The sequence below is a fragment of the Pseudomyrmex gracilis genome, unplaced genomic scaffold (assembly GCF_002006095.1).
Source record: "Pseudomyrmex gracilis isolate BER0280 unplaced genomic scaffold, ASM200609v1 scaffold_21, whole genome shotgun sequence".
NCBI classification, from domain to species: domain Eukaryota; kingdom Metazoa; phylum Arthropoda; class Insecta; order Hymenoptera; family Formicidae; genus Pseudomyrmex; species Pseudomyrmex gracilis.
In genome coordinates this window covers 475,335-600,326 of record NW_018020605.1, presented here as the reverse complement: position 1 = coordinate 600,326, position 124,992 = coordinate 475,335, and the positions used below count along the sequence as shown (strand labels likewise).

The 124,992-nt window shown below is 38.0% G+C and overlaps 16 protein-coding genes across 41 annotated transcripts; 8 read left to right on the top strand and 8 right to left on the bottom strand.

Annotated features, from left to right (window-relative positions):
• Positions 1 to 13,096: 13,096 nt before the first annotated feature.
• Positions 13,097 to 17,967, bottom strand: LOC109851842 (dnaJ homolog subfamily C member 7). The gene is made up of 11 exons (XM_020422326.1): positions 17,808 to 17,967; positions 16,971 to 17,059; positions 16,692 to 16,816; positions 16,415 to 16,609; positions 16,207 to 16,325; positions 15,950 to 16,103; positions 15,696 to 15,860; positions 15,405 to 15,573; positions 15,165 to 15,311; positions 14,906 to 15,058; positions 13,097 to 14,799 (listed from the first exon to the last, which is right to left on the bottom strand). The coding sequence occupies exons 1-11, from the start codon at positions 17,891 to 17,893 to the stop codon at positions 14,675 to 14,677; spliced, it is 1,527 nt and encodes a 508-aa protein (XP_020277915.1). The 5' UTR covers positions 17,894 to 17,967; the 3' UTR covers positions 13,097 to 14,674.
• Positions 17,968 to 18,238: 271 nt separating this feature from the next.
• On the top strand, positions 18,239 to 29,180 carry LOC109851831 (splicing factor, arginine/serine-rich 15). Of its 2 annotated transcripts, XM_020422308.1 has the most exons (16): positions 18,239 to 18,257; positions 18,703 to 18,941; positions 19,637 to 19,765; positions 19,843 to 20,134; positions 20,252 to 20,424; positions 20,515 to 20,784; positions 20,871 to 21,017; positions 21,125 to 21,366; positions 21,459 to 21,647; positions 21,840 to 21,973; positions 22,055 to 22,263; positions 22,356 to 22,533; positions 22,826 to 23,113; positions 23,325 to 23,552; positions 23,694 to 25,151; positions 25,444 to 29,180. In XM_020422308.1, exons 2-16 carry the CDS (start codon positions 18,876 to 18,878, stop codon positions 26,274 to 26,276), a joined length of 4,836 nt encoding a protein of 1,611 aa, XP_020277897.1. In that variant the 5' UTR covers positions 18,239 to 18,257; positions 18,703 to 18,875; the 3' UTR covers positions 26,277 to 29,180. The 2 variants fall into 2 exon arrangements, with proteins under 2 accessions (XP_020277897.1, XP_020277896.1); XM_020422307.1 differs by lacking the exon at positions 18,239 to 18,257 and having other exon boundaries at positions 18,265 to 18,941.
• A 1,071-nt stretch (positions 29,181 to 30,251) lies between these two features.
• LOC109851860 (CAAX prenyl protease 1 homolog) lies at positions 30,252 to 34,088 on the bottom strand. Its single transcript, XM_020422370.1, has 6 exons — positions 33,660 to 34,088; positions 33,148 to 33,294; positions 32,787 to 32,990; positions 32,121 to 32,633; positions 31,499 to 31,642; positions 30,252 to 31,399 (listed from the first exon to the last, which is right to left on the bottom strand). The coding sequence occupies exons 1-6, from the start codon at positions 33,768 to 33,770 to the stop codon at positions 31,157 to 31,159; spliced, it is 1,362 nt and encodes a 453-aa protein (XP_020277959.1). The 5' UTR covers positions 33,771 to 34,088; the 3' UTR covers positions 30,252 to 31,156.
• Positions 34,089 to 34,334: 246 nt separating this feature from the next.
• LOC109851861 (coiled-coil domain-containing protein 50) lies at positions 34,335 to 41,968 on the top strand. 2 transcript variants are annotated; one of them, XM_020422371.1, is made up of 13 exons: positions 34,335 to 34,405; positions 34,600 to 34,816; positions 34,920 to 35,030; positions 35,469 to 35,564; positions 35,725 to 35,996; positions 36,082 to 36,297; positions 36,383 to 36,550; positions 36,867 to 37,254; positions 37,736 to 37,996; positions 38,258 to 38,320; positions 38,635 to 38,752; positions 38,848 to 39,013; positions 39,132 to 41,968. In XM_020422371.1, exons 9-13 carry the CDS (start codon positions 37,939 to 37,941, stop codon positions 39,750 to 39,752), a joined length of 1,026 nt encoding a protein of 341 aa, XP_020277960.1. In that variant the 5' UTR covers positions 34,335 to 34,405; positions 34,600 to 34,816; positions 34,920 to 35,030; positions 35,469 to 35,564; positions 35,725 to 35,996; positions 36,082 to 36,297; positions 36,383 to 36,550; positions 36,867 to 37,254; positions 37,736 to 37,938; the 3' UTR covers positions 39,753 to 41,968. The 2 variants fall into 2 exon arrangements, with proteins under 2 accessions (XP_020277960.1, XP_020277961.1); XM_020422372.1 differs by lacking the exons at positions 34,335 to 34,405; positions 35,725 to 35,996 and having other exon boundaries at positions 34,436 to 34,816.
• A 257-nt stretch (positions 41,969 to 42,225) lies between these two features.
• On the bottom strand, positions 42,226 to 51,134 carry LOC109851858 (protein ELYS). Of its 4 annotated transcripts, XM_020422367.1 has the most exons (7): positions 50,648 to 51,134; positions 50,056 to 50,418; positions 49,666 to 49,960; positions 44,921 to 49,551; positions 43,540 to 44,800; positions 43,152 to 43,233; positions 42,226 to 43,009 (listed from the first exon to the last, which is right to left on the bottom strand). In XM_020422367.1, exons 1-7 carry the CDS (start codon positions 50,675 to 50,677, stop codon positions 42,835 to 42,837), a joined length of 6,837 nt encoding a protein of 2,278 aa, XP_020277956.1. In that variant the 5' UTR covers positions 50,678 to 51,134; the 3' UTR covers positions 42,226 to 42,834. The 4 variants fall into 4 exon arrangements, with proteins under 4 accessions (XP_020277956.1, XP_020277955.1, XP_020277957.1 ...); XM_020422366.1 differs by having other exon boundaries at positions 43,540 to 49,551; XM_020422368.1 differs by having other exon boundaries at positions 42,921 to 43,009; positions 43,156 to 43,233; positions 43,540 to 49,551.
• A 491-nt stretch (positions 51,135 to 51,625) lies between these two features.
• On the top strand, positions 51,626 to 54,817 carry LOC109851849 (traB domain-containing protein). Of its 8 annotated transcripts, none has more exons than XM_020422348.1 (9): positions 51,626 to 51,735; positions 52,542 to 52,607; positions 53,069 to 53,117; positions 53,186 to 53,397; positions 53,475 to 53,589; positions 53,659 to 53,795; positions 53,852 to 54,264; positions 54,447 to 54,600; positions 54,729 to 54,817. In XM_020422348.1, the coding sequence occupies exons 2-9, from the start codon at positions 52,578 to 52,580 to the stop codon at positions 54,771 to 54,773; spliced, it is 1,155 nt and encodes a 384-aa protein (XP_020277937.1). In that variant the 5' UTR covers positions 51,626 to 51,735; positions 52,542 to 52,577; the 3' UTR covers positions 54,774 to 54,817. The 8 variants fall into 8 exon arrangements, with proteins under 8 accessions (XP_020277937.1, XP_020277932.1, XP_020277933.1 ...); XM_020422343.1 differs by lacking the exon at positions 53,069 to 53,117 and adding an exon at positions 52,042 to 52,121 and having other exon boundaries at positions 52,542 to 52,709; positions 53,156 to 53,397; XM_020422347.1 differs by lacking the exon at positions 51,626 to 51,735 and adding an exon at positions 51,743 to 52,121.
• LOC109851850 (histone-lysine N-methyltransferase SETMAR) lies at positions 54,742 to 55,885 on the top strand. The gene has a single exon (XM_020422350.1). It carries the CDS (start codon positions 54,766 to 54,768, stop codon positions 55,546 to 55,548), a length of 783 nt encoding a protein of 260 aa, XP_020277939.1. The 5' UTR covers positions 54,742 to 54,765; the 3' UTR covers positions 55,549 to 55,885.
• Positions 55,886 to 57,034: 1,149 nt separating this feature from the next.
• LOC109851809 (cytochrome c-type heme lyase) lies at positions 57,035 to 59,125 on the bottom strand. Of its 2 annotated transcripts, none has more exons than XM_020422261.1 (4): positions 58,989 to 59,056; positions 58,243 to 58,482; positions 57,793 to 58,148; positions 57,035 to 57,720 (listed from the first exon to the last, which is right to left on the bottom strand). In XM_020422261.1, exons 2-4 carry the CDS (start codon positions 58,462 to 58,464, stop codon positions 57,477 to 57,479), a joined length of 822 nt encoding a protein of 273 aa, XP_020277850.1. In that variant the 5' UTR covers positions 58,465 to 58,482; positions 58,989 to 59,056; the 3' UTR covers positions 57,035 to 57,476. The 2 variants fall into 2 exon arrangements, with proteins under 2 accessions (XP_020277850.1, XP_020277849.1); XM_020422260.1 differs by having other exon boundaries at positions 57,036 to 57,720; positions 59,028 to 59,125.
• Positions 59,126 to 59,249: 124 nt separating this feature from the next.
• On the top strand, positions 59,250 to 62,511 carry LOC109851807 (kinetochore protein NDC80 homolog). Of its 5 annotated transcripts, none has more exons than XM_020422256.1 (5): positions 59,267 to 59,355; positions 59,658 to 59,682; positions 59,968 to 60,214; positions 60,490 to 62,200; positions 62,425 to 62,511. In XM_020422256.1, exons 3-5 carry the CDS (start codon positions 60,001 to 60,003, stop codon positions 62,489 to 62,491), a joined length of 1,992 nt encoding a protein of 663 aa, XP_020277845.1. In that variant the 5' UTR covers positions 59,267 to 59,355; positions 59,658 to 59,682; positions 59,968 to 60,000; the 3' UTR covers positions 62,492 to 62,511. The 5 variants fall into 5 exon arrangements, with proteins under 5 accessions (XP_020277844.1, XP_020277845.1, XP_020277847.1 ...); XM_020422258.1 differs by having other exon boundaries at positions 59,949 to 60,214; XM_020422255.1 differs by lacking the exon at positions 59,658 to 59,682 and having other exon boundaries at positions 59,250 to 59,355.
• A 380-nt stretch (positions 62,512 to 62,891) lies between these two features.
• Positions 62,892 to 70,772, top strand: LOC109851806 (transmembrane protein 8B). Of its 2 annotated transcripts, none has more exons than XM_020422253.1 (6): positions 62,892 to 63,628; positions 65,870 to 66,100; positions 66,207 to 66,490; positions 66,563 to 67,201; positions 67,320 to 68,220; positions 68,300 to 70,772. In XM_020422253.1, the coding sequence occupies exons 2-6, from the start codon at positions 65,919 to 65,921 to the stop codon at positions 68,460 to 68,462; spliced, it is 2,169 nt and encodes a 722-aa protein (XP_020277842.1). In that variant the 5' UTR covers positions 62,892 to 63,628; positions 65,870 to 65,918; the 3' UTR covers positions 68,463 to 70,772. The 2 variants fall into 2 exon arrangements, with proteins under 2 accessions (XP_020277842.1, XP_020277843.1); XM_020422254.1 differs by having other exon boundaries at positions 65,824 to 66,100.
• Positions 70,773 to 70,879: 107 nt separating this feature from the next.
• On the bottom strand, positions 70,880 to 72,867 carry LOC109851822. The gene is made up of 4 exons (XM_020422295.1): positions 71,935 to 72,867; positions 71,683 to 71,863; positions 71,404 to 71,545; positions 70,880 to 71,283 (listed from the first exon to the last, which is right to left on the bottom strand). Exons 1-4 carry the CDS (start codon positions 72,018 to 72,020, stop codon positions 70,880 to 70,882), a joined length of 813 nt encoding a protein of 270 aa, XP_020277884.1. The 5' UTR covers positions 72,021 to 72,867.
• Positions 72,868 to 73,294: 427 nt separating this feature from the next.
• On the top strand, positions 73,295 to 74,825 carry LOC109851847. Its single transcript, XM_020422339.1, has 4 exons — positions 73,295 to 73,681; positions 73,803 to 73,986; positions 74,131 to 74,296; positions 74,622 to 74,825. Exons 1-4 carry the CDS (start codon positions 73,514 to 73,516, stop codon positions 74,773 to 74,775), a joined length of 672 nt encoding a protein of 223 aa, XP_020277928.1. The 5' UTR covers positions 73,295 to 73,513; the 3' UTR covers positions 74,776 to 74,825.
• A 708-nt stretch (positions 74,826 to 75,533) lies between these two features.
• LOC109851830 (L-asparaginase 1) lies at positions 75,534 to 79,558 on the bottom strand. 2 transcript variants are annotated; one of them, XM_020422305.1, is made up of 9 exons: positions 79,332 to 79,558; positions 78,831 to 78,974; positions 78,640 to 78,751; positions 78,367 to 78,481; positions 77,669 to 78,005; positions 77,244 to 77,558; positions 76,666 to 76,970; positions 76,238 to 76,411; positions 75,534 to 76,145 (listed from the first exon to the last, which is right to left on the bottom strand). In XM_020422305.1, exons 3-9 carry the CDS (start codon positions 78,729 to 78,731, stop codon positions 75,702 to 75,704), a joined length of 1,782 nt encoding a protein of 593 aa, XP_020277894.1. In that variant the 5' UTR covers positions 78,732 to 78,751; positions 78,831 to 78,974; positions 79,332 to 79,558; the 3' UTR covers positions 75,534 to 75,701. The 2 variants fall into 2 exon arrangements, with proteins under 2 accessions (XP_020277894.1, XP_020277893.1); XM_020422304.1 differs by lacking the exon at positions 78,831 to 78,974.
• A 1,426-nt stretch (positions 79,559 to 80,984) lies between these two features.
• Positions 80,985 to 97,404, top strand: LOC109851845 (SAYSvFN domain-containing protein 1). 3 transcript variants are annotated; one of them, XM_020422336.1, is made up of 4 exons: positions 80,985 to 81,204; positions 81,323 to 81,401; positions 95,304 to 95,412; positions 97,040 to 97,404. In XM_020422336.1, the coding sequence occupies exons 1-3, from the start codon at positions 81,064 to 81,066 to the stop codon at positions 95,327 to 95,329; spliced, it is 246 nt and encodes an 81-aa protein (XP_020277925.1). In that variant the 5' UTR covers positions 80,985 to 81,063; the 3' UTR covers positions 95,330 to 95,412; positions 97,040 to 97,404. The 3 variants fall into 3 exon arrangements, with proteins under 3 accessions (XP_020277925.1, XP_020277924.1, XP_020277923.1); XM_020422335.1 differs by lacking the exons at positions 95,304 to 95,412; positions 97,040 to 97,404 and adding an exon at positions 81,538 to 81,624; XM_020422334.1 differs by lacking the exons at positions 95,304 to 95,412; positions 97,040 to 97,404 and having other exon boundaries at positions 81,323 to 81,897.
• On the bottom strand, positions 82,195 to 84,990 carry LOC109851844. 3 transcript variants are annotated; one of them, XM_020422330.1, is made up of 7 exons: positions 84,086 to 84,988; positions 83,794 to 83,930; positions 83,447 to 83,668; positions 83,218 to 83,375; positions 82,862 to 83,093; positions 82,707 to 82,788; positions 82,195 to 82,541 (listed from the first exon to the last, which is right to left on the bottom strand). In XM_020422330.1, exons 1-7 carry the CDS (start codon positions 84,355 to 84,357, stop codon positions 82,343 to 82,345), a joined length of 1,302 nt encoding a protein of 433 aa, XP_020277919.1. In that variant the 5' UTR covers positions 84,358 to 84,988; the 3' UTR covers positions 82,195 to 82,342. The 3 variants fall into 3 exon arrangements, with proteins under 3 accessions (XP_020277919.1, XP_020277920.1, XP_020277921.1); XM_020422331.1 differs by having other exon boundaries at positions 82,862 to 83,053; positions 83,214 to 83,375; positions 84,086 to 84,987; XM_020422332.1 differs by having other exon boundaries at positions 82,350 to 82,503; positions 84,086 to 84,990.
• LOC109851843 (zinc finger protein 701-like) lies at positions 85,963 to 94,506 on the bottom strand. Of its 3 annotated transcripts, none has more exons than XM_020422328.1 (5): positions 93,956 to 94,503; positions 93,726 to 93,869; positions 93,538 to 93,633; positions 93,381 to 93,457; positions 85,963 to 87,696 (listed from the first exon to the last, which is right to left on the bottom strand). In XM_020422328.1, exons 1-5 carry the CDS (start codon positions 94,271 to 94,273, stop codon positions 86,709 to 86,711), a joined length of 1,623 nt encoding a protein of 540 aa, XP_020277917.1. In that variant the 5' UTR covers positions 94,274 to 94,503; the 3' UTR covers positions 85,963 to 86,708. The 3 variants fall into 3 exon arrangements, with proteins under 3 accessions (XP_020277917.1, XP_020277918.1, XP_020277916.1); XM_020422329.1 differs by lacking the exon at positions 85,963 to 87,696 and adding an exon at positions 89,620 to 91,043 and having other exon boundaries at positions 93,956 to 94,501; XM_020422327.1 differs by lacking the exon at positions 85,963 to 87,696 and adding an exon at positions 91,675 to 92,762 and having other exon boundaries at positions 93,956 to 94,506.
• Positions 97,405 to 124,992: the final 27,588 nt, after the last annotated feature.

Sequence of the window (124,992 nt, the reverse complement as noted above, 5' to 3'; positions counted from 1 at the left end):
AAGATTGTCTTGTTAGTATAAAATTGCAACATTGTGCCAATACTTGAAATCCATATCTGACCAATCTCGGAAGTAAGTATCGTGCCGAGCTTAAGAGCCAGCGTTGGCTCGATCTAATCATTAAGCATATTCGCCCAATACTGGCTATTACTGTCGTACCAATATCGAGCCTCGTTTGCCGATATTGACCCAATACTGAGCCGTTCGTCAATTCCTACAAGGGTAGCAATAAAAACAATAAGGATTTTTCAAACAAGTTTGTAGAAGGATTTTTCAAAACACTTTGAACTATTTGAAAATTAATTTCTCATGTGAAACTCGGGATCCTTGACATTTCGGTTTCGACGCGAGGAGTAGGTGCGAAGCGACGGAGGACGAAAACACAATAGGCCATCTAATTAACATACGTGCAAAGCGACAAGTGGCTGAAGGACACATGTGCGCATATATGCCTATAGTGCACCGATTGCGCCCGTCAATGCATGATTCGGATTCCAATTACACGCGGAACGGTCGACCGGAGTACCAATAAACCATATCGCCCACATCGCCACACATGTATCGATTTTGACCGGGTGTATATAGGGTCGCGCATAGTACATTACCAAGGGAAGAGAAAGCGCAAAGTGCTTCCGGTCTGGAAAAGTTCGAGATGCAATCATGTAACATTACGGTATTAGTATAAATATATTGTTGCAACATCAGAGAGTTCGATCGAAGGTTACGCGCACTAATACGCGATCACAGGATCCGATCGTTCATTATTTTTTAGTTTAGACAGTGTGTTAAACACGTACGAGATAAAAAAGAATAGAGAATATTATTTCGTAACCTTTATCCACCGAATATTATTACATATATTACGCGAACTTCCCCATTGTTCCTCGCGACACGAAGATGTCCATTTGTCCGTTCGAATTGCGCGGAAGTGCGCAGGTAACACGTGTCCATCCGCCACAACGAGCTCTGCCACGCGAAAACCAAGAGGGTGCGAGCACGCCACCTCATCCCTCGATCCCCTCCGGCGACGAGAAACTGAAATCGAATCGACCACGCCGCAATGAGTCAGTGGCTCCCATTAATTACACTGATTGAGCAAACACGAGCCTCGGCAAGCGAATCAACGACGTATACGAGAACGAGGAAGAGAGAAGGGAGAGAGAGAGAAAGAGAGAAGAGATACATACTGGCGACTCGATATCCACGGATGAATTCCATGGTCTCGTGTAAGCTATTCTAAACATGTGAAAATACGGGAAAGTACGGCATTTTGTAACTTTTTCACACTGCTAGAGTAACGTTCTAGTTGTAAAAAAAAAAAAAACTTTCTTTATTTGTGTGAGTGCGTATATGTGTTTGCGCGCGTGACACACGTGCCATCGTAATTATGTTTTTCGATGTACGAGAAGCAGGGGGAGGAGGAAATAGCTGAGACCATGATTATTAAAGTCTATTAGCGTTTTCCATTTGCAAATTAAAAAAATTGGAAAAAAGATCCCTTAAATTTTCACGTCCCTCCTAAAATCGCGTAGCAACGTTAATGGAAATATCCCGTAATTGCCACTCAGGCGCGCTATTTCTCAAACGGTGATAAAAAATCAGCAGTGGCGCTTTTTGCACGCGTTGCTGGCTGCTGCTGGTGCGCGCTCGTCCGCCAAAAATATGAAAGCCGATATGGAATGAACATATTCGTTCATCGTCCGCGCGAATTAAGGCAGCATACGGACGCGTTCGCACGCGAAATACCTTATCTCGCTTCGTGCCGCACCGCTTCGTCGCGCGCGTTTATCGGGCTCGGACTATATAATATCACCCGTTTTCCCGCCCACAGCGTCGACGTCAGCGCGGCGATTTCCGCTCTTGCGCCTATTTTTTGTCCTCTTTTTTTTTAACGGAATCCGCAATCAGAAGTGGCGAGCATATTGGAAACGCATCGCCACGCTAATGACTCATCGCCGCGTCGATATAATGGCGTTAACTGATCTGATTCCCATGCAAATTTGTCTGCGTGTCTTATCATCGTTATCATCATTGTTATCATTATACGAGAGAGAGAGAGAGAGAGAGAGATTGTTACTCTCAATTATTATTATATTTCTCAACTATGTCTAATTATTCTATTAATTGACGTAATTGTGTATATATAATTATAAGAGATTTTATTTTTTGATTCTTCTTTGATAAAAATATCGCGCGTAGCGTATTTTATTTAATATTAACAAATTTGGAACAGTAACTTGTACACCGATTAAAATAATATCCGTATCGATAAAAAAAAAAGATTTTTTCGAGAAGAAAGAGATGGAAGCTTCGTGTATCTATAATTTCTCAAATCCGCCAATTAACCCATCTGGTTCGCCGACTTTCCCCGGTGAAGAGAGTCACCAGGTGGCGAGGCGACGATTTTTCCCTTTCCCCGATTACGGGCGAAGCTGCAGGCGGTCGGTATTAATCCCGCGCACTGTTCTGCACCATCGTCATGGAAACGCAAAGCCCCGAAAAATCATTTCGACGTCGAGCGTTGGCCGATAATAAAAAAAAAAAAAAAAAAAAATAATAATAAGGGAGGAGGCAAGAGGAGCAGAGATCCGAGAAGAGGATGAAGAGGATAGCTAGCAAACGAGAGAGAAAGAGAGAGAGAGAGAGAGAAAAAAAACGGAAGAGAGACGCGTTTCGAGAGTGCTCTCTCGAAGCACGAACATCGAGTAGAGCGATAATATCCGACCTTTCGAAAAAGCGTGTGCAATTCCGGAGGAAAGAAAGAGAAACAGATTTTTTTGCAGACAGAAACGCAAAAATAAAATAAACAAGTGAGAAAAAGGTAATTGGAAAATCGACATCGGTAATGCGTGAATCTTGCTTTCGAAATTTTTGCTAGAAAATATACAACAATATTAACATAAACGCGATCTTTACGAGTAATACACAATCTAAATATATCTATACTAATCCGTTACATTTCAATTTTAATTTCTTTCGTGCAAAATTCTGAATAAATAATTTACAATAAATGTCAAAATATATTTATGATAAAAAAAGAAAAAGTGCGGTCAGATTCACTTTTAAAAACATTCGACAACTTTCGAGAATCCGTGTTTTTTGGGTTACGTTCGACAGATCGGTTAGATCAGATTGAAAACGTTTTTATTGCGCTTGGAAAAGTGTCAAAATGCTTTGTTCTTCTCTCGAAAAAGGCATGTGAAGTTTGATACTCGTAGTTTCGTCAAATTTCGATGTTAATTGTCGCCACTTTTATCGCGATAGTGATTGGATCTTTAATTTTTTTTTTTTTTATTTGCTTCGCGCAGCTTGAGCTGCTGTGTATTTTTGACAGTTCGAGATTCTATACTGCGAAACACGTAAAATTAATAGCGCGCGTTTGTCGCGTATCGTATTGAAAAAACAGGCATAAGATGAAAATAGAAGTAAGATGGAAAAGGATAACGACAGCAAGGAAAAAAACTCCGATTACTCTTGTTCATCGGTAACGAAGAATGAACTCCTGACCGCAGCGAAATATCGCGCCATAAAGTTCGCTATCGTCCTTGCTCCAGCTATCTCGGATCCTTCTGTTCCATTTCATTTGTCGAAGCCCTTAAGCAGACTCCTCGTGTCCTCCATCGATGTTGAGCCCCGGAAAACGGAAGAAAATTCTTCTCCCTCCCTCCTTTCCATTTTCCACTCTCGAGAGTCTCAATTTCTTGAAGGCTCTTCGCGCGTCCGTGTTTTTTTTCTTCTCTTTTTTTGTCTGCCACTCTTATTTATTATTACCCTCTATTTTATTTATTATTTTTTTCCCGCTCATATTTCTCGTTTTATCTCACTTTAAAATCTTGTTACAGAGATTCACACACAGAGCGGAAGAAACAATTTTGTAATAATATAAAGTACAATATTGTTTAAAAAAAAAAATAGACCTTCGGTTCTCTAATGCACATATTCATATAATTCTTGAAAAGAACGATTACGATTTTTTTTCTCTTTCTTCGGAACGTCTCTCTCTCAATTTCTCTCAGATCTCCCTTGCGAGAGACTCGCGAATCGAACTCTGGAAAAAACGGAATAAGAGCGGAAGGACGCGTGGTCTTCGTTCCTCCTTCTCTTCGTTCCTCTCGTGCTCGAGTTACTCGCTTCCGCGCGAGCGCGCATCTATCTGTCGCAGAAAGAATCGAAGACAAGCCGAGGGCGAAAGGGCGAAAAAGAGAGAAAAACGCTAGGATCCGGCTGCCACGATGTGACGCAACACTCTCGGATACTCCGTCGCTATCTTTCGTGGTTCTAGTCTACCGGGTGAGTCGAAACGAACGATTTTCTTTTTCTCTCTCTCTATGAATCGTCTCTAATCAGCGAAATTAGAAGATCGCAATTTCTGCAAAATATTTCGACGCTGTTTATAAAATATTTCTTCTCTTCTTGACAAACAAAGCAGATAGAACATATAAAATCATCCTGTTCAGAAAATTTCAAAAGCAATTTTCTTGGGCAATCTTGTGTAAGTTAAAATAAAAATAAATAAAATCGCGCGTGCTAAACTTCGTTTTGATTCGCCGTGTAATCTGTAACGTTTTTTTCTCGAGAATTACGCGATGTCACCCGATATAGCGTCGCCGTTACGCGCACCCTCTCGGCAGTACGAGAGGAGGGTTTCAGAGCTTAAATGAGCCGCGCGCTGTCGTGGCATCCGCGGCATTTCTCGCTTTCACCTCCGTTACGTCTCGTCCTGCACAGTCCGCGAGCTGGGTCTTCTCTTCAAGAACGACGACAACTCCTACACGACCAAGAAGACAACGTCGACGACAATACCTCATCGGGATGTTTCGAGGAGAAAACGGTTCTTGCGCTCCGACGGATTTCATCGATGTATATACATATATACCGCGCTATACCGAGTGATCGCGAAATGTTTATCATAAAAGAGTTATATACGATGCGTTTATTCTCGCGCGATCAAATTTATTGTGCACATGACGCCTTTTTCGATGTCGTACATGATGTACGAGACTTCGAAAGAGGCCGTGCTACTTGACCGAGAGTCGGAAAACTTAAATAGTTCAGATATTGTCATGAAAATGTCACGAGCGTAATTTAGAATGATGTATGCGCGCGATCGGTCGTAAAACTCGTCCATATGTGTGTGTGTGTGTGTGTGTGTGTGTACATATTATATATAATATATATAATATGTATATATAACATAAATAATTAATTTTATCCTGCATTACATCACGCCGTCAAACCGTTAAAGATGACGAATATTTCGTGAACACTTGCGTCCCCTCTATTTGCAAAACGCGCGCAGCGAGATATCAATTAATTTCATTAACAATTTCGCACAATTGCGCGATATCGCATCCGGATATCTGCTTGCGATCGATCAAACTCGATATGATAATTAAACCCTGCGGCTTCACATTTGATCGCGTCTCGCTTCAACCGGTGTAACATCGATATAAAACATATAACTGAAATATAAATGAGCATATAGTCTAGAGATTTTGGTTTTTGTTATTTTGCCATCATCGTTATGGAGAATTTCGCAGCTATCTTTCAGCAAATTAAACTTTTGCATCAAACAAGATTGGTATTTCTTATTTGAGTCGAATGCGACTTACGTTTTTTTATATGTCGAGAATTCTGAGAAATTGTTACCCATAAAACTAAATTAAATCGCTACTGCAAACCAACGAAATGCTAATGTTTCTTATTGTAAAAGTTTAATTTGGCAAAAGTTTGCACAAAGGTAGCACAGCTTATTAAATTAATTTGTAATTACAATTAAAAATGTCCCGACACAAACGTTTAAAAAAAATAAACCGCTAAAAATACAAACTCGCTGAAAATACAAGGAAAAAGCGTCAAAAATCAAGCGAATCACAGCGTATCAAACGTGACACCCGCTACAGTCAGAGATTAAAATGATTCCTACTTTCCCCTGACCTCTCTCCGGTTCCCGAGGGGGGTGGTCTCTGGCCGCAAACCTCTCACGCGCACGAGCACTCGTTTCTACGATATATATCGGGTGTGAAGAGTCTCAGAATACTTGAGCAACGTCTTCGTGTTAACCCCTCGGTGCTCGGCGAACCGAAACGACCCCTCTTGTACGACCTTCTGCCCCTCTAGCAGCTCGCTCTTTTTCCCGTTCCCTCCCACCCCCGGTTTCACGCATCCTGAAATTTATTTCACTTCGCTTCTCTCGCACTGCACCACGCCTCTCTATCCGTGGCACATTTATTTTCAAGCGCGCATTATCATACGCGCGCGTGCGGATGGCTTTAATAAATATGAACGCGCGCGACGTAATATAAGTGATGAAAAATAAAATCATCGACCGATTTATATAATTAAATGAGGGATGTTTTTTGGTTACGTTGCTCCGTGTTCGCGTAGTGTTATCGCGCGCTATCTTCTTTAAGACAGAATATTATAGCAAAATAATGCAAAAATCGATCGCGATCACTAATTACAAATTTCTTTTTATTTCACTCTTATTTTTGAAATAATAAGTGTTTCTAGAAACAAACGTGAAAGTATTCAATAAAAAAATATCTTTTGCAAGTTAATGAAATTTGAACTCAATTTTTGTGATTGTATTGATACACGATACACGCGTGAGGCTGCGATTTCAAAAGTTTCGCAACGTGACTATTGGAAATATCAAGAAATATATCTCTCGGCGAGAAGTTCTTCTCTCGTGAATACCGAAAAACTTTGGGCGAGGATTTGCGAAACTTTTCGACAATTTTGACGTAACGATCGTTTAATGGAACCGTTGGACTCGGAGCTTAATGCAAGAAGGCGGTGAATACTAACTACTGTTAAATTGGTAGTTTAGCCAGACGCCGAGTTAAGCTCTATATCGCGAACGACCACGGACTAACTCGATGTAATGTCTCCCGAACTAGCACACAATTGCAGCTTGCGAGCGTGACTGCTGGCAATGTGACGACTCAAGGTTGAATTCACGTGGCCCCCGATACGCGCTCTCGTCCGTTTATCCCAAAAGTACAGCCTCGTACAAGGTTGCACCGCAATAAAAAGAAGACGACGCGAAGAAGTCACATGTTCAGTATTAGACACAAACAAAGTTGAAAAACACCGCAATGTTATTAACATTGAAAGAGGAAAAAGTATCGGCATATATCTCTTCACTCTTATAAATCTTTCGGAAATGATTAAATGTTGGATTATTTCTCTCTAAGAAATAAAATACACATTGTCTGTGTATATGTTCGGCGTAGTTTCTAAGACAAAAAGTAGTATTAAAACTTTCTGAGAAAAAATCAATTTGCGCAAAAAATATCGGGGCTTGTTAGAGTACGTCAGATCGCGAAATCGCTGGCAATTTAACTCGGTTGCAACGGAAACTGTCGCCTCTGTATATCGAGGAGTGAAAGCGGATCAGGGACACACGATCGCTTTTGATACTCCGGCCAGACGCGTGTATGCGTCATCCCCGAGATACAGGGTAAAATGCCGGGATGGTACACATCGTTAGCATGCTGATCTCAGGCACACCCATCTCCGGCAATTCGCCCGCTTTCGTTTCCGAAAATTCCTGTCAAACCTGCGACACGCGCGCGCATTATACCGGCTTTGACTTCGTGAAGCATGAAAAAAATTCTATTATAACTGAAGATACATATTTTTTCGACGCAAAAGTATTTGTAAATTACACATTTTACATAGCGCTAAATTAGCTTTTTTAACATAAATATAAAGTTGAGTCAAAAATGATAAAAAGAACTTAAACAAATTGTAAAAACAAGTGGAAATTGCGCGTTTTCTTTCTTGAAAAAGAATAAATATTCTTAATAAGAAAGTATACAATTAAAGATTGAAAAACTGAAATTAATATTAACAAAAAAAATGTGATTTTTCTAAGACGCCGATTTTGCTTGTCGGCTCAATTTTCATTTGCTTTATGCGTATTTACAAAACACTGCGTGATTAAATTTATTTAAACTGCAATTAGCAAATGGACCGTTCCACGCCTGAGGCACGCCAGGAAAGCTCAGCCGAGTAACGCGGAGTTAATAACGAACAAAAAAAAAAAAAAAAACAAAAAAACAAAAACAAAATCAACGTATCGAGCTGTAGCGGTGCGTCGCCGGAGGGTGTGCAACCAACCAAATCCCGCGAGAATCGACATGTGCGGGGACGGCGACGGCGAGGAGGAGCAGCGCGCGTGCCACCGCGTAACAAACATCAGATGCACGAGAGGGACCCGATAGCTCCGTCAGTCGGTGGTTGCTCGGTGGGTCGAGGGCTGTGAAGCAGGTAGTCGGGGCAAAGGGAGCGGAGAGACGGAAAGGGGGTTTGAAAGCACGAAGAGGATGGCGGGTTCCGCGCGCGCGGTGGATAGATGGGCGAGTTGTGAGTTATCAGGGGCGGGCAGGCTCGTGCGGCTCCACTACTCCGCGAGCGAGAGGGTGGTAACGACGGAAGCGTGGTAGTTCTGGCCCGGCGCTACCCGCATCTATCCCCCGCTGGGGCGGTGGGTTGGGGTGATCGATATGCCGTGCCGTGGCGACGGCACACACCACGCCACACAAGCACGTACATCGCGCTTCAGCGACAACGTAAGGAGAAGATAGTTATCGAAGGGATGCGATTGTCTCGGGTAGGATATAAGAAGATATTTCGTGTTCTGGGTGTTTATGCGACGTTTTCGCGATATTTTCTGCATGCGATATAATCTCACAAATGTGTATTTATATCGAATATTACTCTCATATTTTTTGCAATTATTACATGAAGAATATCTGTTACGGAGTGGAGAATCGTTATCGAGATCGCGTCCGTATTCGTTTTTGTTAAGTAGTGAACGTTGTTTTTAATCGGACCGCTTTGTCGCGTGTCTCGTACAACGCGCGTGTTTATCTCGCGCACTGTACGTCGCACGACTGGTTCGTACGCGGTGAAAGCGTCGACGGGATGAGCGAGGAAAGGGGCCGGGGATGGTTTCGAAGCGATCAGAACTACAGGACCACTCCGTCCGTCTCTCGGCATCGATGGCACCCTCCGGCCCGCATCCCCGATCGCTCTAGTTCAACACGTACAAATACTTGCGCACTTACACGCGCGCGCACACATACACATACTCTACGTACGTACAAGAGTGCGGACGTCTCGCTTCTATAGCACCGTTTTCTGGGTTAAGTAGAACATCCTGCGAAACGTCGTCGTTGTCGTGTCCGCATGTAGCGACACATGATCGTGGATATACAAAATATATATACATATATATATACATAGTCTTGGTATCGTTCTATATTCATTGAGAAAAATTCGAATTAATTTTTAACTTTTAATTTACTTTTTGTTACATTTCTCCGCAAAATTGGATGTAGAGTGAAATTATTTTCTCTTAAAATCTCAATGTTTTCGTCAATCTTGCTTTTGTAAATTTAATAAAAATATTAATACATATATATTCTTATATAAACGCGCTTTTCTACGCGGAAGAAGAAATTATATATATCGAAACTCTAATATATTCTATTGGGATTCTAATTAAATAACCGTTCGGATATGAAGTTGGCTTGAAATCAGCATGAGCATATTGATGACGCGATATAGAAAAAGAGTATTGCGAAATGGAAAGAAGATTACTCTCATATTCGATAAATTGATATTATTACGTACGATAATAAATGATAATTTCATATTCTGACTTGATCGCGAATTTCCCACATAATTCGATGAGAATAAATTAAAATTTCACAAATTTATACCTCAGAAAAAGATAAATTTCTGTCATTTTTTTTTTATTGTATATATAACCCTGTATGTATTTTATTAACGTGGCAGGCGCATATTATCGATATTATATGCTCAACTGACAATTAATGACACAACATACCTTAATTGTTTGCGAAGTCTGCGCGCGACAATTAATTCGACGTCATTCCCTTCTACTCCAAGTCACCATCCGAATGACAATATTCTGGCGCATGTTTTCACTTGAAGTTGATTCACCACCGAGACACAACATTCGGTTCGAACAACGTCGATCGAAACGGAGTGTACGCGGAAAAAGAAATAAACTCGCGATCACTTTGGCGTTAATTAATCGCTTAATTAATCGCAACTGCGCTCGTCAAAAGAGGCGGTCGTGTCTCGCGTCAGCTTCACGCACAACGAACTGTGGCTTTCTTTATCGGTAAAACTTTACTACACTGGCGCATTTCAATGAAAACCGAGAATCGAGAACAATGAATACAATTTCTTTCATCATTCCGCAACTTGGATCACTTCCGATCGCAAAATTCACTTGCACTCGCAGCTGCGACCCAAGTTTTCACGCCGCGAAATGACGTGTCGCGCGCGAGAAATCAACATGGCGACGAAATTGCGCGCTTCGAATATCGAAATGAGATCAAATCGATTATTTCCGATTAAGAGTAAATATCGATTATTGCACTTCGCACAATCGCACCAACCTTCGATCGATATCTTTTATTATGCGAGATCTACAAAATTTTCGAAATTGCGATTGCGACTTGCGACCGATAGAGATTCGATTCTTCGCGCAATTTATTCATCGCTTCGATGAATTGTTTTTGCAAACGAAATCACGAAGACTGCTTTTTCCGTTCGTTCGATATAAAAGTATTTCCACTTTCAAAAAAGATCGCGACACTCGCGAAACGACAAATCGAAACGCACTTTACGAGGTTGGACTACTAGATGCGATTGTTGCTCGGTTCGAAACTTTTGTCATCGAATGAAGAAGAAAAATCGACCGATTGTGCAATTATTATTATTATTTTATTATTATAATAATTAACACTTAACACTCGCGTGAAACACTTTTTCGACACTTTAAGTAACGCGATGCGACTTTTTTTATAAGCAAAATCGTGAAGGACTCGCAGCGCGACGTACGAACTCTGACTAACGCGAAGGACGCGAAGGACGCGACGCAACGTAAACATAGGAGCAAAAGTTGTAAAGAAAACAAAGACTTTCGTTTCGACAGACAAATACAGAAAAAGAGAGACTTGAGATTTAAGAGTTATCGAGTGTAATCTCTTATCATTTAAAATTATACAATTCCTACACTTTCTGGAAAATGTTTATTAATATTTAATTTGGGGCAGGTAATTGTTACAATTCGTAATTAAATATAATGTGTACGATAATATGTATATAAGACGAAGTCCTACATTCTGTATATGTTTTTCGCTCCAATGACGTCATCTGGAAGAAGGCGAACGATCAAAAGACGACACATCCGTCTTCCACACACAATGTTAAGTTATTAATTATTAACATGTACAAATCGCAATTCTGTGTTACTCTCCCTATCTTTAGGGATTAAAATTTCGTTGCAATTTTTGGCGACGCATCACTCAACGAACAATCGAGAAAAAAAAAACAAACAAAAAAGGCGTTTCTGGTTTCTCACTTGCGGTTGATCGAACGCAATCGAAGCCTAATCAGTCTTTTCATCTTTCTCCCCCTATGGAAATACCTCGCAGATTTTGCCTCGTCGTGAGCAAGGGGGATGAGTTTCGGGCTCGCGTCGCGCGCGAGCGTACCGAGAAAAGAGGGTGACGAGAATCAGGGGTTGGGAATAGAGAGAACCGGGAACGGGGTAGAGCGTATGGTAATGGCGCGTAATACGATCTGATTGCATTTATGATGAATGGGGGTCGCGGTGGCGCGTGGAAAGGGGGATGGATGGGGGCGACGCGCGTCGAGTCGGGCGGCGGCGGCGGCGGGCGGTTGGAAATTCTGCTTGCGGTTTAATGACAGCGCCGGCGTTCGTCCGCTCACTCGCTTCGTTATTGCTTGCTCGCACTTGTTCGATTTTCGACCCTTCGCGCGTTCACTGTGCTGCCCCGCCGTCTCAACCCGTATCATCCCTCGGGGGAGGGGAAGGATATTCTTCATACGTCAAGCTATCTATACGCACGAGCGTTCACGCACGCACGCATGCACGCACGACCGCGCGCTAGGGCGGCTTGTGTTTGCATCAATTTGCGCGATGAGCCACGTGCGAGCAAACTGTCGCAATAGGCGAGGATTTCTCGCGGCGTTAAAAAAAAAAATAATAATAATAATAATAAATGCGGCTAATAATAATAAAACAATGCGGCAATTTTAGATTTTACGCTTGATTATGATCAATAAATCTCTCACATACATACATGTTCACACGGGAGAGATGCTCGACAACTTTGTAAACTTGTTTTTACTGATCGAAGCTTTAAAAGCGGAGAGTTTTGCATTTTTCTTAGGCCGTGTGCGAAAGATATCAAGTTTTTTTTTTTTTTTTCAAATGCAACTAGGCGTTTCTCGTCGATAACGATTTTACGAACCGCACGTGTCCGAAGACACGTACGATCGTAATATCGTGCGCAAAGTGGTTTTCTGTCGCTCGATCGTGCGATGCCATCGGATATCGAAGTATCGTGACGAATCACCGACTAGTCGGCAGAGGAAAAAAATTACAGATCGAAATTACAAAATTCGATTTACGTCGCACATTGGTTTAACCTCCTGTCGCCGAACGGAAAATACAACGTCTGGTTTTAAAGGTTTTCTGTAATAGTATTCCAGCGGATCACACAGAGGAAACACGTAGACATGCCATACGTAAACCGCGCGCATACACGTGTACGATATACGTGGCGGCGAACCGGGGGTTTCTCGGTGTCCCCAGAGAGTGATCGAGTGGATTGCCTTGACGTGCGCAACTCTCCGCACCTGAAAGTCACCTCCAAACTTCCCTCCCCCGGATTCCACGTTCCTCTTTCTCTTCCTTCTGTTCCTCCCCTCCCTGAAAGCGGTCAGTTCCTCTTTGTCTCCTCGCGTCTCCCACTCGTCGTCCTTTGTCTTTCCGCGTGTCTACTCCCAACAGCAGGGAACGAGCGCCCTCGGACAGGAAGATAAGTGATCGTCGAAATTGTGCGCTTCGGCAAGAAGCTACCGCGTGGTCTCGAGAAACAAAAAAAGTGTCATTCGTATCCTTTGTTATCACGTCGGCACACTTTCCATCGCCTGCAAGAATTTCATTTTGCAGATATCTAATAATCGTATCTGTTTTTCTCTCACAAAGACATTTAAACACAATAAAGTATATAAGGAATAAAATATATAAATTAATATTTATATAAATTACTTTTTTACAATTTTTTAAATATACTTCTGACTGATTATGTTGATCGAAATTTTGTTTCGTTGCGCTTCATTATTAAAAACTACCTGTCGCCGCAAGTAATTGATTATTTATGACTTTCTGATATCGCTCGCGCGCGCATCGAGCGTGACGATTACGGCACAGTGAGTCTCTGGTAAGAATGGCAAACGGGAAATAAAAGTGACCGTATGAATGAATCCTTTGAATTGGCACGTAGGCTGTGGACGGAGGGGAGGAACCACGCCCGCGTTTCTCGTGGGAATAACAAGGGTGAAAACAAATCCTCCAATCACGGTACGCGCGTCGCTCGCACATGGCTATAGTATTCTAGTATTCTTATCATATAAAGTGCTGTTGAGGCATGAAAGCTTGATTGATATAACACGTATTGCGTTTTACATAGATATACGTACATGTAAGACTCACAATAGGTTTAAAATATTCGCATCAGAGAAAAGTCGACTTCGGTTATATTTGATTAAATAAAATCGAAATGTATTGTAACTTCTCAATTTGTAGAAAGACCTATATGGAATAAATATATGATTTGTAAGATCTACGAAACGAACTCTAGTTTCGAAAGTTTTACAATTTTTTTTTTTTTTTAGAACAATATGTCAAGCAAATGTCGTTAGATAAATGCGAAAGAATTATGGTAATTAATTCTTTCACATCGGTTTAACATACAATCTTATAGACATGATGCTTTTTTTTATGCAGGATCTCATACAAGCGTCACAACGATTTGATCATTCTTTGAATTCTCGCGTGCGATCTAACACAAAAGAAAACATCTTATACCGCAGACTTAAATGTGTATATATCTTACTTATAACATTACATTAATTTGTTAGATACGTTAAACCTTGACAATGCGAATCTAGCAAATATTTGTAATCATATACAGACAAAAGGTATAAAAACAATAACTTTGATTACTTTACCAAAAAGATCAAAACACAATAGTAAACCCTCGATTTTACGAACTTTTTCGAAAACTAACAATTTATCTCAATTTCAAGATTAGTATCAAAATTAAATCGTATCTAATATCTTTGGACACATGAGACACATAATAGATTATTATAGAGAAATTTACATTAATTACATTAACTAATCGTCTCAATAAAAACATTAACCAACAGATATATATTTCTTATCTATTCACAAAAGGTTTTCAGGTACGAGTGTGTTTCAGGCTTTGTAGTTGCCTGCATGCACGCGTCGTTAACCCCTCAATATTCACTAAATCCGTTAAATCGAAGATCTACTTGTATCGTAATTATAATAGTAAAATGTTATATTTACAACCGCGTTTGCCTCATGTTTAAATAAATATATCGTTAACGTTGATGGTGTCTACATTCCAAACTTACAAAAAACGCAAATGATGACAAACTACTTGCATCGTGATCTCAAATATTTTGAAAAATTCGATGCAATATTTACTAATAAAAAATATACTCGAATCTCTCTCATATACACAGTTAGTATACTGTGATCATGTAATTCATTTTGGAAAAATCATTAGCCCGGAAAATGAAAGTGGAAAGCGTTAGGGAAACCGTCCATAAACGAGCCAGCAGTGAATGCGTTGCTACCAAAACCGCCGTCTTGGGAGAAGAAGTGAAACATTGCGTTAGAATCCATATCTGCAAATCAAGACGAAACAAATATAAAAATATACAAGATAGCATAGAATATATCTGATATATTAATTATTGCCACACGCATATAAAAAGCAAGTCATTTACCAACCTTGAAAACCACTCTCGTTATCATCTAGATCATGACCGCGGTCATAGCGAGATCGTTTCTTAGGATCTGACAGAATACCATAGGCTTCACCGACTTCCTTAAACTTTTTCTCTTGTTCCTTCTTTTCTCCTTCGCTCGCATTTGCGTGACGATCTGTGAAGCAAATGATGCGATATAAAAACCAATACAAATTATAATAATTATACTAATAATTTATATAACTGTTAAGTAATAATTATAATTTAGTAATTGCATTTACCTGGATGATGATCTAGTGCTCGTTTTCTATAAGCCTTCTTGATATCTTCAGTTGACGCATTTTTGTCGATACCGAGAATCTTGTAATAATCTTTTCTCTTAGACTTCCTCAGCAGTAATTTTGCTTTAGCAAGCAACCGTTTTGTTTCTACGCGCGCAAGAATGATACAACAGAAAACAATTAATAATTTATATTGCCATTTTGTTTGTTACGTGTTAGGATTAAAAGCAAAATTTGTACCGCGATTGTTTTTATCCATTTTACACGCTTTTTCGAGATCTCGAACTGATTCTTCGTATTCTTCCAGGTCCATGTAAATGGATGCTCTTTTGAGAAGAGCTTTCAAATAATTTTCATTGAGTTTCAGAGCTTCTGTGCACTCTTCTAAAGATTCTTTCAACTTCCCTAACTGAAAACAAAAGTTTTACAAATTTGCTGCACATTTTGAAGATATGTAATAAATTATATTGTGTATAAAACTAATATTTAAATAGACATAATAAATTTTAAAAACAAGCACGTGCGCAATACCTTAGCTGCAACTGTTGCTTTGTTGAAATGCAATTTCGCATTAGTCATGATATTGTGTGGGTCAATTGTCAGAGCTTCATTGTAAAGATCATATGCTTCCTGATACTGTTCTTTTTTAAACGCTGCATTGCCGTCTTCTTTTTTCTTTTTTAGACATTTTGCTCTCTAATAGAAAAAAAAAAACAATATATGAAACACGGTATTACTACTACATCATTTAATGTATCAATGAAAAAATACGTCTCTTTTTTTACTTTATATATTTCCAAGGCTTTAGTATGATCTGGTGCAAGTCGCAATACTTGTTGGAAATGGGTAAAAGCTCTGTCAATATCATCCTGGAAATATAAACACATTCCACGGATGTATATTGCATCCGCGTTTTGCTTATCCACATGTAAAACATCACTGAAATTAAGATAAAGATTATAAATCACATATTCTCATTGCATATAAGAACAAACAATATCTCAAAATTTATAAATTAAAGTGCAAGTGAGAGCATTCTTACTTTGCAAAATCCTGAGCTTCTTGATATCTTCCTAAAAGAGCTAAACATTCAGCTTTGATTAACTTGAATCGCGTACCAGATGTACTTATGTCACAACAACGATCCATACAGTACACAACCTGCAAAAAAAATAAATAAATAAATAAAATCAGTATTTAATTCTGTACTAATCGAATACAACTACAAACTGTTACCGCAAGAAACTTACTTTGCGAAAATCTTTAGCATTATATGCATTCTCACCATCCTCACTATATTTTTGTATCCATTGTATATCGGCTAGTATATTTTCCTTTTTTATTTGTTCATTGTTTGGATCAAATTGCAGTAATTTGTTCAATATGGTCTCAGCTTCTACAACGTCACCCAAAATCAAGGAACACTTGATTGCTCTTACATAGGCCTAGAAATACATATAAATAATTTAATTTATAAATTTATTGACAAGTAATAAAATAAATAATGAAATAAATAAATGCAACAACTTTAGAAAACTCAGGCTCTAGTTCCATAGATTTCTTAGCATCTGCCAATGCATATCGGTATTGTCCAAGCATCATGTAACATGCTGTTCTATTGCTATAGTAACGTGATTCTTCAGGGCACAAACCTGAAACATTTTATACAAAGCTCATTAAAATTACATAATAACTAAAAATTAAAAGATAAAAATCCAAATTAATGTGAACAATATAAATATTATTATTTATAGTTTAAAAGATACATAGTTTAAAATACTTGAAAAAATACTACAAAATATTTACCAATAGCTTCATTATAACCAGCCAATGCCTTCTTATATTGCTTCTGTGCATATAACTTATTGGCAAGTTCCTTTTTAGATTCTGCTAATCTAAACAGATAATAAATTCATTATCTTTTAGCTGAATATTCTTTGTTGTATAACAAAAGGTAACTTTTTAACATTAATTGATACTCGAAAATTAAAATAATTTAAAACAGGCAATACGAGTAATATATTAGGTCTTATTGTATTTGAAGATCTCGATAAAGAAGTATAAAAACGTCTAGAATTTTTTTTATATATTAATTTACAAAATAAACCAAATACAATAAGATTTAGTACATTACTTATATTACCTGGTGTTTAAATCATTTTAATTTTTTAATATTTAAATAGAGAACACATATCATACACACACACACACACACAAAAACAAAAGCAAATGAGTGAATTGTTTGATGAATAGATCACACCCAACATCGACACAAGAGATATAACAAGAAGCAATAGTAAGCAATCAATTTGTCGCTTTACCGTAAGAACAATAGTATGATTGGCTATCTACATTGGCTATGTGCAAGCGCCATTAGTCTCACGTTGTCACATATGTATATAATAGAAATTATCATTTTTAAATCTTATCTACAGAATACATAAATATATGCGGAAAAGACGCAATGACACAGATTCTATAACACACAGAAAATTCGCAAAAGCAGAGCTTCTTGTTTGGTTCGTATACACATGCGTGACGAATATACGAATACGCGTATATTTGCGTCACAAATGTATATGCGAGAATTGTTCATCAGAAAATTAGAAAACGAAATTAGATCTTATTGATGAGGCTACTCACTCTTTGATGTTTTCACAATTTAATGTCGACATAGAAAGATCCAGCGGAGAATCGGGACTAAGGTCAGTTGCGCCAGACGACGCCATGGCTGTAATATGCGATGTGATTAGATCGTTGTCCAACAGGAATATCAGGAACTACCACAAACGCAACGTGAAGTGAGACCTTCGTGCGACTTCGGCTCGTTCGTTCGGAGCGCTCACGAATATCGACGAACATTCACGAGCTAGCCGAGTCATTACGAGCTAGCCTTTAAGTTTTGTTTGGACGAATTATTCGAACGCGATTGGTCAAGTGATCAGAATTGTCCAAACACGTCGACTGGCAATTGGTCAATTTTTAATCTCCGAGATCTTCAGTCCGGTTTCTAACAGCAATTATTCTAGAAGTTTTAAGCGGAAGATCCCTTCTAGAATCATTTTCGGGGGACGGACACGAGGCCTTTCAGTAGTAAGTTTTGCATCAACTCCTGTAGCGGTTCTGCAGTCAGTCTAATAATTCTCTAACTTCGAAGCCAGTTTCAGAACGAGATAATCTATTTTGTGCCGTACATGCAGATAAATTTGTTAAACTTGTACTTTCAAATAACAAATCAAATTACACAGTTTGATATTCAGTTTTTAACGCGATCGGTCAATTTGGAACTAACGCTACATCGAATCGAATAAATCGAGTTTGTGCGGTTCGTTGTAAGCGCGTGGTCATTGAGAATGCAAATGATTCGTAAAGTGCATGCAAATCATACGAGACAATTGTGCCTTGGAGGTGGTGCGTAGTTCTCTTCAATATCGCCCCGCTCAGTCTTACATGTAGCAAATTTGTTCTGCGAATATCGAGAGTTGTAAAAAATTATAGTTGTATAGTGTGATATTGTTTCGTGCAACATTACCGACAGGTGGAAGGCAGGTATGTGACGTCACGCATTTGTCGCCCGCGATGCCTGTTGGGGAGGCACGATCAGCCATCTTGAAAATGGATTTTATACAGTGTGCGTGCTAGGAATATGATTCTTATACGATTCAAAAGACATTAGTTTTACGCTGCTCCGAAAGACTTGTGCAAGATTTAATGGCTACTACGCGGGATCACCCCTCCTGTCCCATGATGGAGGTGGTGAAAGCGTTTACTTCGGAGGTAAGTAAAATTGCAGAAAGACTCTCTTTGCACGTCGTAGAGGTCATCGTAGGTGCAGCTTCTTTTTAATCTTCGTTAGCTAGTTTACGGATTTGGCTTGTCTTATTTTATCTCGCGCTCTGATTCTGATCTCGCGCCTACCGACCGTATCTTTTGAAAAGAGATGCGTATTTATCGAAACTTGTTCCTTTTTTTTTTTAATGCGGCTTCGTTCTGTCTTACCGAATTCCAAGCCTTCGCTCGTGGGAGATCGCGACTACGTGCATATTCTTACCACCTTCGTCGCGTTGCCTCATGTGAATTGTTTTCAAAGATTACTCGATTGTTTGTGCCAAAATGATGAAAGTAACTATAATTATGTTGAACAAACCTGCGTCTATGAATTATTAAGTAATAACAATAAGATAAATGTTTTGATTTTGTATTTTTTCTCACTTCGAATCTGTGTATACTCTCAGCGTTGTACTCGATGCTATTTCTTGGTGCATTAACCGCAATACGCATCAGTAGCAATATATTGATATTTTTATTGAAATATGTTACAATTTTCTTTTATTTATGGTTTTAATTTATTTTGTAGTTGCGATGAAAGAAATCAATCATGAAGAACAATTTTTATACAATTTTCTATTGTACAATTGTAATAAGTATATTGCTTTTCTGAAGAATATAACTTATGATTTTTATGATTGCAGCTATCTAGTCTCTACGAAGTGAAACCGCCTATTTCGAAAGCCAAAATGAATTCCTTGACAAAGGGAGCTATAAAAGCAATAAAATTTTACAAGCATGTTGTACAAAGCGTTGAGAAATTTATTCAAAAAGTAAGTATTTATTTTAAAAAGTTTTTGTTTATTATGTATAGTTCTTTTTTTATGATAACACTTAATTCTATTTTTAGTGCAAGCCAGAATACAAAGTACCAGGATTATATGTAATAGATTCAATTGTTCGACAATCCCGACATCAGTTTGGGGTAGAGAAAGATGTATTTGCTCCGCGGTTTGCAAAAAATATGCAGGCTACTTTTCTTAATCTTTTAAAATGCCCACAAGAGGATAAAAGCAAAGTTATACGTGTACTGAATCTTTGGCAAAAGAATGCAGTTTTTCCACCAGAAGTTATTCAACCACTGTTTGATCTGGCAGATCCAAATCATCCAGCACACAAGGAACAGTCTGTAAATAGCAATGGTAAATATAAATACAATAAAAACTGTACTAAAGAAAAAAAGATATATTTTAATATTTTGCAGCAATATTTTGTTGGAAAAAACATGTATATTTATTTTACATACTTTTATTTTCTAGGAACATTGAATGCATCTTCTGGAAACAACATGAGTAATATAAGTGCTGTCAGTAAGACTCCGCCGTCTGCAATGAAAAATACTGTTAAAGATCCAAAATTGTTTCCACCTGGAAAAACAATTGACCCAGCATGGCTTGCACAAACAAAGATGGAAGCGGCAAATATAGTAAATGTAAATAAAGTTTCGATACTATATTGTTATTTTTATTTATATTATGATTACTCGAGAGAGACTTAATAAAATTTTTATTGCTATTTACAGAATCAGCCTAACTCGGGTCAAATGGATCCTACTATCCTCGATCAGTTACGTCAAATTTTTATGAAACAACAGCAGGATCCCGTCAATGAACCAAAGAGTTCCGTCAAGTTTGATAAGAAGTTATTAGATTTTGATTATGGTGAAGAAGAAGACGATGATGTTGTTGTCACTAGTTCTCCAAACATAGCTGCCACAACTAATACGCAACACAATACAGTCTCAACAAACAGTGGTTTAGAGAGCCTAGGAGTGTTGCTGACAAATCCCGAGGTACTTAAAATTGAATTAAATAAATATTAGAAATAACTAGTCGGTATCTAACATTTCTATTGTATATAAACAATTTTCATTTGTAGGTTTTGAGACAATTGCATAGTTTACAACAAACTATGCAAAGTAATGCTTCCTCTTCGCAACACGAAATAGAAGAAAAGTTACGCAAGCTTCAACAGATGAAGCAGCAAGAAGAAGAATTTGATAAACATTTAGCACAAACTGTTCCTGTAAGTTGCCTGTACAAATAAATTGTCCTACGCTTCTTTTTCTTTCTTCGAAATATGCTCGTCAGTGAACGATATTTATACATAGGATGTTCTCTTGTATGTTTCAGAACCTTCCTTTTGCATCTGAATGCGAACTGAAACCTTCTGATATTTTGAAACCAAGCACTCAGAATTATACTCCAAATGTGAACAGCAATGTGATACAAGATATGACCCAACCGCTACCCAATTATTCGTCAACTCTGCCATATACATCACAATCGTTATCGAACATTAGACAAATTAATCAACCTACAAATCAAAAGAGTCCATTGCTTGACGAGCGTCAAGAAACACAGGATTATTCTGGGTAAATGCATTTACAATTTAATAAGTTTGTATTTTTTATTTTTTTTCTTATATGACAAGTAATTTTTATTTATTCAATGGTGTATTTTACAGGAACAGCACCAGACGTGATAGTAGCGTAGAAATTGTTAATTGCGAGAACACGAGCTTGCAAAGTAGATCGCCAGAGCGATATCGACATCACAGTCGATCCCGATCTCCGCGCCACAGAGATCGAGATAAGGATCGAGATCGAGATAGAGATAGGAAGTCTCGATCTAGGAGCAGATCGCGGCGAAGAAGGTAATAATTTTGGTTAAAATCATTTATATTTATATAAAATTATTTATCATTTATATAAAAAACAAATAAATTATTTTCAAAATTAAAAGACGGAAAACACTTAAAGACAAAAGGAAATTTGAAAGTGATTAAGTAATTAATATATTTTTATACTTAATTGCATATGTATTATATATGTATTCTCTCTTGTAGATCTCGTTCAAGAGACAGAGGTCGTGATAGAAAACGCGATGACAGTCGAGATAGGATGACGGAAGAAGAACGGGAAAAAGAAAGGGAGCGACGCAAACGTGGTTTGCCGCCAATAGTCAGGGAAAAACTAAGTGGTACGTGTTGTAAAATACAAGAAAGATTTTTACATAAATCATAGGTAAATAGTAAAATCTAAATTGCACATTTCTTTTCAGTTTGCAGTACAACACTTTGGGTGGGACATTTATCGAAACTTGTGCATCAAGAAGAATTGTCGGATACCTTCGGACAGCATGGTGATATCGTTAGCATAGACTTAATTTCGCCGAGAGGTTGTGCATTCATCTGCATGAATAGGAGACAGGATGCGTATCGAGCGCTTACGAAGTTGAAAAATCACAAGATGCAAGGCAAAAATATTACGGTAAATAATTTGACTTGTGCATATAACTTGTGAATATACATGTGTACAGTAATACTTAGTGCACGCATTTGTAACTTGTATTTTGATTATAGTTGGCATGGGCGCCTGGTAAAGGTGTGAAAGGAAAAGAATGGAAAGATTATTGGGAAGTGGAGTTGGGTGTCAGTTACATCCCTTGGATCAAATTAACTAATATTACCGATCAAGAATTAGAGTTACTGGAAGAAGGCGGAATGATAGACGAAGACACATTACCTGCTCACTTGAAAGGTGCGTTTTCATTTAAGACAATATAGAAACATGCGCATGCAAGTTCAATTCAGTTATACATAGCACAATTTGATAGTGTGTAACTACTTGAAACTTGCAAGATTAAAATCAGAGTGATTTGAGCCAAGTGAAACTCCACTAATTCAGATTGGTCAAGCAAGCTCCGAACAATTTTACCTGAGAATAAAAGCACTACCAATTGTTTTATATTTGTTTTTTTTCGAAAATAATTGCAATAATATATCAGGATTTACAATTCCTGAACTGAAGAACCACGTTTCTTTCTTTACAGGAAAATTAAAACATGCTGGCACGAGTGCAGACATGCTGCAGCAACAGTTGCAACTGCAACAACAAGCGCTTGTTGCCGCGGCAAATGCTGGCGCTCCTATTCCGACTTTAACAGACGGCATCGTAAACGTCATACAATCGTCTGCTAATTCACAACAGCAGCAGCAACAGCAAATGATCGATACCAGTCAACCGCCGCCGATCAGACCACCGACATCGGGTGCTTTGCTGCCACCTCCAAACACGCAGTTACAAATGATGCCTGGATTTACAATGCCTGGAGTACCAAGTAAGTTATCGAAAATATATCTCGGAATGAAACAAACCATAACAAAAATAGTCAATATGTAAGTATCCATTATATTTTTTAATATTTATGTTTTTTGTATTTTTTAACATTTTGATAGGTTTAAGTAAGTTTTTTTTTATAATTCTGCTTTTTAATTTTGAACAACGTGCGGTGTAATTTTCTCTTATACATGATCAATCTTATCCTACAGGAATGATTAGCCACATGGGCCTACAGATGACGCAATTAATGACGAACGTTCCAATCGGAGTCCCGCCACCTAATATGCAGAGTCTACTAGGACCACCCGGTATGATGCAGACTATGTTGACACCTTCGGTTAATCCACCATTTGGAACAGGTGTTGGCGTAGGTCTACTGACAACACAGATTCCACTGCCAGCACCTGCAGCGCCTTCCGACAAACCAAACTCCACCGGTATGAATGTTCCGTTAAATTGTTAAGCGTTGATCATGCATTGAATATAAAACAAAAATATTACAATGTAAAATGTGAAATTGGTCAATAAAGTTAATTTATGTTAGCCAAACAGGGACACAAGAATTCTGAACGTTGCAGGTATGCCGCACAACGTTCCACCTATTGGAGTACCACCACCTACAACGGAAACTAACATGCCGAACTTGCCAATGTTGCGACAACCATATGGAGTAGGTCCAGCACCGCCGATGCAGGTACAGCTACCGCAACATCATTCGGATGATATGGATGTGGAGATGGAGGACGCAATGTCGCAAAACATAAACAGTAACGTGCCCAAGGAGAAACCACCAACCCTTCTCAGCGATCAGCTGATCGCGGCGATAAATATGAACAGCAACGTGAGCGAAAGTCTGGATAGCGATCAGACGCGTGAGTACAAAGAACGAGAGCGGGATCGAGAAAACAGAGAAAGAAGAGATCGAAGCGATCGGGATCGTAGTGACCGCATGGACATGAACGACTGCAGAATGAATCGCAGCAGAGACAGAGGTAGGGGACGTGATCGTGGACGGGACAGGCGGAGAGATAACCGTGAAGGTCGCGATAGAGACAGAGATGACAGACGCGACAGAGAAAATCGAGAATCCCGGGAGAGCCGAGATAGTAGCGCCAGACACTCGGAAGGGCCGAGCATACAAAATCAAAATATTCACGAAGACGAAAATATAGCGAAGAAAGAAAGCAAGCCCAGTTTAGCGGATCGTCTACTACAATTAGCGGATTGTACATTACCGTTAGACGATCGGATGGATAGAAATATGCGTGGCAATCGATCTGATCGCAGTAACGAACGGAACGACAGAAGTTTCGAAGAGGGTTCTGGAGGAGGAGGAGGAGGAGGAGCAGGAGCAGGAGGAGCAGGAGGAGGAAGTGCAGCTGCAGCTGCAGTTGCAGCTGCGGGTAGTAGTGGAAGTGGAGGTGGAGGACGACGACCACCTAATGATATGCTTTCATTGATGGATCTGCCAAAGTATGGCGGAGCATTGCCTGCAGACCGAACGGATTTCCCGCGAGGACCAGATTTTCGAGGTGGTCCGCAGGACGCGAGAGATTTCTCACAGCGTAATCTCAACGACAGGCAGAATTTCCCACTTTCGCGGGGTGGTCTGAGGAGTGATTACCTCGAGATTGACGAATTCGTGAATCCTCGGATGCAACCTGGCATTTTTCCTGAGGACTACGAAAATAGATTAGGCCACAATGGGCCTAGATCTGATGATTTTCCATCGGGCAGATTAGGTCCGACACAAGAATTCGAGCGATCGGAAGTACGTGGTCGCAGACCACCTGTGGATGAATACGAACGTAATCGTTTCGAGTATGAGATGAGACGCGACGGATTTAACCCGCGGATGCAAGACGGCTTTGATCCAAGAGGTCATAATGAGCGTTCCGACTTTGAACCCCGCAGAAGAGAGTTCTTTGGTGCTCCGATGGAAGCTGTATTCGGATTGCCACCCCCATTAATGGGCCCGAAAGGATCCAGAGGACCTGGTCCTGAAGGATTTGGACCGCGTGGAGCCAGAGTACCTGGTAAGATCATTTTTTCATCTTTGTAATTGCTTAGTATGCGTTTAAATATACACATAAGAAAGAATGTTTAGGTTGAATTTTAGGCTAGTTTTTTTTCTGTATCTTTCAGATGAACAAAAATGTAGTAACGTATAGTTCCACGACGATCGAAGCTCAAACATTGTTTAGTTTATAAAATGGCATTTTTTTAAAATCTAATGCTATCTATTTTATATTTACAGATCTATATACACATGTTTATGTTTCATGAAACTTGAATACAAACTGAAATATCGCGACATATCTTTTTTAGGTCCCATGTTATTCCATCCGAGGGGTATGGGTCCGAGGGGTATGAGAGCCGGAATAAGACCTCCGTTCCCGCCTCGAGGTCCACTTTTTGATCCTAGGGAAGCAGACTCGTTCTTCCGACCACCATTCGACGACATGCGCGGTCGTCCAGGACATATTCGGCCTCCATTCGGTCCCATGGGTCCACCGGCCATGCATCCTCCGGATGGACCGTGGAGAAATCAGGAAGGCAGCGGACCATCATCTTCATCATGGGGTGGTCAAGAACATGACAATTATGGACAATGGGACAATCATCCTGCAAGAGACAAGCAAAAGTTCGCAAAACATCAAGATTATAAAAATCTGCCTGAACGGGAGAATCGTAACCGGAACCGCAAGTCCAGATGGGGAAATGTTAGTCCACCGCTAACGGATGACGTGGACGAGATGCCGTCGGAAGAAAACAAGACAGAGACGTCTGAAGGACAAGTGAAGGATATTATTGAGGCACCTAATCAACAGATTCTTCTGAGAGAAAATGAATCGATAGCTGACAAGCAGGATGTAATGCATGACAACAGAGAAAGTGAATTTGCAAATTTATCGAATGATAAGAGCAATATTGAGGCCAGTTATAAACACGACGAAGGTCAGTCCAGTTCCTATGAAATTGGTACGGATCATTTCTCAAGCGACGCTTTAGCGCTAACGCAGCAGGGTGAACAGGAGCAGTGTGAATACGAACCACCCATTCCAGCTGAGGATTCAGCGCAGCAAAGTGCAGTCAAAGAAGTAGGGCACGCGAGTGAGAACTGTAGTGAACAATTAGTGGGACAAGCGGATTCGTTATAAACAGAGAAAAGAGAAAGAAAAAGATATTAATTTGATATTGGAATTACCAAAGTAATGTAACGAATCCTCGGGCGAATACATGTAAAATATCGTTTAATCGATACACACACAATGTACATAGAGTGCTGCAAAGAGCGAATGAGAAAAGAAAGGAGAAAGAGAGAGGAGAAAAAAAAAGTGAAAATTATGCGATTTTATGGACTCAAAGTTATATCGCACTCTGGAGTGGTGGGGAAGCCGTTGGGTTCAGTGAGTTAAATCTTTCACAGAGTCGTCAGAGTATTCAATTAACTCGCGTAAGTCTTAAAACTAAATTTCTTCCCAATTGAAATCTGCTGCTCTCAAATAATTACTGTGATAGTGAACACAGGATACCTGTTAACTATGTAGATGTGTATATATATATATGTACATATATATACAAATATTCAGTTTTTAATCAAAATTCTTTTTCTCGTACTATACTTATTTTCTTACTTTTCATAAAAGGCAATCTTATTAGAATTCTATAACTATATATAGATACAAATATTTGAATGAATTCTACTCATACCAGAGATGCCAATTCTTATCTTTTTGTAGTTTTATTGAAGAGTTTAATGTAATTAGTTTTTTCGAATCACGTATCGGGTATTGTACGGCGTATTATACCTCATGCCCTCTGGATGAGGATTAATTTATTGAATTGTAATTGTAAATATTTTTATATTTTCGTAGCAGAAAACAAAAAACGTAAATAAATGTAATGTGCTGATTGCCATTGCTCAATCAAAGAGAAAAGAACGAAATAAATATTTTATATATAACGGCTCTTTTTAATAACAAAAGAAACATGGCCTTGTTATTCTGATATATGAAACATAGTTCCCGATCACGACAAAACGGAAGCGACAAACTAAAGTCTATATGTGTATAATATACGGATTGTATTCCTAGGCATCTACAAACACATGTACATAATTCATTTTAAAAAAGTCTTCTTGCTCTGTTAATTAATCTTTTATCGATTATCGCAAATTACCTTCTTTTCTTAGATTCCATGCAAATCAATGACGCAAAGTAGTTTTAACATCAAGTCCGGTACATAATTTTTCATTCTGCACGAGAAAATTTAAGATTGTTCTATTTGGGAAAAGAATACACACATGATTGTGTAAAGAGATATAGCGAATTTTGTATGCGTATACGCGCTTCCACTCTATATAACTTTCACACATACAACAACAAACACCAAACTACTTGGTTCCTGTGTTCACGTACGCACGTATTGCACGGCGCAGCGATGGAAGACACGTGCTTGCGCTCAAACTGAGTGACAAGTGCAAGGTACTGTTAACAATTATTTTCACATACCATTAGTTGAGGAATGTGACACTAAAAATGATTTTTAAGAGGGTTATTGCCGTCGTGTTAGTCCGCACCACTCCAGGACAAAGTCAGTTACGCATATATATATATATTGAACATTTAATTAATTATTGTATATCTTTAATAAGTAGAGTAACAATTTATCGCTGACTCAAAACATGGAATTGTATTGATGAATAAACTTTCGGTAGTTGTGACGTCCAATCCAATGTTTCAGTTAGATTTAATTGAAGTCAACCAAATCGAGTTTTTCGATTCTGAAACATTATTAGACGTTCACTTTTGCGCTTTTAACGACGAACAAAAACTGGATTGTTAAGAGATTGATTAACGTGTTAGATACTTTCTAATAAATCGTTAAAACGGGAGCTAGAGCATCACGCAATTTTACTGTAACAACAATATTTGATATTTCTTCGTTAGAACGCATGTGCCTTTATTTTTTGCTTCAACTTATTTTACATAAGTTTTGTCTGACGCAATCAAGTGGATTTCTTATATGCGACTTCTATAAACAGATACAACCATCGTATTTTAAGAGCGTATACTTAATAAACATAACAAGTACAAGAGTTGACAAACTTCACTTTTCATTACTAACATGGTGGTATCTATTATATAGCATTGACACAATTTTGTTGACAAGTTTCGTAAAATTATGATATATATATCAGTACATATTATATTGTAATTATAAAAAGTTCTGTAAAATGTATTAAGCAGCCAAATAATGTACTGGCAACTGATTATATGTAACGTGTTTGCTTTTTAATTCATTTTGTGTTGTAAATTACAGTTCAAATATCAGGTTTTTGAATTATATGTATAAGTCAGTAGAACTCGGATTTATTATTATTTATTCAATGTGTAGTATCGTTTGTTTTCTTATATATGTACTATACATATTAAAAAGATGCACTAACTATAAACACATTTCTTAAAATCGTAAAATTTAAGAACTAATAAACCTGGAGTGGTGCGCGGCACTGCATTTTCTAGGACTTGCTATTAAAATAGGACAATGTTATAAATTGTAAATGTACAGAATTTGTTTTGAAGCAATTTTTTTTCATGATTTCTATACTTTCTTTATAATTCTAGAATTTTGTATATTTAATTCTTAAAACAATAGTTACATCTTTAATCTTGCAATATTGTTCATACAATATTTTTATTAGTATTTTTTTAATAGATATAATAAGGCCAATTGTGTGTTTGCGTGTGTGATTAAAACTTTTTTTTTGTGCTAAAACTTACGCGTATTAGCAGAGCAATTATTAGCATTTGTTTAATTCATGAGCGCTTAGTTTAATATAGAGAACTATAATTAAATATTTTTATGTATGTGTAGTCATTTTTTTTCATTTCAAGAAAAAATACTTGACTTATAAATGATACTAAATAATATTTAATATACTAACATTAAACTTTTTTATATAATCTTATTAAATTACTGACATTATTGCAGTAATTTTGAACATAATTTTTTATAATTTTCAATTTTTGAAATCAGTGATTGTTTGATTTATACATACACACAGAAAAGCAGTATGTGCATCTACAAAACTCTATATTACACACATATATATATATATATATAATATATACATATATAGACACATATATACATATGTATATATATATATATATATAGGTAAGTATTGATAATTTAGAACTTTTATAATATTTTTTTTTTAATTGCACACAAGATACATGTATATATCTCACAAACAAATTATACATGCAATACTATATTTTTAAGATTACATTGATTTTTATTTCTTAAATGCTTTAAATTTTTGTGAAAATAATGCATGATTATATTTAAAAAATATAACAAAACAATACACCAAAGTAACTTTCCTTTCCTTCTTGAAAGATGGGCAAAACACGACGAGATAATTGTTAAAAAAGTTTTTTATTTTAGTATTAATTTCAAAAACTTTGTATTATAAACAATAGTAGATTTGTGCTATAAATTATAAAAAGTAATGTATCTGGTTAAGAAGACAACAAAATATTAAACAACACTAGTAGTTTACAATATCCATTATAAATTTTGTATAAGTATATATAAATCACAATTATATTATAACATCAATCTTTCGGTATACTACAGGCTGAAAATACGTAAGCTACAAAAATCGAGCTTATATTGGACATACGTATAAGATAATCGAATACATATGAGTCATAAGCACGATAATCGCTATTGCAAACATCCTAGGAACTTTAAGTTTTTACTTTTATAACATAAGAAAAATTTTAACGCGACAGAAAAGAAACTTGTACGTCTATGCAGCCGTAAACGGCCAGTAACGTTAGTGGCGTTAAATGTAAAAATGATACAAACATTCACATTTTCCGTGCAATGTAGATATAAAGTAGATTTTGATATATATATAAATTACACGGAAATATATGTGTATTAAAAGTGTAGGTCAATCTGTAGAAAAAAAAACTATATATGATACCAGATACATTACCTTGGTATTGTTACAGTGTGAATAATTACTGTCTAATGAAGAGAAAGAGAAATAAGTGAGTAAATAGTACGGTTTTCAGTGTGTGTTTAACGTTATTATATAAGAAAACAAAACCTTGTAACTCATATTAACACATAAATAAATACGTGAATTATATTGATCAGCGTGTGATACATTTTTGTAAACTCCCAATATTATAGAAGAGATATACAGTAAACTATCAAATTATCGAATGTTTTTAAATGCACAAGTTTTTAACGCATACATAATATACTCGACACACACGCATTCAAACACATATAAGTATGTATATTTGAACATTTTTTAAGTAAAGCAGTTTACATATTTATATGATATATGTAATTACGTATCAAATTAGTTTGCATAAGTTTTAATATAAATGTTATAAGATATACAATGTTTATTTTTGAAAATTAAAACTGCTTCTGAAATATTACATTCACACGTAAAGTTCACAAAAAGTTCCTATTTTATATATATATATATATTATATATAAAATTTAAAAATAAATCAATTGTGTTGAATAATAATAAAAACATTTAATAGGAAGCAATTATATCGGAATTATTTAATTGATAACAAGAGTTAGGTTTTTTCTAAATTTTGTCCGCCGAATTCGAATTTGATATTTCGATGTTGCTTCATCATGTCAACATTTTATGGTAAATAAAAAACAAAATTTTCTTGAAAAAGGCGAGTTTGATAACGGCCCCTTGTTTTTTTTCGCAAATAAACTAAGTTTTGTTTTACTTTATCTTATCATTATAAGATATAATCTTTAATTTTGAAACTAGTCTTATTATTTATCTTAATGTGATTGCAAAATTTTGAGATTTGCGGACAAAAAATTACTGCAAAAAAGCCAATATTTCAAAAAAAAGTTCCTAAAATAAAAAATCTGTAGGCCTATGTATGATTGTATATGATTGATGCCTACATCAACAAATTTCATACATCTTTCATATCCGCATACAAATAAATCATTTATATATAGTCGTTTAAACTTAATCTTTTTTTTCTTGTGTTACAGCTTCAAGTGCTTTTATTGCACTCAATCTTTCAGTGACAGGTGGATGTGAATGATGCCACATTGAGTACAACTTGTCGTACAAAGGATATCCCAAATTATCCTTTTGTAACTTCAACAAACCCGACCTTAAGTTTTTGCCGTGGCCCAATTTTGTGGCAAATTCGTCTGCTTGAAATTCAAATCGTCGGCTCAGTACCACAGTAATAAAACCGAAGATCTGAAAAAATAAAACAAAAAGATTTAAATAATTTCTAATGAAAATATTCAACACACATTCAATATAAAAATTATAAAAAGCCATAAATATTGTACTTACTATATTTAGTGGCATTAAAATATGTTGCAATAATATAATTAGGCCTATAAACATAGGTTGAGAATCCATAAAACCAAACGCCTGATAAATCGGTGCGTATCGTATGAATTTTGCGACTATTACAAAATAGATGATAAATATAATCTGAAAAAGAAACATACATAGACATGTGAGAAATTGTGTATTTTCAAAATAGAAATTATAGCTGAAGAATTTCTCAAGATCAACAACACACGACAACAAAACAATTTTGTTCATGTCTGAAAATATTGAAATTAACATTGTTACTTGACAATCACTAGAGTACATTTAATGTTTACATCACAAAATGCACTACACAACTTACCTATTCAGCAATTTAATTTGAAAGATGTATATTATATGATCATTTAAATAAGAGATTCTTTTCTAATTCCATTATTGGCATGACATCATCAAGTTCAAGCCATAACAATTATGAAATTGATGAAACAGACAATATTCGAGGCAGTAACTATTCTCAAAACAGACATGTTATTCTGTACTAATTTTTATACACTATGATGCGTAGCAAGCTCGTAACTATGATATAAAACTAAGCTAAACATGTAAACAACTTTAAGATATAAATAAAATACTATACCTGGCTAAGCAGATATCCTTTCAAGACATGATTATATTTCCAGTGTCCCAATTCATGAGCAACTGTCGCCACTACTTCATCCGTTTCACAACCTTTATCAGCGTCATCGTCTTTCTTATTGGAAGAGTAACCCTTAATGAGTGTATCAAAGAGAACAATCCTTTTGTGTTTAAAGAAACCGTACAGATAAGCGTTGCTGTGAGTCGATCTCTTGGAGCCTTCAACTACAAATAACTTGTACAAAGGAAATTTCAAAGAAGCCGCCAAATTCTCGATTTTTCTCTTCAATTCGCCTTCTTGTAATGGAGAGTACTTGTCGAACAGAGGTGCGATTATTTCCGGATATAAAATCATCAAAAATAATGAACACGTAGTTACAAACAGCCACAAGTAGAAGAAGATATAATCGCCGCAATTTATCATAATCCAAGCCATACCACATGAGAGAAATATTGAAATAATTTGCATCACAATATATTGTTTAATTTGATCTTTTATAAAAAATGCAGGTGTCTGAAAATAAATATTAATAGATATTATTAATCTTTGTTATATTATTACTAATTTTAGTTTTTTATTCACGAAATGCATTTTATTCGATATGTAAAGATATGTAAAAGTCTAATTTAATTATAGAATTGAATGTTTCTAATATAAAAATCTTACCTGTTTGTTAAAACCATGTCTCTGTTCTATAACAAAAATGTTATATACTTTTAAAGGTAGACTGAATATATCTTGAACTGTGTTTGTAATGAATATAAATAGTGAACATAGCAATAGATCATTCTCATGATTGAAACCAAAGTACTTGGCTATTTCAACACCTAGTTGCCAAGTATAATAATAACCATAATATACTACAATAATCTGTGAATGAAAAACATCAAGTATTATTTATATACATATATACATATCAACATTATTAAGATATGACTAACATTATTATTTTTCTTTTATTTAATACTATATATGTTAATTTATAAAGTATATATATATATAATTAAGAAAAAGTTACTATACTTACTGTAGTAAAAATCTTATTACATAAATCTGAGAAAATACCAAAACTATTTGTATCTAAACGATATGCACGAGCTTTGTCATATATATCCTTAGTCATTAACCATGACAAGTGCTCTGGTAAATTAACCAACTTCTTCATCAAACTTCTCTGTAATGTTTCAATAAAATTAAATAGAGATTCAAAAGATTTATATAAACTTTCTATTGTATATTTTCTTTTATTTTAAACTCTCTAGATTTGTATATAATGTTAAGTGTTTTATAATAAATAATGTTATGTCAATATATTATTTCCAAAAGAAAAAAAGAATATTACATACGTCGTATACATATATAACATTGAATAATAAAATTGTGTGTGTGTGTGTGTGAATTTCTCTCTTTTTTCTATAAATATTATATATCTTTAACAGGTTTTTTTCTTTCTGTACTGATAAAGCTTATCATCTTTCTTGGATTAGACATCCAATGATGATCTTTTATCATCTTTTTTAGATTAGACATCCAACTTACCTGTCGAAGATCCAAATAATGTTCCCAAAGAAATAACGACCACATCAAGAACAAAATGGCAAAACGGAGATTTCCGAAAATAAATAACATATCTCGCCATGGATCTGTCATTGATATTGTGTATTTATTGCAGGTATGATTGAATACGCTACACCTTACAACTTATTAAAACTAAATTTCCAAAGGTAGAAATTTATTGATTTTCGTGCCTTCAACCTTGTGCTTAAACTTTTTGGCACACCTGGCACCTGGCACCTGATTCCGACAGGCTTCGATCCAATACCAAATTGCCGAATACAAGTAAGGTTAGGTTAAGTGCGGCAAGTACGATATTCGTTGATCCACGTTCCCTTTACGAAAATGGCGGGACGGACGAAGAGGAAGTACAAATTTTTAGCATTATATTATATCGACATAAGAATATATGAACGTATTGTTATTGAGTTATAAAGGAAGAATACAAACACTTCGGTTAGTTTCGCGTCACTTCGGACACATTCGATTGCGTTTTGCGCTGCGCGCAGCCAATAATCTTCCAATTTAAAGGCCGAATATATCCGAAATGACACGAAATTAGCCGAAGTAACTGTATTTCCAGGGTTCTTCCGTTACCGCTAATCTTCCAGCCCGCTTTTCTGCAAGTTCATGTCAGAGTTCATGTCGATGTTGTATTTCAGGAAGTGAAAGCGATCACGTGATGAGTAGACGAGATTGCCGCCATATTTGATATGTGGATATGTAGTTCGGTAAGCTTTTTTCTATTTACACATGATTTCTTTTTTATTGTTTTGTTTATATAGGCCATTAATCGATCAATTAAGTGTCAACCGTGATTAATCGATTTGGCTAATCGACTAGTGCGATTGATCAATTCTAACGAAACAATCGGTCGATTTAAGTTATTCGAAAACGAGTTGAAACTGATTTCGACTGGGCCTAGGTTATTCATTTTGAAGTATTTATTCTAATGAGACATCATTGGTGCGACTTCAAAATATTTGGTGGAAATTTGCATACTAATTAAAAACTGGGTCCACAACGGTATAGATATGACAGTTCGTACATGTCTCTAATCAAAACAAGTCAAACGAGTCTTTAAGTATTTTGGAAGCTGTGTATGCTCTTGTTTTCCATAATTTTACGGTGATGTATATTTGGTACTGTATCTCAAGTTTTATTTTCTTTTGTTAATACACACACATACTCAAAAAATTATATGTGATAATAATTATTATATATATTTATATTTCGAATGTACAGGAAGTGTATCATAGCGCAACCATAAAGAACGAACACAGACTTTTACTGATAAAAATAAATTACATATTTTTATTAGAAGAGATAGGATGGATTTTGACTCAGCTTATATTGGTAATTGTATATTCCTCCGTTTCACACACTTTTTGTAAAATTGTATTTTTGTTTATATATATATACTAGAAAATTATATACATATATATACATATATATATATGTGTGTATATTGTACATGTATATATATATTATATACACACTCAAGTATGTTACAACAAAAGTTTTTTAAATATTGTTATATAAAAGAATGCAAAAGTGTAATAAACACGTAAATAAAAAATATAATAAAGTATAATAAACAAAGAATATAATACAGCTAATATATTATATGTGGAAAAGTGTTTTATATATAAATTCTACAAAAAAAATAATAAAATTTTTTTTGAAAAGATATATATTTGTATATAATATATATCAGATATGTATTTAGATATACTTTGTGTACAATATATTTTCATATAAATATATAAATACTATAATATTTCTTTAATATAGATCCATTAATTATTGATTGGATGGAAAATCTTCAGCAATCTGTGAAAGAACATATAAAAATGCATTCTAGAGTGGGTAGTTCTCGGGCATTTTCAGGTAGGCAATGAAAAAAATAATACTATCACGTGACAATAAAAACTAAAATACAAATATTTTACGATATTTGTGTATATTTGTCAAAGAAAAGATATATTACTCTCTGTGAACCAATATTTACATAATTTGTTAATAATATAATTTTTTTAATTATAATTAGCACTTGATGAGAACGTTGTCAATCAGTTATTTAGTCTAGCGACATATCTAAACGTACAACCACATGTAAAATGGTTGGCCATTCAATTGTACGATTCGTTTCTAATAAATCGGTTCACTGAACTTTATAATCTGTCACTTCGACACAATTCTAATGATATATGGACGCAAAGTGTAGAAGAAAGTAGCAAGAAAGCAAGAGTATATGTACTGGCATGCTTTAAAATAGCGTCTAAACTAGAATCTCATACTCATTGCTTAGGATTATCACAAGTATTAAAATAATATACTTATGAGAAACTAAAATAGAGCATGAGAAAGTTTCACAAATAAAATAATATTGTTTCTGTCTTAATAGTTTCATGAAGCTCTACATTTCATGGGTGATTTGACAGAGTATCCTTCGAACATAATCATTTCTTCAGAAATCGAAGTTTTCAAACAAATAGGATTTAAAGTATCTTTTTGCACACCATTGCAATGCCTTGAGATTCTTTTGGCAGCAACAGGACTCTTGAACACACCAAACACATATGATAACATATCAAATTTATTGGATTTTGCTTACTTAAAGGTTTGGTTTTGATATATTAAAATTTTCTTCTCTTATTGTTTTATTAAAATTCTCATTTTACATAACAAAAAACTTCTTTTTCCAGCATGAGACATTATATTCACAGTTTTGTTTGAAATTTAAAATCACATATAAAGTAAATGCAGAACTTATAGAAAGGAGAGTAATTGAATTAAAAAAAAACATACTCCATATGTGTTCATCTATAATATTATGTGCAACATTCTTTTTGTCTGGAAATAAAAGTGATGAGGTAAATGAACAAGTTTTTACATCGAAATTGGCAGAATTTTCAAATACAACATACGATGATGTCACAATTATGGCTAAAGCATTATTTGAGTTAATATCAACGCTCGTAAAACATGACGAAAATTAAAATCGAACATAAAAGTTACCGTACTTAGATTATAATTAATAATTTATGTAAAATTAATTTGTGTAAATTCTTATTATTTTATGTAAAATAATTAATACTTTTATGTAAATAAGACAATATTTTGTAAATGTAATTCTGAATACACGCAAAAGTATTATGTATACATTTATACATTTGTTTTATTTTTCAGTTGTTTAACAATTAAAACTTGATCGATTATGAATCTCGAGATATTGACCTCGGTGCGCCTCCTTTCTACTCTCGGTCGCCCTCGTTTCATCCCCTTTCACTAGACTTTCGTCAGACCGCGCGTGCTCCAGATCCATTCAGCGCAACGCAACCGGTACACGATTCTACTATCCATCCTGCCGAAGTAGATTCATTTCTACGGCATTATTCACGAAGAAGCTAAATCTACTACGCTACTACAGAGTACGAGCAAGTACGAGCATTTGTGCGTTACATCGATCGCGCGCGTGCATCGTAGCAACAGGGTCGTACAAAACTGACTTTACATAAATGTCATTCTGCATATTAGGATGACAATAATCGAATTAGAATAGACACGTGGTATAAAGGTATTTATGAAGACGCTGCGTATATTTTGATTAATAAAAAAAAAAATGTCTTAATTTTTACCATATTTGTTTTTATACAAAATTTATTATATCAGAGGAAGAAAAATTATACTGGTGGAATTAAATGTTTCAAGGAAATTCTGCATCTTGATCTCTCTTCGTTATATACGCATTGAAAAAGTAGTTCTCTTAAATTTATTCATCAATACATACATTTACATTATTCATAAATCTGGACTGCAAATTTTGTTTGTAAATTTCGGAAGGTTTTTCTTTAATACATTTTGAGCTTTGATATCTGTTAGAGTTTCCTAAACATTTTTCTCGACGTTTAAAAAAATTAAGCAGAATATACTTTTTTTTTAATAAGTTTTCCGTTCTTTATTTTTCTTCTATTTCTTTTTTACTTTAATCACATTTTATCAAGTATTTACGTGTGGTTAAAGAGACAAAAAACATAAGTGTTCTTTTCATTCCTAAGGGGGAACTTCCCTTCTGTAGTCGAACCTGGGGGAACGTATGCGTATGTGTGCGTGCATAACCGTGCGACTATTCATTCGCCAGTCGTCCCAAGATGGAGAGAAAACAACGTCGCGACTGTTCGTACGCAAGGTGGTTGTAAACACAAAGTGTAGTCAATGATTGTGTTATTGTTTTCGTGTAAAATCGACAACAATTTGCGATATGGCGAAATCTGTATTGAGCTCGGACACACTACCAAAAGCGGGCCGTGTGAACGAAGGTAAGGTATCGCTTCTTTTCCTTTCTTCTCGGATTCCTACGCCTGTCACAAGGACATGTACGTTTACTTACACTTTTCGAACTTTGTTTTTCTCGTTTTTCTCTTTCTATGAAATGGAAGTGTATATTTTGTGTCTTTCAAATGTAAAGATGATAAGGTGCAACTAAACGTACGGACCTGTTCTCGCATGTGTTATGAATGTTACGATTAGTCAGTGCATTGGCATCCGTCTTGCGAGTTTGTAATTGTGCGATTTTACAGTATGCCGCGAATGGCTAGTACACGAGGACGGGGCGTTGGCCTATCGACTCCAGGATGAAGAAAGTACGTGAAAATTATATGCCTACTTTCGCCTTGCATACACATAGAGTATGCCAGATTTGCGGCAGGATCGTCCCGAAACGATCGGTCGCCCCGAGTTTAATAAAAAATTAATGACGTCCTTTTCTTCTCTTGTTTTCACTTCAGAAAGGGTGTTCAAATAGCGAAAGGGCAAAAAGGATAATAAATAATTTAACGTAAAATTATACATATAAAACTGTAACAGAATTTAAAAGGGGTCAAATATTATTTAAAAAAAACTTATGTTAATGTTATGATTGAGTATGTTAACTTTTTACTGCTTATAATTGTCACAGTCAAGGAACATTATACTGGCAACAAAACACGCAATGCTCAGGTGAGAGAAGATTTACCACGAGCGAAAGTTGAACAAGAACTGGAAGCATTAAGATATCAAACATATATTCAACAACAGTTAGTGACATTATTTTTATATTAAAAAATTTATTTTTTTTTTTGTATGGCGCATTAATTTTCTATGAATTTTGGTTCTCTCTTTTCTATAAAAGAGAAGAGAGAGATGAACTTGTTGCCAGACAGATTGCACTTTCTTTGGAACAAGAAGAAAGACAGAGGGAACGTGAATTACAAGAATTGATGAGATTGCAACTGAGATTGGGAGATGAAGCTATGCAACAGGAAATCGAAAGGCGGATACAGGAAGAAAAAGATGAGGTAGTTACAAAGTCTTGTTAAAAAAAATATCTTTCTATTTACATTTCAAAAATAATTTTATTAATTTATTAAAAAAAGTGAAAAAATCACAAATGTAAAAATTTATGTTACACAATAGGAACTGGCGAGAAAACTGCAACATGAAGAGGAAGAGGACCATAATGATGGTCCAGAAGAGCAATTAATAATAGATCAAAAAATAGCAATGGAAGCGCAAGATGCGGAATTAGCGCGAATGCTTCAAGAGAAAGAGCGTGCGAAGGCGCGTAAAGCTCGTGAGAGAGCAAGGCAAAAGAAGCTGGAGCGAGAACGTCTACAGCAACAACAGCAACAGTTCGACGATCAGAAACTTTCCGAGCGACCTCAAAGACCGGACAAGCTAGATTTGAGGACTCCACCAGCGAAAAGTCGAGCTCGTCATCCCGTCAATTATCCTCAATATCCAGATCCTGAGGAGATTCAGACACTCGACGATTCCACCGACAGCGTACGTGAAATGACAAATGTTGCGGCTATAATTGATCCCACTTATAACGCGCATCGAGGTACCTCTAGCAGCTCGAGCAGCACGGTGAGTCCTGCTTACACTTTACCAAGGCCGCCACAGGAACTGATGGCCGACGATGCGCCGTGTTACATGCCGATTCAAGGTCAACGACGAAATCAAGTTCAATCGCCATCAACTGCGCACGACGAAAAACACAAACGACGCGTTAAAGATGGTTGTAAGCATCAGTAAGAGATGCTGCAAAAGTTACCTTTAATACTTTTTTTTATAAAAGATTTTTTATAATAAATCCTTTTATTTGCCATCGAATGAGAAGAGAAGAAGTTAATAAATAATAGTGTTCATTTCTAAGATTTATTTCATGGAAAGATGCAATTTTTGTTGTATTAGCTTCGGTAATTTATATATATTAATTTTTGATACATAAATTTATACTTTTTGAAAAATATAATTTTTAAAAGTTTTCCGATAAGTATTTCAATAGACTGTGTATACTGCCATAGGTTTTGCGATGAGATGTAATTCGCATTACGCGAAGTATAATGTGCCTTTTAAAGGGCATATACGAATCTGAAAATGGCCTTGACACGATGTTACGAATTACGCACAGCAATAAGTTGAAGCGGATTAATGACGTTACGATTTCCGATATCCGAATGGATACATTGTACCGTCCTCGATCTTGCATTTACATTTTTTGCGTCCACTTTTGAACGTATAAAAGACACTAGCTAATAAAAATTTATTAATTATAAAAAAAAACGTATTTCTCACAGTATTAGGATATTTGACACTTAGCGGAGAGTGAGAGTAAAACATTTACTGTAGACAATCAGAAGAACATTTATATTTATGAAAGATATATCATTTAACTTGGTGCACTCTTAAATGTGGCAACCAAGCAGTGACAGTATGAATGTTGACTGACTTGCAAAAGTTTGTCGAAAACTTTCATATTTTCTTAACGCGCGCAACAAAGAATGTCGGCGTATAACCAAAAAATGTATAATAAAACTTTTTGAAACAACAAGTTACAAATGATGACAAATTTTAGAAATTTTACTGACTTTTCTAAAAAGTTAACTTTGCAATTGAAATAATTGATAAAATGTCTTGTATGTTTTCGACAGTATCGCGTTTCTACAGTTATACATGTTAATAAATTTTGCTACACGCGATACATACAAGATCTGTAACATTAATAATAAACCATGACTTTTTAAAGACTCTTTTTATAGTTAGTAAGATAGAACGTAAAAAAATATCAACACTGCCAAAGATAACACTTTAATGTTGGCCTTTAAACAGATAAGTAAAAATGCTAAACGTCGAGCAAGTGTTCTCTTCCGCGAACACTTTCAAACAAGATGAGCAAGCTTTCAAAACTTTAGCTACATTATTAATTGTAACATTTTCAAGAGAAGCGCTTAAATGGAAAAATACTATGAGAAGTAAACAGTTGTGTCTATATCTCTTTTCTTTCTAAACAAAAATCTATCTACACACACACTCACACACACAATTTCACTACGAGACACTTTATAATAAAAAGACGCTATCAGAGTTTATTTATTCTTAAGTCTTGCGATTATTTGTAATAGATGTACGTATGCGGACTTCTTACATGTATACAAAATATTAGGTTTTGTACTCTAAATTTTTTTATGTAAGGATTGTGTATTCGGAAAGATCAGGATTTATATATATATATATATATCCTATAATATATTGATAGGTTGAAGTAATTATTCTATTAGTAGATACATTGTAGATTAGAAGAGTTTATTTATATAATAATGTATTATTTTTGTGGTGATTGGAACTTCATTTTTTCTTTTATACTATGTAATGTATTACCTTTCCTTTACATTTATTGTATCAATACAACTATACATGTGAGAGTATGTTAATAAATTATTTACAAAGTTATGATACATTTGTGTGTGCCATTTTCGAAAATACTATATGAGAGTTGTATCCACAAAGTATAGCAGAGAGAAATCTGTCTCCTTATTTAGCAACAAGTAACGACACGCGTTAAAAGTTACGGAATAGGTGTTCGCTGATACTACAAAATGAAATATTAGAAAATGTTAACGTAAAAAAAAACTTACTGACAGCAAATGTGCTTTAAAAATGTACATATACACGGAATGGATATTATAGCTGTCAAAATTCAATACCAAGGAAGAACATGTTCAATTATGCTTATGTCCAAAAGTGCAATATACATACAGTTATCAATGATAGTGTGTGTCAGTCAAATATAGTTTGGACAAGATGCGACTGCAGCCGTTGTCTCTGTATACTTGTGAACTCTATCGATGTAGAAATATCGTGATATATTCGAGATTGAACAAAACATAAAATTCTTTCATACAGGTGACACCGTTCAAGTTCAAGTTAATTTACATCGGCTCGTGGAGATTGCAAAAAAAAAAAAATAATAAACAGTTTTCAAAACTACATATAGTGTACATTATTAAAAAAAAAATTATTTCTAAGTAATATCATACTAGCATATATTCTAAGTACCGCTGTTAATATAAAGTCAATCAACCACCACAACTTAAAATATATCCTAGTTTAGAAAAAAAAACATGTGTCTTTATCCCTCTTTCTCTTTTTCTTAATTGTTACAAACAGTTTTTGTGAAAAGAAGTCCAGCCGTTTAGCAATGGGAAAAAAGGAAAACAAAACAATCTATACGTATTTCAACAAGTTTTATACATCCAGCTATCGAGAAATAACGTAAGTTCAATATCTATATAAAACAACAGAACCGTTTTTATGTGTTTCGTATGGTCCCGCTTAGCATACAAAAATGTTTCACTTTACAACAATTCGGTTAACTCAAAAGGAAAAACACTTAAAATTTATCACTTAACTGTCTAATTCAATGATTCTATCTATCTTCGATCACCAACACTTACGATTGTTGTCAATCATACCAATGAACATAATGCGTACCATTGTATTGTTATTAGATTAGAACACAAACACTGGAGAAACTAATCAACAATTTTACGTAACACTATAACAGCATGATTGTGTAATGTATGTTGTGAAATGGTTTCATTTTACATTGTTGTATTAGAAGAACTTTAGAATACTTACTATGTAGTCGTATACTTATAGTAAGTATTTATTTTAAAAGTTAACGTCTGTGAGACGAGAAATTACACGGATAATTTTAGTGGATGTAAATGTCGTTAAAAAAATGTTTTGAAGAAAAAGATGTATGAATCAATGACTTACAAATCATATGTGTATATGTGCACGATAATTTATCAAGAGCTCCTAATTATCTGTTTCAATCTATATGTTTAGATCTTTTAGGTATAACGAATTTTGTCCGAAATCGCGATCGAAAGCTATTTATAGTTAAACGAGTGTAAGAGCCAGATTCGACGATACTGTGAGGTTTCCGGATAGCGGGCCTTTGTTCTGCTTCCTGACAAGGACTCGGTATGAACGAGATTATTTTTCTGTGAAAAGTAAACATAGAATATAAACCGATTTACCTTTTCATATAATACAGATTAAATAAAAGTGGTTGAAGCGTAAAAACGAGAAGGAGATGCAGCAGCGGAAAAAGAATAGAAATCAAATCAATTAATGAATAACAACCTACGGCGATGCTGGTTCGAAGAAATAATTTTGGATCTATTTTGGGGTGGTGAGAAGACATATTTCGGGACTTCCCCAATGTCTGTAAATTAAAAACCACGGTCTCACCAAATCGATTAAACAGTGTTCGAGTACCGATTGTATTTTGACAGGCCAGAGATATTACGTCACAGTGAATTAATTCACAAAAGTTAAATTTGATCGTGTTAAAACTTTATACAACACACTTAAAACTTATATAACACAGAAATGTGTAAAAGAAACTCTCCCTGCAAAGCCTGATTTGAAGATTTTTTTACTGATAGAATAATTTTTTTTTTTAATTTTAAAGATTATCACTGTAACGCAAGACCATTTACTTGACGAGTACATATATTTTCAAACTTACCTTCTTTATCTGACGGTAAGTCATCCATCTTCTCCGGTTGCGAAAAAGAAAAGATGTTGCTAGGTTCTTGACTCGTGCTAGTCTTGCGCGGCCTGCCTCGCTTCTTTATCGTATCAGTTTTTGCCTTTTTAACGATCGTGGACTCAGTATTTTTGGACGCGGTGGCATTTCGCGCAGTTTCACCCGCCATCTTTTCTAAATCCATTCCGTCTTCGTTTTCTGTGCACTCTTCCGCTATCGGTTCTGCCGCGATACTTCTCGCACGAGTAGTCTTGCTTCTAATCTTCTTTTTAACTTCCTGATCCGATATATCGGCGCTAACGGCTCTTCTCTCTCTGCTCTGCGCAGCTTTTCTGCTGGATCTTGTCTCTCTTGACGGACTCAAAATATCTTCTAATTCCTCTGGTATGGATAATAACGATGTACTTCGACTGCGTGTATTTAGCGTCGGTTGATTGGCAATTTTGTCCATACTTTTCGCACGGGAACTTCTAAGCGTCATCGACTCTTCCGAAAACTCGGCTTCTTCCGGAATATTTTCCTTTGTCATGAACTTACGTTTCCTACCGGTCTGTACAACGATTTCTGTAGGCAGTGAACTACCGCGTCTTTGCCTTGTTTTTGTCTCCGGCGTTTCCGATTCTTCTTTGCAAATTCCCGCTTTTGAACTCCTCGTAGACGATCTCAAAGACCTGCTTGTGCTGATTGCCGTATCGGACGATACCGAAGATGTTCTTGCACGCAAAGGTCTCGTACATTTATTCTCTTCATCGTCGTTTGCCAACTTCGTGAGCGACGATGTGCTCTTTGACTTTGCAAGATTCTTCGACATGTCCGCTTCCAATTCTTTCTTTGCAGAAGTAAGCGTGTTTCTCCTCCTGCTTCTTCTTACCGGCAGCTTATCCTCGATGTTAGACTCGGTATCGCTGTCCTTCATTTCGCTCTGAAGAATCGTGGACTTGCGCAGACTTCTTCTGGGTGACGATTGTACATCAGAAGTGGCTAGTTCTAATGAAATTGCCGGTTTTGAGTCTTCGTTCATCGCCGTGTTCATCATCAGCACTTCCTTCATAAGAGAACTCGCTCTTCGGCCACGCGGTCGTTTTTCCAATGAAGATTCTATACTTTTTGTTACCGAGTTCGCTCTTCTTGAACGCAGCGATCTCACAGATTCCGTTTCTTCCAAAGCATCTGTCGATACATCCGACGTAACTGAAGCTGCTCTTCGCGATCGCGAAGGTGTTTTTGCAGATTTTACTTCCTGCAAAGAATTTGTCATCGAGTTCGGCGTGAGTAAAGTCATCTTTTGCAATCGCGAAGGTTCTTCGTTACTCGCACTTGTCTGTGGAGAATCCATCGGCGAATCTTTCAACAAACTTACCTTTCGTGATCGCGCAGAGCGTTTATCGGTATCACGCGATGGTGAATCCGTCGTCAAAGCTTCTGCCGGTAGACGATTAAGAACAACGCACGGAAGACGGTCTTCTGACGAAACATCCAGATTTTCTGCTACCGAACTAGACTCTGCCTGACTCTTCTTATTCTTCGAGAAACTTCTATCTTTTGACTGTTTTTCTTGAGATTCAGCCGACTCATCGGAAATCTTAACCCTACTATTGTCTACTTTATGACTTGACCGAACTTTTTTAGGAGTGGTTTTCTTATTTACATCTTTTTTGACGCTTCGTCTCTTGCTCGATTTTTTCTCCGCTTCTGTATTCTGTGTCACATATTGTTCTCGTAGGTTAGTTAATCCTCCATTCTTCGTTTTCGGTTCCTCTTCTCTAATATTGGAGTCGGACTCGTCGTCCGTAATATTCGACATATCGTAAAAAATGTTTTCCGAATAAGCATCTGGATTTGTACATTCTTCCTTTTTGTTATTATCCGCCTCGTCGGATATCGCTGGAGTTAGACCTCTGCTACTTATGGACTCGTCGTCGGTGAAATCGGCCATCATCTGCATCGACTCCTGCAAACCGTTGGACTTCTTCATTCCACGTTCTTCCGTTTTATATTCAGGATTTGAAGCTTCGGATGCACGAAGATTAGAAGCTTCGCTATTCAACTGTTGCATTTGTGTATCCACATTCGAGGATAAACTCTCGAACGTCTCGTGTTCATCTTCACTATCCTCATCGTAACGTAACCGAAGTAGCTCGTCATCGGACTCATCTAAAACGACCGGATTTGACACTGCGATGTTTTTAGCTTCGGAGATTACAACCTGGTCTTTGTAAGAACTCTTTTTTCTCGTGATGCTTCCGTTGTTGTATTTGCTCTCACTCTGCTGACTCTCGCCTTGCGCGCGTTTCTCTAAGCTCTCGTCTCGTCGTTCCACAAAGTCGTTTCTGTAACCAGAATGTTCGACGCTCAACCGCCTTTCAATCTCGCTAGTTGTGTTAAGATCCTCTTTCGTCTTGCGTGCATCACTCACAAAAGAGCCCATCATGCGTTCCTCATTATCGTCAATTTTCATTATATGTTCATTGTTAACGAACTGTGAAGCAGCTACACTCTTTGTCAATGGAGTAGACGAAATAATACATTTGTTATTATGATCTCTTTCCAAAGACATTCTCAAATCCAACGTGCTTTCTAATCTTTGTGGGTTACTAATATCAATGCTGGTGTCGGAATGCAGTATAGTAGTCGAATAGACAGAGGTTGCTAGCAATGAGCTGCGATTTCTCGGTGATTTCGGAACAAACGGTGACTTATTGATCTTCTCTTTGGGAGCCGACGTGGCCATCGCATCAGTCGTTTCTTTCTTCGAGTAAGATTCATGTATCGATTCTACGGACGATTGTAAGGCACTTCTTCTGAGGCTGGGACGCGGACGAGCATAGCTATAGATGTTACTGGAGGTAATGCTGCTGTTGCTTAGAATTGCGGTTTCGTGTTCTGACTCGCTGCCGGGATTATAGAACTCATCGTTACTCTCGTTCGAACTAACGGACATATCTACCTTGTTGCTGGTTTCTTCTTCTTCTTCTTCTTCTTCTTCTTCTTCTTCGTCTTCGTCCTCTTCTTCTTTTTCTTCTTTCTCTGCCTCTTCGTATATCAAGGTTTTCTTAGTCTGATTGATGTTAAATCGTATTTGTCTATTGATTTTCTTCTCCCTCTCATTAGTGGACAGTCCATCGGCGACTTCTATTGTTTGTGACGATGTGGCACTAGGAGATATTGAGCTTCTTATAAGCTGTCTGATTTTCAAAATCGATTGTGGTGTTGGTGGTACACTGTCTTTGTTCATGGACGCGTCAAGTTTACGCTTTACCAAAGGCGTATCGAAAGCCGTTGTCAATCCAGATTCTTTTGAACTTGATTTGTTCGACGACACGGTCCCATCTGACAGTTTACGGCGTTTCACGTGATCCGGCCCGTCGTTTGTATTATCATCCCTATCGTAGATCTGATCCAATGTGCGTTTACCGCGACTCTTATGCATTGGAAATAATATACAGTTTACATTTGTGCTGTAATTGTTAAGCTTCAGAGATGTGCAGGGAGCGCTAACAAATGGCGTCTGACACTTCTCTCCTCGAAGGTAGGTCTCTCGGGATTTCGCAATTACCGTTTCGTATATATTCTGCAACTGATCGTGGCTTTTGCAGTGTGACATAGGTCTGGGATAGCGCGCCTTCAGATCCATGTCTTGGCCAGTCGCGGCCGCATTTGTGGAGAATCGTTTTGTAATGTCGGGCAAAGTAGCGTTGTAAGCGCCAAGCATATTGAACGTCGTGGACTGCGTGTCTTTGATGAAGTTCGACTGGTATTGGATCGAATAGCTGCTGATAGCTTCGCTATAACGACACCGTTGCAGATAATATAACAAGCGCAAATCTTCCGTTCTGTTCTCTTCAAGAAACTTAACGAAAACTTCTTCTTCTTCGGAGTCTAATGCCAGATGCAGAATCTCGTTGAGTTTGCCGTATTTCTTGCATGCTCGGAAGAAACAGGCCAGTAATTGTTCGTAGTGACAAGGTGGCCTGCGATGAAAAGCCGACTGAACCAGACCGTGTTCCACCGACAAACTCACGGCTATACCTTGCTCCTCCATTGAGGACAGAGGAGGTTTTCTTACGCGAAGATATACGAGCGCCAGTTTATGCTGATTATTGCGCACCAAAGTGCGCAGTATGAGCCTATGATGCCAGTCCTTGACGTCGCAATCCGAGACCAACTGGCCGGTCATCATGTCAAGAAATCCTTGATAGTCCTCGTGATCGAGCAGCCAAAACGCCTGAGTAAGCTTGATGAGGCTGGGACTCATTTTGAATGCGGACGGATACTTGATCAGCTGATCGACCGCGGGATACTGCCGTTGCAGCAACATAGCCAGGTCCATTAAAAGATAGATCGTAATCTGATGCTTGCAGCTGATCTCGCTTGTTTCTGTTTGATGACAATTGGTCAAGTAATTTCGTAATACAGACTGTAATGACGGCGGTGGATAACAACCACACGTAGCTGTGCCACCTTCTCTCTCCCATTGTGCCTTCAACACAGAACATTCGCGTGTTATTAGCTCGTCAATGAACAAGTCTTCTTCGTTTTCATTGTCTCTGTTGCTTTTCTCTTGCCGTTTTTCTTTATAAAGCGTAGAAAGTTTTTCGTAGGGATAAGGCACTCTTAGCGTTAAGGAGATAGGGAGAGTGCCCTCCTCCTCCAAATCTTGCGTTTCGGGCAACAGTCCTACGTCATAGAACCAAAGGAGCACTTGGAAGTACGTGGACACGCGTTTTAGCGTCCTTCGTTGCTTTATCAAATCCGCCGTCGCGGATGGTAGCTTACTTACCACATTGGACAAACATTCCAATTGCTGCGAACAGAATCGCAAGGTCTTCACATCAGCCTCACCGATGCTGCTACCTGACTGATCGAATAGAGGGACGCAAAGACGATCTGCGATCATTTTTATAGTAGAGGCTCTCTGAACACCCCACTTGAGAAAAGTAGGATACAAATAAGAGGCACTACCATCTGACCATTCCATGGCACATTTTACCAAGAATGTGGACCACCGTTGTTCTAAGCAGAGTGACAGCAACATTTCTCGTTGCGTATTCTGATCACTGGTGAACGAAAATTCTGAACATTCCGAATTGAATGGCACCAACCCAACCGAGAGACATCTATGAAATGTTTCGGTTGGTTGTATCAGTATGATAGGGCCTGCCATGGCCATTTCGCGTAGCAGATCCGCCTGAATGCCGCGAGTCATCCAGAATGTCAGTTTCGTTGAACGTAAATCTACCCATTCGAACGACAGAGAATTAGGATAGAATAGTTTCTCCGATGAGTTAGGAGCGTTAGTGGAAACCTCTTGCAAACTCAGTGGAATATAATTGCAGCTTATAATTTGATTTCCTGCACTTGATGCATCCGACTGTGTGCAATAAGTCGCAAATATGCTGTTTGGATTTTCGCACTCGCTGATAGTGTGCGGCATTTGTTCTTTGTACCATTGATTCAGATCAAACAACAATACCCTCTCGTTTGTTGTGATGAGTAGCAGGTTGTCTTCGCCTCTTCTAACACCCGACTCGGATTGTTCCGGATTGGATTCTCTTTCCACAGTGCCCAAACTTACGATCTTGTCTCCTTCGTTCAATTCCGACTCGAATTTTAAACTAGGATTAGCTTCCAAGTTGAAATACAAGTTCATTCCTCTGTCACAGTATTTTCTCTCGAACAACATAGCGTACATTCGCAATACCGGTGGTGTGTTTGATGACTCATCCTGGAACACCACCCATAAGTAGCAAAACGGTCTAGGATCATCTGTAGGTTCCATTAAAGCTAAATGGGTGACTGCCATATTTTCGTCAATAGGCGCACTAATCCATCCTACGGAACCATCGTTTTGCCAAATTATCACTCTACCCAAACAACCGGAAATCAAACAACCAATTTTTACAGAACTAATAATTGCCGTAGTCAAACTTTCATCAAATAAAGGGGACGACTCAAAACTTTGTCTATTGAAGCCAATATGTTTTTCGATACCTGAAAAAATAATTTGTAATTTTATTAATATCATGTATATAAGATAATATTTATTTTCTTGTTTCTCTCTCAAATCAATATACTACAATAAATATTCGGAAGTATTAAACTTACGACTATTCAGCAAATTGTAGGCTATATGCTTTCCATGATCGGATTGTTGTCTGTTGACAACTTGTGTTGGTGAAAGAAGATGTATATCTGCTGGTGACATTTCATCCATAATACATGAATCATGTATATCCCATGTAGATCTTTGAAGGTCAATCATAATATGGTGAAGATTACGTAACACTACACAAGCAATTCCATTCATTTCATTTAGTATGTTATCTGGTCTTTTATCATTAAACTCTTCCCATTCTGCGCCACCTGATATGACACATATTTGTTCTACACCACATGGCATCTGTAAAATAATAATGCAAACGTGTATAGAAAAATCTTCATATTCAATATTTATTCATTGATTTAACAATTTCTTAATGTTTGAATAACACTTACACGGATTGCTCTCAAAACACGAGATTTAGTGCAATCAAATACACACACTAAGCCAGAGGAATCTTTTAATTTACTTGCACAATTATCTATTCCAACCAGCAACAATGGAAATTCTCCAGGTTGTGTGGGAAATTGAGAAACAGATGTTACAACACCACGGAACGTCCAACTGCTAATGCTTTCTCCTATTTTTACATTAAAAACAACTAAGTGGCATCCATAACTCATCCATGCATATGTGCCATTATTCAGAAATCCTCCATTAATGTTATCCTGGGAGATTGCAGACTGGCCATGTTCATCTGTCTCTGAATTCCTCAACCAGTTTGACACAGGGAATTGAAGATTTACAATTCTGCGAATCTGCACACATGTACATACATATATATACATATATGTAAGAAAATTAATCACAGCAACAGTTGGGAATAGAAATTAAACATATAATTATCGAATAAATTGAATATGATTACATAAAATAAAGTAAAATTCATTTTCATAGATTATATTTGAGACAGAGAGAAAAATGTTGAGAGAATGCTATATTGTAGGAATCGTTAAATAACAATAGTTAAATTTTTTGGAACATTACCTCGCAATTGACTTCCTCTAACTCCCTCATTTCTCATACGAGCTACCGAAATATCATCAGTAAAAGTTGCATTTAAAAATCGTTTCTCGCGATTCGAGGTGAGATGAGGTTATGTTGGCGCCAAATCTCAGAATTTTTCTACACGATCGTCCGAGGAACGCATAAGCGATAATATTGCATTTACAATGGATAATAATCTGTCGGAAACACACGGAGATAGTGTAATTTGGAATCGTATTACGAAATCAGTATTGTCTCTTATTCATTGTATCACTCGTGCAAGCATTTTAAAACCGCGAACTACTACAATTGCGAAGTACGTTAAGCACTGCTCCCAACCGCATCGTTTAGCGAGAACACGAGGCACTGCACGTGAATCGCTTTTTATTGATTATAGTAGTCAGTACACAAGTATTGTATAATATCACACATTAAAGAAATAATGTAAAAGAAACACCAATAAATTCAACACAAACGAAATAGAAACGGTTTTTGTTCTTGTTTTTTTTTTATTTTTTTTTTTTATTTGTATCGTACGTTTGTCAACTTTAATTCAAAAAATTTTGAGTAAACATGAATAATTCAAAACCGCGAAATTTAAAATTACACATTGAACATTAAGTAAAGTACAGCTGCAACTTTAATTGGAAATTTAAAAAATATCACAATATTCATATATTTTAGGGTCAGTTTTACCATCTCCGGATCGCATTTCGTTGTTCTGTTATTACTATAAAATACGAACGTATAGATTTTCAGTAATAACGGAATATGGCTTTAATTGGCTTCAGCATCAGCCATGTGATTAGTCAGTTTGGACAAACGCTTTATATGTAGCCAATCAACATGAAGCCCGTTTCAAGTTGTATGAACTTGAGGCTGCATTCCGACAGTGCCGAAAATGCTGATGTCACGTGTTCTCACGAGAGCTCGTCGGAGAGCAAGCTTAATATGGAGTATTTTGGAATGGTACTCGTAGCGCTGAATATCGGAATGCATTCTGGATAAATTACTTTCAGTTTTTTCGTTTTTTTCTTCAATTTTTATATATAAAGTTCGCGTGAGACTTCATTTTTTTTTGTTTTTAAGTAAGATTTTTTCATGATTTTACGTTTTAGAAAAACAACTTCTGATTGATTTTCTGACCGTACAAAAAACCTGGGATGTTTATTAATAGAGTGATAAATTGGCACATATCAGTGACCGCGTTCAGTAGAATTCAACGCTTTGTGCTTATTGTCTTTGATTGGTTTCTTCCTCTAGATCTGTTTTGCAAATATGAATAAATGCCAATGATAAACAATAATTGCAAAGTGCTTACCATATGCTCGGTTCTACCGAACACACGGCCATTGAGCGCATCTGATGTATCTATATAACTATACACGTTTCAGTTTGTTTCAATTGGTTGAATTGATTTCAATGTATTCATTTTACCATACGTTAGATTTTCCTTCGAATTTTTGTTCCCCGTGTAAGTTCTTTAAATAACAAATAATTACAAACGACTCGACAGAAATCAAATTGTAGATTTTATTGTTGTAATAACGCAAATATCTTAGTTTTATAAAGTATTAAACATTTTCTGTGAGGTTAGAAGTGTGAGGCAGCAATGCACCTCATCTGTTTAAAGTTGTGAAATAGGAGAGATTTTGGTTTTTAAGAAAATTGTCTTAAGAGATGTTTTTTATTAAAAAAAAAAAAAACAAAACATGAAATAATGACGTTTTCACTTAAGCCTTTTGTGTTTATATTTTAATTGTGTGATTTTGTTGATAATTTTATTAATAGAGCACATATAACAAGAGTTTTTTTCTTCAATGCATGTGTGAGACAGATTTAACAAAAACTATATAGAGCTCATTCAATTCTAAGATAGTATATGAATTTTTAGGAGAAGAAATGGCATCCGATCCTGAAACAAGTCAATATGTCGGTGATCATAATCTCAATGAGAGAGGTGACTACAACAACATATCAACAAAACAAAAAATAATTATCAAGGAATTTAAAGATAATATAGCATTAGATGTTCAATCTGCAACTCAATATGTATCATTGGGTAATTATAATAATAATAAAATGAAAAACATAGGATTTTTTTTCTATTAATAAAGATGTTACTGATCACAATGACAAGATGCAGATTACATATTTCATATCAATTACTTTTTATATATACAAAGAAAAACTAGATTTATATAACTATGTTATTTTTTCATACCTTTGGTTTTTTTTTTTTTGAGAACTGTAGTTGATAATAGCTCAGTTATGAATGTTAGATGTAAATGATGCTTTGAAGTAGTTGATGTTTTAAGGCTTCATACTTACATAAGATTTTTTTAATGTAATTATGAAATCAGCCATTGCTATTGTGTGTAAGTTAAGCCAACATTAGAGCAGTACACATTAATGTCTTAGAAAATGCCATCACAACACAGAAATAAGAGAAAAATTCTCAAGTTTCAAGGTATTAGTTATTTGATTTTAATGTGATCTATAATCTAGGTGTACATTCACCATTTGCTTACAATGCAGAAAATACTGGATGTAATGTGGACTCCAATAGTCAAAATAAGGAGAGCAACGCAGTGACTAGTCAGCCAGATAAAGAGAAAAGAGAATATGATCCTACTATTGATGAAAGATTGCCAGAAACTGTGACATTATTGACAACTCCAGATGGAGGAAAATTATACTTAGTAGGAACAGCGCATTTTAGTGTTGAGAGTCAAAATGATGTGTCTATGGTAACTAGGATGAAACTGAATATATCATTTTATTAACACACTAAGACATTTTTTATTAAAAATATTGTTGACTACAGATTATACAAGCTGTGCAGCCTCACATAGTTGTGGTTGAACTATGCAGGGCCAGACTCGGCATATTGCAACTTGATGAGAAGGTTATGTTTCGTTATGCTCAAGACATCGATTATAGTAAGTTTTTGAATTTGTAAATTTGTAAAATTCTCTGGAAAAGACATTTATTATTTTACTTATTTACAGAAACTATTATGGATATTATTAAGAAGGAAGGAGCCTACAATGGTTTGTTGCACATCTTGTTGCTGAGAATGGCATCTCATGTTGCCAAACAGCTTGGGATGCCACCAGGTGGTGAATTTCGAAGAGCATTTGAGGAGGTTAGTGTGTATAATAAAAACATGATGATCAATTTATTTAGACATTATTATTTTAGGCGAAATGTGTACCAAATTGTATTGTTCATCTGGCTGACAGACCGTTCAACATAACAATGAAACGCGCGATACGATTGTTGTCTTGGTGGCAAACTATAAAGTTAGGGTGGCATCTGATCACAATGAATGTCCCTATTACTCAAAAAGACGTTGAACTTTGTAAGCAACGATCAACGCTGCAAACAATGATTACTAGCTTACAACAGGAATTTCCGGTGTTAGGGGAAGTATTCATTAAAGAGAGAGATATATATTTGACGAATTCCTTGCAGTTAGCCTGTTTACCTCATCGCACTTCTAATCATACCGTTGAACCTACTCGAGTTGTGGGAATAGTAGGTTTAGGACATACGCCCGGTATTATTAAACATTGGGGCAAAGTCAAGCCTACTGATATAGCACCTATTATGAGGTATGTGTAGAATATTAAGAGTACTGTCTCCGATTAAGCATCAAACATAATTAATCAGTGTGATTGATTCAATTCCAACTTAATGATCGATCGATTAAATTAATCGGAGATGGTGAAACTGACTCCTAAGTGGATGCAGTTATTATACAGGATGCTTTAATTTGTTGTTTAATTTCTTTCAGTATACCATCGCCGTCATTATCGGGCAGAATATTGAAGCTGACTGTTAAGGCATCTGTGCTCGGTGCTATAATTTATATAAGCTATAAGGTTGCAGCTGTACCTGTTACTTTCACGTTCCAATCTATCAAGTCATCGGTCGAGGGACTTCTAAAGGTTGGTGCCGCGCGATAGAATTACTTGAGTTACTACGTTTGCGCTGCATTCTGAAATTTTTATTTATTATTGTAAAATAACCGTTTCTTCTGTATCCCCTCTTCTTCTGTGCTGCTTTTCACTCAAAGAGTCTCACAGATCTCCTTGGGTTGTTTTGTTGGAAATATGACTGAGGTAAGCGCGGAAGCAACTGCTTCTGCTGACGAGTACGAACATAGCATACCGGATGTTATGTACATAGTAAATAATATACCAGGGCCTGGTATAGATGTAACAGACTTCGAAGCAGAATATTCCGTAGGTTGTTCGTGTATGACTGAGTGTTATAATAATTGTTCATGTACACGTAACTCCGCTAATTATTTTAATGGTCGAATTGTCAACGAAAAATTGACCGGTCCGGTGTTTGAGTGTAATGCGCATTGCAAGTGTGGACCAAATTGTGGAAATAGAGTAATACAGAACGGTCCATTGAACTGTTTAATTGTTAAGGAAGTTGCTGGTAAAGGTTTTGGTCTTTTCACGACAAAATTGATAAGAAAGAATCAATTTATTTGCGAGTATGCTGGTGAAGTGACAGACTTGCAAGAGGCGCGACGTAGAATTGAAGCTAATAAGCGGATTAATGCGATGAATTACGTCCTTGTGGTGTCAGAACACGTTGGCGATCGTGTTATCGTAACCTGTATAGATCCGAAGTACTTCGGTAATATTGGACGCTATGCTAATCATAGCTGCAATCCGAATTCTAGCCTCGTCCCAGTAAGAGTGGAAGGAATTGTTCCTCGATTATGCTTGTTCGCGTCTAGGGATATAGCAGTTGGAGAAGAGGTGACTTTTGACTATGCTGGTGGTGCGATGGCTAATTCCGTCCATTATCTCAGCGATACTTCTTGTCTCTGTGGTTCTAACAATTGTTTCCGTTATTTACCACATACTCAGATTTAACAGAATGAGATATCTCTGTGCAAATGTTATAATATAAAAACAGGGATACAGATCAAGCTTGACGTTCTAAATTAACAAAGATTATATAAAAACTGATATAACCGTTTTAAAACTATTACAAAAATCAAGACATCACAGATCAAAATCACTGTACATGTATACAAATATAGTATTTTTATTTCGTGCTTATGGATGGGAGGCAGAGGAAAGTTGGGAAGAAATGAGAAAAGAGGTGTTAGTAAGGTACTTTATATAAGTTAGTATGTAAGCTAGATTTAAGAAGCAGAAGTATTTTTAACCCCAAGAGGAACAATAAAAAGTTCTATTTTATTTCTTACACATGTTAACAAATGTTAAATTTTACTGATATTTTCTTATTAAGTGTAATTAATATTTTATTCAATATTAACATATACATATAAAATAATGTGATAATGTTTGTTCTATTATCGTTAATTGTTATTCCATAACAAATTATTTAATGTATCAATTATTTAATGTATCAACACAGAATATATCAGATTACTTATTACGATGATGAAGATAGAACAATTTTTTGTTCGAGAAATATAAATAATAAGATTAAAGTCAGAACGAATTGTGTTCAGGAATTGATATTATCAAAACTGTAAGCATGTGAAATCTGCTTTTCATATCGAAGCATTTAACAGTTAAGACGTCAAAACGCAATTTGCAAAAATATTATACTTAATTATTTTCATAATTAAGAAATGTTAAATGTTACATACTTAGTTAGAAATTCAATATTGCTTTGTTCTATATGTGTATATGTGTATATACAAAAATAAAAAGGTGTATTATATATATATATATACATAACTAACATAAAATAATTATATTATATATATATTATATATATATATATATATTATAAATTTACATAAGGAATATTAATCTAGCTTGAATTAATATTTGAATATTAGATATGTGCTTGTGTACGAACATCGTATATCAAAAGTATAGAGCAGTCAACGAATTTATAGAGTAAGAATAGTTTGATGCGTCTGGAAGGTATTCTGTACACAAACTCGTTGGAAGGAATGATTTGAAAGTCAATTACGTTTTATTGTAAAAACTAATGTAACAAATTATCTTCATTCATCATTTTTGGTTTTACTACATTGTTATCTGTTTAACTTTATCGAAAGATGCACATATGACGATCAATTTTCTGTAATTTTTGACATAATTACCTGATTATAAATTATGTAAACTTTTATTCTGAAAAAATATATACATAATCACTCAAATTTATTGAATTGTAGAATTCTTACAACTCTATCCTATATCTTGTGACTGTTTAAAGACAAATTCAGATCATATGTGACAACAAAAAAATAATGTATATAATAAACAGTAATATTTGTGCAATTCTGAGTTCTACTTGTTTTGCATGTGTTCTTAATTAAAATACTTGGATGTAGCAAAAAAACTGACTGATATCTTTTTTTTATAAGTTTATTATAATTTTCATTGGGTTTATTTACAACAAGCGATAAAAGTTGAACACGTTTTATATCAATTTCCCTGTTTATATAAAGAAATTGACAAAAGAAATTATTTGTCAAGTTTTAAGTATGAATATAAAATTAACGACATGATATTCTGATTTATGAAATGTGTGTGTACATTTGTGAATATTTGATACAAATATGCACAAAATGTATTAATTATTGTGTGCGAGCACAGTTTCAAATTCGCTTTTAAAAGCAGTGCAAACTTACCGCAAAGTAAACATCATAAATAAATTTGTTACTTATGATATTAAAAATTTTTATATATATACAACGAAAGTTCTTTCACACATAAATATTACGTATTACGTAATCGTTAAGGCATTAATTGTTACTTGTAATGAACGATCGTAAGACTAGCGGTATCATACAGTAACTCTAACATTTAACAAGTTAATTCGTTGAGACAATAGTTTCGTTCACTGAATTACTGTTCGATTGGTATCTCCATCGCCACCATGCCACTTTCATACGATCCCAGATATTTTCCCACGAATCCATCGCTGGTCTTACATCAAGTAATGCAAATGTGTATTTTTCATTGACTTTGCCACCATCGTAGTAATCAATAATGTATCTCACGTTTTTCCCGCAACGATCTATGATCCAATCGTGCCGATCGAAGGGTAGCTCGTACCTGTATAAAAAGAATATCTCATGTAGCCATTACTTGGGTTGTACAGAGATTTATAGGAATTGTGAGACATACCCCATCCAGTAACGAATACGCGCACGTGGAGAATACTTGGATGCCTTCCCACCAAAACTACGTAATTTCGGGTTGCCACATTCTCGGGCATGAAGAGCTTCCCATTTAAGAACTTCTTGCCACGCCTGTTCGTTGTTAGCATTGTGAATTTTTATTATATCATCCATATCTTTCGGAGATATGTCATCTTCTTTCCATCGCCATCCTTTTCTCAACATAGCGTTCCAGAACATTTGCTGCGAGGGATATACCCAAAATCCTCCTTCTTCAGCTGCTTTGGGAATCGATGAAATCTGTCTATCAGTCGGCAAAGAAAACGGCTGATCTGGTGCAGGTTTTTGATTTGCTGGCGGCATCTGTAAGTTACATTCACATTTATTTATTACAGTTAAAAAATAGAAATAAAAACAAATCAGTTATGTTAACTCCAAAACTTTATTTTATACATACCATATTTAATGGATTTATTTCACTCTCATCCATTTTATCTATCGGACATTCACTAACATAACTTATAGTATTTAATTGACTTTTCTTGTGCATAGGACATTCTGGTGGTGGTTCACCTTCATACTTCTTTGTCCTATGGGATTCTGGTTTGCTAATGTGTTGAGATGCTGGTACTATTACATCTGCTGCTGATATAGAAGCTGTTGTGAGAGCATTGCCCATTTTGTGATTGTTGTTTTTCTAATAAAAGAAAAAGCACAATTTTTATAATAATATAAAATCTAAGTACTAAGATGAAGTTATCTTAATCTAAATCAAAGGACAGAATCATTATTGATCCACGACACAAGTTCTACTTAAAAACAAAATTTATTTTGTAACACATCTAGGTGAAGATAAAAAATCTATTTAAAAAATGATCCTGAACTTGCTAGCAAATGTGGTTATAACCTTTAAATTCAATTATGATTATGCAATAGGATATATTTTTTAAAATTATATAAATCTTATGTGATATTCATACAGAAAATACCTCTATGAAAAAGAGAAAGATATTTTATAATTTCTAGTAAAATTACTATAATTTTTCAGTGATCTTATTCAAATTTACTCTGTTGTAGATACTTAATTAAAATCCTACTTGAGCGACACTGAATAAAATAACCTCATCTAGGTTTTATACTTTTACTGTTTAGGTATTAAAAATATAAAAATAAAACTTGTGTTTATTTAGAAGAAATCTTAACCTTTAAGATTAAAATTTATATGTGACACATGTCAAGTACCTTGAGCGTTTAAGTACCAGAATAGTAAAACTGAACACTTAATGATAGTTATATACACAGAAGCATACGCAGCGTGGTCAAAAATTGAATTGCACATGTGCCAGTGTGGTAAAGGCCATCACACATGAAATTACTTAAAACCGTAAAACGTAGCCGTAAGAAAATTGACCAATCAGAAATTTACGTCCGAGAGTGATGGCGACATAGTACGGTCTTAAGTAATTTTATGTGTGATGACCTTTAACAAATAGTATCATAGAGAAGACTGAAAGCAGCCAGAACCATATGAAATGGCAACTATGTAGTTATGTCCACGAACGACTTGTCGGTACGTACGTTATGTTCAAAAATCTCCGATTAACCAAGTCGACTGATTATTTTGTTAGAATTAATTAATTGCGTTGAATTATTAGTCGAATTGACTAATCGCGGTTGACGCAATCGGCTGATTAACTTAATTGGAGATTGTGAACTGGCCTATAAATGTGTAGCTTCTCGTGTTTACCACATGAGGTCTCTAAACTCTGTTGAATTTAATCACTTTCAACTGACAATTTGAATCTTATGTTGTTTGATGTATACTTGCGTACTTGTTTCCGTTTATATCTAATTTAGTGTTGATTTTTTCAGTTATTTTAACTCTGAATTAATCCAGGTACGATCACGATAACATCATTACTTGTTAGATTTAAGATATTTCTTGTACATATACTTTCTCAGCGAAATAAATTTATTGCCACTATGATATTGCAATCAAATTATAGCGTTTGTTTCATTAAGTGATTTTTTTTTATAAAATAAAATCTCAATAGCAAGATCTACCGATACAATTTATTTGGTAAATTGTTTGTAATTACTAATAAATCTGTGGAAAGCTGATGAGCCACAGTGATGTCTTATTTGAGTAATAAAAAGTTAAAGTTTGTTAATATGGTTGTAGAAAGGGCGAAGTGTGTCAATCTCAAGTGTGAAAATGTATTCGAATTCGATCGGACGTAGTTCTAGTGCAGGGAGAATATCTATGTTTGAGCGAGAGGACAGGAACTTATTACGGAATGAGCAGCGAAGGACGCATACGTTAAAGAAGGGAAGCAATGAAAATTCTCATATTCCCAGACCTCGTTTTAGAAGTTCTTCCAGCGATCGAGCAGGATCGCTTGGTAGAAAATCTTATCTGAAGATAACAGGCATGTGTTTGAAAAACAAAATTTTTTATATTAATGTTTTAACAAGTAATAATAAAAGTAATAAAATTAATATTAACAATTTTGTATGCTAGATACAAAAGCAATGATGATGTTTTTAAAGTATGAGATAATCTTTCTTGATTTTGTTGAAAATTTCTTTATGTTGTGAAAAATATATTTGAACTGAATATATGTATAGTGTAAATTTATATAAATTACAAAGAAACAAAAATTATACTATATACTAAAAATATAATACATTTGTATATATACAGGCAAAACTCCATTACTGCATCTACCTACAACTCCAGTCACACCAGCAAGAGCCTCTAGACATAATTTATTGAGTTTAGGGCTAACAGCAAGTAGTAGCAAAAACCATGTATCTATGTCTCGATCACCTTCAGCTGAAACTGGTGCAAGCTTTTTGGGTAATAAAGGTCCCAAAAAAGACAGAAGGACTTTAATAGACAAGACCTATCAAGCAGAGTTGCTAAATAAGATAGACAACTATTTTTGTGTTAACGAATGCTCAGGAATGCTCAATAATGGCTCTTTCAAGTCTGTCACGTTAAAGATGTTTGTGGAAGTTACTAGCTTTCTATTGAAGTTCTTTGATATAAAGCAGGAACTCACATTGGCAAACTATATAGAGGAATTGCCAAAATGTGCGAAGAAGCTACATTATCCAGGCATGATAAACAAATCGTGGTTAAAGACTGCCAATACAATGCATTCTTATCCTCATGTTCTGGGATGGGTTGGCTGGCTGGTAGAAGCTTGCCAAATTAAAGAAATAGCATTTGAGAAGTACCAACTAGAAACTTTGCCATTCATAGGATTTGAAGAGCAAATACAAAGTTCCAAAATAGAATTTCTCACATTTCTGGATTGTTACAACGCTTGGACAGAAGAAAATCTCAATGAGGAAGAAGAAATTTTGGAGAAATATTTCAAGGATATTATGATTCAGCAAGGCATTACTGAGGAAGATATAGCACAAGCACATGCGAAAGTAGAAGACGAAATCTCACTATTACATATGATAGAGAAAGAGTCGCAGGAGATAGATGAAGAAACTAAACAATTACAAAAAGAACTGTCATTATTAGATGCCAAGGAAGCTAAATTAATGAATGATATCAAGTCCAAAGAAGATTGCATGAAAAAGATCTCTTTTGAGACAAATTTGTTAAATACTGAATATGATACCTTAAACGAACAAGTCCGTACGGGAAATTTGAAGCGAGAAGAGTTGATTTCGATTGTGAAGAGCCAGCCAATGTCGAAGGCTGAGAAAGAAGTACTTGTGCAAAAATGTACAGAACTTCAAAACTATGTGCACGAGTTTGATGAGCATTTGAACGATTATAAGAAGGAATTGTACAATTTGGACATTAAATTAGCATTTATCAATAATAATCTCAATAAAGCAATCTTGGAATATAATAAAGAGGTCTTTATGCTCATTGATAAAGATGCTGACGTGAATTTCGATGAATTAAGGTTGCCAGAGAAAGGTTTGTTGGACCCACAGATAATGATCGTGTTGGAAGAAAAAGTTGCTCTAACGAAAACTTTCAGAGAATTATTAGCAAAGCGATGCAACGAGATAGAATCTGTCATACGATCTAACGCTACCAAAATAGAGAAACTACAGGAAAAAATTAATTTACTACCGGACGATGATAAGTTAAAGGAGGAAAAATCTCGTATTGATCAAATGAAAATGGATACGAAAAAGGAGAAGGAAAAAATAACGAAACAGATAGAAAATGTCAAAACTGACATCAACAAAATACAAGATATGATGCCGGATATAAAAGCGATAGATCTTGAAATAGAAGAAGTCAAGGATAAATTGGACGCTGTTACTAGAAGAAAAACATTCTTGCAACAAAATGCCGCACGATTTTTCGGCGAGTTGTATACAATTATCGGCGATCACAGAAAGGAGCTTAAAGATATTCTGACCAAATACAAGAAGTAAGCTCTGCGTTAATTTAACGATATCATATTTTAATATTATTTATTCTATATACATTTTATTCCATTATTTTGTGTTTCTTTTTTTCAAAACATTAAAACAACACGCTAAAATCATACAAATTCTAGCATATAAATATACATATATATATATATATCTAGTAGAATGTACCTATACATATAAACGTCATGTACATATAAATAAAATATTTTTATATTCTTAGTTCTACGTGGCCAACAATGTTTAACACAACACAACCATCGTCGTGCAACGTCGTTCAGTCGGACTGAAACGCTTAATACTATTTAGCAGAAAATTATGATCAGTTGCGTTCTACTAAACGCTACCTCTGTGTGTAATATAATATGTTTTTTCCTCCCTTTCAAGTAACGTTTAAAATAATCTTGACTAGCAAATGCTTCAATTAGCGCGTTATCAGCGCCGTGTCGGCAGCCGCTCGTGTGCGATATTGAGAAATTCGCGCGTACGTATTATAGAATCTGCGGTAGAGCACACATGCTTTCGGAAAATATGAGAAGTTGTCAGGTTTCAAATTGGAGAAGATAATACGAAATGTAAAAAATGTTATCTGCAAATACAGGAAAAGGTCGTGCAAAATTTAATAAAATAACAAAAGTAACAAATTCGTTATTTCTTTACGGTTGACGCACACTTTTATCACGTATGTGTTTTATGCTATTTATTTAATAATTCATTACACATAGTGTTATTATATGATATTAGCGCTACATACTTATATCAGGTAATATATTAAAAACAGACGTCTTGTGTAGTATTTAAGATACGTGTGTGTGTGTATATGAGTCTGTGACGTCACGACGCACGCGCAGCAAGAGTGCTCGTGCCAGAGAATAAAAATCTCGGCTGCTCGCCACACTGCGGCCCGACATATTGCGGGCTCGCGCAAATAGGTAGGGATATGAAATCACTTGTGAAATGTATTAACGGCTTCGCGCCGCGCGCGCGTTGATGCGGTTTTTTTTCGTCCTGACAAGGCGATTCGCGATCAACCCACGTCACACGCACTTGTTGCTGCACCATGGCTGTTAGTACAATCCGACGATACGTCGCGGAAGTGTTCACCGAGCGAGAATTTCTACGGTGCTCGTTTCGTCGACCTCGTGGGCATCGCGACGACTGCGCGCGCGACGCGTCGACGCGCTGAAGCATTCTGTGCGCGAGGTGAATGAAAGAAAGGCGCGATTGTCGTATATCTACCGCGTTTTTTTATATTTGCTGTGCAAGTGATAAGAATAAAGAAAAATAAATTAAAGAAAGCTCATAGAGAAAATTTATACATGCAAAGTGTAAAAGAGTTTTGCGTCTCTCGTTCTGATTTGTAAAAAACCAAAAATGCAACATTGATTATAGGAGTGATAATCGAAGTTTGTTTTGTGACAAGAGAGGTGAGTTTTTGCGAATCATTATATGCACTTTTATTTACGAAATTGTTTTGTTGATATTGATCTTCAAATAAGATAATTGCTTGATAAGATATTTTAATCTTCGATTAAAATACAAACAGCTGATAAAAATGAACTTTTTTTACATATTTATTTCACTATGATATAAGTAATTAACTAACGATATATTATTGAATATTGAGTTTATTTTAAGATTAACACACACATTTCTCTTAAGTTTTTCTTAAGTCATTTATTAGTCGATTTTGTGTATCTGAATGCCAGCTCGAATTGGAATTTTAACAATTTGTATCATGTATGTAGATAGTTTTTAATTCTGTTTTTTTTTTTTTTTTTATTTTAAATAACGGATCGGATTGTTCCGAATTATATGAATAAAGCACTGTCGCGTAGACGCAAGAAATAAATAAGTTTTGTTATTGATCGAGAGATCTAAGTCAATTACGAATCGTAATTATTTAAATTTTGCAAGAACCGATATTTTATTACGAGGATGAGCGCTCGAGACTGTCTGTCCGATTTCGCCGTCAATTGCTGACGAAGACACTGGCTATGTATGTGTATATAGAAAAAGTGACCTAACAGATCTCTCTCAGAGAGACAAACGGTAGAGAACCAAATAATAAGAACAAATTATATAATACGCACTCATCAACCGAAAATAAGTTTAAACTTTACAGGTCGAATAACAGTTCCTACACTGATGCATGAATATATAATGTATTCAAAAGTATCTGACACTGGATCTCCCTTTGACCTTTTATGATGATCCACTTTGTGGGTGCATAATTATAGATATTGTTGATCGCGACTCTCTTTGTCACACACACACACACACACACGCGCGCACGCACGCACACACACACACACACACACCGCGAAACGCGAGATAAGCGAGATTTTATCAGAATCCGATCACGGATCACGCTTTGTATTATCGGAAACTAACTGTCGATGTTTTATTCAACAGCTCCGCTCGAAACGGGCTTAATTAATCCAAGATGTATGCGAGAGTTTTAATCTATTATTTTCTAATGGAATAGAGAATGTTCACTGCGTGCATTTTATCAAGTTGCGTTTATTAATTAAACCGCTCTCAGCGAAAGGGTCACAGAGGTCCATGCGATAACCGGCGGAAGAGTCTTGGCTTCTTACAATTCACGAGCGTTACACACACGCGCGCGCACGCTTTATTATAAGACACGATTGTAAATCTCTTCTTCCTCTCTCTATTGTATTATATTTATTTTATATATTGGACGACATCTAACGGTTTTATATATCAGAATGGAATTGGAGGTAAAATCGAGATTTGCGCTTCGAGAAGAAAACGTTTCATAAATGTTTCTGAGAACAACGGCTGAAAGAAATTGCGCGAATCATATACGAACATTAATTTTATTCACTACTGATTCACTCTTCTTCGACGGTAAGCGCGCGGGCAGCTTAGCACTTCTTGCGCTACTCGCAGGAAGTGTGAATTAGTGACGAAATCTGACCTACTTGACCGCGCATATCGTACGAATTTGCTACGAATCTCCTTCAATCTCTTAAGTGAGTTCTATAAAAGTTACGGGCCGGCACAAGATGATCCACTTAGGTTCATTTCCGAGCGCACGAATGTCGGAAGAATATGAAGATTATATCGCGGGCGCGCCATTAAGTTTATTGAGTCTCGCGAAAGTCAACGTGTTTGGTGGATAATTTTCGCGCTCAGACAGTATTGAAATTGTGCTTTCGATGCACGATCGAAAGAGAGATATATTACTCATGTATGTGCGTTAGATGAAATACCACGCCAAGAAGAATTTTCCGACCAATATAGCTATTGATCGGAAAGCTCGATATAAAAAGGATGCAAGTGGCGGAAATAGAAATGTCACGAATCGGATATTTATCTTAGAATCTTGAAATAAACAAAAAAAAAACGTTGATGCGCTTTTTTGTATTGAAATTGAGATCCATTTGACGTTGCCGTTTTCGGCAATGACAATCTTCTTTTTATTGCGGATTTAATAAAAAAGAAAAGAAAAGAAACAACCAGCGGATCGTGTGTCTGCGGATCTTCAAAAATTAACACGAACTAAATTTCATTTTTTTAAAGTTAAATAAAAAATGATCACGTTAGGTAAACTAATTGCGGAAGAATTAATAGTTTCTCATCGATTTTTGCGCAGGAAGCTTTTACAATTTCTCGTCACGAGCCGCGCTTCTGCTTCACAGGAACTTTCCGAACGAGAACGGGCATTTTTATGTAGCAGGACGTCGGAATATGCGAGAAAGCGTTCTTGCCGTGCTATTAGCATGGATACTTGCGGCCCAGCAAGGACTGTGCGGCAACTTGGAAAAAGTCGCCCTACGACCGAACAATATCTTAGAAGATTTTTCCGCCTATCGTCACATCTCGATCGTTCATTTCGAGGTGCCGGAACGTATAGTCGCGGCTGTTTTCAAGTACGTGTATTAGAGAATCGAATAAATTAAAAAATTTCGATTCTTTAATCTTTTTTTTTTTTTTTTACTGCTTTGTTTTTAATTCCTTTGAATCTTTGTGAATCAGATTTACAGCGAAAGAAGAGAAGACTGGCGGTATAGGTAAGTGTTCGCCGCGCAACATTTCGTTGCATTTGAAATCCGGCAGTTTGCCGTTTGTCCGTCCCGATGGATCGAAGGTGAACGCTAAACTATTGGAGATGAAGAAACGACGGCAATATCACAGTCTGAATATGCGTAGCGATGGCGATAAGTACATGATCAAGGTGGAAGCTCCATCGGCGGGCGACTGGTACACGATCGCTTTCCGATCCTGGATCGATCCTGACAAGGAGAAGATTAAACAGCAAGGTAAACAACGCAGTTCCAAATAAAAGCAAAACTTAATAAGAATTTGCATATTTAAAATCATCTTTCTCGCAGGTCTCAGCGTCTCTTGCGAAACCGTGATGGATGCTGAAATGTTCATAGAAATGCCGACGAAGACGTCGCTTGTAGCGGATCCCGAAGTCGAGCATGAGATACAGCTGGACGAAGCCTCCGATACAGCAATAGTACAATATTTCTTACCGGACGTTGGTATGGCGAAGCTGAGTCTGTACCTGAACTCGTCCTGCGGCGAGGATTGCGAGATCGACGTCCACGTCACGGCAGGAGACACACTCGTCAACGGTCTATTTAACTCCACGATGTGGGTACAGATGTTCAAGCCTTATTCCGACGAATTTCATTGCGTAACTCTTCGTCTGCTGTCGGGGAACGCGTCGAACGTGACGATGCGACTCTTGACAAATCGCGAACACCAAACGAACGACAAGTCGACACCAGTGAAACTATCAAAAAAATCCTTTCCGGATTTCTTTCTCTTCGACTATGAACATCTGCGCGGTAACGATACAAAACCGCAGGCCTTCAATGTGACCGCCGAAGCTCTTTCTGTTCTGAAGTTTAAGATTGGCAGAGTGTACGATGTCGGTGGCACGGTTACTCTCGGTTTCAAGTTGGTCGACGTAGAGGAGAAGAACAAGAAAGCGATTGTTCTCGTAGCTTGCGTTTCCTTAGGTCAGTTGATCGTATTCTGCTATATAGTTGTTTTTACATCACTTATTTTCTACTTTATATTTTGTTCTTATAGTTTTTCCAATCTTCTCTTTTTGAAATTTCTGATTTTTTTTCAAAGGTTACTACACCAATATCACTTCGGATGGTGGTTGTGTCCGCGCGAACACCATTACGACGGCAGACGTCTACACAAACGCAACCGAGCCGGCTTACGTGCACATACCTTTTCCGGAGGCAGGAACCTGGTACGTCAGCCTGCGTGTCTTTTGCCCTCACAGAAAAGTGGTCGGCAGCAACAACACCGATATCAAGACCGATCGTACTTGCCCGTGCGATCATGTCTGTCTACAAAACAACTCAACGTGCGACATGTGCGACTGCCTGCCGCGCTGTCCATTGGCCCGAGTAGAGAGCATCGTGTCGTCATCACCGTGCATAGAAGGCCGTTGCGGCCGTCGCGGCAAGTGCATGCACTACATGAGTGGCAGTTTTGTGTACTCGGCCTGTCATTGTACTGGTGGTTATCGCGGTTTCGATTGTGCTGACGCGACCTACGTGCTCAGCAGCAGCCGTATTCTTCTGCAGTTGCTCGCATTGACTTTCAGCAACTTTGCGTTCTGCGGCTCGATCTACGTTGCGATCCGACGCGAATACTTCACCGAAGCGGTCGCTTATGCAGCTGTCATGTTCTTCTCTACGTTCTATCATGCCTGTGAAGCCGGCGAGGATGTGTATAGCATGTGCATTATGAGGCTGAGTGTGCTACAGTTTTGCGACTTTTTCAACGCGTTACTCGCAATTTGGGTCACCCTAGTAGCGATGGCGTCACTCGGACCGCGATTCACCGCATTTTGCCAAGTGGCCGGTGCGATTGTTCTCGCCATGGGAGCCGAAATGGATCGTACGGCGCTGTGGGTGTTCCTGCTACCGGCAGTTACTGGCTCCGCCTTAATCGGATTATCCTGGGGACTCAGGTGCAGAATAAAACGAACCGTCAGATATCCCTCACGTCCGTACAGGTAAGAAATAGATATTTTTCCGTTTCACAGATGTAGATGCGATGATCTATTTCACGAGATGTTGATTGTTTCTGTTCAGGATAATCTATTTACCGGCTGGGTTCTTTCTCGTCGCTCTGGGCCTGATTTGTTACGCTTTTCTGCAAACGCGCAGAAATTATTATCTCGTTCATAGTTTCTGGCACATATGCGTAGCCATAGGAGTCATTTTATTATTGCCGAAGCGGCAATACATGAAATGATGATTCGTAGAAAAACGCATAATTCAGGAAAAATTTGAAAAAAAATCAGAATTATGAGAAAGTGTATGATAGTAAAGCAACCAAAGAGACATCAGGGAAATTATTAAGACAAAAGCTCACACATAGACTGGGTGCATACGTATATATTATATCAAAGATGTTATTGTTCTAAAAATAATATATAGAATTGAGATCGTTCTTATGGAAGAAATTAGTATTTAGCAATAAGACGTAATACACACATGAAGAAAATTCAACGACAGTATTATATTTGTGGCAAAAAGAACATTTGTGAACCTGCATAGTTCGGCGTGACTCTGAAAGGCAGGATTTTGCTCATTTTAATAAACACTATGAAAAAGTTGGAAATAAAACGATAAGTTATTTATGAATAAGGTTATTTATGAATATTTTTTCGTTTTAGAGACTTTGACGTAGAGTTTGAAAGCAATATTTAAAAATATTAAAAGAAAAGGAATAATTACAATCATGAAACTGATAAGGTTGAATTTTATAAAAGCGGTAGTTATTGCTTAATAAATACTTCCAGAAAACATACTTTGACATTCCGGGAGCTGTATTGTCAGTCGCACGAAGAGCTAGAATGTTTCACTTGTTACTTCGTTGAGTCGCGTGAAAGGACCTGTTCATAAGGACCAATTGTATTACTAGGATAGATAATAAGATACTTGAAACGCGCGTGATAAAAGATTCCTTGTGCGAGTGGTGCTTTTTTTAGAATTTAGTCACTTGCATTACACTGGCGTATATGCAAATGTAGCTACAAACAAAGTATCTGAGCACAAAGGCGTAATACAATATCTCACCAGTGTCCAACATAATGTTAAATAATATAACATTTTATTTTTTGTTTTCAAACACAGAACACTTTTATTATTCGTGAATAAACTTCGTGTGTAGCAGCCTTTGAATATTTTCCAGTGTAATCTAGTACAAGCAAACTTGTTACTATTTACATGTTCTTTATTATTTCCAGTGTTCCATTACTCTGTTATTTTATAGCGAGTTAACATATGCAATTAGTGTAGCAAATTATCAGTTGTTAATTTTTGACTGAATACAGAAATAGTACTCTGTAATTAACACTTAGTGATATCTTGATTCAGATTTATTTTGACCAAAAAATTGCGCAAGATAAGTGTATAATCGTGCCATATATTTTCTCTTCTGCAACAAGAAGATTTAAATTCTAACTTTATTTTATCGAACGTATATATTTTATTGATCACATACACTAGGACGGTGTAAGCGTAGAAATGTAAAATTTAAGGAATATAAATCCTTTTGCCTATGGGAATTGGTACCTCGCATGTGAGCGTTTTCTACCACTAGATTACACGAGAATGAGTGTAAAAAATAAAGACACGTACATACATACATATATTTAGTCTTTCACGACAAAAATCAGCGAGATTGAGAGATGTGGACATAAATATATGTACTATAAGATACAATACAAAAGAAATAATATTTTTCTACGTAAAACACACACACACATATCTCTTATCTAGAAATTAAAAACCTAAATTACATATAGACTCCATGTATTTTATTTTTTCGTTTTGCAATAATCATATTTCCTGCTTCTTGTTAATAAATATCACAAATATATATAAATCAATATTTTCTGATGTCATCAGTAGAAAACAATATACGGAGAATTGATAGAATATGAGAACGGAGTTGTCTTAGAAAATTGCCTTGTATCTATGACAGTCTTTTTCTTTCTTGAGAAAGTAAGTAAATATAGAAAAATACTCGTGTCTTTATTTTCTGATTCATTCTCGTGTCTGGTGCACCGTGTGTGTATACTGGCGTTTTGGAGAGAGTGTCGCAGATAGGTGAATGCGTCGTCGTCATGGGCAGTGCCTGTACTGATTGTTGACACATGTGTTAAAGGCAATGCGTTGCGACCGTATCGCGATTCTAGTCGATTCTATTTTTCTCAGTGTGAAAGTCATATAGAATGTGTATAACGTTTTCTAAACAACTGAAAAAAAGAATGTCACGCTGGGTGCACAGAGGTTTTGTCAACAGAGAGAGAGATATGTCACTTTTACATACACACACATAATTCACATACATACACGTACATAATTCTCTACGACATACAAATCAGACCATTGTTGCACGGATCGAATTAAAAAAATTACAGAAGTAATCGAAACGTCCGCTCTGTTTGTGATAAATAATTCTATATCAATATTACAAAACTATTAGCAGACTACTGTGTTATTTATCTTCAATGCATCGTAGAAAGTATAATAAACACAACGTCGACATAGTGATCATACGCGTCTTTTTATCTCTTCCTTCCTCTCTCTGATTCACTTAAAGTTTTATCAAATCGCCTTTTATTCTAATTTCCAAGAAAAAAATATTTGATAAATCAACTGTTACAGTGATGAGGCACCGGTGGGCGTCGCAGCGCGCGCGTTTGCCGCTGCGATGACGTTGGCCAGCAGCGACAGCATTGTTTCCATCGACAATCCGCAATGCGGATACGATCTGGAGCAGTTTCTGCCGGCTCTGCCGGTTTCCACCGCCTCTTCGATCGCCGTACCCTGCAACGCGGTACGGAACACTTGATTAGTGGTGATGGTGTTCACCATTTGGTCAAAGGACGACACCTTTTCGTCCTTTTCGTTCTCGTTCTCATTCTCGCCGCTGACCGCGGCCGCTGCTTGCTGCGAATACGTGCACACCGCGCGCTGCATGCACGAGGTCGTGTCGATGCCGTGACGAGCCAAGATATCATCGATTCTTGTCAGAGTTTGCGTAAAACCCCCATTGTCATCGCCTATGTTAAATCGCTCATATAAGTAAAACTACTAGAGTGAAACACTGCTGTCAATATTTTTATAAAAACAATTAGAATTTTTTAAATTAGAATCAATTTGCGATTTTACAAATCACTTACTTCTCGTATATGTGCCATAAGTCCCTGACAGAATATAGAGCAGTTTTGGTATGATGAGAATCGATCCCACGCCTATGATGGCTCCCAAAAGAAGTCCGCCGAGGTCGATTTTTGCCGGTGCGTAAGGCGATACGCCGTAACCCTAATGCAGATTTAGATTGATTGCTTAAATTTATTTTACACGAAATAATTTACATAAAATAATTTCATCAAGAATGTTTACAGAAGTAAAAGAAAAATATTGAATATCTATTCAGAGAACGAAAAAATTTCACTCACGCTCCCTGTACTACCGATATTAGTGAAACCACCGAATCGTGCTTCTTGGTTGCGATCTGTTATGTCATTCGTCTCGGATTTCGACGTTACGTCGTGCTGTTTAATCTGAGTCGACGGCATGGCTATTTGATCCTGCGCTTTCGCATACTTTTCCATATAACTAGTGGAACTGGGCATGAACCTGTAAATATTGAAACGTTATATCGTATCGAAAGAAAGTTTTTAATAAAACTTCGACAATTTTTCACTCACCCTTCTTCGAACTTCGGACTGCAGTTGACCAGAATGGCGAAACAGCTCAGCGCCACGGTTAAACTCCGCGAAATAAAACGTGTCATATTTGTTTTTAAATAAAAATAACGCAGCAATTTACAGATTTAAATGAAAACTATTCTCAACGGAGCGACGAAGGTAAAAATTCAAGGCGATATGAAAAAAAATGTGAAGTTTGAGGTCAATTTTATAGAACGAGATATGGCGATTCAGTGTCACGGACTGGACTGCGCGAAGCTCGTCTTCTGGCATATATAGTTGCTCTGGTCGTCTGAACACACCGACAAGTCGTGGTCATAATTGAAGCCGCGGTTTCGCTTTCATTGTTTAGGTCTTCATGGGACGTTAACACGCGGTGCGTGACACTTCTCCGTCATCATCATCATCGCTGTCGTTCGAAGAAGATCGCCCTCATCTTCTTCTGCAGCGGCTGCAGCCGCGTTGTTTTTTCTTTTCTTCGTCCGTTCGAAATCCCGAAGCTGAAATAATGACCGGACCGCGAACAATGACCTGTTAAGATATTCACTGACTTCTGACGACGAGATTTCGCGACGTCTCCGTCACCTACGGAATAGTATCCGCGCGTATTACAATTTCCGGTCGCGTTACGAAACACGCGCAACCTCGAGGGTGGTCACGGCCCGTACCTGTCTGTTTGTGCGATTTTGACGCTTCCGAGCACAATATTGTTAGCGCAATTAACAACTTGAACGCGTCTCAAACGAAATCTCGCGAAAGTTTCTTTGTCTAATATAAATAAAAAATAATACCGTTAAGATATTGCGACTATCTGTATAAAATATATACGCGACAGTCACGGAAGTTCGATGTAATAGCGGCAGGATTTACGCTACGAGATTATGTGGCCGAAGTTCTTCCGGTGAAAAGAATTTTCGTCGTGTAATGAAAAGATATTTGTCGTGTATGCATTCGTCATGCGCGAGCGAAAGAGCAGTGCGAATCAAAACTCCCTTTCGCGACAAACACGAGTTCTCGCGTGTCGCGCTCTCCCCTCGCTCGATGGAATCCGTTCTGGACGATGCTCCGGAAAATTCGCGACGAAAGCCACGGCCGGCGAGCCCGCACGACTAATTCCGTTGCACACGCGCGTTCGTTCTTTCACCGCCGGTGAAAATTCGCGCTTACAATTCCACGTGAAACGCGTCAACCGCGGTAATTACGGGGCCCGGTGCAATGGGCCTACGCGAAACGAGCCGGTGGACACGGGTAATATGCCACAGGCAGGTAATCGTCATGAAAACGCAATTACTGATATATGTTATATCTTACGGCTGCAGTTTCGCCGCGCGAGAAGTCGTTAATTATACGAAGCCGCGAGAAATCGGTATTTCCTGTTTCAATATGGGGTGGGCGAGGCTTCTTATAGACCGGGGGACATTCAGTGGGGGATCTGCTACACTCGTTGTTGAAAAGCACTCGGATAGCACTAATGCATCCCATTACCCTCTGGACGACAGAAAGCATCGCTTATTCGTACGTTTCCGAGAAAGTATTGGCGTTTTACTTAATTCAATAATAGCTGAAAAGGATTTCGGATATGAAACTTCCGATAGACCCGACTGTCGTCTTTCTTCCGTTGGCGTTGTGGTTCGCGCGAGTCATCGGCGATGGCGACGTGAAACCATCCGCCAAGCTTAACGGTCAGTTCATCAATAATCACAAGGCTCAACTTATCTCGTTCGATTCCAAAGGTGGTGAGATTGAAGTAAGTGTATCGATATTTGTTGTTATATATATAATTTAACGCGTATAAGTCGCACTTCCTAAAAAGTTAAAATATAACATATAGTTTCTGTCAAAAACAATCTTTGTGATCAATTTCCCAGATCAATTGGGACGTGTCAGTACCTTTCTTCACGATACCATTGAATCATATAGGCGAAAACGGAGAGGTATTCCCGTTGCTCAACGTCAACACACGAGGATTGTCGGTCGCCGGCTTATTAACAGGCATTCTCACTCTAGCGGTGCCCCTCTTGTCGAAGCCAGGTCCAGGAATGCATTACCGAAGTACGGATTTTAATAGCATTTCTTTATTTTTATTTCTTTACTGTTAAAATACATGTATATTATATGCTGTAAAAATGTGTATTATTAAAAAATACTTACATATTTTTAAAATACTTTATGTCTGGTCTATGAGTTTCTTCGCAGGCATTGATTCACAATGGTCGCGAATGGGAGATGCGCTAAACGAGATCATGCTTGGCAACAGTTACATCACACCCTGTGTACAGCGCATTATTTGTACCATGGTTGCCGAGGCGAGTCATTCGGATAATCCCACGAGTACCGACAAGATCATCGATGGCTTGTCAAGGTATAGTAGTTGACTCTTCTAATCAGACAGATTGCAAGAATATAGCCTGAGCCAATGTATACAAAAATAACGATAAAAGTGAGAGCAAGAATGAGATTCTTCAACTTAATGTTGAAAAATACTCGCGCAATAATAATGAAATAACGATCAAAGCGAGCGTAAAGCTTTCTCTAAAATCTCATCGACAATTAAGTGCTAACTGCATATCACGCTTTTACAAATATTAACTACATAAGTACATATAATGAATTATTATCCAATTACATATGTGATTACGTAAAAAATTTTAATCTTAATAAATTTTTATTTTAAATACCTCGAGCAGTCACAAATGGTTTAGAGAATTCACTAATGGCACAGTTCTTCAAGAAGCTGTAAGGATGGGACGAGAAGAACAAGACTGCGGACGAGTTTATAAGGAGTGTTTCGTGACGCCGAGAATTCTTAAAAGTATTATGATGCAAATCGGCGTAATCTGATATCACTATGATCGATTAAATAGACAAATTAATGAAGGTATTGCGCATATAAAAAATACAATTTTTCACATATCCTTTTTTATCATATTATTATTCAATTGCAGTATATATATATATATATATATATGTATATATATAGCGTGTAATACATCCATAAGTTTAAAAAAAAACTTATAATTAATTACATTAATTAAATTAAATTAATTAAATTATTTTTAATTTTTTTATATTTAATTTAATTTGTCAATATAAAAAAGTCTGGGAAATCTAATGTTTAGTTTTGAAATCACTCAGAATGTAATGAGCGAGTTACGTCAGGGAAGTCAATCTTCATTATTCTGATAGACGAGGTGTGAAATTTCGTCGCGCTCAAGAAATCACACCACGTACTTAGATGACACTCCAGTGCGTGCTTTCACTTTTCTTTTCACATTTTTAATTTTTTTTTCATACTTTTCATCTACACACACATTTATAAGATCTCGCATTTATATTTGTGAAATACACTGTAATATCTGTAAATTTTTGTAAAAATTTTTGTTTTTATCTATATAGATTAATTTCTTGTTTTATTACTTATACTATAGAAATGTTTTTTGTACGTGTGTATACATAAAACATGCAAAAAGTATGTTACTAAAAATAAATTAAAATTTAACAAATATATCACATTCTTTTTTCTTATAATTAATTTAACTAAAATTATACTAAAATTGCGTATATATATATATATATCTCAATTACAATTTTCTTAAACATCAGCAATTAGTAATTTTTTCTTAAATATATATTTAAGAGAAAATATATATTTTTCAAGTTTTAGAAGTCTGATCTCACTCGCTTTGCAAAATGATTACTACTCTATTGTTTCTTCTAATAAAACGTCAGAATTATAAGAAGAGATAATAAATTATTAAATTTTACTTTTAATGCAAATTCAAATTATCAAGGTCGAAATTTATTTTCATATCAACGTGATAAGGTGTTGATAAACTTAGATCTTGTTCCAACGTTGCAGTTTTACTATTAACAACATTACCATTTTGCGTGGAAGATTCTAATAAGCATAGCGCATCCGCCGCACATGCAGCTTTTGCAAGATCCGCCGCAGTTTGTCCTAGCATATCGACACTGTTCGGATCTACGCCGTGTTCCAGCAGAAATGCGATAGTTTCCGCGTGATTGTGAAGAGAAGCGAAATGTAACGGTGTACATCCGGAGACATTCTTCTGTGACAAATCCACACCGGCTATCAAATACGACTGCAAGCGCTTTGTGTTTCCGGTAGCCGCGGCCACGCACATTTTCTCTCCTATCAGTAAAGCATTGCCGTGAAGATGCGCGCCGCAGTGCAACAGCATCTTGATAATCTAGAAAAATCATGCGGACATTGCAGTTACAATTAACAAAACAGAGCATTATTTATTGCATTATTTTCGCAGCTTAAATCGTGAATTCTTACATCGTGATGATCGTATTCGATCGCATCTGTAAGAGGTGTGCGGTCGAACCGATCTTTGACGTGAACGTTCGCGCCCATCTTCAAGAGATGCCGTGCAACATGTATATCACCTTCACAACAAGCTATGTGCAAAGCCGTTCGGCCATCTGCGTTTGGCTGCGAGATATCCGCACCCTGAATAGAAAAAGCCGATTATACATAAGAACCTCTAGCTATAATACACTATTGTATATTTGACATTATTTTTACATTTCTCTCAGTGTTCAATTAAAATAATCGGCTTACTATTTAGAGGAAGTAATTTTTAATTATAATTCTGTCCTGATTTTTTAACAATAAAAACAAAATGAAAGCGAACTTCTAATTTGTGTACGAGGAAAATACATTTAAAAATTAATATAAAATAAAAAACTGAAAACGTTACTAACGTATCCCTTCAGCGACTCGAGTTTCACAGTGTCACGTCTAATCACTGCAGCGTTCAACATAGCCGGGAACAGAATCGTTCGCAATTCCTGATGTTCTGTCGCCGAGGATAATCTCAAAGATATGGCCACGGCCTCCACCAGGTCCCAGTCTTGTAAAGTGGGCGGTCGACCGGCTGTTAGCTCACCTCGTAAATTCGTCTGTATCATTTGCTGCTTTATTTCCGTGTCCCAGTCGTTTTTTGATAAGACGTACGCGAGTTTTGTTAACGCGGCCTCCGGAGTCATATCGAAGCCGGATATCACCCCTGTGCATGTATTGATAACGAATTATTAAAATGCGCTGAGAAAAAACTTGAGGAAAAATACTTGAGGAAAACGCGAACTAAATAAATATTTACACACACTAGTTTTATCACACTATCGCGTGCATTGCTCAAATTTTTACTGATAATACAATTTTTCCTTGATTTTTTTCTCCTGCTTTCAACAATTATCATTACGGTAGAAATTTATCAAAAGAATTGTGAATAAATTTTTTTCTGATATTAATTTATTTTTCCTAAAATTATATACAGTACCAGCTTCTTTAAGTAGTTTGCCAGCCTCATATGCGTCCGAGACGCATCCAGTCGCGCATTGCGTAATATTCACGATAATTACACCGCGCTTTGTTGCCGCGCGAATTTCCTCGATGATATCCTCGCGATTTGTTGGCACGTTTCCCATGCCGTAAGATTGCAACACAACACCTTCGATCGGCGGTTGAAGAAACACTCGCACCAACTCCGACGTGATGCTGGGAAACAGTCGAAGCAGGCCTACGTTTCGATTGAGCGTCGCGTGCACGTAAAACTTCTCCAATCTGCACGGGCGAAAAATAGCGCGATAGTCCACTGCAAAGAAGTATCATCTTTATAAAACATTTTTCCAGTTATCTTTGAAAAACTCAAAGAGAGAGAGAGAGAGAGAAAAAAAAATTTTCTCTCACTTGAAAACTGTTCACCTTCGATTTTAATGTTCGCCGTGGCTAACGGTTGACAGTTCGGCGAATTAAACGCCTCGAAGGACGTCACGGACACCTTGCTCGTCCGATTGCCGCGCATCAAGTTTGTGCCGAAAAACACACATACTTCCGGTATGTTGTAATTCGCCGCGATTACGAGGGATGCCAAGAAATTGTCCAGGCCGTCGCTTCTGGTGTCGAAAATCGGCACCTGCGAACCGGTCAGTACGACAATCTTTCCCAAGGCCTCGAGCATGAAGGACAGAGCTGACGCCGTGTAACTCATAGTGTCTGTACCGTGAAGAACCACAAAACCATCGAAGTACTCGTATGACTCCTGCAAAGCAAACGCTATGAGGAGTAATAATTTAATTAGTTAATCTATTATTGTTATCAAGTGCTTCCGTTGCAAGTTTTATCGTTTCGCAAACGATTCTCTTTATCTCGAACGCTACGAACAATGTTTCTAAATGAGGATGTAAATTAATAACAATCAGTTCCTTATAATGTATATATATATATATATATATATGTATGTATGTATATATATTTACGCTCAAATATATTTCAAAGAAAGAGAAGAGATTTAAATTTCAAGAGAACAAAATTAAATAAAAGAAGCATAGTTTCATTGCTCGAGTAAATATGCAACATTAATAGCGACAGAATAGCAACTCGTTCAAGTGTTTATTTCGCACCTTGATATCGTTAGCAATGCGAATCCACTCGTCCATAGTTATATTACTGGAATCGCACAGATTAGAATATTCTAATACGTTGTAAATGACACGGCGACTGTCGGTCGCTGTCACGCTGCAAAAGATAAAAGAGCAAATGTCTTAACATTGCGCAAGAAAAAACCGGACTACATTCACCCGGTAATTGCATAAGAGCGCGGTCAGATTGAAAATATTTCTACAACAAATTTCTATTAACATTATTTCTACATGAATATACACATATATGCTTACGGCAGTACTAACGGCCCCATCGCGCCGAATCTTTTATCAGCGTACTCGCGATCGTGTAGCTGCGGATATTTCCGCAGATTCTTCACGAACATGTTGGCTTTCGGTATCAATGCTGGAAAACGAAGACGCAATTAATCACTCCGATGTAGTGTAACAACTTATATGTTTTATAGTTGTTTGAAACTATTCACCGTCACATTTAAATTTTCGATTCGTATTATGTTTGGGGGACTTGATGCATGCTCAGGAAATAATCTCTGAACAAATTAGAAGATGAGAAAACTCAGGATATGAATAAAGTGTGTCCCAGGTTTTATTATAACAAGCAAACTGTTCTACAGGAAGAAATAAGAAAACTTTGTTACATGTAAACGTTTCTGGGGTCAACCAAGATTGCGTTCGAGGAACGCGCTATTGTGTCATTCTATCTCTATTTTATGTCTAACGAGCAATAAAATAGTGCAGATAGCACGTTCCCAGAACGCGCAGTCTAAGTGTCAACGATATGACATATTTGTTTATAAACAAAGATGTTATACGGACATCTTTTGCTACTTCTAAAATAAAATAGCACAACAGCTTTTCACAGTTTATAACAAAAATATATAAAGTGCTTGAAACTGAAAAATAATACAGAAAAGCAAGAAATTCATCATGATTAGATCTTTAAGAATTTTCGAAGATATATTTACTTCCACGTTCGTCTCTCATCATCCCTATCGTGCCGCCCGTATAAAGCACAAGTACGCGACCTTCCGGTTTGGTTTCGTGACTCAGGTCACCGGTGAAATTTTTCCTAACACTTGTCATATTTTCACGTATACTATTGCATTTATTCTCGTGCGACTCATAAGGCAAATGTGACATAATCGTTTTCACACGTTCAGCTTCCTTGCACGTGGCTACTGGCAGTTATCGCGCCAATGACTCTTGTAAGACTGATTAGTGAGATTGACTTCTTACGTAAGTATATATACGTGCAGTTGCAATGATATGATTACGTCAAACTGATAACAAATGTTTTATCACGATCTTACTTACTTCGTTCCTTTTCTATACGAGATATCTAACAATAATCATCAAATTGCTGCTAATTGCACGTAAAGTGCTCTTTTTTTGACAATGTCTGTTTACGATATAATTTGCTATTAACAGCTATTAGAATAAATAATAGCAAACGTGTTTACAACTCTTTTTTTATTCTTATTATAATTCTTATAGTTCACTAATTTATATATTGTAAATATTGTAATTTCCTTCTTTTATATTTAAAAAAGAAGTGCGTTTGGAATCGAATATATCGCACCTATTGTTGCCTCTTTTCCGCGTTGCCGATTGGTTGGTTGGTTGATTGAGTCGAATCGAATCGGTAAGATCGAGAGAGTAACTAATGAAAAGCGATTTTGAGACAGTTCGTCGTATATGTAGAGAAAATTAAAAACGTAACTAAAGTCACGTGACAGGAAAGAGTAGAAAAACAACACGTGAAAATAACGTGACTGTAATTTATATTATATATAACATTATATAATACATATTATACATTTAATTTATTATATATTTATAATATTATACTTTATATTGTATTATATGTATTATATACATACTACAGTAATGTCNCTGACCTCGGCCGCGCGGCCTTGGCGGGGTCACTGACCTCGGCCGCGCGGCCTTGGCGGGGTCACTGACCTCGGCCGCGCGGCCTTGGCGGGGTCACTGACCTCGGCCGCGCGGCCTTGGCGGGGTCACTGACCTCGGCCGCGCGGCCTTGGCGGGGTCACTGACCTCGGCCGCGCGGCCTTGGCGGGGTCACTGACCTCGGCCGCGCGGCCTTGGCGGGGCACTGACCTCGGGCGCGCGGCCTTGGTGGGGGGGTCACTGACCTCGGCCGCGCGACCGCGGCGGGGTCAATGACCTCGGTCGCGCGACTACGATGGAGTCACTGACCTCGGTCGCGCGACCGCGGCGGTGTTACTGACTTCGGTCACGTGAGTACGGTATATATATATGCGTATGTGTGTGTATTATATATAGATATAGAGTATTACATATAATATATATAATATTCTCTTTTTTACCTTTTTCCCTGTCACGTGTTGTTTTTCCACTTCTCTCTCTCACTATTTTTTGAGTTTGATTTTCATGCGTTATTTCTGACATGAGAAATGTCTAAAAACTCAAAAAACGATGCTTTATACAGATTTATGTTTTCCGAAAGTACATACGCTACTGGTGCATGATTTGAAAGACGCATGCGCGACTATTTTATTTTCGATTTGTCACGCTGCGTGGCGCTAGAGAAGTTTTGCGAATGATGTGGAATAATATTGGGTGTGTTTAGCCGAAGTTAGCGCTACGTAGTGCTAGCTTCGTCTAAACACACCCATTTACACATGTTGATCGGGAGAATTTTACGTGATCGTGATGAATATAAACGAAAGATTGAAGTCATACAGACGTAAAAAACACAAAGAACAGATGACGGAGTCAATCAAGAATGCTGTCAGAAACATATTTTCGTCGAATCCCAACGACACAGCTGTAGAATCTACGAAGGAAGAGGAGGTATGATTACAGTTATGTTATTTTTTACTCTGTCGGGAATGTGTGGTTCTTCAGCTGAGATAGAATTTAAAAAGCTGCAAAAAATACTATATTCTGTTCATTTCCTGGTTCTATTCAGGTTAAATTATGCAAGCAGTCACAGGAGATCCAGGATGAGGAAAACGTCCCGTCGTACGATAATGTACCGGAATCGAAAAGTACAGTTATCACCAAAATAATTTATCTTTTATACTTTTTGTTATGGATTACGCTGTACGCGATTGCGCTGGAGTATCAGTTTGGCGCTGTTTATTTTATATTGTCGGCATTGATCTTCATCTACTTGAACACCAGATCTGGACCAAAGCGACAAGGTGAACTCAGTGCCTATTCAGTTTTTAATCCAAATTGTGAAGCTATAGAAGGAACACTTGACGCATCACAATTTGAAAGAGAGATGGGATACAGAGTATAATAATGAGCCAGTATAATAAAAACTTAAAGTAGTAAAGTCTGAATATAAAAAGTTGTCATATATATGTATATATATATGTATATATGTACATATATATATGTACATATGCAACATTTTTTATTATTTAATATCATAGATTGACAAATGTGATAGTTTTTATGTCAATCATACATTGTACATTCCGTACAGATAAAGATTTTCAACTTAAAAGAGATTATACTATAGAAATATAATTAAATTATATAAGAAAATAAGTTTAAGTTTTGTTATTATTTATTTTTATCGTTGTTTAGAAATTAGTAGTATTTTNACAAATCGCATCTGGTCGTGAAACTTTCCGTAATAAATTTCATTTTAATTGGTGTTATTATTATAAACTATTTTCTATATATATAATTATATACACATATGGTAAGAAAAGAATATAAAAAAAGCAGAATCAAGAAAGTGTGTCAAAATATTTATATACTTTTTTCTACAATATCACAAAATAACTTTAAAATTAATGTTATACAGTTTTTGCTACTTACATTGTTTTATATATATATATAAAACGACATGTGAAGATAAAAGTGTTGTAAAAAATATACAATAAAATCAATATATTTCGCAACAACAAAAGTTCAAGATGTGTTTCTAAAATATATTTATATCCTTTGTCGCACAAAATTTTATTTTTCGATCTCATCTCTCTTGTAGGACTTGTATAGCATCTTCATAACACTTGACCATTTCATTGAGGTAGGCCAATGTGTTGCTAGAATTGACAGATAATTTATAATATCTCGTTATGTCGGTTCTGGAGTGTGCGTTCTTGTCCAAACATAAAAGTGCCTTGTCCAGATCTAAAAGGAGATCATTCCACATTCGCACTGATAGCGTTCTAGAACATATCGTAATCTGATGTAAATCTAATTTAATAATGTTGCATATGCGAGAGAAACATTCTCTTACATTTAGAGAATATGTCTCTTGCTCTTTTTGTTTATTTAGTATTGTGACACTTTCAAACTTAATCATTAATCGATATGTCTGAACTACAACTTACTGAGTATTATCCGTCGCATCAATTTTCTCATTAAGATCTTCAACTGCGGCGAGTAATATCTGCCAAGTTTTTTTCAGTTTTTCTGAAAAGCAAACGTTATTCGATTCAAAAAGTATCTGTAAATATCCGGTGAAAATTTCAGAGCTGGATAATACCTTTTGCATTTTGGAGCTTGATATCGATCGATTCCAACATCCTATTTATAGTCTCGTTAAGATACTGCGGCTTCCATTGAATAATTATGCTGTCAGACAGTCGCCATATAGTTTGACTAACCATCTGCCCCAGAATTACACCACGCGAGCTTTGATCGTGATACTCTACGTTGTGTACGAGGTTGCTCTCGTCTTGTAAAGCAGAGAAAACGTACGTAGAAAATTTCTTTGACTGATATCATCAGCCAAAGATCACTCGTTTGTAAATTACATTGTTGTATTAGACTGACATCGTAACTAATTGCAAAAAAAAGTGGAACATACTTGATCTAAAAGACAATCATATACATACTTACGAACGAAAACGCCACTTGTGGAATATCCAGAGAAAGACGCGGACCGAACACTTCGTGTTCGAGATAAGTCCAGTTGCTGTCACCGGGAATCGTCTTGATAGCTTCGACGGCTACGGATCGCATCACGTCCGATCCGAACAAAGCCACGTGACCGCTATCTGAGATAGGAAAAACAATTCTCTCACATGTAGATCTCCGCAGTATAAAAATTGCGGAAATGCAAACAAACCTTGCGATAAACGACCGTGTAATGCTACGTAAGCCACGATTTTTCGTTGCATAAATATGGGCAGAGTCTGCGGACAAACGTCCGTGGACGCAAGAGACACACAGAAAGTCAAACTCCGTCGTGGCCTCCAATTGTGGATAGAATAAATTTCGTCCAGGATCTGCGCTAGCTTCAAAGCTACAGCGATACCATCCCCATTAACCGAGAGGATAACTTGTCTATCTGAAACAATTCGGTGAAATTGAACAAGTAGAATAACTTGTGGAATAGGAAATACATGTGACAATATTTTTATATTTTCAACCAAGTCTCATTTTAACAATAATTGATCGAGAGACAATTCTCACCTGGTTCGCGCGCACCTCGAACAACTGCGCGAACGCAAGACGCGTAATTATTTATCTTGTGAATAAACGACAAATTGGAAAAGAACTCGTTGACGCGCTGCATATTAGACTCTAGCAAATCAGGCGCCTGCCAAGTTCTATATATAAAGATAACAAAATTATGTTTTCAATGAAAAATTCAATTCGACAAACTGTCTAACAGAAGAGTTTTATCATTGATTCTACCAATGCTTTCACGCGTATATTTTTTAAATATAAGAAAACCAACACACAGAATATTTAAACAACATACGTCACAGGTTCGAACGATATTCTCTCTAGTTTCTGAAGCGCTAATTGTTGAAGATAGTCGGTGTTTATCAGACCGTTCCCCGCTAATTCAACGTATGTCTTTTGTGCTTGGACCTCCATCGACCTTTCGGCGGCGAAACGGCCTAATAAAAAGCCGCAGAGCAGACAGATGAATCCGACCGATAAGAGAAACGAGATACACATTCGTTTGGTTACATATTCGCTGGTTTCGTCAATGCCGCGGATCATTTGAAGACTAAGAACACGTTGCATCCTCACGGAATTTCTAAGAGAATCCCGTCAGCTTGTTGCTACTGTTTCTGTCCACTTAATCCTTTATTGCGTTCACGTGTCTTTCTTTCTATTTCTCATGCTTGATTCGTAAAAGTGATGAACAAAAAACGTCCAATGTGCACTTTGTATGTAATTTTTTATACAATATTTTTAATATTATTTATATCTTAAACAAGGAAGTTTCACACACGCGAAAATATCGATTGATAAATTTCAAAACTGGCTCACTTGCACTGATACAATTGATAAAACACTTTCAGCACAATATTCACTTTGAATTACGATTTAATGCCACGGTTTGACTAAAAAACCCGATGATTTTACAACGTGACGTGTTGTGCGCTAAAGCTACGCTCGTCTCTATTCCTGGGAAAATCGCGTGTCTCAATAGTAAAGAACGCTCGACTTGCTCTGTTTCCGCTGTCTCCGTCGTCTCCCGAATTGCGTGGGACTCCAGAGATATATTTGACATTCCGCCTCTTCGACGTCTCGTTTATATTTTGTTCTCACTTTGAAAGAGCGCTCTCTTAACAGAAAAGCTTTATTATTTGTTCGCTAGCTGTAAACATCAAGATGTAGATAGCGATTTTTGCCCTCAAAATACGTATGTAAGGATAGTAAGCAGTTTATTATTTTTAAACTTAGTTTTTAGAAAAATTTATATATATATATATATATATATATATATATAAACGTTTTTTAACAAGATATAAATATTGAATGCAATTAGAGATGTGTGCTATTATCGAGAATTTTGAAAAGTGCGTGTAAATTTGATCGTAAGAATTTTATATACATGTTTGATTATATATAATTGCAGTTAAAAATACAATACTTATTTCTTGCGTACTATGTGGACACACAAAGGAATATAGCTGTCGTGAGATGAGCAATTTATTTCGAGTAATAATATGATAGTGGTGTTTCATTTATAAATAGTTTTCAATATATTACGTACACGTGCAAGGTTGTTCCAACTATAGCACGTGCGCGAATTTTCGAAACACACACAAACTTGACACGCATGTCAGTGACGGCAATGACACAATACTGGGTTAATATTAGAGTCAAAACTGATTATTGAAGCTCTCTATTCTACAAACAGAGAAAGTTGTAAAGAAAAGATCAGTTATATTATTGTTATACTGTGTAGGAAACAAAATTGGAAATGCTAAGAAAAACAATAATTAATACAATAGATTTTGTACTAAGGAGTTTTATTATCACACAATATGAATTAAATCACTTCAAATTACATAATTTGATTACATAATTTCATGTACATAGAGAGATTTTGGAATGTTGTTTGACAGTAATTGCTTATATTATTAGGAAGACATACATTTTCAAGACTCTTGCATTTATAGTTGCATTTTTGTTGAAGATATACTGATGGAATTGTAAATAAATAATATAAATGTGGTAATAAATAATATAATACAAATAAATACGAATCACAATTGTACTAACTATAATTATATTAATATTAATTAAAAATATTACTTATTAATATAATCGAAATATTAACAATTAATATATTTATTAAGAGAGCTTTATATCAATCTGCAAAATTCATATAATTACAATTATATTAATTCAAGTATTTCAAGCAATATACATGTTACAATTATATTAATATAATTAATGCCATTCAAACTGAAGTAATGTGTTTACATTGACTAAAATTGAAAAATATTTTGTTATAATTTAAATGTTATAATTTAAATTTGTTATAATTTATAAATTTAGTATAATAGCATTTAACGTATATCTAACATATATAGGGTAAGTTCTACTTGCCGTTCACAACGCTCGTGAGCGTTATTTGTCCTATCTTTGTTTAATTTTTGATGAAAAACAGAGATAAAATGATTCCATGAGCGTTGCGAACGGCAAGTGGAACTTAATAGTGTTATGTACATATACAATATTATAGTAGTAGCCTTAGTACAAAGTCTTTTTCAAGTAAACAAATAATTTTAAAATGTAAAAACAATTGTAAGCTTCGAAGTCTTTTAATCGATTTGTCACAAAAGTAAAGATTAAAAAATAAGGTCGAGAAAAAGAGAAAAAATTGAGAAATAAAACGATCGTCAAAATATTTTGAAAGTATTAAATAATATGAAAAGTCTTCTTATTGCTCAACGTTTTGGGAGAATTCCTGCTCAGCATGCCGTGAATTGAAAAAAATTAAAAATCATTAGTTTTAAGAATCTATAAAGTTTTGTTTATCTACATTGAATACTGAGTGTTTGATTATTTATGTCAAGTAACGTCTACTATCGGTTAATTTAAATTTATTTATTTCACGCGTGATAAATTGATGAATTTCATTCGACTCGACTTGAACTTTTTGTGTGTTCGCATATTCCCAATCTTAAACGTTCGTGATTTTTGAGGTAGCGTTTCTGACTAAAGCTAATGCCGCATCGCTGACACGTGAACGGTTTTTCTTTGGAATGGATACGCTTATGCCTGGTCAAATCGTTCTTCACGCCGAAACCCCTGCCGCATACGTCGCACGTATGATTTTTCTCACCTGTATGCACCGTCAAATGTACCAGCATCTGTTGTCTCCAGCGAAATCTTTTGGCACAATAGGTGCAATTGTGCGGGAACTCGTCCGTATGAGTCTTATTGTGTATGTAGATGGACGCTTTGGTCTTGAACGTTTTGCCGCAGGTGTGGCATACGTACGGACGCTCACCAGTGTGAATACGTCGATGATCTTCCATGGCGGTCTTCATGGCAAAGCTGCGGCCGCATATATCGCAAGTGTGATTTTTCACGCCATCGTGCACATGCTTCAGGTGATAATACAGGCTACCGCCCTGAACGAATTGCTTCCCACAAATGTGGCACGTGTACGACTTCTCTCCCGAATGAACGCGTATGTGGATACGATGACTTTTCCCGGAGCAAAATTTTTTGTTGCAAATCTTACAGACTAGTACCGAGTCAGCGGACACGACCTTGCCGGATTTGGACTGGTCAACACCTTGGTCTAGGCACGCCCCTGATTCGCTCGTCTGTTTTTGTGCTTTCGTTTTTATCATACAATTTAAACTTTTCTTTCTCTTCTTCTCGTTGTTCGCTGATCTATCCGAGACGCGTGTTTTGCAGATTGTATTTGTGCGAAAGAAATGTTCGTTCAATACGTCAGTAGCGATATGCTTTGCAAAAACACTCTTTGGATTTTCGTCAACAATATCGAATGATTTTGCTTGAAGTAGATTATTTTTAGATATGCGTTTTTCTGCTAACATCTTCCACGCTTTCTGAGAACAAATGTCGACTCGATCACGGCTGATTTGCAATCTGCACAAAAAACGTAATTTGTTTTATTAATGTCTCACCGCAATTCACAAAGGTATGCTAAAGAGAACAATGATATGAATATTGTATACAATAATAAAATCGTATAAAATGTATAAGAATATATATAGTGTATTAGAATTTTGTTTTTATTCATTTTATAACCAAAGTTGTTTAAACGCATTTTCGATAATATCTTTTAATACTTAATATATAATAATTTAATTTTTAATATATACTGGAATAGTTTTTTGTTTTAAAATATCAATAACGCGCTTATGTGATATGTGTCAATTTTCAAACTATACTTACAATGTTGCTCTTTTTTCTGATATTTCTCTGTTAGAACATCTTTACAGAAACACGTGTACTGCACTGATATTTTCGTTTTTTTATGTTGTTTGTGTATGGATTACACACACACGTACAATTCTTACTTATATATTTGGCATATTTTCAATTTCTGTTGTGATCATATAAAGCCTTAGTTTATTAACCTTAACTTAACAATTGATCAATTGCGCGCTCTTAATTAGCTACATTTAGCTTGACTGATCTCTTGAAGACAGATTGTGGTCTAAAGATTAAGAGTTATTTTATTTATTATCTTCATAATACTTGTATGTGCGTAGTGCAATATTTAAGACTTTCATTCTTCCGGCTTTTTTGTTTTTTCTTCTTGTGTCTACTTTGAAAGATCCGTTATATTCACAACTTGGCAACGAATCACAACGTTTGATGGTATGGTTATTCCAGAGATGCCTGTGGTAACATCGCAGCTCGTTGAAACTGGCGTCGCATAGCAAGCATGAAAATGCCTTAGTATGTCTATACACATGTTTTATTGCTTTCGCTAGGTTAAAAAACGGTTTAGCACAATATATACAATGAACACATTTTTTGAATCGGTAAATGGCAAAAAATATGCTTCTAATATTCTCAAGAGGCTTCACACAACAAAAACATGACTTGAGTGTTCCAGGTTCCCAATAACGATCATCATTAAAAAAAAAGCGATGATACTTAAACATATGTTTGAAATACTGCCGTTTAATTAGAAATAGCTGCTTAGGAATACAGACGCTACAAGAATAATATTTATTTAATAGAATATTTTCTTCTTCTTCTTTTGCTTCTTCTTCTTCTTTTTTTGCTTCTTCTTCTTCTTCCTCTTCTTCTTCTTCTTCTTCTTCTCCTTCTCTTTCTCTTCCTTCTTCTACTTCTACTTCTACTTCTACTTCTACTTCTTTACTCTTTGACGTCGACGGTTGTTCTTCATCTGTCGACGACTCGGATTTTCGATTGAACTTCCGATTTAGTTTTTCTATTAATTTTTCGTTGTAACTTAATTTTTTCATTATTGTTGATAAAAAATTGTTCACTTGCAAATTTTCTAATAATTTCAATCTTGTCCTTTTTCTTTTTAGTTATATATCTCTTTTATATAATTGTGAATGCTTTGATAATGAATGTTGTATGTAACACGTTTTACTTTGCCGGCTCCGTTTTGACAGTGATGGAGAGCGACTGCGTATGTAATCGCGTTAACTGTGCGTTCAACTGGAGTCAGTATTTATTGGCTTCTATACACAGAATACAGCGCAGCCAATCGTCAGAGAATAAATGTGTGGATCATGCGTGGCCAATCAACTTCTATCTCTCGCACTTTTCCGGAAATAAGATTCAAGTTTCGGAAGAACGAGACGGTTAATTGGCTGCAATATTGCCGCGTTAAAGAGTCTTAAATTTTAGTCGTAGATAATTTGTAAATTTTTATAAACAAGTAAAATGAATATAGGTATATATAAAAATAACACAATAGGAATTTAAAGGAATTTTAATTAAAACGATAATATAAACATAAATTGTATTGAAAAATAAAAATAATTTTTATGATATACTGATCAGGATGGATCATACAAGCAGGTGAGATTGATAAAAATTATATATGTACGTGATATTAATTATCTTAATTTTTTATTCCTTTTCGTGTACATAGACTATAAAAGAGATCCAATACATGACTTATTGATCGTACATAATAATACAAATGAAAAAAATATAAAATTGTATAAAAAATAAAAATAAATTTCTCTACATTTATTTATTTCTACTCTTATAAGAGTAAGATTATTAAAATTCAATGTTGTTGTAACATTTGTTTGTTTTTGAGCTGTTGTTAATGAGTAACTGGCTTACAATTACAATTACATTTGTTAGACGATCGCAAAGCTAAAATATCATTTCTCAAATAGAAATCTACCCATAGTTGCTGTTCATAAATATATTTACAGAAATACAGGTAACAATTTGAAATTGTATGTAAAATATAATCACATTTCAGACTTGCAAAGAATACGGTAGTGTTCGAGCATTTGCTCCGATTCTAAAAATTGCAAGTCAGGCGATATCTACTCTGTATATTTCCAACAAACTGCACAAGTCCACATAAGCTACTTCCTAGCCACAGAGCCAGCCAGAATAGAAGCTATACAGTTAATTAACAATGAGAAACTGATCATGCTTGTATATACGCAGATGTTTTATGCAAGTTTTCACAGTGTCTCTTAAGATACCGTTTTTGTGTGAATCCGGCGCTACAAGCAGTACAAATGTATGATCGTCGATTGGTATGAATGCCTCGATGACGAGTGACGCAGCTCTTGCTACGAAATTGTCTGTCACAAATGTCGCAGGTGTACGGCTTTTGATCGGAGTGCCAGGACACGTGCTTCTCTAATTCTTGTTTCCTATGGAAACCGCGGCCGCAGAAATTGCAACAATGCGGCAATATCTGAGAATGATAAAGCCGATGTACATGTAGAGATGCTTTCTGTTTGAATGATTTGCCACAAATTTCGCACACGTGAGGTCTTTCGTCTGTGTGAGTTTGTCTATGCTCGTCCCGCGACGTTCTCGATGCGAAGCGACGATCGCACACGTCGCAAGCGAAATTCTTGACGCCGTCATGAACATCGCGTACGTGTCTGTTCAAACCAGATGCCGACCGAAAGCTCTTGTCGCAAACATGACAGGTATACGGTCGTGCGCCAGTGTGTATGTTATGATGGATCAACAAATTATACGAAGTGGAAAGAATCTTCCCGCATTCCTTACATTTGTAAACAGTGCAACCGTTACTCTCTGTTACTCTCGAACAATTTCTTCTCATGTTCTTCAACTCTTTGTTAAAAGTATCAGATCGATCTGATTTGATTGATGATAAACATTTTTTGTTAAATATCTTCGATCGAGTTTTTTCAATGTCAACGCATTTTTCCGTATCGGACTTCGTTTGCCAGTTGTCTGGAGCGTGTGTTGTCAACTCGTCATTCGGTACATGTGTCCATCTGTAAAAAGAGTCAGTCCGTTATTTTACGGCAGTTGAAGCATCATGGCGATTCATGATTGAGTCTTTTATGTTTAACTAAGAGATACTTCCACGGGAACGAGCAGTTGCAGTCGATGCAGCATCAAGATTTTTCATTGAAAAAAGTCAAGCAATGTCGTTTCAGGACGTAATTGAAGCCAAACACTCTTGTGGTGGCTACATTTCAACGGAAACATTCATGTACTTGCAATTGTATACAAACATTTGTCCTTACTGCTTGAACGCTTTGTTTACATTACACACATACGGTCATCGATGTGGTGCTTTATTCTTTTGTCATTTTAACATGTATCTTTACTAAGTCTTCTTAGTAATCAAACACACACAATGTTTACATCTCATCACACGGCGTATTAAATAATGATGCTTTCTTTTGAAGGTGCGATGACAAATATCGCAAATAAAGTTTTTCTCTACAGCTTCACTCGCTATGGTCGAACTTCTCATTGGATAACAGTTTCGTAAGATTATTCGGCCGAGCAGCGTTATGATATGTCGTGAAAGGGGAGTTTTTCTGTAAAAACAACAAAGGCAATAGATTTGAATTGCAGTTTCCTTGCAGGTACGATAACGGAAGTGTGTCTACGTACAAAAAAGTATCAGACATCGGTCTGATGCTAGCTCTTATTACGCAGCATCCCTTATAGCGTTCTTTAAAACTCGTATAGATTCGTTGTGTCGACTCCTAACGTGATTATTTAGATAGCGTTTCTGCCGGAAGGCGAGGCTGCATACAACGCAGACAAATGGCTTGTTTTCGGAATGGATGAGCTTGTGTCGCGTCAGTTCAGACTTGACCCGAAATTTTTTCGCGCATACGTCGCAAGCGTGATTCTTCTCGCCAGTGTGCGTGGTAACGTGTGCCAGCAACTCTTGCCGGCGACGAAACTGCTTGTTACAGTATGAACACGCGTGCGGAAATTCGTCGGTATGCAATTTGCTGTGGATGTAAAGGGACGCCTTGGACTTGAAGGTTTTGCCACACGCGTGACAAACGTATGGTCGTTCTCCAGTATGAATGCGCCGGTGATCCTCTCGCGTTGCCTTGGATGCGAACGATCGGCCGCACAAGTCGCACATAAAATTCTTCAGTTTCGCGTGCACATCTTTCAAATGTCTTGTCAGCCCGCCCGAGTCGCGGAACTGCTTGCCACATATATGACACGTAAACGGCCGTTCGTCATTATGAATTCTCATATGACGTAGATATGAGTCCTTCAATTTGAAGCGCTTGCCGCACTCGGTACATTGAAAGGACTCTTTCTCACGCGACTCTGTACTAGTTTCAAACGAATTCTTATAGTCGATCTCGCTGCCAGGAGAACGTATCGAATCAATGTCCATAATTTCATCTCTTTGAATTTGATCTGTTTTTTCCTCGTACACGGCAGCGGCCGTTTGGCAAGATTCATGTTCCTGTTCGATATCTCTTGGAGTTACGTCACGCTTTTTCTTTGCTCCAGTGGGCAGTCTCACTGGATCGCTATTCTCCAATTCTTCAGATATAGTGGATGGTATGTCGGTGAGCGCCCTGTCTGTGGAGGCGACCCAGACCGAATCTCGGTCCTCGCCCGCCGCGCTCAGATTGCGCACTCTCGGCTGTACGACTCGTTTCCGCTTCCAAAATGCATTCTGCGTGTCCACAGACACTCTAAGCGGTGTCCGGACGCCGCAAGACCTGTAAAATAGCCGAAACTTGACTTCTAGATTTTATAATTGCGCGGCGGACGATTTGCGGCTGCATTTTCGAGCCGCTTATCAGGGCACTTGTTTTTCTGAGTAATTTTTAAAACCAACCTTTGGTTATTTTTTTTCTGTTTTATATTGTCTTTCTTTTTCGGTTTTGCTTGTACTTTTTCAATAAGCTGTTTCGGTGTCGTAAAAAAAGTTTCGTGACATATCCAACATCACACAATTACTTTTTTTTTTTTTTCATCAAATGTAGCTCAACAAGTCGCAGTTTGTTATAAAGCATATTACGTTTGTTTGCTGTATTCAACATCAAATAAACCAAACACATCTTATTTTTATGAGATATATGCAAAATATTTTAAGAAGCATTTGATAGCAGTTTTATTTTATATTTATATATGTATATTTTATAGTTATATATATAATATTTTATTTGTAATATTTTATATATATGTTTCCCTTACTAAAACAACATATTTTAACAACGTATAGTTTAAGAACAAAAGTATAAGAACAAAAATGATAATAAATAATATGTAAACAAAGTAAAAAAAATGCCTTGTTTTTTTCGCAAATTATAAAAATATGAATTTAATGTAATTACCTGGTAGACTTATTTGTGTCTTCTTCCACATCAATATGCATCTCATTTTTGTTATCATTTTTTTCTTGCTGATCAGGCTACAATAAAAATATGCAATTAAAAAAATATAAGTTTTAAAGTGTGCTAAGAATATTTTTTTATATTTTTCTATACTCACTTGCAAAGTGTCCATACCCGGTATGAGTGTTGCAGTTGTTGCTGCAATTGATGCAGAAATTCCCACTTCATTTTCTGCAGATATAGATTTATGATACTGTAAGAAAAATTTAAAATAGAAATAAAACAACATCATCATATATCTCTTAAACAAACTTAGCATTTTAGTGCACATCACTCATGTTATACCTCATGTTTATTTTGCAGCATGTTCTGTATTTCTAGCAATTTCTTCTCTGCATTCAGACATCCCTCAATTAACTCGTGCCAGGACAGCAATATACTGGTGCATTGGTAACATACTTGAGAAGGCAGAGTGTCATCTTTGGACACCTATGTGTCAATCAACGGACAAACAATTGACATTAATCAAGAAAGACAAATCAGTGCTTAAACCAGACTTTAATTGTTGTACACACATGTATCGGCAGGTACTTGAGTATTTTGCTGGACAAGTCATATTCGAGTCCTACATCCTCGAAGATAGGTATTAGTTGATTCTTTGGGTTGGCACATATCCTGCAGAGATGCGTCCACGCGAGTGCCTCCTCCGTCTGCTGCTCCGTCTCGACGACATTCTGCCCGAAGTATTGCTCATCCTGGCTATGCGATACCAGGAAAAAGTCCTCCTCGTTACGTGGACCCTCCTGCGTCGTCTTTATATTATTCCCGGTGTCGATCAGCACATTATCTTCAACAAAGGGTACCAGCGTCGTTGGGTTCCCGGGCTCTTCCATGTCAAAGAGAAGCGCAACGATCACGCGTCGTGACAGAGATTCTCTAGGCGCACTTGTCGCATTCAAAGTTGTTCAAAACAGACATTTTATGTGTTTCTATGTTTATTGATACTGCTAGTATTTCCTGGTGAATGACTGACGAATGACATGAATGGCATTAAGTGCTTTTCAGCTACGTACACGAGCGACACTGTGTCCACTAGTGTGAGACACACTGATACGCTCTTTCTCACACTGGACACTGTGGTCTAGTTTCCACCGAAACCCTCAATTCGGTTCCACCATTCGTGGAATTTGGACTTCTGTCTTCTCTCTGCTTTTGAATATAACTATGAACTGCTAATCGGTTTTTTCATACTGTAACGGAGATTGACAGCGCCTCCGTTATTCAAGTGGCAGTAAAGTGAAACATAAAAGTGAGACAGCGATATAGTGGCTGCGTTCCGATATTCAGTGCTAGTATTAAAAATCTACACTTCATGTCACATATTCTATAGATCCTTAGACTGGCAGTGAATATCGGAACCAGCCAATACAAAATGAAAAAAGAGAGGAAAAAACGGAATAAGTCATGTGTCGCAGTGCGCTAGAGTACGGAGTATACATTCGCGTGCAAATAAAATCAAAACATTGCTGGCGGTTTTCTCAAGCTCTTTTTTCAAAGAGTAACGGTGTTATTATACGTTAGAAAGTATTATGCAATAAAATACGTTCAACTTGTCATAAAGGTACATGGCCTGATGCGTTTCCTTTTTTTAAAAAAAAAAAAAAAAAAATATTGCATTAATGCGTGCGTAGCAAAGAAATAGTGTTGGCGACTTCTTCAAAGTTTTTTTTTTCAAAAAGTAACAATCTTAACATATTATGTCAAATAGTAGATATTATACACAATAAGTTTGTAAATGTATATAATAATTTAGTGCGTTAATATTTGGACTATTAAGAAAGTAGGTAGAATTGTTGTGCTCACACACGCATACACACACACAAGTAAATCTTTCTAAATATAGTTCTGTTTGTTCTTCCTCAGATAACTCGGCTGTAGAGACTATATAAGGTCGACGATACGAAGCAGCTCGGAAGAGACCGTAAGAAACGATACTTCTAATTGCATAAAAAGTTTCGCGCGATGTTAAAATGTGAGTATGTCACGTATTAAAATTTATATAAAATGCTGAAAACAAACTGCGCAAACGGTAAACATTAACGGTAACATTTAACGATAGTGTTAGTGGGTGAATGAGTGAGTCACTCGCCCGCGTGTTGATGAACCGGAAACAGCGTTGAAATGACTTTACCTTTAATCGTCACGTTTAATTATTAGCGATATATATCAAATGACGGTGCGCAGCGATTGCGATTTCAAATCAGCGGGGGTGGCCGAGTTTTATTGACTGACCAAACAATCGGATTTCACATTTACATCACATTTACGATCACTAGTAGAACGCGACGCTCTACGTGTCGATGTAATGACACCGATTTTCACGCGCGCTCTCAATTGCGTGATTAAATCGGGCGTATATATACATACGTCGAATACTTTATTACAGCGGCGCGCAGCTGCTTGATAATGCGTAAATTTGATAAACATTGGGAAGCTCGCGTATATAAATAGCCGTAATGTTCGCGCGACGCAATAATCTGGTAACGCAATAATCTGCGCGTTACGTGAACATCAAATTCGGGCTTATTTTTTTTTTTTTTTTTTTTTTTTTTTTTTTCCGTCAATACGGCTATACTGTACCATTGTACATTGCGCGTATACTGCTTCTGTGCGGTGACGATAAACCGAGTGGTTGTAATCTGCTTAAATACGAAATATCACGTATCTCCATTTGGTGTGTTTTAATCTCTTTCTTTTTTCTCTCTTTCTGTCTCTGCTTTCTCGAAAAAAAAAAGCGCGTTTTACCAACTCGCTTAATATAATCTTCATATCGAGACAGACTCTTCGTAAGATCCTTTTTTCCATAGAAAGAAATGAGTAACGCCAAATGAAATGAACATTCGACCATGTGAATCTCTGAAGAATGAAGTCAGAAGTCGGGTAGAAATAACGTAGACGTCGCAATGAAATCGAATAGTAAATCGTTTATTAGTACGAAGGTGTGTGATAGTGTCTCGAGATTGGCCACGACGCCGGCATGTTTTTGAAAACCGCCAGGCCGCGGTGGTGATGCCGTGACGTGAACGAGTGTGACAGAACTTTTTTTTTGTTCCTTAGCTGACGTAAGAGATAGATGTTAGAGCTAGTTACCCTGTTCTGCGAGCTGGCATTCCGCCCTTTCGTCTAAACGCCGATTCCGCAGGCCGATCTCTCGTCAAGGATCTTCTTCTCGAGGAAGTTCTCCTCGTCGAAAAGATCGGCTTCTCACCCCCCCATCATCCGACAACAAAACGCTCAATAGTATCGACATCCTCTTTGTACTGATTACGTTACCATAATTCAAGCTTGAATTGTTGGCGAATTTAAGTCGGACTGAGAGATGAGCTATTTTGCATTTTTATTAATTTTTTAAATTAATTTTTTTTCATAGAATTGAAGACCGCATATGCGTCGTATCTCAAATAAGAATTTTGTTATAAAAATCTGAAGTATCAAGTGTACGTGCCGGAAAATTTTGGAACGTTTCCGCGAAAGAGTTTGGAACACGGCGCGGCAGAAGGGTGGAACGCCCGTGCGAGCTAACTTTCAAGAAATGCTACTTGTTATACCTCTTCTCGAGGTACTCTAGTGTCTATGTTATTGTGTCCTCTGTTCTATAGCGCTAAAATCGCCGCTAAGAAATAGCGGTGCCAAAGTGAGACTGTTTTGGGGAAAGGAGAAGGGCGACGGGGGAAAGTGCGAGCTCCCCGTCACTCCTCGGAACGCAACAAATAAATAATAATAATAATAATCTCGCGACTTGTATACGCGTTCAAAAGGTAAGAAAACGTTCTCTATCTCTAACTTTCGTTCGTACATTCTCTTCTTTATTTTCTCTTTTTTTTCTTACTTAATTTTTTCTCAATGTATTTCTTCTTCTCTCCCATTCTCTTTCTTACTTACGTTTTTTCGCTCCGCAAAAACTCGCTATTCTCGCGCACGTGCGGTGCGGGAGATAAAAAATAAAAAAAAAAAAAAAAAAAAAGAGAAACGAAATATCGAGAAGAACGACAACTTAATAAACATTTTGGCATACATAACGTAAATGCGTACATGATAAGCGGCTTACGCATGATCCAAGTTGTCTGCCCAAATTTACACACATGTAAATACTAATATACTGATTTTATATCTGATCCGTAATTTAAAATTTAAATAAATTAAATTTTCAGTAAAAACATGAAAAATATTCCCTCGTTTAATTAATTTTGAATATCAAAAGAGTTTATTTTTCGAGATATTTAATGTGTAATATCTTACAATTAGATAATTAATTACGTTAACATTTTACAATTGTACGAATTTTCTTCTACTGATGATTCGTTCACAAATGTGAACTGCAAATGGATTAATCCTTTCGACATTTGCGCAATACTTTCGGATCATGCATGATCCACTTCGTGCGTACTTTCGCTCGCTATGTTACTCGATATGCAACAATTAATCTTCATAACGAAGATCCGCTCGATCTTGTACGTTCGCTTAGAACAAGAATAACTTAAACATTTCATATACATACACATACGTATGTAATTATACAGATTATGCACAATAAGGTGAAACAACGAAAAAACACTCAATATCGACGCAAGCGAATAGAAAATTGTATAATTCGACCTGCTTCTTTCACTTTCACAATTTCGCTTTCATCTTTCTTTGCTTTTCTTCCCGATACCACCATGATCTCCAAATCATCTTTTACATTTTCGCGTCGTATGTGCTTTGATTGTGTTCCTTTTTGATCGTGCATAACTCTCGTCTCGTGAATAAGTACACACTGTTACACCTCCATTCTCTCCCGTTTACGCATCTGCGCTCTAGGCAGTCGTGCTCTCGAAATTACTTGCATTTTTGTTCGACTACTCATATTTGTCGAACAACAATGCGTTTACAGCTGCCTTTTAGCTTAATGTATGTAAAATTAAAATGATTAACTAAATAAAAAATTTTGCCTTTGATTTGCGCGCGGTCTTCTTTTGCCTTCGCAGGACTAGAACGAGCTTGAATGCAATTTTATAAAATTGCTTTATCATAATTCGTTGAACTATCTTAACTCTTTTTAATTAAAATAATTACATAATACTTTGTATATTGGCAAGCTGCTCATAATCCGCGTCCCAAGAAAAAACAATAGACTGCACATCGGCGAGAGAAAAAACTTCATTAATTCTAATTACATCAGTACAAAAGTACTCGACTATATATCACACTCTTTTTAACTAATTTAACTCTTATCTACTAAATTCTTTCGTAAATTTATTTAAGACGGAAGAACTGTAAAGTAACAGTCACGGTAATGATTTAAGTAAAAACATTGACTTGATTAGCTTCAGACTGATGAAGATGCGAGGACACACAATTCAGTAAAAAAACAACACAGGAAATTTAACAAATAAAGATAAAATAAAATAAAATAAACAGAAAGAGATGTTTCAAATTGTTGCATGTATAAAAAGTGTCGATTATTGCTTATTAGTTTGGGCAATGTGTGTAAGCATCGATAATCGAGAGCAAGACTTTCGAGAGCTTTGCATATACCTTTTATCGATAGTATTGCGCGATCAACAAATTCTTGTTACGCGATGCAAATATATAGTCAAACTAAAATTATTAGCGATGAAAATACTTCAAAGAGATTTTATATAATACCGCAGAAATATTATTAAGTTTCAACTGGTTTGAAGCGACGTAATAGATAAAATAAAAGTTGCATTGGGAAAGAACGAAAAAACAGATATTTTTTTTTTGTTATTATTTCGCTCCCTCCAACTAACGACCACGTCGATCGCGCAAACTGTCTGATCTCGCGTGCGACTCGTGCATATAAAATTATATTTACAACAGAGTGATTATTTCTTTGTATTGAGGTATTCGCCCTAGGCGCGTCTAAAAAGAGAGCGTGCACTATTTCCGAGAAGCGAGAGGGAGACTTGCGACGTCGCGGAGCAATCCTCTTTTGTAAGCTTCGCGCGTCCCGCAACTTCAACCTCCGCCCTCTCGCTCCGAAAAGGAAAGATACAATGGATTTCTCCTCCTTTTCCTGCCTCCGTGTCGCGCTTACCGTGATCGCGACGCGCACGCCTGCCGCATTTTACAAATAATTTAAAAATTATATTCGTCGTATTCTTTCATATAATCTTTTCTTCACGTGTCTTTTTTCTTCTATATATATAATCCTTTTGTTTTTATGTATATATTGAATTTCAATTTTCTTCTTGCACGCACACGCACGGGAAAAGATCTCGGTAACGATATATCGTTATGGTACAGCTATGCTACAAACGGGCGGAAAACTCATCCGACCCGGCTCTCTATTTACACACGGCTCGCCGATTACCGTTTACTTTCTTACACGTGCTATACTTATAAGGGATAGCGGTATTCATATGGTATACTAACGGGCGCCTCTGTACATCGTTCAAATGCAATTCCGCTCTCGCCTTAGTGTATCCTGGCAGTTTGAATTATTTTGCGTCCTCGGGGTTTTGCCGATATATGCGTTTCCGCTTTATCTTTTTCTCAATTCGTTTGTAACGTTGACTAGTCTGAGTCGTAATCGTAATTTGATAAAGGCGCTTTGAACAAAAGTTATATACACGCGTTCTGATATGATACAAACACAGAATTGCAAAAACGGACTCAATCGTCATATCAAACTAATTGTAACGTTTTTTTTTTCTCTTTAAAACGAAACGAAGTAATACCCCCGAGGAACAAATTAACACAATCGGCTTGCCACAATCGAAGCTACCTGCGAATCGACTATATGTGCGACTACCAGATCGAACGTCATTGATACCGGCGTTCTATATAACGACAGGTCCGATCGCGATAATAGTGTGCTTAATAATGAACGCGAGTAATTTGCGTTATTCGCGCTCGCGCGTCCGACCGAAGCTTTCATTAAGCCAGCTTGCGGCAAAATGGCGATTTAAAGTGGGAAAGGGAATAGACGGGTGTGTGTGAGCCGTGAATTTCGGCTCATGAATTTCTCACAACGCGGTGTGCTATTAACAACAGCAAAATCGACTTTGTGTGTTAGCGACAGTTACAACTGTAGCGTTTGCTTCTGATTGTTTCGTGAAAAAAACGATTTCAGAATTTTTATGTTTTATGAAGCGAGTGTGACACACAAGATATTATACGCGAATCGAGCTTTATCGGAAGGCGGAAGGTTTTTTCAGAGAAAGAGTGCGTTTTCTCTCTCTCTCTCTCTCTCTCTCTCTTTCTCTCTCTTTTTCCTAGGGAATAAAACATTCCACGCGGCTTTTCGACCCTCGTGCGCAGTCTTTCTCTTCGTCGAACGGCCTTTCTGGTTTCAATTACAAAAATAAAAGGTTCGCGCACACATGCACTGCACACGCGCACCGTCGAAATCTCTGGCCGGGAAAGCGCGAACACGTACAGTTCAGCCTCTTGAACACGTACAGAACAAGTCTTCTTTACATTATACTTCCGATATTTTAATATTATATAATACAAGTATATGTCGTTTATGCAATATTTAGTATATATTATGATATATAATATATATCATGATATATATATATATATACATACATATATTATATTATTAAAATTAAAATATTAGAAGTGTAATGTGGTTATATTCTGTGGACTGTACGTGTAGTGCGATAAGATAATATAAAAGTGATTACTATCGGACTAGAAATGCGGTATATATACATACATATATGGTATAATCGCGAAATACTCTAATATCGTCCCGTATGCGAACACGACTTGGATCCGCGCCTCCGAGCGCGAGACAAAATCTAATTAATACGCTTCGTCGTATCAAAGTTTGTACGAAACTCGCGGCCGGCTAAACACGCACGACCGTGTAGGATAGGACTGGCAGTGGATCGGTTAATTTAATCTGACCGCAAAGCGTCCACAATCAAAATCTGTCTAAATCCATGAAATCTACGCGGGTTTGAAGATGTTTACAAAAAAACGAGATAAAAAAGAAGGAGATCAAAACTCTCATTGTTTTTATACATTTTTTAAATACATTATTTTAAAATCAATCTCTCTTGCGCGTGCGATGAGAGACTATTTTGATAGATTTCGACTGCTATATTTGTTCGTCTGCAAAATTACAAAATTATCGATTGCTCGAAAGAGCAATGGAACTAATCGTCTAGGGTTTCGGATTTCTTTTCGCGATTGGTAGTCGCATGATTCGCACGCAACGACGACGTCGAATCGTTTGACAATATTTTGTATATAACGTTCTTTTTATTTTTTTCTACGTATAAATTACAAAGTGTTAGACTAAAAAGGTAGAAGTAATTGTTAGCGTCCTTTGGTACCAGCCTGAGTCTCATTGGATTACAAATAAATTTATTAGATGTAGTCTTGCGCGTATCTATATATATATATATATTTATATATATTTATATATGTATTAATATATACTGAATATATATATATATTACAATATATATATATATATATTTATTTATATATATATTTATATATATAAATACCACTAAGAAATCACTGTGTTTCTCTTGTCAAGTTTAAATCATCATTTGCCTGACAAGTCGGTCTTCTTTCCGTTGTCGTAGACAATCAACAAATTTGTTTGCTTCAAAGCGAGACCGAGAGACACCCTTATTGACTCTCTTAACCGTGGACGTCGAAAGTATCAAAATACAGCAGTTCAGCACAGCCGAAGAGTCATTATCAGTTCGCTCCCCTTGGTCAACGAGCGAGCTTGTTATACTATCGTGCCAGTAAAACGTGCAATGAGAGAAGAAACAAACGTTTCTCATCTTTCTTTCTTCTCTTGAGGAGCACGTCTCGAGGAGAGAGACGTCGAAATCGGTCCTCCATTAGGAGACGATGTAATCCGCGGAGTGGTGCGAATGATGAGAGTTCCGATGCTTGTCCCTGCGATGATTTGTCCGTGAATTGCTGCCTCGGGTACCACTGGTACCGGTTGTACCAGAGGTGTGATGGCTGTAGCCGCTGTCGCTACCGAAACTGCTGTCGGGCTGGCCTTGGTACAATCTGCCGGTGGTGGTTACCTGATCGCACGTCGAGTCTCGAGTCGAGTTCGAGTAGTGGTACACCGGTTGGCTATACTTGTCGTCGCCAAACAACCGGTCGGTCGGTTGCGAATACGTGTCCGAGTACTCGCCGCCCACTTGGGTGTAGAGCGGCGTCGTGACGTCGGGCTGGCCCTGAAGACCGTAATAGTCGCAGCTGTATTGCTGCTGCGACGACGACAGGTACCTGTACTTGTCGCTACCGGCGTTGGACTTGAGACTACGCGAGCGCTCTGACTTGCCGCTTCTGTTCTGGCTGGAGTAGCGATGCAACGGTCCCAGAACTGGCACGCTCTCGTATGGATTCTCCTCGAGCCGCGGGGCCTGCGCGGCCGGCAACGGCGGCACGAAGTACGGCAACCTGTGCGCCACCGACGGGACGGACTGTTGACGTTGGCCGCCGTTGTTGCCCGTTCGGGCGCCGGCCACGCCTGAAAGCAAAGACTCAGTTTAGTCTTGATTGTGAGAAATGTTTTCACACGAAGATCCTAAAGATAATAAACTTAACATAAAGTATAAGATTTCCACAATTTTTGTAAAGTCTCTCTCTCTCTTCTTTTCATATTTTTCCATCTAATATTAGAATATTATTTAGATTCTTGGGTTTATTTACCTGCGACGCTGGGGTAGATCTGCAGAAGCGCGTCCAACAGCATACCCTCGTGGAACTCACCCATGTCGTGATTCTTATCTCGTCTGCGCCGGTCGAGGCTTCTGGGACTGCGTCCGCGTCGTTCGCGCAGCGGCCTGCCACCAGCCGGACACGTGCCCCACGTAGGGCCGTTGCTCGTGGTGAGCATCTTCGCTTCGGAGGGCTCGCCGACCGACAATTCGTCCTCGGCGAACTCGTCCTCGCTCGCCGGTTTCGACGTGCCGCTAGACACACGGTGATGATGACGGTGAGGATGATGATGGTGATGCAGACGATTACGGGCGTTCAGCTCGCTTTCCTCGTCCGTTTCCGGATGGTCCCCTTCGATCAGATCAAGCAACATCAGAATTTACTTACTGACGATAGAATTGGGTAATTAATTGCAAATAAGTTTTTCCACAATATAGGATTAATTAAATGCTAGGAAGCCGTAGCAAAGGAACAAGCTGGATCAAGGTCGAATCAGTTGAGGACGAGAAGTGACGCTATTCGAAGTTCAGCTACATAAATGCCGTCTGGGAATAATCCGCCAGTCTATTTTGCAGACATTTCGACGTTAACCGAGCGAATTCGGTTTTCGCACGGAAATTTTGCTCGTCGATCTGACAACACGAGTACAAACGGGGCGGCCGCGCGCTTCTCCGTTAATTGCCTCGTGTTATTCCGTCGAACCGTCGCGACTGAGCGCGGGTGTTCAACACGCGATCGATACTAACGACACACAGCGAGGCGTGTACCTGCGGGGGTTGCACGTTACAAAAATCGGGATTATCGTGTAATAAATAATACCTACGCGAAACACGGTAAAACGGAAGTTGGCCGGAGCTTCGGCTACAATCGAAATATCGGTCCGGCAAAAAAAAATTGAACGGGGTCGTTCAATTAATTTTTATCTCGCGCGCGCAACAAAAAGTGGAAAGAGACACGCGCAAAACGAACCCGGGAGCGAGATAGAAGAAAAGGGAAAGGACGTATCACGCCGCGAACTCTCTAATCTCGGACAGATTGGTGGTGTTATCGACTGTGTCCTCCGCTCTCGACATTAAGTTCGCAACACTCCGTTTGCCATTAAGCCTCCCTCGTCTCAGACGAGTGTCCTCTCGAAATATCCTTCTCGGTGTTCCCATGAAAGATAAGAGGATCATCCGTTAACGAGTCTCGATCGAGAAATCCTTCCGATTTTCTTGATCTTCGAACGATCTTATCGCGAAAATAACGTATACGTTTACGCATCAGCCAATATAACAACGGAGGGTGCAAGTGCAGTTTCTCGTCCCGGTTGATGTCGGCGAGAAATTATAGAGAGAATTTATAGAGAGAAAAAAAATTTTAATTCCAAGTGGAAAATAAGTTAAAAGATAGTAAAACTTATAATCAAGATGATATTCAAATTTGTCGCAGTCTCTCCTGGAAATTATTCTTGTTGAGAATAATAAATTCCGCTTGACAAGTTCAATTCGATCAATTCCATGAATTTTGCAATACGCGAGTTATCCTCTTCTCGTCGGGCTGATCCGAACGATCCGTTGAATTCCCTGGCGTTTTTACAAGCCCGCGAGGGACAGGACCACCCTCTTTGAGATCGATGCTCTTTCTCTCTCTCTCTCTCTCTCTCTCTCTCTCTCTCTTTCTCTATCTCTTGAAACTGGAGAACGACGGCGTACGTAGCGTATACATACACGAACCGAGCCCGTGGTTGCGACTAATGCACGCGGTGCAGCATGTATATTCGATTACCGGGTCCTCGTCAAACGTCGAAAGCCTCATCACCATACTAATTAGCCGTCCAACTAATGGGAAGTATAAGTCAGAGGTCGTGTCACGCTTATCTCTCTTCGGCAAAATACACAACGGAGGAAGAGATCGGGTTCATCGCGATGAGAAAGAGGAAGAGAGAAAGACGAAGAAGAAGAGAAGGAACGATCACGAGAACATCACACGGAAGAGAAACAGTTGTGGAAGACGCAGCGTAGAACTGTGCGTATCGAAATCTCGTTTCGAGAGATGTGTGATTATATTTCTCTCTTTAAAAGTACGCGCCAGCTAGTCAATGTGACTTTAACAATTTTCCTGTTTATATATGTTATGAAAAGTGTTACTAGAAGGAAGAGAAGTGTCAAGATGCATTCAAAAACCAAATGAGAAAAGTTAGGCTTATTTTTACACACAGGTCCATCTTAAAAGTTTAATTGAACGAATGTGATATTTACGTTAGTGGGGATAAAATATCAGATTTCCGGTCGCGTGTAAATCTTCTCTCCCTTTATTCTTTCCACACATTTTTTCAATTATTCGGACTCATTTGACGCAAATTTCACGTCCGCAAATGTTCGAACTTTCCGACACGTGCGACTTTGTTGATTTCAGAATTTCCTCCTCAAAAAAATGTTCCACCGACTCCCTCCCTCTTGCGCGTCCCATAAATCTCGCGCGCTCGTAGATTTTTCCGTGAAAATCGCGACATACGCGAATCTGCCGGATTATTCTGATAAATGCAGTCTCCGTTATGGTCCAGGAAAAAGAAGGGAAGAACGGGCGGGCGAAGGCACGCGAAAGGACAGGGTGAATGAGGTTCTTCGCAAAGCGCGCGCGTTAGTCGGCGGGGTTTCAACGCTGCTGATTCAACGCACAGTCGTATGTTAATCGTGTATGTTAAGCCAACCGACAGGCGGACACACCGTGTTTCGAAAACTCGTGTACTTCGTGCCGTACCTATGCGTTTCCCGCGGGCACGTTCGACCCCGAGGATACTCTCCGGCGTCTTCAGAAGTGAGTCTCATCTAGAAGGAGAGTGCATGATTTGCATGGAAGTGTGTGTCGGGACTTCAACACGATGAATTGTTCACGATCTCGTCAAAGAGATTTTTTGTGTAAAATTACTTTTGTGACGTCCCGACGCGTACACAGAAGAGTCTCTCTCAAATTAGGTAAAAAATATTATTTTCCCCAGAAGAGATTAGATTTCCGTGAAGTTTTCATGAACTTTCATTTACTGATAAAACCAGCTTTTCTCTGATAAATACGAGCGGAAATTCACGTGTGCGTCTAATACAAAAATTTATCTTACTGAAATTCAATATTTTAATAAAATCTTTAATTCTCTTTTTTTTTTTTTTTTTTTTTTTTTTTGTACTCCATCACCGGAGATTGTTATTCTCGCAAAATTCACCGGACGTGATCCTGGCTCTCTCGCGTTAAAAACCGCGACGCGTAAAAGGAGACGCCCAAGCAAAGCCGTTCAAAGTAAACATCGATTATCGGCACTTACCGTTGCTGAGCTCCTCGTAGACAGGATTATAGAGATCCTGCGATGTGTAAGGATCAGGACCGGGGCTGCTGCAGACGAACACACCTCTCCCGCCCTCCTTGACGTCCAGCATCTGCCGTGATAACAAAGGTGTGAGTTAGGAAGAAAAAAAAAATGGGAAAAGAGAACGATGGCGACGCGAGGAAGAGAGAACGTGGTTGAAATACATTTTTCGCAATTTCGACGGAATGTTATCGTTGAAATGTACGTATACTCGTATAGCGCGAAACACAATGGACGTTGTAAAAAAAAAAAAATATATATATATATATACATATAAATATACATAAAAATATATATATCAGAAACTCGAGCATCGACAGCCCTTAGACAAGCAACTAATTGAGAATGAAGACGTTACGCTCTTCGTGCGTTTTAATTTCACGTTTCTCTAAACAATCTCGCTTCTGTCGCAATATTATAAATTATGCGCACCATTTGAGGGATTAAGACCGCCGCTATTTCACTCTCTTCGCGTCGCGAGGTTGAAAGGTAATTAGTCGCGAGTTATGTCTAAAAATAGGTCAGCTCGTTATAAACGAGCTGAGGTTCGCATTTCCACGGTTGTTTTACGAGACTCTTTAGGAACGGCGACTTGTTTACGACAGCGCTGGAAAACAATTAGCGAATAAAGGAAAAGGATGCTGAGAGGTGATGGAGGAAGAAGCAAGAAGAAACTTCGGGAGGGGAGAGGCGAAGGAGTTGACTGGCACTCGGGGGTGAGAAGCTTAACACTCTTTCAGCTCTGTGTTTTCCGGCCGGCGATTAACTCCTCTCTTTATCTTTCTGTCTCTCTCTGTCTTTTCCAACAAAGTCCCTCGAGTCCTCATCCTTCTTCTTCCGAGCCGAGATTCCGAAACCCGGAAACGCTGAGCCGGAAGCGAGAGTGTCCTAAGTTAATCCTCGAAATTGGCGGGCCCGCAGCTGATATCACGGACAGGATAATAGGAATTAATCCTACCATGAGATTCGCAACTAATTCAGTGATCTTTTGACATTTCTAGCTAGTTACTGGGGCAGTTGTGCTCGGAAGTAACTGCGAGTTCTTTTCGAACGAGAAAATGTCGTATAAATTCTTCGCACAACTTGGTTTTCGACTGTTCGATACGTTACACTGCGATTAATCTAAACACTCTCGATAGATACATGGAGAGACATAAGCGCGTGTAATATAACGCAATCGCGAAGGCGACCGATTTAATCCTTTTGCCCAGAATTATCTCTCGTAATTCGGCTCGTATGTTGCCATCGCGAGCGGTTTCCGGTCTCTGTTGGCGCGGTGGTGTTCGTGTTCCAGTGGCTTGCGAATTCACTACACCATTCACACGGCTGCTCTCCAGTTCGGTCAGGGTATCGCGTTAACGAGCGCAAATGGCGCGCTTGTGATCCCTAATCTATCTCGCTACCGGTCCTCGCCGAGGATCCATAACGTCCTGTGATCCTACCGGATATCACACTCATACGCTCACGGCGATTGAAACCGGTCTAATTTCGGACAGCTCGATTTTCCGCGCGATTGAATCAAATCTTCTCCCCTCCTGGCATCTCCATTCTGACGACGCGAATGAAGATTTTATTTCTAAGCTTTGATTTTCTATCCCAGAATAAGACGATTGATATCCGCTTGAATTCAAAATAGACTACCGCAGTGTGAATGGATTTCCCGTTACTCTTTTTTTCGCTCGTGCGGATTCCGGATGTTAATTTAAAATGAATTTCTTCCTCTTTGCAACGAGAATATCTCTCGCCCTTCCCGAACGAGACCGCGCGAGTATAATATCGCGTAGAACGAACGATCTCGCGAAACCCTGTGACGTAAATTCGACGTGCCCGTGACGACCCCCGCGTGTGCGAGGGTTGAAATATCGCTGATAGCGCGTGGGAGTATCGGATCCACGAGGACGAGCGAGTGCGGAGGGAGCGAGCGCGCGCGGTGTACGGTTTCTATCTAAAATTATATCTCCCGAATTGAGTCGCATCCTGCCTCCTGCTATTCGTGGCGGGCGGATAAATGGAATCCGATCCAAATATATGTGTATATATATATATATACGCACACACATACATATCGGTTATACATACGCCGAGTGTCTATTTTCCATATTCCTCGAGATTTGCCATTTTAATCACGTATCCGCGGTGAGGATATGACGAATGCGCGAAGGATCGCCAAAAGCGCAATCGGAAAAATCGTGTGTGGGTCGAAAGGTCAAACGTCTAACTCGGACTTTTTATAAAACATTACACACAACATAAAAACGACAAATGCATCCTGTTGACTTGTACAGCTTACGAGGTCAATCGATTGTATTTTATTCCGCGCTGCAGAAATAGTCTCGCGCGCGAAATATGAGATATATATATTTTATATCTCGCGCGCGGCGATTCTGAATGAAATAATATTATTTTATGCGCGCGCTCTGTCGATGTTACGTCACGCAACATCGTCGTCGGCGGGACGCGATCGCATGCAAAAAACAAAAAAAAAAAAAAAACGCAAAAGAGAACATTCGTAATAATTTACCGATACTCCGGATTTCGTATTTTCGCACGTTTAAATGATGAGAAAAGTGTATAAACGCACGGAAGGTTCTAAATATATTATTTTTGCCACATCCATGTTCCTGCGAGCATATGTCAAAAAATTACACCTACATATCGCGTAAAATAAAAAATTTAACTCTCCAAAAAATTTTCTCTTCTAAATATTTGATCTCCATAATATCGCAGAGTTCATCCCGAAATTTATTCGGATTCTCGCGTGGTTTCAGAGAGCGATCTGTAAACGCAATCTCAAAAACTCGCGGTATCTCGAATGGGAGGGGAGGGAGGACCCGCAAGTGCGCAAATTGCCGAAATCGAATTAGCCGCTCGATGGTTCGCGCGCTAAGAGATGGCCGTCGGAGCAAAAGAAACCGATGCGGTTCTTGCACCCTCTATTGAACTCTCTCCGAGGCGATGCTATCGCTGGAAAAAAAAAAAAAAAAAAAAAACAGAAGGATCTCTCTCGTTTCCCGGCGAGGTTCTCGATGCCGACAAGTACCGACGGCCTTGAAAGCGAACGGGCTTCATTATCGTGTTTAGTCTGCGGAAGTCATCGTTAGGGGCGCCTACGATTTTTCGAGTATAACCCACTTAGCCATTGTACCCTGTAATCCGTCACTTCACGGTAAACGCTGAAATCGTACGGTTCTCAAAATGCCTCTTTCTTGACCGTTGCCGTGAATTTTCCGGTACTTAGTTTCTTGGTCTCAGTAGCTATTATTAAGCTCCTTTTTCAACACTCACAACAGGGTTTTTAATGACTTTGATATTTGCTGTACACACAATAGTAGTTTCTGCAGACTGACGAAAACTCGATGATTTACTTCGTTCTTTTTGTGTGACATGCGAGTATCTTTTACCTTAAGCATCTTCGGTATGTTAGTCTTACCTCGTGCGCGAGAAATAGAGTTGGTTTTCTCTCTCTCTCTCTCTCTCTCTCTCTCTCTCTCTCTNCTCTCTCTCTCTCCCTCTCTCTCTCTCTCTCTTGAAAGTCGAGTTACGAGTTCGCCAAGTCGCGTGTCCAACCTTCGACGCCTCAGAATTAAGTTAGGCGCCATTAGCCCGAGATAGAACGCAGGCTATACGGAACTGGGTTTGTCGAATCGAACTTCTGCTCATAGCTCATCTAAGCGGGACAAAATGGCAAGGAAGACTCCGTCGGGATAATGAAATTCACTCCGTGTTAACTGACAGACTAAATGTATACAAAGTTGTATGTATGTATGTGTGTGTGTGTGTGTGTGTCGTAAAGACGCGCGTTATATTATGTCCGATTCTTTTAATCAACTTTTCGCTGCGAGCCTAAATGAACAAACTTTCCCGCTATACATTTTCCCGGCGCGATTCTATTTTTTCCGAACGGGAGAAATTCTCTTTTCTTTCTCTTTGACTTGTCTTTAACTTTAATATTAAATTTCTGATTTCCTTCGATTTAATTTATAAAACCTGGCGTGGAATAAAGCACTCTCTCGCGTTTATATCGGGAACTAAGGGGAGAGAGCCGTCAGTTCCGCCCTCGCAAAGACGCCGCTACATTTTTAGGCGAGTTATGAGAGTTGGCAAAGTTCCACACGCTCGGCGAATTTTCAATCTTCCGGCTGAGAAGTTCGATATTCGGCCGGTTTCACTCGTACTTGATTATCCTAATGATTTTACGACACTCCCGGAGACGCGGAAGTTACACTTGAAAACGAAAAGAGACGGAAACGTGTAAAAACGGTGTGCGACCGGCTCCTTCTTCCTTTTCCTCCTTTCTCTCCTGCCGTCATCCGGCGATATTAAAATTCTATGTCTGTTATACGTTCTCCATAATGGCCGGGCTGGTGCTCGCGGGGGCCTTTGAAAAGTTGATCGCTTTAATGACCCCGTGGCCCCCGCGGGCGGCCTCGCTCTAAACTTAGATCTTCTCTTGGACGTCGGCGGCGGCGGTGCATAGTTAAAACATCCTTACCGACGCGGAAAAGGAAAGCCGTCTTTCCGAACTGACTGTGAAAGTTCGCGACATAAATAATCGAAGGAATTCTGCCGAATTAATTTCGATCGATCGACAAATTTTGGCGGCGCGTCTCGACGAAAACTTCTTCGTCCGGAACGGACGTTTCTTGAAAGGAAAACGAATTTGCATATTCACCAACATCGCTGGAAAACGGCAATCTCATATAAACGAGATAAAAAGCAAACGGATATAATTTGCACATCTTGTGATCTTTTATTATTTTATTTAATATCCGAATAGAAACGATCTTCTTCTAATATATCTAATGTTTCAAACAACACTGCAGTGTCCTACATACTGCGAATAATATCGAGCTCGATCGTGTGTGTGCGCGTAATACACGTACGCCGATGTATCGTGACTGTATCGCGTTACCGTAACCCGCTAATTGTTAGTTACTGCAGCAATTGCATTAGGTTCCTAAGTCCGAGGAAGCCAGAGAAAGGAAGAGAGAAAGAGAGAGAGAGAGAAAAAGGGAGAGAGAGAGTTGCTTTCCCACCATCGCAATGTCGCTGTTGCTTCGCAGATACACCGTCTCGGGTTAACGACGCGCGGCACCGGCGCGCGTAATCGAGCCGACAACAGGTGGATGTTAGATCGATAGACTTCCGCCGGCGGATTGGCCGTCTACCGGCGCTTATCCGGCGCGACGAGAGGTGAGATTTATGACGGGATCGATAACGGTAAAAAGAGCTCGCGAACGAAATAATTACAGTCCGCGGTCGCCGTTGGATAAGCGCGCGCGAATACACTCCGTCCGCGATTTCCAACCTGGTTGATACACTTTCGTATAGTCAAAACGATCTGTACACCGCCTGTAATTTCCTTATCACACATGTACCGTTCGTAACATTATCCCCGCCTTGCATTTAAATTGCCGCGGGGTTAACATGAAAACGTTGCTACCGCGAGCGTTTCTAACGATCGCGGACGAAGATTGAATATTGTATCGAAGAATTAAAAATCAACAATTGACGTTTCAGAAAACAGATCTCGAACGCAATATATGTTTAGAAATAAAAATAAAATTGAGACTAAAATGAAATATGTGGTTCGAACATATAGTTTCTTTATATTTTTTCCTCTTTGTCTCTCTTCTTTTTCTATTACGATAATAAAATTAATGAAAAAATAAATTTTAAATATTATAAATATAGAAATGGTGAGAAGCAATATATCGGATTATATCTTTTATTTTTGACTATAAAATAAATTTACTGTAAAATTAATAAAATAAAATATCTGAAATATTGCTAATTTAAATATTAAATACTAATAATTTGATAAAAGATTATCAATTGAATTTATCTTAAAATAAAATATACAAATATAAAACGTTTTCTCTCTCCTTCTCAAGTACGCGTTCTCTTCGTGCATAAGTAACTGGACACGTATTCCGAAGCTGAATCGTTTAAAAACGACGAGCGAGAGCGTTCTGAAAATTGACGGCGTTGCATATATGACTTCGACGGACGCGAGCGGTTTAATAATATTCAAATATTTGAGTTTTACTTGACCTCTTTCCACGCTCACCGGGGAGAGATGTCGGCGGAAGACGATTTTTAGAGAAAAGGGACCTCGCTCTTCTGAGGAAACGCGGAGATGCGCGATGGTAAATCGACGACACGTTACTGTCGGGATTTTCTGGTCTACCAAATTCTTTTGATTCGCTGACATTCAAATATTTAAGCCTGGTTCGACTACATGTTTGCGGATCGACAAGCTGTCATGCTGCCCGTATTATAAGCAAAAAGAGGTCATGCGCGAAAAAAGTTCTCGACCGCGGAAGTGGCCAAATAAAAACGCGATCTCTAATTGACACGCGAGACTATTAAAATCCGTCGAGTTATATTAACCGCGAGAATTATCCACGGCGAGAGTTTCTGATTTCATTAATTTTATTCGGGACGCTTCTCGCGCGCCCGTGCCGGGCGCACCGAGTGGAATCAGATATCAATTCTCAGTCGGGAACGGGGCAAAGTCTTATTCGAGACCACGGGAATTCTAAAGAAAACCCACCGCGCCATTATTCAGCTAGAGAATGCTTTCTTATACCTCGCTGTTCAGCTTTTATTTCCACGATGAAATCCAGATCTTGAAAAATATACAGAATGTGTACCGGGGGAGGGGTTATCCGTGCGGTCCTTTCATCCGCGCGGGGAAATCCAATTTTATTTTAATCTCTTTAATTCCGTGACTTATGACTTCAGTTGCGGAGCAACTTGCGTTCGCGCGGCGACGTCTAAAAAGAAGGATTATAAAACATAATTTACGTCACATAGTTAGACGAGGTTATTCGGAATCTGAAACTATTCGCTTAGCTGTAATCGATCAATTTCGTTCGATCCCGATGATAGAGTACACAGAGCGAAAACGTTCGGGGAAGCGGTCTTTGACATCGAACAAAACTTGCGAATGCCGCAACAGAAGCGATTGGAGTGCCGCGCGCAAAAGCTCTTGTTTTCCTCGAGCCTTTTCAAGGTGCGGAATAGAAATCGGGGCGCCTCGCTTTTCGCTTCTTTTATATTTCTCCCTTCGAAAAGTCGCAAGTTGCTTTCTTTTCCGCGCCGCTCAAATATTTATGTCCCTTGTTCGCCCGTAACGTCTCGGCGAATCAACAAGCCCCGGCAATCAATGCGCTCGGAGAAGAGCCGCGTGCGAGTCGAATTCGACGACGCGTGATTATCGAGATTTTTCAAGTGTCGACTTTGCGCCAGAAGAAGTAACAGCCAGTTTTAGTTCGCGGGAACGAATAAGAGGGACGTGAAGGGTCATGTTCCCTTTTTCGCCATCCTCTTCGGCAATTAAATTACGCCGGGCCCGAACTACGGAGAGAGAAAACAGCAGAAAAAGAGGAAGAAAGTCGCCGCGTCGCGACGCTGGATATTTGCTCGGCTCCATTTGCGAAATTAGAGATCTATTCGTCCACGAGAGATGGCAATCGCTCTCGAGGAAGAGCAAAGGTGACGCGGCACAATGGTGACGCGTCAATCTCTCTTTTCCTCCTTCTTCTGCTCGCCCGTACCCTCAGAAACCGCCCTTCTTTTTGATCGCTCTCCTCCCTCGAACCCATGGCCTACTTTCTCTTTTGCCTATCTCTTTTTCCATTTCTTGCAAGAATTCATCAACGAAAAAGAAAACTCATTGGTCGGAATTATACTTCGCTGAAGTTGTTCTTTTTTTTTTTTTTTTTTTGTTTTAGTCTCGTTGTTCCAGATTCATCAACGACGATCCTTCGTCTATCGGGATTATCCGAGTATATCGACAAGAGAAGCTCCAAGTCGACGCGATCAGAACGGACGATGAAAGCGATCGCAAATTTTTCAAACAGACAAGATAGAAAAGTTTGAACACAGAAGTGGTTATTCCGTGTCCACGTGTGTGTTGTTGTATCGGGAGGCGAACTTTTGGCACACGCGCGAGAGAGAACTGGCATTTTTTCTGCTTCTCAGTCGGATTGCGCGAGAGAGCGCGTCCGGTTCTCTTTCACCCGATCACGAGATGCTTGCTTAAAGTAATCCGCGATCGTGTGTGTCGATCGTGCGCGATCATGACGGGATAGCCGGGGAACGGGACAGGGATTGTGGACCGGGTCAATAACCACTCCTCGTCAAATTTTTCAGCAAAGTAATTTTATTTTTCTCTCTCAAAAAACCCAACTCTCCTCTCTCCAGCCTCTCAGTTGCTTCCATCAAAACTCCAAGAGATTTACAAAGGACTATTCTCGTCTCGCCTCGTCGGAGCTCGCGACAATTTTATATTATTTACAAAACACCGCGCCGAGAACCGCGCGTTTCCGGCGAGGTGCGTTTAACGGTAATAAATTAACGACAATAATACTAATGTCATGATAATCATAATAATAATATTAGTAATAATAAAGGCGACGATAATTATTATAGCAGTGTCGACAATCGCAATTATATAGTGCTAATTTACAAATCGAAAAAATCTAATCTCTCTTTCCTCGCGACGCTCTGGCGGACTTCTATGTGTCCTCTTTTTCTTTTTGTATGTGTATATATATATATATATTTATCTATATATATTAAATCCTGTCGACTGTTTCTTTGTAAGGTGCTATTTACAAAATTTACGGACCTAATCTCTAAATCTATTTACAACCTTGGAGTGCGCCCGGCAAGCCGTGCCTGCACAACCGACAAATAAGGCCCCGCGCGCTCATCACTCTCTCATGTTAATCTTTCACGTTAAATCTTTTTTGTTTTATCTGTTCTTTCTCTCTTTTTGTTTTGTAAGCACTCGTCCGATTTGTTAGTTTATAAGGTTGCACTGGCACGGCTCCGAAGTAACAAAATAAATACTGACTAGCCCGCCCTGGCGTTCTCCGCGTCGACGACGGCAAACGGACGGACGCTCGTTGACAAGCAACAGCTTACGTGACTCGAACAATTATAATCTCGATCAATTAATCTCTCATATATATATATATGTATATATATATATATATCATTATGTAATATATTATTTTTGAAGATTTTTTTATGTAGATATTTCACTGTTTAATATTTATTTTAATATTTATTTTAATATTTGTGCGAAATAATGAAAAATAAATTAATGCAACGTTTGGACATGTTTTTTTTTCGCATTTGGATTACACAAGATGCTTTCTTTCGATGTCTTACTTTTAGTGTTACTTCATATGGTTGAGTAATGATAGAGCAAGTCAATTTTTACGTTTAAAGCATGGTGCGTCTTGTGTGTAGAGAGTTGCTTCTTGTACAGTTCATCTACCGTTTCTACGAAAGGTTGAAAATTCTAACTTGCCTACGGATTTTTCAAAGCTAGTGGGGAAAGCGTCGTGTGATTGGAAATGTTCTCGAAATTGTTCTAAAACAAACTACAGCCTTTGTAAAGCATCTTTAATAAATTGCGCTGAGAAATAATACGAAAGATATACGATTCGAAAAACATTGTCAACTAATGTTGTCTCATACATGTTCCAAAATGTCTGTTAGAATCGTGTAATGAAATTCAAACTTTCATCCCATCTTCCGCTCATCGCAATTTACTAACGTTTGCTCCGTAATTTTAGTTCGCAATTACAGAGATCCCAAATTACAGATATCAGAAACCAAAAAACTGACAAAATAAAAAAGATCTAAATTACAAACTAAATGTAACATCATCAGATCAACAGCGACTTTGCAGAGAAGAACAGTGATCGAGTCACGAAGCACACACAGCCTTACAATTAGTGTTAATGTGAATGTGCGATACCTGGACTGTTCCGCGTCCGTCCGCTCGTCGGCAGCCGAAGGGCGCCAGATAACCTACGACGATAACCTCAGACGAGACGCAGTCTCTGTGCGTCTCTTCTATACGCTGCGCGATGTCCCGTCACGTTATGTCCCGTCACGTTATGTCACGTCAACGTCATATCACGACTACGACGCAGGAAAGATAGCACGACGCTCGGTAATCGAATGTCGCCCGGTCGACCTTGATCGACGCGCGATATTCGCGGGATATGTTAAGGCTGTCGCGAGTCCGAGAAACGCGCGTGCCCGAAGGGCGCGTCCGGGACACGCTCGTCCGGGACGCGTCCGGAATGACTGTCCTACGCCGCGACGAGACTGTCGGCCGACGGCCAGGAAGGCGCGTGTCACGTGTCCTGCACACGCAGATAATCCTGTTCCGGCTGACTGAGAAGCTGGTGTATCTGCTGCATGGTGCAAAGCGGACACACCTCCTCCTCGGTGCCGTCGGCAACGAGTCTGCGTGCGGTGCCGGGCGCCCGTCTGTTGCCGTAATCAATAATGTACGAGTAACCGTCGGAGTCGATCGAATTCGATCTCGTGGCCACCGATCGCAGCAGCAGCTTCTTATTGCCGCCGCTGCTGCTTGCGATGGTGGTGGTGGTAGTGATAGGGGGATTGTTCACGATCTCGGCGCGAGCGTACTTAGCGTATTCGAAATCTAAATCTTTGAAGTCTATATAAGAGTAGCCTTCGGAATCTACCGAAGGTCGCCTGCGACCGTCCTCGCGGATCGCGAGTCTCGACACCGCGGTGTCCGTCGGTCCGGTGGGACTCGACGACGTTCGCGTCGGGGAGGAGCGCGATCCAGGACGATGAGTGGGAGTGATGGGGATACCGGAGTCGCGAGGCCTCGCGGGAACTCGCACGTCGGTCGGATAGCCGTCCGCAGCCAGGCTGCCGACGTCATAGTCTTGACACGACGGAAATTCACCGCGAGGTATCACCGTTGGCGACGGTGGACTGGGTGGCGAGGGCGGCCGCTGGCTCGTGATCAAGGCATTTTGCGTAGCAAGTAGCAGGTGGCTGTCTCGCAGAAAGTTGCTCTCATTACGCAGCAACAGCGGACTGCTCGCGCCGGTACCGATACCGCCACCGCTCGATACGAGTCGCGGATTCGACGACTGTTGAGTGGCGGCGATTGACAGTGGGACTCCCTGCGACTTGGCCAGGAGAGCGCGCGGTGTCCGATAGCCGCCCAGGACTGCCCGCGACGGCTTGTCCTGTACGCGCAGTATCGACCTGGGGTCGCGGTAGTCGAGATAGTCGAGATGATGCGGCTGCGGCGGTCTCGTTTGATCCCTGCGTGCAGGCAGTGGTGGTTCGCGTGGCGACGGAAAGACCCGCGAGTGAGCCGCGGGATTTCGTACCTCGATCGTCGGCGCTTGACCGTGGCCCGTTGGCAGGTGGTTGTGCAGCTGCGAATGCGACACCGCGTGATCCGGCATGTCGTCGTAGAGATTGGCGCCAGCGGCTCCGCTGCCGCTGCCGCCGGTACCGGGACCCGGATACGGCTGGCCGTCGGGCAACACGCGACTCCGCCCGGCGACCGCCGCCGCGCCAGCTGCGCTCTTGCACGGAAGCAAATTCTGCACTTTCCGCTTGTGTCTGTAACAGAAATAAACGATGCATCATTAGATAAACATAAATTAGATTATTTCTCGATAGAAAAAAAAAAAATATGATCACAAATGAGAATAAATAATGTTCTATAACTGAATAATTAAAACTGATTATTAAAGACATCGAAAGACAGAGAGAAAATTGGCAATAAATGCGCCGTGCATGTAGATTTAAGCAAGTTAAACTAGGCCAGTCGGATCGATTGTCAGTCCATACATCTGGTTTCATTCGAAACATCATCTCGGAAAGCTCACAGCGAATTTCTCAAGTTGGACGAGCAGAGAATGTTGATATTCTACTTTGCTCTCATCTCTCTTCCCCCTTTCCCTTTCTCGCCATCCCCGTCATCTCGACCAGCCTCCGTCGACACACCAGATTAGTTGGGAGCTCGTTGCAATTGTTTGTACAGGCGGCTGCTTTGCTGTGGGCGCGCTCGAGAGCTTTCCTCGGTGTAAACTTTAATGAATCGGGCACTGCGTTTGCCTATCAGCGTCGTTTTATGTGTATACTGGGTGTCACGAAGCTGTCGCACTTTCTTACAGTTTCCGATCACTTCGAAGTTAATCTTTTCATGAATGAAAATATCGAGCAATTATCGAATATGATTAGTAATTAGATAAAGCATTTATTGTCAATTAATTGCAACAAATCTCGATTATATTCAAAAGTATAAATTAATTATATTTTATTATTCGTTGTTTAGCTTTATATGGAGTTTATGTACAGTTTATACACACGTACAAAAAAAATTAAAATAAAATTCTTGTTGTGTTTTAGAATAATTATTAAATTTAATATTTGAAAAAGAAAAACAAAATATGTATAGATATATACTACTTTTTAGACACCCGATAGAACAGCAGCTCTTTACCTGCATTTATCATTTACAATTAACATACGCTCGGCGAGCGCATAATAACGCGGTCGCGATTGCTACTTGCCTCATATCTGGCGCGATTGTACAAATACATGTTTGTAATGTTTGCATAAATTGACTTATACTTTCACTTCAAATTAGTCTTGCGTTAAACACGAACACAATCTAATTCTGAATCACACCGCTCTTTAATATCAAACATTTATGACGTTAAATAAGTCCATCAAATTATCGCGTGTCTCTCAATATGATTAGTTCTGTCACGTTTGAAAAATTCAATTTAAGAATCTTGAAAAGAGCGGAAAACTTGTTACATACTCTTCCGATTTCCTTATATTTGATGCGAAAATTTATATTTGTGTGTTTTAACATTTTTTTTTTTTTTCAACCAAGAAAAACCTTTCCGACGCTTAATACGACTAAAACATTTTTCGCACAAAAATACGAAACAAAAATTAATCCGGCACGTATTTTCTTTTGCGCTCGGAACGCAATACGTCTACGCGTTTCAGATAAAATGTGTCCGGCGATTCACGTGAAGCGTGAGCTGCGAAATTTCGTGCGACGCCAGAGCTACGCGATACATACATACACGGGGCGCATTTCCGTCCTGTCCATCACGGTCATAGCCGTCTCCTCGGCACGTCCACTAATCGCGGCTCGTGCAGGCTAAAGCGTTTAACTCGTCCGACTAAGGGGGATTCACTTATCCGAGAGGATTCGCGGTATAAACGCCGGCTCTGACGAGGGTCGCGAGCTCTGCCGACCGGAGATAATGACACCGGAAACATACGGCCGCTGATCTCCACCTCTGTAGCTACCTTCCTTTTAAAGGGATTTCTTCGTCAACGGCGCGACGCGGCCGTTGCCGTTGACGCCGTGTAGTCGTAAATCACGAGAGAAATCGCGCGCGCACAATACACGCAATTTATTTCATTTCAAAGAAGTTTTCAGTCATAGCGTCCTATATAAAAAAAAAATTAGAGAATAATTTTATTAATCTTGTTTAAAAAAAGAAAACATGTTTATGCACACACGCGAGAACAATATGGATTTTTTTCTTCGTAATTATTTCTTCTCCCCGTCTTAAACAGTGTGAAATTGAAGATCAAACGCAAAGAATCTTTGTTTCACGACGCTCCGTTGATCTCCTGTCTTGCAACTTTCAATATGCATTCGCTCAGACATCGACCGTATCTAAAACGTGTACACGTTCATGTATATTCAAAGACCAGTGCGCCGTCGCCCCGCTCTCGCGGTTTCGCAAAGTAGTTTACCATTCAAGTTTTAATTATCTAATTAACTCCGTCAGTTCGATAATATTTGCCCGTGTAATTAAACCGCAAGCTAAGGTTAACAACTCGCGGTGCATTTCCAGTAGCAGTAGGTCGAGAAAAGGAGAGAAAACGAAGTTGAGGAAACGACGAGGTCCGTGTTCTTTAGTCGGAGAGAAAAAGAAAGAGAGAGAGAGAGAAGGAAGAACGAGCCGATATATAAGTACGCGTGGTTGCAGAAGAGAAAGTAGAGGAGATACGGTGTGAAAACATAGACCAAACGATTATCGGATCGCTGAATACAATTCAGCAACTTCGCGACTGAGTTTTCACGTGGAGTAAGAACTTCGATCTACAGGAGCGCCGTGTAAACAACATTTGTAGGCGATTTAAGAGAGTAGATTCGCGTTCACACTGAGTATTTCAAACAGTTGATCTTATCAAATATACTTTAGAACGCAGTACTCGCAACTTATCTCGAATCGCATTTTTTTTTTTTATCGGCTTTAAGTTAATCACAATAGCGACACGTTTCCTTCTCGGCATTCACTTTGATAAATATTGCGAGGCATCATCAGTTATTCCCAATGAAACCTTCGTCCTGCATTTACATCCCCCGTCGGACATCGATATCGCATTTACGGCTGCCACGTCAATTCTTTCCCCCGTGCTTCGTCATAGTCATCGTAATGATTTTTCATTACGCTCGCGACTGTCGGGTGCTGCGCGCGCGCGTCTTCCATTTCCTAATGGATTTCATTTAGTCATGATGATACGAGGAACGACGGCGGTCGACGAAGGGGAGAGGGAGAGCGACGAGGTCGAGCAAAAGCTCGCGCGCCAATGCTTGGCAGGCGACGCAAGAAACGCTTCACAAGCCGGTTTCACACCCCCATTGGTTTCCGAAAGCGCGCGCAGGAAGGAATTAAATTAAGCTCCCTCGAATAAATCAAAGCCTCTCCCAAGCAACCCAAGAAAGATCCTCTGGGAAACGAAAATCTGAAGGAAAGTTACTCTCTTCTCTCGTTTAAGTAATATTTTAGTTATTTATTTCATGGAGAAGAGAGAGAAAGAGAGAACGAGAATACTCTTTACATTCCCGAGACGAGCTTCTTTAAATAAAAGATGTCGAAAAAAATATGACGTCTCTGGAAGAGGTTTGTTTTTTTTTTTTCCCCCCAACCTTCGACTGTGCGACGGACGAGTGTTAAAAAACAGAACGACACGAAGGAACAAGATGGACGACGCGTGAGACGCGATGCGCTCCGGAATCTTTCTCGGCGGAGTCGAAGAGAAGTGTACTAAAGTGAATTCGCTCGACGCTAAGCGCTGAATAGGTCGTTTAAGCAGAGCTTTTAACTCAAGCTAATTAACTGCCGTCTCCTCCCGCCTTCTTCGTACAGCTCGCTCTTGCGCTTCCACGATATTTTTCCTGGTTCGCTCGAGACTTTCCCGATATTCTCGCACACTTTCATATAAACCTCATATACATCAATCCCATCCGTTCGATCGATCGAACGACGCGCTCATCTTTGACGTTAAAAATATAATTATCTGCGAATTTTTTCTTCGCGTTTATTTTTCTAGCTGTAAATCCGCTTCGATCCTCCCAAGGGATATCTTTCTTATTATTTCCACAACTGTATTATTATTTTATCATCTTAAACCTGCAAGAGAGAAGTTGCAGACGCGGATTTGGAAACGATGCGGGGATATTTAAGAGCGGATTAGCTGGTCGTGGAGTCTATAGATGTACTGAGGGTACGACGATGGTTATAAAGCTGGAGATACTCCGAGATCTCGAAGTTTACTCGCCGATCTCTCACGCGCCCAAGTCTCTCTCGTGAGCTTCTCGAAACTACAAATTTTGCATATCAATGCACGCTGGATACACCCCCGGTCGTCGACTCGATAAACGACTTCCCACCCTCGCGGCCTCGTCCTGCTCGCTGGAATTCCTGCTTTCCTCGCTTCGAGTTTAACCAACATTGCTGAATTTGGACATGCGTTTCGGGAATATATATATATATTTTATATCCTTATATTCCGCGCGATATTTTCCAAGATGTTTCAGAAATATACATAATCCAAGTTTAATCGTATTAGCATATATTTTTGAAAATTCTATGTAGTATTCAAAAAATACATCGATATGTAAGATTATTCGTAATAAGCTCGATCTCGATTTCGAAAAAGATTGCATCAAAGATATCGGATGTATATAACGTTCATTCTTAGTACCGATCGTTCTGAACAAATTCCGATTTGTACATCTCGTTCAGTACGTCGATGTAAAACCGAATCTGTCTCTCGTATCTACGTAGGGGGAGGAATATTGTTTTGCCGCTATCTCGCTGTAGGGGTCGAAACGCCCTTATCAGCGAGGTTTAGCATACAACGGGCATTATTCCGGTTCAGTCATGCGACAGCAGGGTGGCCGGTGTGGTTATCAGCGACGACCCCGTCGAGGTTCCTCATCGATCCTTACCCGATCTCTGTCCCCGTACCGGCGGTTCTTTGCGACCACGAGTCCTGCCCCGAAACCCTTTATGACCACGAGCACGACCCATACCCTATCTCGGATTTACGATCGCGAATAAAAAATGATTTATTTCAGCGATACGCGAGCGGGATATTCGAGTCCTTGTGCAACGTTTCCCCATTTCTGATATCTGCTGTCGCGCCGCAAAGCAACGCCGCGATTACGAGTGTTCCGTTCGACCTTACTGGAGCGCTTACCGGTTTTCTTATTTAACGCTCGTATAAGAGCGCATGTGTCTGACGTTCTGAATGGTTCGTGCGCTTTTGATACGCGAATGTCCGCGCTCTTTGCCGCAAGACGTGCGTTACAGAGGCACCACCGTATGCATCTCATAAATATTATTTTTTGAATTTTCAAACGGAAAATCGATAACGGGAAAATTTTCTTCTCATTTTCTCCATTTCACTACATGTTCCATTTTTTTTTTTTTTTTTTCACAGAAAGACATTCTTTTTCGGGTTTTTCTCTATGACTGTGTTCTCGCTGTTACGCACAGCCTGTGATTTTTGTACAGAATGGAAACGAAAATTCATCCGTGAAAAATGCGAGCGCGCACGCAAACAAAGATTTTCAAAGAGAGTGATTTTCGAGCCCGCTCAAATCGCAAGGAAACGTGCGCGTGACATGCGCTTAAAATATGCTTGCACCCCGGGGATCGATCGATGGCCTCGCACCGACGACGTGGACTTTTACGGACCGCAATTTTTTTTCCGGAGTAACAAGCATAAGGATACGGTCGACGGCGGATGGGCGAACCGAAAGCGGTTTAACCTTCGCGGAAACAAGCTAACCCGACAGAGGGTGCCGGATTTCGGTCCCACTCACCACAGAGGAAACGTAGCGGTGCGTGCACCCTCGTCGGCGCACTTTTGTTTATACGTCCCGATAAAACAGGATCATCGTCTTATCATATTTTACGTGTCTCTTTTCACACGAACGGTTTTTCACATTTACACGGACAATTGCGATCGTCAAATTTGTCGCGCAATTTCTTTGCAAAATGCATAAAAACAAAAAGTATAACATAAATTTAATCGAATAAACAAATGCGTGCTTTAGCTCTGGAACTTTTCAAAGAGACAGAGAGATATCTTTAGGAAAAAAAAAAAAAAAAAGAAATTGCGCGATGTAAATTTGATTTACAGCGAGATGGAAATAGCGCGTCACGTATTGTAAATAATTAATGTAAATCGATATTCGTATTTCGTAGAAACGGAAGAAGAGAGATAATACATTAAAAAACGAAGGAATTAAAATAGCAATAGATATAAATAAATCCGATTTGATGCAAATTTCATACATCGCTCGCGGTATAGCAACAAATTTTCGAGCGTGGCAAAATGCCGCCAACAAGTCTGCGTCAGATATGTTCACAGGAGAGTACGTTGGCATTCTCGTAACCAATAACATGCGGTCTCGTTCGCAAATTTGCACTGTCCGGAGGCGAGACCGCCGGAAAAACCGCCCGCGGTCGAAGCCGAGCTTCGCGTCGTTCGCTAACAATATAATTAATACGCTATCCATTGCCTCTAATCTGTCGCGATTCGATCGAACGAACGTTAACAGAACACGCCAAAACCGGAAATTCGTCGCTTTGCGACCGGACACATCAGCAATTTAATTCGGCGGAGATTTAATTAACAAAAAACGCAGATAATGAATGAGTACGGGACAACGAGAAAGTTTGTGAAATGAAATAGGCGGAAGAAATAATTTACTTCGACTATTAATAACAAATTAGTAATATATATTTTGTTAATTGAATTTCTTTTTTAAAAATGTGAACAAATCTTTTGGGAAACGGCACGTATATATCACGTTATCAAAAATCCATTTATCAAAATCCATTTATCGGAATGAGAAACAGAGAGAAAGAGAGAGAGAGAGAGAGAGAGAGAGGGAGAGAAAGAGAAAGAGAGAACGCAGATCTAGCCAAATTTTACTTACATAAGCGAGTTTAAACAATTTCGGAAGCGCATTAACCGGAGAAACGCGAATCGAGAACTGCCTGCAGTTAGACGCGCCGCGATGTATGTAGAGTTTCGGTTCAGCCGGAGAGTTTCCATTTGCCGCGGTGATTCTCGGGGAGACGTTAACAGCTACCCCGTGATACGTAAGTTACGCTCTGCAAAGCCAGCAATCTCGAGCCGGAAATCCGGCAAATATGTAACGCGGCATTAGCGCCGGTAATTTACAAAACTCCTTCATCTCTGCTCTCTCTATATTTGATCTTCGCGAAACGATGGCGGAATCAAAGGCGGGTATATTTTAAACGGCATATTTAATTCCGCTTTAAATATTCCAAATTAATTACCGCGTGATTAGTTTCACGAAAGAAAAATTTAAATTGAGAGACATTATAAACATTTAATGTCTGTTAATTGTAAACATGTAAAAAAACGACCTTGACGCGTTCTTTT

Coding starts and splice junctions, on each gene's coding strand:
- LOC109851847 (XM_020422339.1), top strand. CDS start 73,514: ATGAAACTTCCGATAGACCCGACTGTCGTCTTTCTTCCGTTGGCGTTG. Junction 73,987..74,130: donor TCCAGGAATGCATTACCGAA/GTACGGATTTTA, acceptor GTTTCTTCGCAG/GCATTGATTCACAATGGTCG. Junction 74,297..74,621: donor ATCATCGATGGCTTGTCAAG/GTATAGTAGTTG, acceptor TACCTCGAGCAG/TCACAAATGGTTTAGAGAAT.
- LOC109851845 (XM_020422334.1), top strand. CDS start 81,064: ATGAATATAAACGAAAGATTGAAGTCATACAGACGTAAAAAACACAAA. Junction 81,205..81,322: donor AATCTACGAAGGAAGAGGAG/GTATGATTACAG, acceptor GGTTCTATTCAG/GTTAAATTATGCAAGCAGTC.
- LOC109851850 (XM_020422350.1), top strand. CDS start 54,766: ATGACTGAGGTAAGCGCGGAAGCAACTGCTTCTGCTGACGAGTACGAA.
- LOC109851830 (XM_020422304.1), bottom strand. CDS start 79,506: ATGTCACATTTGCCTTATGAGTCGCACGAGAATAAATGCAATAGTATA. Junction 78,006..78,366: donor GCATTGCTAACGATATCAAG/GTGCGAAATAAA, acceptor TTTGCTTTGCAG/GAGTCATACGAGTACTTCGA. Junction 76,971..77,243: donor CAAACTACTTAAAGAAGCTG/GTACTGTATATA, acceptor ATACATGCACAG/GGGTGATATCCGGCTTCGAT.
- LOC109851809 (XM_020422260.1), bottom strand. CDS start 58,464: ATGGGCAATGCTCTCACAACAGCTTCTATATCAGCAGCAGATGTAATA. Junction 58,149..58,242: donor AAATAAATCCATTAAATATG/GTATGTATAAAA, acceptor TGTAACTTACAG/ATGCCGCCAGCAAATCAAAA. Junction 57,721..57,792: donor CGTATTCGTTACTGGATGGG/GTATGTCTCACA, acceptor CTTTTTATACAG/GTACGAGCTACCCTTCGATC.
- LOC109851861 (XM_020422371.1), top strand. CDS start 37,939: ATGGCGAAATCTGTATTGAGCTCGGACACACTACCAAAAGCGGGCCGT. Junction 38,321..38,634: donor TCGACTCCAGGATGAAGAAA/GTACGTGAAAAT, acceptor TAATTGTCACAG/TCAAGGAACATTATACTGGC. Junction 38,753..38,847: donor CAAACATATATTCAACAACA/GTTAGTGACATT, acceptor TTTCTATAAAAG/AGAAGAGAGAGATGAACTTG.
- LOC109851842 (XM_020422326.1), bottom strand. CDS start 17,893: ATGGCGTCGTCTGGCGCAACTGACCTTAGTCCCGATTCTCCGCTGGAT. Junction 16,326..16,414: donor ATGCTAAAGATTTTCGCAAA/GTAAGTTTCTTG, acceptor TTTTTTTTGCAG/GTTGTGTACTGTATGGATCG. Junction 16,104..16,206: donor GAAGCTCAGGATTTTGCAAA/GTAAGAATGCTC, acceptor TCTTAATTTCAG/TGATGTTTTACATGTGGATA.
- LOC109851849 (XM_020422344.1), top strand. CDS start 52,550: ATGGCATCCGATCCTGAAACAAGTCAATATGTCGGTGATCATAATCTC. Junction 53,398..53,474: donor GTCAAAATGATGTGTCTATG/GTAACTAGGATG, acceptor TGTTGACTACAG/ATTATACAAGCTGTGCAGCC. Junction 53,796..53,851: donor TTCGAAGAGCATTTGAGGAG/GTTAGTGTGTAT, acceptor TTATTATTTTAG/GCGAAATGTGTACCAAATTG.
- LOC109851844 (XM_020422330.1), bottom strand. CDS start 84,357: ATGCAACGTGTTCTTAGTCTTCAAATGATCCGCGGCATTGACGAAACC. Junction 83,376..83,446: donor ACACGGTCGTTTATCGCAAG/GTTTGTTTGCAT, acceptor TTCCTATCTCAG/ATAGCGGTCACGTGGCTTTG. Junction 82,542..82,706: donor GATGCGACGGATAATACTCA/GTAAGTTGTAGT, acceptor GATATGTTCTAG/AACGCTATCAGTGCGAATGT.
- LOC109851858 (XM_020422366.1), bottom strand. CDS start 50,677: ATGAGGGAGTTAGAGGAAGTCAATTGCGAG. Junction 50,419..50,647: donor TAGAGGAAGTCAATTGCGAG/GTAATGTTCCAA, acceptor ACATGTGTGCAG/ATTCGCAGAATTGTAAATCT. Junction 49,961..50,055: donor GTGTTTTGAGAGCAATCCGT/GTAAGTGTTATT, acceptor ATTATTTTACAG/ATGCCATGTGGTGTAGAACA.
- LOC109851806 (XM_020422253.1), top strand. CDS start 65,919: ATGCGAGAAAGCGTTCTTGCCGTGCTATTAGCATGGATACTTGCGGCC. Junction 66,101..66,206: donor ATAGTCGCGGCTGTTTTCAA/GTACGTGTATTA, acceptor TTTGTGAATCAG/ATTTACAGCGAAAGAAGAGA. Junction 67,202..67,319: donor CGTAGCTTGCGTTTCCTTAG/GTCAGTTGATCG, acceptor TTTTTTTCAAAG/GTTACTACACCAATATCACT.
- LOC109851831 (XM_020422308.1), top strand. CDS start 18,876: ATGGCTACTACGCGGGATCACCCCTCCTGTCCCATGATGGAGGTGGTG. Junction 18,942..19,636: donor TGAAAGCGTTTACTTCGGAG/GTAAGTAAAATT, acceptor TTATGATTGCAG/CTATCTAGTCTCTACGAAGT. Junction 19,766..19,842: donor TTGAGAAATTTATTCAAAAA/GTAAGTATTTAT, acceptor TTCTATTTTTAG/TGCAAGCCAGAATACAAAGT.
- LOC109851843 (XM_020422327.1), bottom strand. CDS start 94,273: ATGGAAGAGCCCGGGAACCCAACGACGCTGGTACCCTTTGTTGAAGAT. Junction 93,870..93,955: donor TCAAGTACCTGCCGATACAT/GTGTGTACAACA, acceptor ATTGACACATAG/GTGTCCAAAGATGACACTCT. Junction 92,763..93,380: donor GACACAAATAAGTCTACCAG/GTAATTACATTA, acceptor GCTATTTTACAG/GTCTTGCGGCGTCCGGACAC.
- LOC109851860 (XM_020422370.1), bottom strand. CDS start 33,770: ATGACAGATCCATGGCGAGATATGTTATTTATTTTCGGAAATCTCCGT. Junction 33,295..33,659: donor ATTATTTGGATCTTCGACAG/GTAAGTTGGATG, acceptor GAAACATTACAG/AGAAGTTTGATGAAGAAGTT. Junction 31,400..31,498: donor TTTTAATGCCACTAAATATA/GTAAGTACAATA, acceptor TTATTTTTTCAG/ATCTTCGGTTTTATTACTGT.
- LOC109851822 (XM_020422295.1), bottom strand. CDS start 72,020: ATGACACGTTTTATTTCGCGGAGTTTAACCGTGGCGCTGAGCTGTTTC. Junction 71,864..71,934: donor AGTCCGAAGTTCGAAGAAGG/GTGAGTGAAAAA, acceptor CAATATTTACAG/GTTCATGCCCAGTTCCACTA. Junction 71,546..71,682: donor ATATCGGTAGTACAGGGAGC/GTGAGTGAAATT, acceptor AATCTGCATTAG/GGTTACGGCGTATCGCCTTA.
- LOC109851807 (XM_020422255.1), top strand. CDS start 59,335: ATGTCCACGAACGACTTGTCG. Junction 59,356..59,967: donor TGTCCACGAACGACTTGTCG/GTACGTACGTTA, acceptor ATATGGTTGTAG/AAAGGGCGAAGTGTGTCAAT. Junction 60,215..60,489: donor ATCTTATCTGAAGATAACAG/GCATGTGTTTGA, acceptor GTATATATACAG/GCAAAACTCCATTACTGCAT.